This window comes from Schistocerca piceifrons, chromosome 7, assembly GCF_021461385.2.
Source record: "Schistocerca piceifrons isolate TAMUIC-IGC-003096 chromosome 7, iqSchPice1.1, whole genome shotgun sequence".
NCBI classification, from domain to species: domain Eukaryota; kingdom Metazoa; phylum Arthropoda; class Insecta; order Orthoptera; family Acrididae; genus Schistocerca; species Schistocerca piceifrons.
The window spans coordinates 175,561,873-175,694,063 of NC_060144.1; the positions used below are offsets into that span (position 1 = coordinate 175,561,873).

The window sequence follows — 132,191 nt, forward strand, 5'->3', positions numbered from 1 at the left end:
ATAGTTTGGACAAGAAGAGAATAGGAGCATTCAAAATGTGATGCTATAGAAGAATGCTGAAGATTAGATGGGTACTGGGGGGAAGTGGGGAGGGTAAAAATCATAGAGGGAAACCAAGAGATGAATTCACTAAGCAGCTACAGAAATATATAAGTTGCAGTAGTTATTTGGAGAGAGAGAGACTTGCACAGGATAAAGCAGCATGGAGAGCTGCATCAAACCAGTCTCTGAACTGAAGACCACAACATCATCATCATCATCATCATCGATAATGTTGTTAATGGAGGACACTGATTCTACTTTGGTGAATCAAGTTTATGATTGCTCTAGTAACACACAATGATTAGTGGAAACATTGCTGGCAAGGTGCCTGTCTGGTACTAACAGAGTTCATCTGGGAGTGTCGTCATGCATAACTCCCTTGATTGGCCATGATGCGGTAGATAACACAGAAATCTGGTGTAGTTCAGCCAGCCAAGCTCCATTGAGGGTAAGAATGAATTCTACATTTCAAAAACTGGCGTGGAGGCCCATGTTGGATTTGTTGGTGTAAATCCATGATGTTGCACCCGTACACTGGGATGTAACATGGGTCTTGTGATGCATGCTAACACCAGCCTCTGTCTCTGTTGCTACTCCATCTGAGGTAAGTCGGTCAGATTCAAGGGAGTCAACACAGAATGTTGCCACATGAAATCTACCTGTCCACATACACATGTGGAAAGAGGTTTGTAGTCACTGTAGTTGGTTGGTTTGTGGGGGTTGAAGGGACCAGACTACAAAGGCCATCGGTTCCTTTTTCCATGACCATGAAACACCCATAAGGAAGAAAACCATCAACGGAGATGACAAGGGAGGACACAGGGCAAGAAAGACACAAAGACCAGATAAAAAGGAATTAAAAGCACACAGAGGTTTACAGTGGTTGACTGACCATGGAACTAAAAAAGGAAAAGCCAACCACCAAGAGACACACTAAAAACCACAATCTAAAACTGTATGTCAAAGGCCAGACCAAACACAAAAAAAGAGAGAAACCCTCAGATTGAGCGATGAAAGATCCCTGTGCGAATAAAACTCAAAACTAGGCCTGCCATAGCAACATCATCCATTAAAAGTGCAGGGAGCATACCAGGCAGTGCAAATGTCTGTCTGAGCGCAGTTAAAAGTGGACAGTCCAACAAAATGTGGACCACTGTCAACACTGACCTGCAGTGACATAGAGGTGGGTTCTGGTGGTGCAATAAATGACCGTGCATCAGCCAGGTGTGCCCAATGTGTAGCCGGCAGAGAACAACTAAGTCCCTGAGAAAGGCTCGCAAGGAGGAGCGCCACACGTGTAGTCTCCTTGATGACTTGAAGTTTGTTGGGTGAAGGCAGGGTGTGCCATTCATCACTCCAGGTACCAAGGACTTTCTGTTGCAATACTGACTGGAGATCACACACCGAAAGGCCAATCTCCATGACCAGTTCACTGATAGCCTGTTTGGCCAGCCTGTCAACATGTTCATTACCCAGGATGCCAACATGACCCAGGGTCCACTAAAAAGCCACGGAGCGGCCGCAACAGGCAAGTATATGGATGGACGCCTGGATAGCCATCACCAATAAGAGCGAGGAAAACACTGGTTGACAGCTCGTAAACCACTCAGGGAGTCACTACCGATAATGAAGGACTCACCTGAGCAGGAGCAGATATACTCTAGACGTGAGAGAAGGCTACCAGCTCTACAGTGAAAACACTGCAGCCATCCAGCAATGAACATTGTTCAGATCGGTCTCCAAGAGGAAAAGCATAACCAACTCGACCAGCAACCACTGAACCATTGGTATAGACTATGGCAGAGCCGGGAAACATGGCAAGGATGGAAAGAAAGCGTCGGCAGAGGGCCTCAGTCTTCTAGGTCTTGTGTCAAATACAGCTGAAGGCATGGGCGGGGCACACAACATGGGGTATATGTAAATGGGACCAGAAAAGAGGTGGGAGAGGGAAAAATTCAAGCCCAGAGAGAAGAGACCGGACGCAAACATCAATCATACACCCTGACTGGGGCCTCCAGCCTGGAAGATAGCCACGAGGCAGGATGGCCATTGGCTGGGAGTCCCAATGCCCCAGGAAGATAGGCATCTACTCCTTGGCGTATGTGGGGAGTTAATGGCATAGGCATCAGCAGAGCGATCCCTGTGTTGTCAGGGGGGCTACAAGCAATAGGGTACATGCTGGCCTCACCAGAACAGACTGGCTACCCTGCTGGATATCAGGTGCACAGAAGTCCATGGTCATCAATGGCGCAGAAAGCGGCACTGCATAGTTCATGGTGGAAAACGCACCCAGGAAGGTGTCCTCGCCCAAAAGATGGAGAAGGAGTGGGATTGCAATGCAACAACGAGAATGTGGGCTAAAGATCTCAATGCATGATGGACACAATGCACCATGTAGGGGCACCATCCCTCAATTGGCTCGCTCTTTGGAAAAATTTTGAAGAATGGAGGTCAAACCCTACAGGGGACTCACACATAAGGGCTGAAATGTGTGAGACTCTTTATAGTCGCCTCTTATGAAAGGCAGGAATACTGCTGGCCTATTCTTACCCCTGGACCCACAGGGGATGTGTAGTCAATTTTATTAGCAGCTTCAGACTTGGCTGGCTCCATATTGTTTGTAGCACTATTCAACCCAGGAGAAGCACAATCTTGGCAGGAAGATCATGCAGCGTGTTTGTTAAGTTTGCGGAAAACTTATAGTTGTCATTGCTCACCAAGATTGGAACTTTGTAGGTGGCTGTGCAGAATAACATCTGGATCCTGGTGCCACAAATTGTACCTTTTACAAACATAAATCCTCGCACAATAATATATGAACACTTCAGTCACAAGAGTACACAGCAAGGCAAAAACAAAACAGACATAGAAAGACAGTAATCAATACAAAGAAATACATTTGTTTATAGCTCTTAATGTCAGTTTTGTCTGTCTATATTGATCACAGTGGTCGATACTGCCACAGCCATCACAAGTCTCATGGAAGCCCAAGTGAATGTCTTCCATAGCATAATACTACCCCCGTCGGCCTGTGTATCTGTAGTGATTCATGTTTTGAGAAGCTGGTTGCCTGGATGACGACATATCGAGACACAACATTCCACCTGATGTGATTGATCTGATCACATGATAAGCTTCAGTTTGATCCACAGTCAGTCTCAATGATTTGGCCCACTACAATTTTAATTGAAGATGTGGTTGGGACAACATGGAAACATGAAGGAGTCCTCTGCTGTGGAGCACCACATTTAACAATGTGCACTTAATGGTAGGCTCCAAAGCACTTGTGCCAGTACCAGCCTTTGTTGTCAGATATACCAAATAATGTTGCGTATCTTGCTTTACAGAGCACATGAACTTATTATCTCCACATTCTGTGATGAGGTGTAGACATCCAACAACTTGTTGCCTGCTTATGCTTTCACAGTCCTACCACCACTTTCCACGATAGTAGCACAAATAACCCAGCAGTTTCACCATTTCTGAAATGCTCATTTCCAGTCCTTTGTTCAAGTCAGTTATGTCAGTCAATTTCCCAATTTGTGGTCCATATAGCCACTGGAGTGAGTCCCTATTCATTTCATCTACATTTATATACTTTCATTATGTGCCTGCAACATCACCAGAATGCCTTACGTATGGTAGTGGGCAGCTGTCTCCTCTTCTGCCTATGGCATGGATTTGGATGCATTATTGTGGGATATGGAATCAACACACTGCCACCGGGTTGTCATCAACTTTCCAGAAATTAGAGTATCTAGTTTCATTGAAATAGCTGTTCGTTTGGTGAATGTATCCTGTTCCAGTCCTTCTACCAAGGTAAAATCCCTGCTGTATTTACTGGTATTTAAGTACTGGCACCAAAAGGGAGGCATGCATAATGTGGATTATTCCGAGTTGTGCAGCTGGTGGATGCATTCACGAGCAGCAATTCACTCGTCTAAGTTCACACTTCCACAGTATCTCGCACTGATTACTACTGAAACAGTCTAAATTCATTGAAATATTAACTCTCCTTCTTTCTTGAAGAAATGGAAGTGCTGTCCATCACTGTGATCAAGAATGCAGTGTAATACAATCATAAATGAGGTCACTGTTATATCCGAAGATCGCAGGCTGCAGTGCATCCAGGGATCATTTTTAGGATGAATAGTTTGGAAATGAAAGAAACTGCCTCCCTTTCCAGAAGATATATCATAAAAAAAACTTTTACACACACACACACACACACACACGTCCACCCAGAATCACAGAAAGAAAGAGACAAATAGGTGCAGAGTGAAAACTTTGATATCAGCTTAAGGAAACATTACAATATAGACACATGTTCATCTTTCTTTTCGTACAGCTCTTTTTGGCACAGGTATGTTTATATTGCTTCTTTGCCCTGGGCAGTGTTCCAATACTTATTAAATGACACATATTTTATGACTAAATAAAAATAAGATCTATCTCAATTGTCCCTCCCCCACTCCCTACTGTATACTGGTGTTTTCCATAACTGAATGACAGTATACAGTTGTGGTGCATTTTACAAATATACATAAAATAAATAACCAAATATTATATGTAAGTACTGCTTAAACTACTTTCTGGCCTGGCTGGGGATCAAATCTCTTTATTTGTGATCAAGTTTATACCTTATTTAACCCCTACACATGTCTGGTTCATGTATATTAAAATTAATTTATGTGAAGTTCAGTTTATGAGAGATCATGACTCAACAAAGGGTATGTTTGAATTAGAGTCCTGTTCTCCATTATAGAGGCATAACCACCACCCATTGTTCGTGCGGCCACATCTCTACACTTTAAGTGGCGTTTCTTGTGTGTGTGCCTTGTGGTACCATCAGTGCAACTAGAGAGAACAGTTTAGCCTTGGGGTCTACAAATTTGTAGACCATGACGAACTGCATAGCCATTATAGTTTCCAAAAGGTAGCTCTGTAGGATAAGTGCATGCTGATTTGTGTTTGGGTAAAAAGTTCGATGTCACGATGGAGAAGCCATAACGTTCCAACCATGGTTATACAGACCAAAGTATCCATCATGTATTTCAGAGTCCAAAAGGCCATCCTGTATCATAGTCATCATGTTGAAAGCTCACCATATTCCAGGTAAGTCCGTAAATTACTTGCTTTCATCCATCCTTAGTAGAAAAGTTTGGAATCCAATGCCACTACAAAGGGCACTTAGAATGTTTTCATCATTGTAGGAACACGTAAGCTTGATCACAGCTTCACACGAGTGCATATTCCTCATTCAACACATGCTATGTGGACAGCTTTCCTTGAAGTCTCTTTTCATATACAATTTTCCTTATATGTCTTTGTACAAGTGTATAAAATTTTACATGACTTACATAAAGAAATTAAAATAAAATGTAAATCTGCCCCTTATAACTGCACACAAATGTCATTTTAATATTTGCTGACATGCAAGGTCTAATACATTTTACTTGTATACTAGTTTATACATGAATTTGTCACATTTTCAGTGTTTGCACAACAATATTTAAATACAAGTGAGTAACAGTTAAGTCATTTTGTCTTTAAAATTCATAAGGCAACATTTAAGTGACAAGTTATTTCGTATTGATTCTCATAATTAATACATTATTAACGTTTACAACTTTTATGATGGCCTAGTACTCTCCTTAACTTTTTAAACTCATCACGTCATCTTTGTTTACCTGAATAATTGGCAAAACATGTTACATGTCAGGATGAACAATATACACACATGAAATCTGATGGTATGCATCATCTCATTTAACTAGAGCATTTATAATTCCATCTTGCTATGAAAATATGGATAACTTCACTCTTGCATTTCCAACAGCAGCAAACATAACTACACTTAGCCACACTTCTCAATTCTATCAGGTGGTGGTCTAATAATCTACAGAGAGTTATGATAAAGAACGTAAAGAGACATTTATCGTCTTCTGCAGAAATCCGCCGTTTACACATCACAATAATGGAGAAAATTCCCTGTGAATGCTTCTTTGTGTTTTGTGGCAACTATTCACTCAGTGTTTGCCGCACTATACGTAAAATTCTAACATCATTGTGTCTTACAAGTTTATTAAAAGTACCTGTAATGATTGTACTTAATTTATATTTTTTCACTGCATGATACAGCTCCTGTGTATTATAATATGTATAAGCGTAAATACTTTCCTACAAAGGTTGTATCAAAAGAAATGTCCATGGAAGATAAGCTGTGATTATGCGTAATTGTGTCTTGAAGACTTGTATTCGGCCTTCGTCATCTGTTACTTGGATTCTTCAATGTATGGTCTGAACCCTTATTTTTATCCTTTGGTAGTACAGGACCTCAACTTCATTTCACATTTTACATACTATAACTTCTTTATATTCAAACATAACATTCATACTATCACATTCATTTCACATCTTACATACTATAACGTCTTTACATTCAAACATCACATTCATTTCACATCTTACATACTATAACGTCTTTATATTCAAACATAACATTCATACACATTTATAAATAAATAATTAGTCAGATTGCAGTGTGGTTCGTTTCTTATGGAACTAGCTACCTAAATTCTCTTTCTTCTCATTACTAGAATGTGTCCTTGCATCATTCCGGGAAAAGAAAAAAAACACACACACACACACACACACACACACACACACACACACACACACACACACACACACACACACACACACACAGAGTTAATATTAACTTATAAACTAAGTAAATAGTTGCTCCAAAGCCAACCAATGTATCATTCATTCTTATCACATATATATTTTCATTTAGGATGTAAATGTTTTTAATTCATTACATTCTGACTGATTCTCAGAATTCAATCCTTTTTTTTGTGAGAGTGCAAATATTAACAGCATGTCTATCGCTTCAACTTTCCTTTTCTGTCTCTTTCATAATCAGACAATGAATGCACATGAAATGAATATGTATCTTCCTACACAAGGCATAGTGTCATCATTACCTCCTCCAGTAGCTTATTCAGAGCTCGAGCATATCCTTAGAGTTATTCATTCTTTCATGGTACATACAGATTTCCTGTACTAGTGCTTTATTTTGTATGTAGTCACAGTGTAGAATTTGTGTGTGTATATATTGTAAACAGTAACATCTTCCTGTAGTTAGTTCATTTCCTCTCCTTCCATGTAAATATTTCTTTATCTTATTTCTCTTAATTTTATTCTTGTAATGTAGACCTCAGTATTTATTTTAGTAATCAATCTATATTCATAATCCTTTGGGTACATTCTACGTAGTATACAGATACTAATATCAGCTGAGCATCTTGCATGTTAAGCAGCGTGTTGGACTCGTTTTGTCTTCACACATGCACCACAGTCACTGTCCTCTGATAAAAATTTCTACTGCACTTGCGTATTGCCTCTCCTTGCAGAGCTACATGATTTGTTTGTCCCCACCTATTATCAGTCTGCGATCGGAAGGTGTATGTATTTTAGCAGTGACTTTGCATCATGGCGATCGAATTCAGCTTATTACTGATATCACAACGTCCTTTTTTCAATGAATAAAATGTTTAATAACTAATGACTTGCCTAATTTTTATTTACCCACATATAAATAACAAAAGAGAAACTTGTCCTAAGACTAAGTGAATATTTTTCATAATTTATAGTCAGCACAACAATTTCTTGAGTTAATTTAACCTTTTGCCAAAACCAGTCAACATACAAATTCCTTTACATCCTCGTGTGGATAAAAGCCCTTGTCCCTTCCAATTATAGTGTTAACTAGTCTACATGTTCTCGAATGAGGGACTTGTGTAATTACAAAGGGGGCAGAGTGTAAGAGTTGTCATTTCCAAGTAAGTTTCCCACGTTTGGTAGATTTTGGGTGTATTGGCAACAATACTTATTGTCCAATATGGAATTGTACAGTGTGCCCTAATCTTTTGTCATAAGACTTTTTTCTCTGCTTGGCCTTTTTGCCCAGATTAATCAAGGCTTGATGCATTTTTTCTTCAAATGACATGTTGTCCTTGGGTACTTTACGCAGTCGTTTTTCCCACTCATCCATTAATTGTTTCTTAAACATTAATTCAGGTGGTGTGAAACATGTTTCAGTTTATGGCAAGTTATTAATGATGTGCTGAAATGGTGACATGCGCTTGATCCATTTTGTATGTTGCTTTGGTGTGTAGCATCGTATAAATCTGTTGAATTCCTTAAACACCCTTTCTATTGGGCTTGCTTCATAGTGGAATAATGATACCAGTATGTGTTTTATTTGATTTGTGGTTGTGAATTCCTTCCATCTGTTACCTAAGAAGTACAGTGCATTATAAGTTAGCAGGATCTACGGCTTCCCTACTCTCAAGAGAGAGTTGCCTGTAATTCTTCTAATAACAGAACTGGCAGTCACTGACCTTACTGCATACAACATGCTTGGAAAAAAAAATCATATAAGGCAATTATATACGTAACACCCCGTTTTCCTTTTGGATAAGGACCGGCAGCATCCTGTGATACTAATTCTGAATGTTTTGCGGGAACTATTGGATGCTGTTCAATTAATTTTGATTTATTGGAGTGTTTGATCTTGTGACAAGCAATACATTTTCGAATTACTTGCAGAATTCAGTGTCGCATCTTCGGGAGTATCAGTATGTGTGTGTCTTGTCAGTGCATGTAGGAACACCATAATGACCCCATATGTTGTGAGGGTGAAGAATGAATTCATCTGCACACTTTTCAGGTAATCATACACACCACTATTCTTGGTTAGGTGTATGTCGGCGAAACAATACTCCTTTATAAATAGTATTATTATTATTTTTTTTTTTTTAAGTTATTACCATCATCTCCTTCACATTGTTTGAGTCTTACCTTTTTCCAGTGTGGACATCTTTTTGCAGTTGTGCGAGGCAAGTGCACATTTTTACATAATAGGGTTGGTATGTTTTGTCTTGCACAAGTATGATACAGTCCAGTGTGGACATCTTTTTGCAGTTGTGCGAGGCAAGTGCACATTTTTACATAATAGGGTTGGTATGTTTTGTCTTGCACAAGTATGATACAGATCATAATTCTGTTCAGTGAGTTGTAAGAATTCATTTAATCCTTGTAGTAGCATCAACAAGGTGTCAGGCATTATGTTAGATTTACTTTTGATGTACACTACCTCAAAACTGAATTTCTGCAAGTAACAACGTCATCTGGGTCTTCTTCTGTGCAGCAATTTGCATGTCAAGAGAAAAGAAAGCACTTGGTGGTCACAGTAGACTTTTGTGTGTTTTCCCCACGAATAATATTCAAATTTCTTAAAAGCCATACTACAGAGAGAGCTTTGAGCTCCAATACTGAATAAGATCGCTCACATTCAGTAAGAGCTCTGCTTGCAAAACTAATTATCTTGGCTGTTTGTTGTCCATCTGTCTCGGTGATTTGGGTGGTTTAAAAAACCTCTTGTGACATGTATTTGTGATGCAACATATTTGCATTGAGTAGAGCTCCTTTTATGTTTTCAAAGCCAGTTCGACACTGATTGGTCCACATCCGTGAGGCTATTCTTCAGTAACAACTTTAACAGGGCATCGCTATTCAGCAACTGATCAGGAATAAATTTCTAAAAGACACTAAGCCCAGATAAGCTTTGAGTTGTTTTTTGTTCAGAGGACAGTGGAAAAAGTCTGGCTGCATCTAGTTTCCCTGGATTTGGCAAAATACCTTGTGGTGATATGATGTGTCCTAGGAATCTGACCTTTTCCTTCTCAAATTCAGACTTCTTTAAATCTGTTGTAACACTGTATTCAAAAAATTGATAAGTACTTGTCCAAAAAGTTACAAATGCTCTTCCCAGGTAGGCATTGCAGTTAGCAAGTCGTCAACATAGACAATGACTTTACTAAGTTCTGGACCTAAAACTTTGTCTAACGCAGAAATGAATGGTAAACGCACTCATATTTAAGCCAAAAGGCAAAATTTTTGCAAAGGCTGTGTACTTCCCTCTGTCTTCATAGTGCGCTATCTGCCAATACAATGCATTTAAATAGATTATGGTAAGGAATTTGACTTTATGGCACTTCAGTAGCTGTTCTAAGTTGCTGGGACGTGTCAATCAATGATCTTGTTTATATTCCGTGCATTGAGTATGAGTCTGACGTTATAGTCGGATTTGGCAACAGCTAAAATAGGATTACGATATGATTAATATGAGCACTGTAATAAGGGTTGTGGTTTTCTTTAAAGCCTAATTTGTATTCTTGGTTCTCCCTGTTACCACAGTTACCTCTTGTGATTATTACTGCTTGGTAGATCACTATTTTGCGTATGTTCACTTCGCATTATTGTTCTGGGGCTGTGACTGCCCCTCTTCATAGATCAGATCAATCAAATCCAGAACAGATAAAAAGTATTCTACATTGTTCTTGAGTACTATGATTAATTTTTTCTTGATATGTGCTTGTAAGCAAATTTTGAGTATTTTTAGTGCATCCACTTGAGAGACAGGATTTCTCCAATACCTTGTTCTGTTTAAGTATTTTTCAAAATATTTCTGTAGCCCCATCAATACTATTCAATGGTGCTGGGTTAAATACCTCTTGATTAGCCTCTTTGGACTGCTATGGACCAGAATTTGTCCAAGAGGAATGGCACGACTCGGCCATATTGGTTGCTCATAATAAAGCATTGCCTTGGGTGTACCCCACAACGAACCTGAAGTCTTGTGCCTCAGTCCAATTGCATGGCAACACGTTACTGAAGGCTCTAATGAATATCATGGGATGTGTTCTTTTACCCTCTGTAGTAAAAATCTGAAACTGTTGATGCCGTCATAACCCTTCGTCAGCTAGAAGAGTAGACAGGCAGGAGGTACTGTCTGCTACTTCCGTTGCATTGCTTGGCTGCATACGGGTGTATCCTATGCATGCTGGTGCAACTAGTACTGACACTGGCCATGTCCGTTACATTTTATACTCCCTTTCCTCTCTGCCAGAAGGACTAGAGGCAAACAGTGGGTAGGCATTGAAGCTCTCTGTTCTGCCTGACTGCACCTACTGTTTGCTAGTGATTAGTGGCTTCTTTGTGATTTCAGTACCACTTGTTAAGCTGTTCCACAATGTTTCTTCCGCTACCTTTAAACCTGATTCAGTCCTGGCTATTAGTTCATTTCCCTTCTTCTTGGCTACCTCTTCGATCCCTTCTACATAGGTCTTATGCTTTGCACGACCTTCTGTGCTGGTGTCTTACCTTTATCTAGTAATCCTGATTCGGTTCTCTCCATTAAGTTCTTTACATCATTATCAATTCTTTCTTGGTATTCTTTATGAACTTACTGCTCAATTTTAAATTATACAATTCCACTGACAGTTCCTGCACTTCCTCAGGAAAATCTTTGCATATAGTTTGCAACTCAGTAATAGTATCTTGCATCTCCATTACATTTTTATTAATTGCTGATTGAGTCTCCTGAATTTTAATGTGTGTGTCGCTCACATTTTTCAGCTTGCCTACCATGCTCGTCAACATCAGATATCTTTTTACATAGCTTATCTATTTCCTGCGGCAGATCTGTGAAGAACTCTACCCTTCTTTTCCCATTTCGGACAACTTGCATGTTAAATGATTTGACAGATCAGTGTGCAACTTTTTACTTAGGTCATCAAATTTTTGCATTTGTTCCGTTGAAAGTTCCTCAAATTTTTGTGTCACATGATTCTTAAAATTGTTAAATGTTTTTGTTTGTTATTTTGAAGAAGCTTCAACTTTTTGTGTTAAATTATTAACTTTCTGCGTTTGATCATTAAAATTTTGTGTTTGTTCATTGCTAAAATCATTAAGAGTTTTCATCATCCCCTGCATAAGTTGTATCAATGTCGGGGTATCATTTTGAATGCCTACTGAGTCCTATCTGATTACATTCAAGTCCGTTTCACATGATGCAGAGATTTTAGATCTACTAAAATCTGCACTACTGCACTTCCAGTAGCCTCATGTGAAAAAATGCCTCCTGTTGATATTGATGAATTTATTTCATCTACCATAAGTAAAGTCATGTCATTAATCACAACACTGGTACCCTCACTCATAGTTCAGCTTAAATAATACAGTCACTTTCATTTGTTGACGCATTAGTTGTGGCGACAATTTCTGCTTTTACATTAATTACTGAATTATCAACAATGGTCTTATCTGCTGTATCCATTCCTGTCCTAGTGATTGCAAAATTTTAAAATGGATATCCTTTTCCAAATAATACTGTGACATGTTGCGAACATACACTGCAACTCATTGTTGTCGCACTTTGATTCTCAGCTCCAATTTTTAGAATAGGAGATGGGAGGTACTACAACTGTTAGGTACAAGTGAGGTGCTGCCAAGTGCTGCCATGCAAGCTATAAGTAAGAATTTTTCTATCTTCTCGAAGAGTTTCACAATTTCTTACTCTTGTTTTTTCCATACAAATTATACTCTCCATCCATGCATATCCTTCTTTTGTAATCCTTCCTCTGTTTCTCTTGGCAATATTATTCGTTTCATGTTACAAAGAAAACAAAAGATAATTAATACAATGGAAAATTTTTACAAGATGTTTCATATATTTTTACTTCAATTATCTATACCTGGCACTGTCCTTTTTACAGTCACCAGTTATACCGCCTCCGTAAGGGATATGCACAAAATGTGGATTATTTCAAGGTGTGTGATTGGAGGACACTTTCCTCAGCAGCAATACACTCATCTTAAGTTCGCACCTCCACAGTCTTGCTACAATTACCAGTGAAACAGTCTAAACTCATTAATACATAAACTATCCTTTGAACAGAGTGATATTTACCTCTTCTTTCTTGAAGAAAAAGAAGTATTGTCCATTGTTCTGAACACGAATGCAGTATAATAAATTCATAAATGATGTTGCTGTTATATCCACAGATTTCAGGCTGCAGTGCCTCCAGTATCATTTTTACTATGAGGAAGTTAGAAATGAATGAAACTGCCTCCCTTTCCAGGAGATATATTGTAAAAACCTTATACACACATATGACACGTCCACCCAAAATCACGGATAGGAAGAGACAGATGAAGAAAGAAAAATTTGATATCGTCTTAAGAAAACATGAGAATACAGACATATGTTTGTCATTCTTTTCAAGCACATTTCCTTTTGGTACAGGCATGTTTATATTTCATCTTTGCCCTGCACAGGGTTCTGATACTTACTAAATGACACATTCTACCGTATCTTCCTTCGTCGTCGGCATTGTCGTTGTAGCCGTGAGGCACCGTTATACGAAGTGAAAAGGCGGATCGATCTTAAGAGCATCAGATTTGGTAACCTTAAGTCATTGACAACACATAACGGTCACGGTAGCACCTGATTCCAGAATAGCTGCAGTAGTTAGGATCTACGAACTACCCCCTCTTGACCAGGTCCCCAAAACTTAACTCTTAACGAGATCCCTTCGAAGCAAATTATCATAAAGATCATCTATAAAGGCTTCATACAACGATAAGAAATGTTACAGTTTATAGAATAACAACAGATACGACTAAACTGTCTTGTTTCTTCTGTTTTATTTAGCATAACTTTGTTCACAGCTTTATTTCGCATTCACCACTCATTCGCACCCTGATGTGGAGTATATGCGAGTGCCTGAACCCTAACTCCCAAGTTCCATTGGAACCCTTTGATGAACAGTTTTGGTTGCTTGACACCAACAGTCAATGATAATGATACAGTATTTTGTTATTGACTCTTCTAGTTTAGCCACCGCCTTCCACAAATGTTTGTTAGGCATAAGACAATTACACACTTTTCTCTTCGATCTGCTATTATTAAGAGTTCGCATAAAAGTTAACATTTTTCTCCTTTTCATAAATTGGAGCCCGCTCTCCGCGATATAATAATAATAAAAAAAAAAAAAAAAAAAAAAGGGGTCTCAATTCCCCGTAACTCGTGAGATGCATATAGATTTATCCCGGAATTGACCGCCCTGTACGTGTACTCAATTTAATGACCGCACTTCGCTATCCGCGATTTCGTGTAACTAATTGTCCTTTTGTTACTCTGATCATATACTGTAGTTATTTAAAACTCGCCCCTATAGTTTTTCACAACGCACAATTAGCACTTCTTTACTTGTTTATTTCTAAGAGTAAAAGAAAAAAATGACGCCGTATCATTGGCTTCGTCGATACAAAGCAAAACACCTCAATATGCCCAATTTTACCTCTTCTTATAGGATCGGCTACCTTACTCATTAATTTACTACATATTATTTCCAATAAGACAGAACAGGTATTGCCATTATATTTTAATTGTATTCAAAAGCATATTATTATTATGACCGACCAAATTGTAACAAATCAGGGCGTGCATTTTTAACAATAGCTTTACACTCACCCAGCCTTTATTCATGCAATATTATATATAAATATAGAGACAGGACCAAAAGATCGATCTCTCTACCGTAACCAAAAGAGGCAAATACGCTATTCAAGTTCTGTTACATCTATCTTGACTCATATTGTTACAACAAACATACTTTATGGCTAAACCAAAATAAGACCCATCACATTTACTGGGAATTAAACTCTAATACTGTGAATGGTAGTAAGTCGTTCTGATCTCCCACCTATATAGAGGGACCTTCTCTGTTCCCGTTAGACTCTCCCTGTCATCATCATAAAAACCTATTTGGTCTAAATGACTGTTGTGATTTAGATGCTCCTCCACATGTGACATAAGACTGCTACACAAGACACGTGTAACATGTTTCTGTTCTCCATTCTTTGAACAAATTGCCATACATCCAATTTCTATTTTGACATATCTGAACAATATGTTATTGTCTGATTACAAGTGTAATAATATTTACAGACAAAGCACTTTTGCAAAAATAGTACATGAACTTCAATGAACTTGTTCTCTGCAAGAAACACAGTGTCAATGTGCATCTCCTGTCTTTTGTCAACTGACAGCACCATCAATTTCCCCACATTGTCTCCTAAGAAAGCGATGTAGACGACCAGCAGGAGCACCCTAGTTCAAAACTCCAATTTACTCGGCTAGTAACCAGATTCGGTGACTGTCAGTAACCATCAACAAGTATTACTTCACACAGTTATTAGTGCATACTTCTTCGTATATGTGGCACCACATCTACAACAATCTTAATACTACACTACCCTCTCACACTGCAGTTGGATACAATTGTTTCCCATGTACAAGTTGGGAAGCTTTTCATAGCACAAAATGAAGATTTGTTGGATATGTGTGTTTCTCTGAGTCCATCTTCCCATTACACATGCTAGTGCTAATTTGTGTAAGTATGGACCCGACCACGGGTCTCCTGATTACCAAGACTCAAATTGAAAATTTTAGACAGTCACTAATTTCCTCCGTCCTGCATATTTTGTGCTCTTATACGATTTATTCTGTTTCCTAAGTGCAGTGTAAAGGTCTTTTCATTTCACTGTCTGAATTTTATCACACAACAATTGGCTTTTAGTATCTTTTCACATGCTTCAGAAATAAGATGTCAAGTACACTGTTACATCTTTTTCTGTCCCACTGAAATCCATTCTGACCATCTTATACATGTCAGTGAGGAATGGTTTACACAAATGTTTCATAAATACATGGTTTTCATCTGTTGTAATTTGTCCTACATGTCTAACATAGCTGGCAACATCAAACAAGACAAGTATTGATAGAAATACATGTATTGCCCTTTGCTTTATATCTGGTTAACAAATTAGACCTCAGCTGGAGCTTGGAGGGAAGTGGCAGAGTAAGCATTACACAGAGTGAAGAGAGGAGACAACAGAGTTCTATGAGTTTTGAATTGATGCTATAGAGAAGAAGCGGTCACAACAAAGTTAGCGTGCTGCATGTGGCTTTTGCTTCAACGTGTGTAGCTCTTGAAACCAAGTATATAAATAAATAAAAAATAAAAATAATAAAATTTTAAAAGACAAATAATGATACATATTTATGTAATACAAATGAAACTCCTTCCTCAAACTGATAACTGTGAAACCTTTTTGTCGATTTGGCAGTGCTGCACCGTGCTGGATGGAGGAACCGCAGTCAATAGCCAGTCACATTTGTAGCTAATAATGTGATCACTTTTCTCCTGCAATAATACTGTTTGCGTAAACTTGTAATTATTTCTGGTGTCCTAACAGTTACCATGTTATCTAAGAAGGAAAAATATGAAAGACAACAGAATGTTTCTAAGGAGTGCAATGAACAATTCGTTTTGTAGAAAGGAACGACAAACCAATGTGTCTTTTTTGTCAAATGACATTGACACAGTACAAGGGCAGTAATCTCAGACCCCATCATGACATTAACCAAAGTGGTTCCAGTAAGAGACTTTCTTGCTGGTTCACAGTTAAGGAAAACTAAACTGTCATCGTTGAAGGAAAAACTTGAAGGGCAGGGTAAGGTTATGACCACATCTACCAGGGAAGCAGGTTTAACAATTGAAGCTGTGTCTTGGCTTTTAATATTGAAAAATCAAAGACTCCTCAAACAGAGAGGGAGTTTGTAAAGAGCAATATGGCACGAGTTGTTTCTATTGTAGACCACAAAAATTACATTCTATAAAAACTTGTTTACCAAACACCCTTTCCTAGACACATTATTAGTGATGATACTGAAAGCATCTTGCAAAGATAAGTGACTACCCAGCAATGCATTTGGCTTTGGACAAGTCAACAGCTATCCAAGATGAACCACAACTTGTCATAATTGTAAGGTATGCATCAAATTATTTAGAAGTGCACTCTTAGACGAATTTTGGAAGCATTTCTGGAAATCATTTTTCATTATGGTGACCAACTCCTTCGGTAATTCTGTCTGTGTCTCATCAATGGTGACAAAATGATGGTGCTTTTCAGCCTCGGAAATCGAAAGAAGTGGCAGGGAACCATGTATGGAAAATATGGTGTCCAAGGAAACATAACAGTTTTGTTTTTTGACAGAAAATCATGAACAAGAATTGAGCTGTGAGGATTACAATGAGGCAAATTCCTTGAGTGGTTTTGCCACAATTTTGGTTGTTTTCTCTGAACTGCTTCACACAGACAGCACATAACTTCCATGTAGTATTCCTTAGTGACCGTAAGACCATAAGGCAAGATATCATGGTGCACTATACCACTGTAATCACAGAAAGCAGTGAGAAGAACTTTCACAACGTGATCGAACTTGTCAAACTGTTTTCGATTTTGGGTCTTCAGGCAGTCTCCATTGGGACAAATGGGCCTTGGTTTACACATAGTACCCTTGTTTCATTAGCTGTTATAATCTTCTTTAGAAGTTCAAGATCACTGTTGACTTTATACAGAAATTCCTGAGCAATGTACACACATTGTCATTTTTGGTTGGAATCCAACAATTTCAGAACAAACTTTACTCCTACACATTTCATGCCCAGAACACCAGAAAAAACTTGGCATGAGCCAAAGGATATGCTGACATCATCAGCAACCTCTCTGATGGTATTTCAGTGATTTTCCAGGACCATTTTCTTTGCTTGTTCCACATTGTCATCAGCAATTGATGTGCTAGGGTGTCCAGCGCAGTCGTCGTTTTCGATATCCTCTTCACCCCCTTTGAAATGTTTACACCACTCGCAAACTCTTGTCTTACTCATAGCAGATTTGCTAAAAGCCACAGTCAACACTTCAAATATGGTGCTGCACTTTATTCCATTTTTGAAGCAAAATTTAATGCAAATTCTTTGATCCACCATTTTTTAAAGTAAGAATTCATCAAGCACACAAAAACATTTATAATCTTTTCAACTGTCAATAATAAATTAACCATTCAAAACAGCTGAAACTGCAAACATACATCAGAAATGTTTGTACCAACAGGATAAAAAATGTTTTTGAAAACTGTATGTCTTAAGCCCACAAAATTAAAAAAATTCTGATTACTTTTTGATTACACCTCGTGCAATATCAACTTTGTCCCCTCCAAAGTAACCCCCCTGTCTGTGGTCTGTGTGTGTGTGTGTGTGTGTGTGTGTGAGAGAGAGAGAGAGAGAGAGAGAGAGAGAGAGAGAGAGAGAGAGAGAGAGAGATGGCTTATTAGATTGGTATGGAACATAATAAATGATGATGTGTACCCTTGGCAAAATCCTATCCTTCTCCCAAACAAATAGTGCCACAAGTGAGCACATAACCCCATTTCATCATTAGGACAAATTTCTTTGATGCACTTACACTATAATAAGATCTGAGTGCAACTGCTTGTGTATAACTTTAAAAAGATCAGAAAAGGGTAATATATCAAGGAGGGGACGGGTGAAGAGGAGGAGGAGGAGGAATATAAATAAATAAGGGACTAAATAAATAGTTCATGTCTGCTGTGGCTGTATGATAACCTTCACTTAGCTCTTGCATGTGTAGTAGTTGAGCTTTGAGTGTATCTAAATTTCCATGTAAAGAAATTTTAAAAAACTGTTATTTGTATAGAAATATATTTATTCAATGAATGAACAACTTATTTTTATGCAATTACCAACAAATGAGAATATATTATGATGAGAAACTATTCTTACATTAGCTGTTTCAAGTAACAAATGTGCACTACTTCTGTTTCCCATTTCATGATATAGTTGTGGCTGCGCTGAAATGAGATATGCTTCACAGAGGTCTTTCACCAGTATCTCTTGTAATCTTAAAGAAAATGAAATATATAAAAAGAGCTTTCACCACAAAAGGTAAATTTCTCAGACAGTGTCAAGAAAAATATTAGATGAAGTATCATACTATTACCTTATCTCCGTTTTAAAATAACTTTCTCTTTACTTTACTAAAGTAAGCAGCCTCCGTCTTGCCTTCAGCTTGGTAGACGCATTCTCCACTGATCCATGTTGACCACAAATCCATATCTTTTCCCAGAAAAATAAAATCAGCATCTGCTCCAAAGTGAAGACTCCCTTTTGTCTGGTCAATGCCCAGTGCTTTTGCTGGGTGCAATGTTGCAGCTTCTAGGGCTTCCACTATACTGCATGCTGTTAAAAAAAGTGTTTTTCAGTTACTGACTTAATTCTACAAATTTCACAAGATCCATCATCATCAGAAGAGGGGGGGGGGGGGGCAATTTTTGGGGCAGTGATCAAGAACTCCTCATCCAGAGAGACACAGCAGAACAAGGAGGAAGCTTTACATTTAGTATCCTGCAGAGATTGAACTAGGTGTTGGGAGTGGGTGGGGGTGGTGGTGGTGGTGGTGGTGGTGGTGGTGGTGGAGGAGGAGACAGGCAATCACAAAGACAGTTTCAAAGGCACCATCCTAGTATTTACTTTGTTCTTGTGGCTTTTACCTCACACCTCCCAAATGTGAGTCCAGGATCTTAATTCACAATGTTTAGTGACAAGATGAAATTTGATAACAAGGTATGAAGTCTCCACATATGTCACACAAATTTTAGTACATCATTTCATTTTTGTTCATGTACAACTGCACTATTATTTGCCTCAAACTTGTCTGGGATCCCTAAACTTTTAGAGCATACTGCAGTATGAATTACTACACTCCTCTCTCCACATATTCCAATAACAATTCCACTTAGTGATACCGTCGGAGTATTTGCCTCGTCTCTCAACCATGACCTCATGTTATAAATAAGAATTAAAGATAAGATTCTTTGAAGGCACACATAACACCTAATAAAAGAAGATTCTATTGATAAAGTATAGCCTTGATGTGATGTTTAAAGCTTTCCCGGCGTACTGATTGTTCCATAAAAACACGGGAGAACTGCCGGATATCAGTAACTTCCTGCCACGATATTTCGGCGCCGAGTCTTCTGGCCATCTTCAGGTGAATGCCACTGTAGTAGTACTACTACAGTGGCATTCACCTGAAGATGGCCAGAAGACTCTGCGCCGAAATATCGTGGCAGGAAGTTACTGATATCCGGCAGTTCTCCCGTGTTTTTATGGAACAAGTATAGCCTTAATTTGGTTCTAACACACAATTTTGCAGATAAATTATTATATAATTCACCCACAAACCAGTACAATATCTGAAAATAAAATACAATATCTGTATCTTTGACCTCACAAACTCGGATTTTAGCTTTTCCAAATTCCTTGCAAGGAAAAGTTTGTTCATAGAAGTTTAATAATTTCACTGATTTCAATAATTACGCTTAAGTTCCCAACCTCATGTACATGCAAATTCAGGCAGAAGAAGGCTCAAACAATGAATTTATTCACCTAAATGGCATGTTAAAACCGATCCATGATTCATTACACCAGCTTGTAAGGAAACAACTACGTGCGAGAGATGACGTAGAATGATATACATTTTGGTAACAAAGGCACAAGTTCATTAACAAGCCTGTTAAGTAACCAAATTTTAACACAAAAGATTAATTTTGAAATGAAAAATGCATTAATTTAAGAAGGAAATGTTTGAAAAGACATAATTCAAAAAGTCTAGCTCACAAATTGATTGTGTGTCCACAGAGGTGTTTTCTGTGAACATAGTAAGAGTTAGGATGGATAAAAGAATCTACTCACCAAGCGGCGGCAGAACACACACATAAAAGAATGTTATAATTAGGTAAACCTTCAGAGCCAGTAGCTCCTTCTTCAGGCACATGGGTTGAAGGGGAAGGAAGAGGGATGAAGGAAAAGGACTGGAGAGGTCTAGGAGAAGAGGCAGATTTCGAGAAAGTCTTCCAGAACTGTGGGTCAGAGGAGACTTACCGGATGGGATGAGAATGAAAGACTGATTGTTAGGGACAGCATCGGATGAGATCCTTTCTCCTTCTTGTCTGGTAAGCCTCCCCTGACGCGCAGTTCCGGGTGATTGTTTTTGTTGTTATAGTAAGAGTTATTGGTATGATAATGATGAACACTTGTACTGTTGTGGTTATGGAAGAAGTTTCTGTTGTTCAAAAGACATTCACTCTAAAAAATGTATTAGCTCACAAGACATGCACTAATATTTGTATTTTACTGTATGTTACAGTTCAAAAAAGATACTTATAAAATGCAATAGTGCCCTTCATTACTCCCTGAGAGTCTTTAGCTCTTCATTGGTTCTGACAGTAACACACAAACATAATTCACAAAACAGAAATAATAACCCAGAAGGAAAAACTTAAGTTACACGAATGCACCAAGCAATTTCAAAGCTAAAATATTGAGACTACATTTCCATAAACAAAATTTTATTGAAACATTCTCTTTTTATGCTCATATTCTCTAGTTCATTCGACTATTTAGTATGGTATATACAAACGAAATTTTGTGGCATTCAGTGACTGTTTTTTCATGTTACCCTCAGCACGTCAACGATTGTTAGCCGCCCCCCATCTCAAATGTGTTCAGCTGAAATGAAGTTGGCCCCACATCATCTACAAATTCTCATATTTTATGATATTCAAAAATATATGTTTATGCTTAGGCATATTTTTATTTCCATTAGTAATTACAATCTTAGTGATGATTAGGGCTGCGTCTCTTAGGAATTCATGAAGTTTGTAAGCAACTGGTAAAAAATGCTTTGGCCTTACCAAAGAAGGCCTGTTGAGGAAAACTCAATTTGCCAACTTTCATATAATATGGGCACCATACAAGATTCTACCAATCTGATCATTGCTTACAGTTGGCAACAAAAAATATCTTAGGAATTACTGACTAGCAAAGATATAATATTTTACGAAACCTTTGGCTTCTAAATAAACAAAAGGAAGTCAAAAGTTGGGAGCAAGAACTGAAATGGGGATAAAACTCCACAATTAATGCCAATTGTAACAGAAGAAATATACAGACAAATAAATATTTGTATTTAAGAAGTGAAATGAGTGAAGATAATCAATGGAACTTTATTTAAGATACATTAATTTCCTTCATGCTGAGACAGACTACAATTTGAACCAGATTAAAGAAACACTGCCTGCTCAAAGTGCAGTTGGTGACATTCCAACAGACTACAAACAGTGAACTAGTGTTGCTCTATGGCAACTGTCAGTGAAGTACCAGCAGAAGTTGTCAGGCAAGGTGAGGTCCCACTAAGTACAGGTAAGGATGGAATGTGGCTAATGAGTAACACTCAGTGGGATGAATGACTGACCACGTGACCATGAAATCAGTATGGTTTCTAGGCTATCGCAGTGATATACCTCCAACAATGCAAGTAGTCTTATCAGTTTACAATGCAACAAATATGAAAACACCATTCAAAGGGCTTCCAAAAATGTCTATCATGGTGGGATGCTAAAAATGCCTCACTTTTGTTCTAGATATAATCAGAAGCCCTTCACTAGGAATAGATCCTTACATGTGCCACAGAGTGTACTGAGATGATGAAGCAGCCTCCCTGTAAACAGTACTCCAATAAGACGATAGTGGGGCAAAATGTTGATGTTATCTAAGGTAACTTTAATTCTTGTCTGGAAGGCTGTGCATTGAAACCAGAAACTTTTTTCAAATTTTTATATTAGTGTAGAACTATAAACACACTCAACAGTCTGGCATAGTAAGTAGGGGCTGTCTAGTACAACTGTTGCTGTACTCGAGTGGAATATTATAAATTACAGGACCTCTGAGGGTGAGACAACCTTTAACAGAGCACACATCTTTTTAATTTTTTGAAGGGGGTAGATATCAGGTCTAATCATGTCTGGATAGGGTTCTGTCTATTTTGCTAAATATAGCCTGCAGAATGAAATAAGAGCTGCAGGTAGATTATTAATCTGTGCATACTGAAAGACTAAGATGTCTTTTATGGTGAGTGGTAACTTAACATCTTATTTATCGTACTCAGTGTTTTAAAATACATTCAGTAAATGTCTAGTTTTGAAATCTGGTTTGTCTTTAACAGAAACTTTTATTGCTCTATGTATATCAAAATGTAACACCAATCCCATTCTTGCCCAGATACTGAAAGCCTTGTAGACTCAGACACGAGTTTATACACATCGGTTTGAGAGTATATACAGTGATTAAGTTTCCTTTCCAATTTATGTTGAATTTAAAATCTAAAAATGACTATTTTCTTCCTGTCCCACCATCTTGATGTCAAGACTTCATTACTGAAAGCTGAAGTTTCAATTCATATTTTATATGACAGGAAAATAAACATTTCTATGCAATAAGAGGAATGTTAGAAAATGTTCACCTAAAAAAGCTGTGCCTCAAGCATTAAATGTCCATACAATCTCTAAAGTTTGAGCCTACAAGCAGAATGATGTGAGGTTGCAGAAGTATAGTTTTGATTGAAATGGGTAAGTACAAATAATTTAGAGGCTGTTAGTGTGACCTCTACTTTGGCAGGATTGCACTGGAATGATGAATGGATAGCCTGGTAGTCATTTGACATATCGCCATGAAAACATCACTGTTGTAACATTCATTTCTTGTTTGTCAAGTACAACAATTAGGATGATATTCAGACAGGCCATCGTCCTCTGGACACAACCAATAGGAGGTGTGCAAAGAGGAGTGGCTGTCAGCCGGCAGCCCAATGCCATGCAGCGATTGATTGGCCAGAGCAGTGCCGATGGTAGCAACTCTGCAGTCGTGGGCAGCATGGGGTGGGGCATGCAGAATCAGGCTGTGGATCCAGCTTGAATGAAATGGCTCATGAGTTGGCTCACAGTAGCAGCAGTGTCTGCCAAAATGAGTAGAAGCAGGTAGGAAGGAGTTGGCCCACATAAGTGAAAGTGGCTGAGTGGCTGCGTTGCACTTTGATCAAACTGTAGGCCACTAGATGGCTTGCTGGTTGGAGGACACAAAGTCCACAGTAGCAGAGTCCAGAGGTGGAGAATGGTGGATCCACATACACTCACGGATCATCACAGGTTCTCCCTCCGACCTGGTGGCTGGTAGAATGCAGTGCCTCTGTCTAGAAATGAGGAGTATTTATATGAGCTTGGCCCATCACTGTGTTGCTAATGTATCGGTTTTTGTCATCTAAGTCATAACAGAACAATGGCTTGGACATGAAGCAATCTCGTCACCCACACCAAGAGGCTTTGCCTTTCTACTGAATCAATGCTATTATGCATATGGTCCCTTTGTCTAGCCGTAGCATGTGGTAACTGTCTTGACACATTGGGGAAGTTCTTATCACATCAGTCGGTAGCCCCTGATGTAATTTCACCTAGTCGGCCCTAACTGGCTCGTTTCCACAGCCTGTTGTGTTAGCAGTGGAAGGTGTCTCAATTTTACTCAGCTGTTCCCAGTAAATTATTTGCAGCACAACAATAAGTATGAATATGACAGACTGTTTGGTAGTTGGCTAAAGAGAATAATGTATTACTCAAATTTGATAAATCAATACCGTGTGCACTCATTGAAAACTTTACTTTTTGAAATAAGAATATAAATGGAAAGAAAAATGTTAAGAGCCTACTTAGTTGCATGCATTCCTATAGTTCCTAACAGTTAGTAAACAGGATGCCGAAACTGTGACATTTGAGAAAATCACTGAAAAAGAGTAAATTATCTGCCAACTGAGCAGATACTAAAAGTTGATGAGCTAACTTGATAGTAAATAAACAACTTGATCAACATCTTGGCATATAGCACTTATCAAATCTGGATGACAGAGGTAAACTATCGTAAGTGCGAAAATGATGATTTTGAGGTCATTATCACATGTGGCTTGTTTAAATCGTACTTTTTTTTTTTAGAGGTAAACTGTTATATGTGTATATTCCACAGAAGCGAAATTCAGCAATGTAATATTATAGTATGTACAAGCAGAGCTCAGCGATATGCAATGGTAAGTGATCAAATGACAACTGAGCTGAATTTAGTCCACCACACCCCTTATCATATTGGCTTTTATGATAGTTTACCTCTCAGTGATACATTACTTCTATATCATCATATGAATTGTTGATCATGTGCAAATAGCAAAGGGCTGTATGTCTTTATGTTAGGAGCAGCATTTTATGGTGGACTTGGAAGAATAAAATGTATACTATTAGTGGCAGAAAAAAGGGATCATGGAATTAATGCTTAAGTTAGTACAGGTAAGCAAATGTATGAGTATTTCAAGTACTTAAAGAATTAATGTTGTATCCTGCAATCTCAATGCATGATCAACCGAAAACTTTCAGCCAGTATGTATAGCTATTACAAATTGTAAGACATTATTTGTTGTGATGGAAAGCAAGAAAGCTCTTTATGTACATTCCCCGATTTAGGAGAAAAATTATCTGGACACTTCAACACCAGTCAACAGTATTAACATTGTCGAAAATTTCTCACCTACAAAAGCAGCTCTCACTTCTGACAAAAAGACCACCAGGGATGCAACTTTCAATTTTCATTTTGGTTGAGGATTTATTTATTGGCAAAGATCAAAATAGTTTAGGTTATGTTCTTTTAGATTTGAGTGTGTTAGGACAAGTTTTGCAAGATGCTGTGTCATGGGCAAATTGGCATCTCTGAGGACTCATCTGCAAGGACAGGACTGGCTAACAAACTTGATATTCAGTGCGAAGTTTGCAGGCTCCCGACATCATTTTGGACTTCTGAAAAGTGCAAGAATGACTTGTTTGAGAGCAATGTTAGATTCCTGTATGGAATGAGGTGCATTGGGAAAGGATTGACTGCAGCTCAAGTATTATGTGCAACGCTGAACTTGCCAAACCCACCAACCAGATCAAGTAAGTACACAGAAGTAATTGGTGAATGTGTCAAATCTGTTGCTATTGCTTCTATGAAAGGTGCTGCTAAAGAAGCAGTAGAATTAAATAACACAACAGACTTATCTGTGGCAGTTGATGGCACATGGCAGAAGAGAGGTCACACATTAAAAAAATGCAGTTGCAACTGTCACTAGTGTTGACGCAGGTAAAGTTTTAGACATTGAAGTGCTTACTAAATACTGTCATCAGTGTAAATCAGTTGATGAAACAAGTGAAAGCCATAAAACAAATTGTGCTAAGAAATATGAGGGAACCAGTGGTAGCATCGAGGCTACTGCAGTTGTTTCTATGTTCAGATGTTCACAACAGGAGAGAGGTGTGTGTTACACTGAATACTTGGGGGATGGTGATTCAAAAGCTTACAAATCAGTAGTGGAAAGCCAACCTTATGGTAATAAACAGATTGTTAAGATTGAATGTGTGGGCCACGTTCAAAAACGGATGGGGACACATCTCCGAAAATTGAAGCAGACAAAAGGAAAAGAGAAGTTATCATATGGAAAGATTCTAAATGGGAAAGGAAGACTTACAGACAAAAACATCAATGAACTCCAGCATTATTACGGAATGGCAATAAGAAACAATACACATGACCTACAAGGGATGAAACGAGCAGTGTGGGCAACATTCTTCCACTGATGATACACTTATACATGGTCTTTGTCCACCTGGTGCTGATTCATGGTGCAAGTACTGCAAAGCTCAGGCATCGGGCAGTGAGGAGCAATTTAGGCACAAAAATAGCATACCATCTGCAGTGATAGAAGTTATTAAACCAATATATAGAGAATTAGCTCATCCTGACCTTCTTTCCAAATGTCTCCATGGTCGAACACAAAACCCGAATGAGTCTTTCAATAATGTAATTTGGACCTGCATACCAAAAAATGTCTTTGTAGGAAGGAGAACTCTATGATTGGGTGTTTGTGATGCTGTGATAATATTTAATGATGGTATAAAGGCAAGAATTGGGGTACTAGAGGAACTCGGTATAACTCCAGGTGCCAACACACTGCAAACCTTTCAGCGAATGGATCGACTTAGGATCATGAAAGCCCAGCGTGCAGCAGAGGAAATGACTAAAGAAGCAAGAGGCAGGAAAAGAAGGAAGCTTCTAGGTTTGCAGGATAGTCAAGAACAGGATTCAGATAAGCTGATTATGGGCCTGGCTGTTTCTAGAAGCTGGCATGCCTCCATGTATAAGTTAATATCAAATAAAATGTTTGAACTTGATTTGCCGGAAATGATATTTTTAAAATTATTTGACCCATAATCTCAGAAACTATTACAGATACACATCTCTAATTTTACACTATGTTACCACTTAGTATACTGCAGCTACTGAACATCCCAAAACATCTCCACCTCTAAACGGTTTTTTACTTACGGAAGAAAAAGTGGACTTTTAAAAGAAAATATTGAACAGCATTTTAAAAAAATCATAACTAGCTGATTATTTCTCTGTACATTTTGATTCTGGTTCAGTAATCAGAAAAGGAGTGATACTATACATCCCAAAACTTTCAGATCTCTATCTGTCACAGGTTCTGAGATAATGGGTCATCAATATTGCAAATTTAACACTGTGGGTATAGGACGTACATACTCCCCTTAATAATCTACATCTACATCTACATTTATACTCCGCAAGCCACCCAATGGTGTGTGGCAGAGGGCACTTTACGTGCCACTGTCATTACCTCCCTTTCCTGTTCCAGTCGCGTATGGTTCGCAGGAAGAACGACTGCCGGAAAGCCTCTGTGTGTGCTTGAATCTCTCTAATAATGGCAAATCTTCTGGTCCAAGTAGTATACCAATTAAGTTCCTTTCAGAGTATGCTGATACAATGGCCCCATACTTAGCAAGCTTACACACTATGTGATCAAAAGTATCCAAAACACCTGGCTGAAAATGACTAACAAGTTCGTGGCCCCCTCCATTGGTAATGCTGGAATTCAACATGGTGTTGGCCCACCCTTAGCCTTGATGACAGCTTCCACTCTCACAGGCATATGTTCAATTAGGTGCTGGATGGTTTCTTGTGGGACGGCAGCCCATTCTTCAAAGAGTGCTTGCTGCACTGAGGAGAGGTATCTATGTCAGTCGGTGAGGCCTGGCACGAAGTCGGCGTTCCAAAGCATCCCAAAGGTATTCACTATAGGATTCAGGTCAGGACTGTGCAGGCAAGTCCATTACAGGGATGTTATGGTCATGTAACCACTCCGCCACAGGCCATGCATTATGAACAGGTGCTCGATTGTGTTGAAAGATGCAACTGTTATCCCCGAATTGCTCTTCAACAGCAGGAAGCAAGAAGGTGCTTAAAACATCAATGTAGACCTGAGCTGTGACAGTGCCATGCAAAACAACAGGGGGTGCAAGCCCCCTCTGCGAAAAATGCAACCACACCATAACTCTACCGCCTCTGAATTTTACTGCTGGCACTACACACACTGGCAGATGACGTTCACCGGGCATTCGCCATAGCCACACAGTGCCATCAGATCACTACATTGTGTACAGTGATTCGTCACTCGACAAAATGTTTTTCCACTGTTCAGTCATCCAATGTTTACGCTCCTTACACCAAGCAAGGCATCATTTGGCATTTACTGGTGCGTTTTTTGGCTTTTGAGCAGCTGCTCAACCACGAAATACGCGTTTTCTCACCTCCCGTCTAACTGTTGTTCATCCTGATGCAGTTTGGAATTCCTATGTGATGGTCTGGATAGATGTCTGCCTATTACACATTATGACCCTCGCAACTGTCTGCGGTCTCTGTCAGTCAACAGATGAGGTCGACCTGTACGCTTTTGTGGTGTATGTGTCCCTTCATGTTTCCACTTCAGTATCACATTGGAAACAGTGGACCTAGAGATGTTTAGGACTGTGGAAATCTCACTTACAGACGTATGACACAAGTGAGACCCAATCACATGACCAAGTTCGAAGTCCGTGAGTTCTGCGTAGTAGTCCGTGAGTTCTGCGGAGTGCCCCGTTCTGCTCTCTCATGATGTCTAATGACTACTGAGGCCTCTGATATGGCGTACCAGGCAGTAGGTGTTTTTGGTAGTGTCCAGATACTTTTGATCACATAGTGTACCACTGATAACTTGACGAAAGATCCTATCAAAAGACTAAAAAGTTGAACAGGTCACACCAATACTCAAGAAAGGAAATAGGAGTAACCAGTGAGTTAAAGACACACATACTAATGCTGATTTGCAGTAGGATTTTGGAACATATACCATGTTTGAACATTATGAGTTACCTTGAGGAAAACGATCTATTGACAAATACTCAGCACAGAGTCAGAAAATATTGTTCTTATGAAACACAACAAGCTCGTTATTCACGCAAAGTAATGAGTGCCATTGACAGGGGATGACAAACTGATTTCATATTTTTCAATTTCCAGAAAGCTTTTGATACCTTTCCTCAAAATTGACTTCTAATAAAATTGTGTGCCTATGGAGTATCAATTCAGTTGTGCAGCTGGATTCATGATTTCCTGTCAGGTCACAGTACGTGGTAATTTATGGAAAATTAAAACAGAAGTGATATCTGGCATTCCCCAAGGAAGTATTATAGGCCCTCTTCTGTTCCTAATCTACACAAATGATTTAGGAGCATTTGAGAAGCCCTCTTACATTGTTTAGGGAAAGTCATAAGAAGTTCAAAAACAACAGCAAAATGACTTAGGCATGATGTCTGCATGGTGCAAAAAGTGGCAATTTTATCTGAAGAAGGAAAACTGTGAATTCATCCACATGCATAGTAAAAGGAATCCACTAAATTTCAGGCACATGATAAATCGTGCAAATCTAAAGGCTGTGAATTTAACTCAATATTTATGGATTACAATTATGAAAAACTTAAAATGGAATGATCACATGAATAAAGTTGTGAGGAAATCTAACCAAAGACACTGTTTTATTGGTAGAAGTCCTAGAAGATGCAATGGGTCTACTAGGGAGACCACCTACACTACGCTTGTCTGTCCTCTTCTGGAGCAGTGCTGTGCGTGTGGGATCCACATGAGATAGGATTGATACAGGACACCAAAAAAGTTCAAAGAAGGGCAGTTCAAGACAAACATTCATCTGGAATTCCTTGCTCACATGGACAATAAATGGCCGTGGGACATTTTGTGGACAAATGAAGCCAATTTCCATCTCCAAGGACATGTCAATATGCAGAACTGCTGAATATGGGCAATAGAAAATGTGCACACACAACAAACAGTACCCATTCATTCTGCAAAGGTGACTGTGTGGCGCAGCTTGATGGCGGCATTTATCATACAGCTATATTTTCTTAAGGAGATGGATCACGCAGGTCCTTTTACCTGTACCATCACTGGTGAACACTATGCACATCAACATCATTCCAACCCTTCAACAGTGTGGATGTGTGTGTAGGATCATTTTTGTGCAAGATGGCCTACCTCTACACATTCCACAATGAGTGAAGCGGCTGCTGGAGAGGAATTTTGGAAATGCTAGAATTATCAGCCATAATTTCCCTAAAGATTTTCTATCTTAATCCGCGTGACTTCTGGCTGTGGGGTAATCTGAAACATGTGTTCCTAAAGTGACCCCCAATACATTCCGATCTGTTGTGGAACATGCTATTTCTCGATTTAAACTTATAGTAGAAACAGTGGACAACATATTGAACATGTATTGTACCAGTCTTGTGACAATTAGAAATTGATGTCATTTTGCTTTATATCTGGTTTTTGGTCCCAGGACAATTAAAAACCAATGTCGTTTTGCTTTTTATGCAGTTTTTGGCCTCCCACCCATTCTCTCTACGCATCCCTCCACCATCAGTTTCAACCATTCCCCCATCCGTGCCCATCACACACGTAGCCCTAGCAACACAGGCTGATAAAGTAGATCAATACTACTACATTGTAACCAATTTTTTCCAACTGATATGGTTCGACCTTACTGTGGTGGACGGGCTTATCACTGTTCAACTTCTGCAGTCAGGTACACTTAACAGTATGGATGGTGTAATGTGCAGCTCTTACCATAGCCATCTCACTGTGATTTTGTAGCTGACATCATGTACATTATAATGCGTACAATGTCATCCATTGGTAAGATTTTCACTAAATCTTATTTGTTCCATGACGTCCCCTGAGACAATAATATGCTGTTCAAATTTGCCGTAATTTGAGCAGTGGTTCTCTTTCTACAGCATTTTGAAACTCGAACTTCAATTATGGATGGGTGATTTCAACCAAATTCGACACACAAACCAGGGTGTATACGTGGACAAGGGAGAAAAAAATAACAATAAATAAATAAATAAAATTAAAAAAAAAATCCCGGATTTTTCCTGGTTAAAAACACATTGTCTCCTGTGTGAAAACACACTTTTTCCTTGTTAAGTGACTGTATACTTTTCCTCGGAACTGTAAAACGTGTTAATCCTTTGAATGGTTATGGTTTTATACATCGGCGTAGAATTTCTCGGCACTTTAGAAGATCTTTGATCTGCAGCAAAATGTATACCGCATATTTTCGTATTACAAAAGTATAAATTCGAATTCCACCAAACACCGCATGTTACTTTCTGAAGCACTGAAATCCAGATTGCGATGCGCTTTTGTAAGTCAGTCATACCTTATGTCATGTGATTTTTTAAATGAGAGTCAAACACATTGTGATTTAAAAAAATCACATCATACATTCTTGCATGGTGTTCATCTTGCGTAAAAGGAATTTTGATTTGAAAGTAACACTTTTCAAACAACCATTCACAATATTTTCCCATGAACTGTTAGAAATATGTTCATTTCAGCAGTTGCCAGAGAGCGCCAGATAAACAGGTGTCACCGCGCTTATGCAGCTACTATAATGCAGGATGCCCATGTTCGTACGTAAAACATTAAAAGATCTTACATTAGAAACAAGACATTAGAGGATACTCCAAGAACATCAGAATTTCGTGAACCATACTAAAATGCATAATTTGGCTTAAAATGCACATTCATATGTCCAGATTCGGATGTATATTTTCTTGGAGTACCAGTACTGTATTATCTCACATCTGGTTCTTTATTATGGCATAGTGCCATAAGTGATAGAACACGAAAATGTGCAATTGAAACGCAGCGAACCGTTGAAACTAGCTAACAGTGAGGAATTAAGCACTTCGTTTCAAATAAATTGACTGCCTCAGCAGAAAAGATTAATAAAAGGAAATTCCTTTAGCAAACTGACAAAAATAACTTCATTGTTCTGCAAGGCGATTAATGCTTGACTGTCAGAAAGGTGTAAATAAAATAAAATCTGAAACTAGTAACATATTTTAGCCTTCCATAATTATGCGACTGTATTTTAATTCACTTGGTTGCTCCCGGCCACAGAAATCCGTTTTGTTTTAGTTTGATGCGAGAGCAATAAACGAAGAGGAAACAGCAAAAATCACTAAACGTAAACACGAGTCATGTGGAGACTACCCACCTGCCCACTACAACTCAGGCTGCTTTGTGCATCAGCCCCCAACCTACAATATTCCCTAACAGGGGCAATACTAGATTAAATATCCAGTGTCATGTGGGACACAACCTCCATGCTGGTGGGGAGGGGGCAAACGGGGGGTGGGGGTGGGGAGGGGGGGGTATAGGACAGGCCAGTATTTCATAACTTCTAATTGGAAACCCACAACTTTGTATTCCTCCAATATTTCGAACAGGGAACTAGTCAACACGCTACAGTGGCCATGTAGTGAACTATGATGTATCATAACAGGCGGTACACTGTGACCAGAGCTCATGTATTGTGCAGACTAGAACAGATGTTGTTCTAAACCTATAATACTTGCACAATGTTTATTGCCCTGCACACCTACCAATAATGTGGAAAACAGACATGCACGTGAATGAAGAATGTTGCAACCACAGAAGAAAACAGTGAAATGATCCTGATTGCAGAGAATGTAGGAGAAACGTTGATGCTGCTGTTGCCTTCAATGCCGAGTGTTTTCCAAAGGAACCTTGCTATGTTTGTTCTTTTACAAGGTTGTGAATGCTTTTGTCTGATGGCATGAATACTAGAAATAAGAATAATCTTCACAAAGATTTAAAGTCACTTACTCTTGTACAAAAAGGTGTGCATTATTCAGGAGGGCACATTTTCAATAACTTGCCAGCAGCCATAAAAAGCTTAACAACCAATGAAATTCAGTTTAAGAGAAGCCTAAAGGATTTATTTGTGGACAACTCCTTCTACTCAATTGATGAATTTCTCAGTAGAACCAACTGATTTGTGTAATATATATATATATATATATATATATATATATATATATATATATATATAAAACAAAGATGCTGCGACTTACCAAACGAGAAAGTGCTGGTAGATAGACACACACACACAAATTTCAAGCTTTCGCAACCCAAGGTTGCTTCATCAGGAAAGAGGAAAGGAGAGTGAAAGACGAAAGGATGTGGGTTTTAAGGGAGAGGGTAAGGAGTCATTCCAATCCCGGGAGCGGAAAGACTTACCTTAGGGGCAAAAAAGGACAGGTATACACACTTGCGTGCGTACACACACACACACACACACACACACACACACACACACACACACACAGGCAGACGTAAGTAAAGGCAAAGAGGTTGGGCAGAGATGTGAGTCGAGGCAGAAGTACAGAGGCAAAGATGTTGTTCAATGATAAGTGATGTACAAGGGGCAGCAACTTGAAATTAGCAGAGGTTGAGGCCTGGTGGGTAACGGGAAGATAGAATGTATTGAAGGGCAAGTTCCCATCTCCGGAGTTCTGATAGGTTGGCGTCAGTGGGAAGTATCCAGATAACCCAGACGGTGTAACACTGTGCCAAGATGTGCTGGCCGTACACCAAGGCATGTTTAGCCATAGGGTGATACTCATTACCAACAAACACTGTCTGCCTGTGTCCGTTCGTGCGAATGGACAGTTTCTTGCTGGTCATTCCCACATAGAAGGCTTCACAGTGTAGGCATGTCAGTTGGTAAATCACGTGGGTGCTTTCACACGTGGCTCTGCTTTTGATTGTGTACACCTTCCGGGTTACAGGACTGCAGTAGGTGGTGGTGGGAGGGTGCATGGGACAGGGTTTACACTGGGGGCAGTTGAGGGTAGGGAAGGTGGTTTGGGGATTTAGTTCCTTTCACCTATTAAACAACCATTTCGGCTAGTTCTAACAACTTTAGTTTTATTTCCATTCCCGTTTTTCCCACATAACCGATCATTTTTTAGCAGCTTCCCACAGGTTTTAACATTATTATTCCTTCGTCAGACAATTGTTAACCTCATTTTCATGATCTGCCACCACATAACCAGTCCTTTTAATATATTTACACGCAGTATTTCGAAATTTTCCCGAATTTCTCCCCCCTTTAATGTGTTTTGGAGGCGACACAACTACCTAACCTTTATACACATCGTTGTTTACCAACCTAAGTTCACCACAGGACCAACATAACTCAGCTTAAACCAACCCTTTTTCGACTTTTTTCACACCAGAACTCCAGTTGCTTTATAGTTCACCTTTATCTCTCCCCATATATTTTTATTTTTACTTTAGCCTCATGTTACACTTTCCACCTTCTTATACCATGTCACCCTCACAACATCCCTACGACACCATAGTTTTATTTAAATTCCATCCGCAAATATGCCTTCGCCCTAGCCAGATTACGCTCCCATATTTTATTTACTCAGGCTTGTCTGACATTTGGCATTACCCCCAAAGGCCTCACTCTTAAAGTTCCCATCTCTGGCTGTAACCCTTCTTTCCATCAATCCCTATACCAGTTCCAAACCGAACAATCCATAGCCCTCACTCACCTAATCCTCACCTACACATCAACTCAGCCAATGAACACACCCGTCAACTCCTATCCCTAATCAAAGTCCTCAACCTTTCCTCTCCCACATCCACACCGGCTGTTCAGAGCATCCTCATACTGGCCAACCACTAACTAGAACAGCATGCCACCCTCCACCTAAAAAAGCTACCCAATCTCCTGGTTTCCCACCTCCGGAAAGGCAACTCACTAACCCTCCACAACCTTTCCAACAAACCTCAACCTCCTCTCATTGCACACAGACCCAGTCTCTCCCATCTACTCAATCTCCCACTTCCAGCTCCACTGCCCCCAAAACCTCAAAATTCTAGTCAACACAATCTGGAACCACAACACCCCAATTCAGTAGTTAACCTTTCCTCCAAACCTCTCTCCCTATCCGAAACCTCTGTCCTATCCAAGGCCTCACCTTCAGCCCTACGCCCAGATTCAACCAAACAGCCCTTGTCCTACACTCGTAGTCTCTGCTGGAAATATCACTTTGTCATGACGAAAAATAATCCGAATCCTACTCCTAATGGCCCAACTCCCCACGACACTATCCAAATTGAACGCTGCCTGGAACAGTTCTGTCCTCCATCACAGCGGGACCCACCTCCTCTTCCTCAAAATCACCCTCTCCAAACCTTCCAGGAATTTCTCACTTCCAGCCTTGCCTCTCAATCTTTCTTGAAAAACCTTAATCCTACGCCCAACATCACCACAGCTGAAGCCCAGGCTATCCATGATCTGAAGGCTGACCGATCCATCGTCATTCTTCTGGCTGACAAGGGTTCCACGACCGTGGTACTTGATCGGGAGTATGTGGCTGAGGGACTGTGTCAGCTTTCAGACAACACTGCATACAAAGTTTGCCAAGGTAATCCATTTCCTGATGCCCAGGCAGAGCTTCAAGGGATCCTCAGAACCTTAGGCCCCCTACAAAACCTTTCACCTGACTCCATCAACCTCCTGACCCCACCAACACCCCGCACCCCTACCTTCTTCCTAAAATTCACAAACCCAAACATCCCGGCCACCCCATTGTAGCAGGTTACCAAGCCCCCACAGAATGTATCTCTGCCCACGTAGATCAACACCTTCAACCCATAACGTGCAGTCTTCCATCCTTATCAAAGACACCAACCACTTTCTCGAACACCTGGAATCCTTACCCAATCTGTTACCCCCGGAAATCATCCTTGTAACCATTGATGCCACTTCCTTATACACAAATATCCCACACGTCCAGGGCCTCGCTGCGATGGAGCACTTACTTTCACACCGATCACCTGCCACCCTACCTAAAACCTCTTTCCTCATTACCTTAGCCAGCTTCATCCTATCTCACAACTTCTTCACTTTTGAAGGCCAGACATACCAACACTTAAAGGGAACTGCCATGGGTACCAGGATGGCCCCCTTGTACGCCAACTATTTATGGGTCGCTTAGAGGAAGCCTTCTTGGTTACCCAGGCCTGCCAACCCAAAGTTTGGTACAGATTTATTGATGACATCTTCATGATCTGGACTCACAGTGAAGAAGAACTCCAGAATTTCCTCTCCGACCTCAACTCCTTTGGTTCCATCAGATTCACCTGGTCCTACTCCAAATCCCATCCCACTTTCCTCGACATTGACCTCCATCTGTCCAATGGCCAGCTTCACACATCCGTCCACATCAAACCCACCAACAAGCAACAGTACTCCATTATGACAGCTGCCACCCATTCCATATCAAACGGTCCCTTCCCTACAGCTTTGGTCTTCGTGGCAAACGAATCTGCTCCAATCCTGAATCCCTGAACCATTACACCAATAACCTGAAAACAGCTTTCACATCCCACAACTACCCTCCCGACCTTGTACAGAAGCAAATAACCAGAGCCACTTCCTCATCCCCTCAAACCCAGAACCTCCCACAGAAGAACCCCAAAAGTGCCCCACTTGTGACAGGACACTTTCCGGGACTGGATCAGACTCTGAATGTGACTCTCCAGCAGGGCTACGACTTCCTCAAATCCTGCCCTGAAATGAAATCCATCCTTCATGAAATCCTCCCCACTCCACCAAGAGTGTCTTTCTGCCATCCACCTAACCTTCGTAACCTCTTGGTTCATCCCTATGAAATCCCCAAATCACCTTCCCTACCCTCTGGCTCCTACCCTTGTAACTGCCCCCAGTGTAAAACCTGTCCCATGCACCCTCCCACCACCACCCACTCCAGTCCTGTAACCCGGAAGGTGTACACGATCAAAGGCAGAGCCACATGTGAAAGCACCCACGTGATTTACCAACTGACACGCCTACACTGTGAAGCCTTCTATGTGGGAATGACCAGCAACAAACTGTCCATTCGCATGAACGGACACAGGCAGACAGTGTTTGTTGGTAATGATGATCACCCTGTGGCTAAACATGTCTTGGTGCACAGCCAGCACATCTTGGCACAGTGTTACACCGTCCGGGTTATCTGGATACTTCCCACTGACACCAATCTATCAGAACTCCCGAGACGGAAACTTGCCCTTCAATATATTCTCTCTTCCCGTTACCCACCAGGCCTCAACCTCCGCTAACTTCAAGTTGCCGCCCCTCGTACATCACTTGTCATTCAACAACATCTTTGCCTCTGTACTTCCACCGCGACTAACATCTCTGCCCAACCTCTTTGCCTTTACATATGTCTGCCTGTGTCTGTATATGTGTGGATGGATGGGTGTGTGTGTGGGCGCGCGCGCGTGTATACCTGTCCTTTTTTCCCCCCTAAGGTACGTCTTTCCACTCCCGGGATTGGAATGACTCCTTACCCTCTCCCTTAAACCCACATCCTTTCGTCCTTCCCTCTTTCCTGTTGAAGCAACCTTGGGTTGCGAAAGCTGGAAATTTGTGTGTGTGTGTGTGTGTGTGTGTGTGTGTGTGTGTGTGTGTGTGTGTGTGTGTTTTATTGTGTCTATCTACCAGCGCTTTCTCGTTTGGTAAGTCACAGCATCTTTTTATATATATATATATGAAGTTTGTGCAGAGAGTAACATTACTTCCACGACAGTCATGACAATACAGGTTTTTAAAGGAAATGGCAAACTTTTCTTATTGATTCTTCATGTCATCAATCAAATGAAGACACCAACAAGACAATACTCTGGAGACACAGGATGGAGTTCACGGAGAGTGTTGCAGTTCTTCACACTGCTAGATGTAATGATTGAAGAGCATTTGTCCTCTTGTCTAATAAGTCTGCAAAGCAGTAGAAATGGAATGCTTTTATTTTATTAGTTCCAAAAACAAGTCTTGTACATTACAGGAAGTATGTGATCGAAACAAAAATGCAATTCACAAAGAACATTTGACAGTCATGTTCAGACCTTTGGAAAGTTTTTGCACTAATATTGAGATGTCCTGTCACTATGTGATTTCTTATATCCAACTGAACCTCTATATGAGTAGTGCTGCTTCTCTTCTGCATGCCAATTAAATTTCCCAAATTTATTATGTGTTATACATATTTCACTTACATGTAGCTTCTTTGAAGAATTTGACACACTCACTCATAGTTGCTATGCTACCGCAAAGAGTATCAGTGCCAGCAATATATGCACAACCAGCTTTTACCTCTACAGAAAGTTGACCAAGCTGATGCATTCCCTCTTCTAGGCCCAGTGCAGAAATTGCATCAGTAACCAGCACCAAACCTGCCCCAGAAAATAGTCTTCTTAGTGACATTATGAACAACAGAAGACAAACATTTTGTATAGATATAACTTGGTAGCTAGTGTTATAAAATATAATTTATGGAAAATGAGTACTCTCTGTATTAACATTGGGAGTACAAAACTTACAAGAGAGAATCAGAAATTTGTTATATGGATAACCAAGCTCTGGCTTTATAACCTTTAGGATGAGTTCGATGCGCTATTCTCAGAGCAGCAGGGTGAGTGTGGATGCCATCCGAAATGATACCAAAATAAACAACATGATCATCTGGAACAGCATCTGATGCCAAGAGACCCACAAGACCAGGATCCCTGTGATGAAACTGCATGAAGAATATTAGTAACAACACTAACATAAGTGCAGTACATACAGATTCATTATTACCTAAGTCTGAAGTGAAACTGAAGTCTTAAATGAGAATCTTAACTTAAAATATTAAGTCCACATAACTTTCTTAAATCAATGATAGAGAAATGTGAAAGAAACACAACATCTATTCTAGTACAAAGTATGTTGCAATGCAGGACAAAATTTTCATAAATGACACCCTAATATTCGTAAATGTTCAACATCTAGAAATAATGGCATCAATATCCACACTCAGATGTCCATACAGCGGTGTACCAGCAATAAATAATTGTGATGGCAGACAGGTGATCACACATAGGCCTAGCAGTGATCTCTTGTATGACTGGAAAAATTAGTGTTAACCCACATTCAGCCAATGACGAGCTTACTATAGAGGTAGAAATGTGGAATTAAGTTGAAATGCAGGGGCACAATACTGACTTGTGAATGAGCTCACATGGAATAAACTACAGCAGTGATGCATTTGTGGAACCAATAGATAGAAGAGGGTCATAACAAACAGATAAAACAATGCTGGACCACCCAATGTGACTTCAATTAGGGATGACTATAGTTCAATTCTTTTATCTTGGCGGCTGGCGCATGGCCGCCCAGACGCGGGAGATTGCTGCGTTGCCAGTTGCACGCGCCAAGAGAAGCGCAGCGCCATAGTACAGTACAGTATAGTATAGTTCGCAAACTTACGTTTAGGGGGGAGCGCGCAGTTTATGAAGTAAAGCCACCACGGCCGCATTAACCCTTTTGCTGCTACAGAGACGAGCTCCCCGCATTCCGCACTGTGCGCGATTTTGTCATCACTGCACTGCTCGCATGTGCAGACACATGGTGTTCCAACTGCTTTGCACACTTATCATTCGATTTCACAAAAACTATTTGGCCCAAAAATTTTATTTTTACACACCTTCTTGACTGATACCTTCCCCCCAGAAATGACTTAATTTTGTTTCGATGTTCAACGCAGTTATTGTGCAGCATTAAATGTAGTAAACCATTGCTCGAAATTTTGAAGAGTTTGCAGAGGTAAAAGTCCATAGTGCATACTTTCCATATGATCGATTTTAGTTGCCATTAGAAATATCAAAAAATTACATTCAAACGAATAAAATTCATGAAGTAAGACACTTCAATATTGTTTTTAAATAAAGAAAATATTAAGCACCGAACAAAGTTTGCACTCAGAACGTCTTGCTTAGCAGCCAAACACCTTAACTGTTACGTTAATGCAGCTCGTCATTCAACAGAATTCCTGGAGGACTTTAAAGAATCACGCAAAATACCAACAAACACTGTTGGTATGGCTATGAATTACATGTCGTCGAAGTACAATAGGAAATAAACAATTACTGCTGTTCTTTATTGCGAAAAAGCGGTTAGTGAGAATGAATTTCCTTGCTATCGCCTGAATTAGGAGGCTTATTGCTTGTTTGGTTTAATTAATTAATAGAATATGAAGCAATTGGTGTAAAGAATGCTTTTTCCAAACTTTCTTTTATAGAAAGTCTGCTATCAAGACATTGCTTTTGTTCAATTACTTTATTTATGACTGAACGTTTCTAAAACTGAAGACACTCGTCCGTACTCTGCACTGCACTCGAGCTCTGGCAACGTCGTTCTCTATTCATTGGCTGACTGTGTTTTGTGACGTCAGATGTGCAGAACGAATCTAAACTCGGCCGCCGTCATAAATGACGTGCACTTTACTAACTCATTTACAAACCATCAACAGACTATACAGCATTATCGACATAGATGGTTAAACATTAGAACACTGGAAATGTTTACATATATCTGCATTAAAAGTACATCAGCTGCTACAGGCTGGCCTAGCTGCACACATGTCATTGCATTAGCTATCACTCTTCAGAAACCATAAACATATCAGAGTTTGAAGAGGATGTGAACAATGATGCTGGCATTTTGAGTACCAAAACATACAGTTTTCAAGGGATGCTCTTCAACATGTCTTACAGCAACGGATGTATGCATGTCACATGTTATCCTTGTGATCCTCATTTGTCAGTACATATAGCTGAGTGACATAATAGGCTCCAATGGATACATCTGAATCCATCTCCTATGTCATCAATCAACCGAAGACACAAACAAGACAATACTCTGGAGACACAGCAGTTGCTACATCAAACAGGTTTCAGAGACTGGGAGAAAATTTTTCCTTCAGGCAGTTTTAAGCAGGACACTATTCGGCAACACGAGGTAAGCACTGTGCACACCTTCTTCACACAACAATAACAGATATACAATGCTAGAATGGCCTACACATTCATCTCATATGTCACCCATTAAACAAGCCTCAGATGTGGTTGATCATCAACTTATTCACCACAATCCTCTAACAGCCACTGTTCATGCTTTGTGGACTCTCATACGAAGAGCATGGAGAGAAATCTCTCAGAAATATATCCAGACTCTCTTTGGTTTAATGCAAAGGTGTTTACAGGCTCCTGCTGCAACATACTGGGGTTGCATGAAGCTGGAGATCTTTAATCTTGATTATCATTATAATTGCATATGCCTCATATGTCACATGCTTTCTTCCTGGTGTTTCAATATTCATAAATGTTGGTCAATATTGCAAATTCTCACTTAAAACAAGGGTTTCTCTAATCACACAACTTTATGTGGAAATTACATGTCTGTTTCTACTAAATACAGTAAATGATGGATATAAGGCATTATGACAAATAACAGAACTCTAACTGTGATTAACTTTATGACTGTAATAATGTTGCAGAATAATAGAACTCAAATTGCCAAGAACTGTAGAAATGTAATAACATGGGAGCACTTGTTGAACTTACAATACAAGAAAGAGCAGATACAAAATAAAATAATGCTTCAGCTATCAAGCTCTTGAAGTATTACTGTCACGGAAAAGTGGTGTGGAACAATATGTTTTTGCTTTCTCTTCCGTTTCCCCCCAGCAATTCTTTGTCTTCGTTCCACAATCTCCCTTTTTTGTAATACATGGCGATTTACTTGGGAATGCTAATCATAAGCAAAGGCAGGATGAAGGTACAGCTTAACAAGCAGGAACACTCAGTGAAACAATATTTATTCACCACAGTAAGCAGTTTACATAGATAGTCATGGAGGAAATCCCAAATGATATATCTAAAAAACTGTTATCACTTTTTTTATAGGTTAAGAGTACGTTTTTGTCACCCCAACTGCATGCAGAAATGATATTTGCATACAATTTAATCATTATAAGTCGGAAAGTAATTACTGTATGAGGACCAAACTTGGTAGCATTATTGTCAAGGGCATGGGGAACAGAAATAATGCACAACCAATTCAACCGAAACATTTTTAATGTGGTGCTACGGTACATCATACCATTACATACCAGTACAATTACTGCTACAAAAGGGGCTCAAGATGGCACCCATTAGGTCCAGAAGGGTTCGAAAGCACAGAATTGCATCCTGCACAGCAGAATAAAGCATGTCCATAGGTATGCTGGCTACCTATCTTTATATGCTGCGCTTCAGATCAGCACATGTGTGAATGTTCCCCTGGTAAAGCCTGTCCTTCAGGTAGTCCCACAACCAAAAATGGGTGTGAGATCAGGTGATCTTGCCGGACAAACATTTGGAAACAATCAGTTGATAATTCGATTGTTTCCAAATGTATTTCGGAGTAGGGGGTGAACTTTGCAAGCAATTTGTGTGGGGCCCATCTTGCATGAAAACTGTTGATGTTAGATGTATGTCTCTTGTGTAGGGCGGGTATGACATGCTGGCGAAGCATACAGCAATAACACTGGCCAGTCACACTGCCCATCTTTGGTCTTTGAGTGCCAACATATTCAAGAAAGACTGGGCCAATGATGAACGTAGCCATGAAGTTGCACCATACAATGACACGTTCACGATACAGAGGAACTTCATCCACAGTGACTGAAGGTGAAGCTCAGCAATTCTGTGTGTTCACCTCACCCTTCAGAGAAAGATGAGCTTCGCCTGTCCACAGGACGGTCCATGGACAGCCCTCGTCAACATCAATCCTTGCGAGAAAGTGGAGAGCAAAGCATACCATTTGAGAATGCCTCAAAACACCTACCGTACAGTGGACATGGGATGTCCAACTCTTGTGACAACACAGCATACACACTGCCTGACGATCAGAAATTGTGCACAGCATTGTCTGCCATAGCAACAGCAATTTTATCGACCTAGCTGTTGCTTCAAAGTTTTTTTACCCATAACCTGACTGCATGTGCTGATAGTATAGCATCATTCCATCTAAGGTTGAAGTTACAATGGTATTCCTATCTAGCAGCAGCAACACTGTCACTGTTTTTTAAAGGCCTTCACAGCGACAGCTCATTCAGGGCCGCTCCAGTGTTCGATCACAGCAAATGGCTTCCATTCCCAAAATATATTACACACATTCAGTATTGTCAATAATACCATTCTGTTTTTAGAGGCTAATTAAGACAATCTGTTTTTCTTCCACAGCATGTACTTATTGAAAAATGGATATTTCAGTACATTCTTCTTGCATATTCAGCACTTCACTGTGTAAAGGGGATAAGTCAAGGTTTGATTAAAGAATATTTTGGAAATATGTTTGATATGTCAGGCTTCAAACAAGTACAGTTAAGCTTCTTGAACACTAAACTAAAGTCTGGAAAAAAATATTGTAAATATTAATTAATTACTGGAAGAGAAAATACATTTTCTTTCATTATCTCAAAAGTTACATTTTTTGTCTTACCTCCTTTTTGCAGTGACCAGTTTAATTATTGTGTCACTTTTTGAGTATGTATATTCTTGGGATTTCAAGAATTAAGTTGATCACAGAACCAATCTGGACTGCCAAAAATAAGAATCTAACAAACATTGAAAGAAACAGGAGATGGCATGTTTCTGTTTGCATGACAATTTCTTAGGCACTACCATATTCTTATAAAGTTAGTTAATAGCACACTTGTCTGACAGAATTCTTACTGTACCACACTATGAGGACAGAACCAGAGGACTTGAGTTACCATAGATTGCTTCTCGCCACACAGAGGAGGCACTGAACAGCAGGCAGGTACATGCATATTACAAGTGTGCTTCTCTGCCACTCAGTGCCTCCCCTATGTTGTGAGTAGCAGTCTGTCAAATGCATATTGTTGTTATTTTTTCAGCCCAAATTTTTTACTGTAAATATAATTAAGATAAATTGCTACTAACCACACACACACACACACACACACACACACACACACACACACACACACACACACACACACAGAGAGAGAGAGAGAGAGAGAGAGAGAGAGAACAAACTTCGTCTCCGGACACCACAGTGTAACTGAGCTGAATAGTGATCTGTGTGGAAGAGACGTAGAGTGGGATGGGGTGGAAAGGCAATGGGATAGCAGGCCAAGAGTGGGGGAAGATCCTATAGTGCTGCCTGTCTAAGTGTGCTGGGACGGGATTGTGGAGACAGGATAGTGGGCTGTTTGGTGCAGCATCAGTAACCTGTGCCCAGACGGGGAACACCACAGGCTAAAGGACGGTTCGGACTATGCAGGTGCAATGGGAAGATATAACCACGTGTGAGGTTGGAGTGGGGCAAGTAAAGGGATAGAAGCAGATGGGGGAGAGTGACTAATGAAGGGTGAGGCCAGGGGGCTTATAGATATGAAGGATATGCTGCAGGAAGTGTACCAGACTGTCTATTTCAGAAAGGCTGGTGTTGGTGGGAAGAATTCTGAGAGTATGGGCTGTGAAGCAATTGGACAGGTTAAACACATTGGGTGTGCTGCATGCTCAACAACTGAGTGGTTGAGCTGCCCCTCTGCCACATTTTGGCAATGGCTATTCATGTGGAGAGACAGCTTGCTAGTGCTCTAATTCACATAGAACCATGCCGTAGTTGCAGTTAAGTTGGAAGACTACACTTTGATAGGGTAGGAAATGCTTCTGACAGAACTGGAGAAGGTGGAAGTGGGAGGACATATGGAACCTCTCTCCACATCAAACCAACCAACCATCAAAAATCCCTCCATTTTGACAGTTTTCATCAGTTCACAGTGTGAAGTCTCTTCTATACAGCCTAACCACCCCCAATTATACAATATGCAATGATAAGCCGTTCCTCTCCAAATTTACCAAGGGTCTCACTTAGGCCTTCATTGCCTGAAAATGTGTTCCCCCTCTTGTCCAGAAACAGATCTCTCATGCCTTATGTCCTCATTCACCCATCACACCCACCATATCTCACACACTCAATGACAGGGCATAAATGAGTGCTTCCTTAATGACTAAATACCACCCAGAACAGGAACAACTGAATTTGTTAGGGTATTGATTATCTCTCATCATGCCCTCTACAACTGGTTCATCCAGTTCCTGAGCATTTAGCTCAACATGGTGTGCTTATCTTCAATGACTGCTTCACAGGCTGTGCCATCACAATTCCTCCTACCAATCTTCACTAGTCCTTGTCCTCCACCTGCCTCTATCCAATTCTCTGCCCCCAATCCAGTCTCACACACACCTTCAATATCCCCAGCACACCTGCATAGTCCATTCACCTTTTCTGCTTTTCTCCTCTCCCTTTCCCTGCCACCACTTTTGACCAAGACATTTGTAAAATCAGTGTAATATATATGGAAAAAAAATTATCTGTGTTATTATATTTCATTTCTGTATGAATAGTTACTGAATAAGTGGATTCTGTAAAAAATGAAATAATTATTTTTCATTTTTATGCTTCTGTAATATTATGTATGCCAATTTTGCAAATAACGTCTGTGGTCGGCAAGTGTGGAAACCGAAGCAGACAATGATAATTAAAAATATAACGAAGATATACACTAGTACAGTAAATCGCTTATAAATAGTGGAGGTTTGGACATTACTATCCCTGTCTTCTTGTAGCCATGAATGTTGTAAGAGCTTGGGACACTAACGCTTAGTTAGCTTTATTTTGTTCTTTTATTGACAAAGACGCCATTGGATATTGACGTATAAAAAAAGGTGTGTACTTTGAATTTTATGTTGATTTTGAATAGACAAAGTCTTAAAAATTCTTGTAATAATTTGTAGCTAGCTTGCCCAGAATTTCATTCCATATTTTTAGCCATTTTCAGTGAATTTAGAATTTTCCATGACACAGTGCTGCGCCACAATTGCGGGAGCCGCTCCCATGGCAAATTCAAGCGATAATTCAATATAATTTGCCGATGACATTGTAATTCTGTCAGAGACAGCAAAAGACTTGGAAGACCAGTTGAATGGAATGGGTGTCTTGAAAGGAGGGTATAAGATGAACATCAACAAAAGCAAAACAAGGATAATGGAATGTAGTCAAATTAAGCTGGGTGATGCTGAGAGAATTAGATTAGGAAATGAGACACTTAAAGTAGTAAAGGAGTTTTGCTATTTGGGGAGCAAAATAACTGATGATGGTCGAAGTAGAGAGGATATAAAATGTAGACTGGCAATGCCGAGGGAAGCGTTTCTGAAGAAGAAAATTTGTTAACATCGAGTATAGGTTTAAGTGTCAGGAAGTCGTTTCTGAAAGTATTTGTATGGAGTGTAGTCATGTATGAAAGTGAAACACAGACGATAAATAGTTTGGACAAGAAGAGAATAGAAGCTTTCGAAATGTGGTGCTACAGAAGAATGCTGAAGATTAGATGGGTAGATCACATAACTAATGAGGAGGTATTGAATAGAATTGGGGAGAAAAGGAGCTTGTGGTACAACTTGACTAGAAGAAGGGATCAGTTGGTAGGACATGTTCCGAGGCATCAAGGGATCGCCAATTTAGTATTTGAGGGCAGCGTGGAGGGTAAAAATCGTAGAGGGAGACCAAGAGATGAATACACTAAGTAGATTCAGAAGGATGTAGGTTGCAGTCGGTACTGGGAGATGAAGAAGCTTGCACAGGATAGAGTAGCATGGAGAGCTGCATCAAACCAGTCTCAGGACTGAAGACCACAACAACAACAACAACAACAACAACAACAACAATTGAATGAAAACAGTTTTCCCGCAACTAAGCGGGCAGGTCATGGTACATTAAAATTATTTCTTTCAGCTTCCCGGAGCCCCCGGGGATCTGCTAGTAAACATCAGTGACGTAAATAATTTACGTAAATCAGAGTTTTAAAACTTTACTTATGTGATAGCAAAGACTGCTGTGTTGAAATCTGGTAGTATGGCTAATAATATTAAAATCAATTTTCATTTTTAGTTTCATGCTCTTGTGTTAGCTGTGGCCATCAATAATGCTGAAATATTAAAAAATCCATTGCAGCTTTTATGTTTGGCAAACACTGCATACTGTAACTTCTGTGCATATAATAAGAGTTAATTTGCAGTGCATTTCAGAGACGACAGAGAAAGACATGTTTAAGTTCGTAATCAGTTACAATAATGATACAGTGTTCCATTTTTAACAAGTCAGATCAGAATTATGAGAACTTAACCTTGCAAATTAAAGATCATACATTCACAGCAGGAAATCTTTTAGTGTTGGGCGTATCCCCACAAAGTTAAAATTTTCAACCACTGAAACCAGTAGCGAGAACTGCATTTTAACTTTTGTGGCATAACAATAATCAACATGTAGTTCACTTACAGTGATATGCAACATAAATTATATATAAAATCGAAGTGCACGAGGAAACGCAACACACTCCAGTCTCATACACATATTTTATCCTCCCACATAATCCTTTCCTCTTCTTTCCCACCCTTGATGGATTCCCCACTTCCACTCCAGCCTCAAATACGCGTTCTATCCCCCTCAACACACTTGCATAGTCCTTTCCCTTAATTGCTCTCCTACCCCCCCCCCCCCTTCCCCACTTCCACTCCAGCCTCAAATACGCGTTCTATCCCCTCAACACACTTGCATAGTCCTTTCCCTTAATTGCTCTCCTACCCCCCCCCCCCCCCCCCCCGCCCCCCGCTGTCAACTCTCAGAATAGTAGATGTGTTGGAATGTAGACAGAAAACAATGAAAACCTGTCAGTTTTTGGACAAATTCTGTAACAAGCTAGAGGGCATGCACATGACCCCCCCCCCCCCCCCCCAAAAACACACACCCCACAGTGGATACATTGTGCCATATGAACAAACAATGCTGGGATTGTAGTTCAGCAGGTGGACTTGGAATAGTATGAAGGATTGTGTTGGATGGAGTAGGTAAAGGAAGAAAGAGGTGGGAAACAGGAGGATGGGTTGGCAAGTCATAGCTGGTGGCTTGCAGGGAGAAAGAAGCTGCGCATAATAGGAATGCTAGAGGGAGAGGCTGCAGATGCACAGCATACGAATGCAGGGGTGCAATACACGGGCACTGTGGCTAGTGAGTTCGTGCAGCACACAATGACAATGATGTGGAGGTATACATTGGGAGGGAGTGACAGGACACGAGGAAGGGGAGACCGTTGGGTAGAGAGTGTGGGTCAATGGGTTAGTGAAGATTGAGGCCAGGAGGATTACAGGAGTGGAGGACGTGTGGTGAAAAAAACTCCCATCTACATAGTTCAGGAAAGTTGGTGCTGGAGGAAAGAATCAAGATGGCACAAGTTGTGAAGCATCCACTGAAATCGAGCATGTTGCAGTCAGCAGTGTGTTCTGCAACTGCATGGCCAACTCTGTTCTTCGCCAGTTTGGCAGTGGCCATTCATTTGAGTGCACAATTGGTTAATGGTCACACCTGCATAAATTGCTTTGTAGAAATTGCAGCAGAGTTGGTATATGACATGGCTGCTTTCACAGGTGGTCCTGCCCCTGATGGGATAGGATTAGAATAGGATGTGCTGAGTGAGTTAATTGGGCAGACTTGTACCTAGGTCTTCAACAGGAATATGAGCCATGTTGCAAGGGCTGGGAGTGGATGTGATATGGGGATAGACAAGGATTTTGCGTAGGTTGAGTGGGTGGCAAAATACCACTTTAGGAATGACGAGGGGGCACTCCTTCACAGTTGGTCTTTGGGGGTGGGTGGAGGGCTAGGTTTGTGTCACAATATAGTGCGGGAAATCTGTTAGTGGACTAGTTTCGGAGGTGGGGGTTGGGCCTGTCTGTGAATGTCTTTGTGATACCTTCAGCATACTGGGCAAGCAAATTCTCATCAATGCAGATATGCTGTTCAACATGCTAAAGGTCTCATAAAGGCATCCAAAGACAGGAAATACCTGCAAACCTAGTCCACAAACAGATTTCCTGCACCATATCCTCACACACCCCCTAACAGAAACAGATCAATTTTAGAGAAGGAATGTTTAAAAATGGAATGAGTTACTGTATTTACCTGATTCTTCTTCTTCTTCTTCTTCTTCTGCTTTTACGGCCTCATTGGACCACTTCAGTCAATCATTTCTGGTCCTCTTCTTTGGTATTTTCCCCTTCCGAGTGGCCCAGTATCTCTTCATTCGTTCCGATGCTTTTCGTCGTTCCTTATCTGTAAATACCCTTTTCATTGTATGTCGTTTGTCAATTTTTGGTTTAAATCTTATTTCTGTGTCCCTCAACTTCTTTAAATTTGGCGTTTTTGTTCTGCAAATCATCCAGAGTTATTTCCAGTTCTTCCATATCCTCTCTTATTTCCTTAAGCCATCCTCCTTGTTGTTTCAAATTCCAGAGTTTCTCAATAATTTTCCTTGATAATCTGGTTCTGGTGTCCTCAGAATGTGACCACAAAAAGAGATCCTTTTCTTTCGTATAGTATCAGTGATGGGCTCCAGTTCTCTGTATACCACTTCATTTGGAACTATCCGCCATTGCCCAGCTTTTTGATATTTCTTATTTATGCATGTTCTAGCAATTCTTCTCTCTACTTTTAAAATTTTGTCAATTCTGTTTTTCTGGGTGACTTTAAAAAGAGTTTCACTTCCGTATGTAACCTCTGGTTGAACCACCGTCTTGTAATGTTTTAATTTTGTTTTAACTGATAGACATTTTTTATTGTACGTAGACCATGTTAGTTTTTGAGCTTTTATCATTTTATTAGTTCTTGCTCGCCATGCAGGTTTCTCGTCCAATTTATGTGTTATAATTTCACCCAGGTATTTAAATTGTTTCACTATTTTAATTTCCCTATTGTTCACTGTGATGTGATCTATTACAAGTGGATCCGTTACCATTATTTCAGTCTTTTCAAATGATATCTGGAGTCCTAATTTTTGTGCTATATTTTGTAAGCTTGTTATTTGTTTTGTGGCTTCCTGAATATTATTAGCTAGTAATGCTAGGTCATCAGCAAATCCCAAGCAATTTAGGTTTATTTTATCTTTCTTAGTTCCAATTTTAATATTCATAGGATTTTCTTTGTACCATTCTCTCATTACATATTCAAGAGCACAATTGAATAGCAATGGTGATAAACAATCTCCCTGTCTCAACCCTGTTTTAATCGTAAATGGTTCAGATATTTCTCCTCTAAATTTTACTTTGGATTTGGTGTTTGTTAAGGTTAACTGTATCATTTTTATTAATTTAGGATGAAGTCCAAAATTCCTTAATATTTTCATCATTGAAGATCTATGGATGCAATCATATGCCTTTTTGAAATCTACAAAGGTTATGACTAGTTGTTTTTGCCTTCTTTTGTAGACATCCATAACTAACTTCAAGGTGATTATCTGTTCTGGGCAGCTTCTCCAGGATCTAAATCCTCCTTGATATTCTCCCAGTTCCAGTTCTAGTTGATCTTTACGGCGGTTGTATAGTATTCTTGACATGATCTTATACGTGCAGTCCAAAAGGGAAATTCCTCTATAGTTGTCTGGATTTGATTTTTCTCCTTTCTTATGTAATGGATGTATTATAGCAGTAGTCCAACTTTCTGATAATTTCTCTTCATTCCAGATTTTTACTATGCATTGGTGTAATGCTATCTTTACTGGTTCTGCTGCATATTTCCAAAGTTCAGCAAACGTTTGATCTTCTCCACTTGCTTTGTAGTTTTTGAGTCCTTTCAAAGCTCTGTAGACCTCATTAATTGTAGGTGGATTTATATTTTCTGCTGGTGTTTTAATTGGGGTTTCTGTGTTTATCTGAAGAAGTTCTGGGGGATCTTCACAATTTAGTAACTTGTTAAATGTTTCTGCCAGAATTTCTGTATTTTTACTATTGCTATGGGCTAGGTTATTACCTTTATCTTTTAACATTAATGTTGGAGGATCATATCTTTGTAACTGTCTGCCAAATATTTTGTAATAGTCTCTTGAGTTTGTTTTTCACTATTTGTTTCTATCATTAGAAGTATATCTTTTAGGTACTGACGTTTAACTCTCCTTATTATTTTTTGTGTTGTCTTCCTTTGTTTTGTGAGTTCCAAATATGATTTTTCTGTTTTTTTTCATTTTGATGCCTTAACCAGGCTTGGTGTCGATCCAACACTGCTTCATCACATTCATCGTTCCACCACTGGTGTTTTTTCCTTGGATTTATAGGGGCAACTTGTTCAGCTATTTGTTTCAATTTGGGAATTATTTCTTCCAGATCATCTGTTATTTTTATATCCCTGGTTTGTGCTTCATAATCCTCATTTTGTATCAGTTTATGAGGGTCATAGGTTCTCTTCTTCTTCTGGTGGGATTTTTTCTTTACTAATGGGGTTAATTTAATTTTAATTTTTATCATGTAATGATCTGATCCGGTATCTGTCCCTCTCAGTACTTTCACATTGTAAATTTCCTTGTGGTAATTCTTATCCATGCAGACATGGTCCAGTTGCCATTCTCCTTTTTTTCCAGTCTGGATGTTTCCAAGTTTTTAGTTTACTTGGTCTTCTCTTAAAATACGTCGACTTTGAGATCATGTCATGGTTTCTGCAAAATTTACCTGATTATAAGATGATATCAATATAATAGAAGGAAACATTCCACGTGGGAAAAATTTTATATAAAAACAAAGATGAGGTGACTTACCGAACGAAAGCGCTGGCAGGTCGATAGACACACAAACAAACACAAACATACACACAAAATTCAAGCTTTCGCAACAAACTGTTGCCTCATCAGGAAAGAGGGAAGGAGAGGGGAAGACGAAAGGAAGTGGGTTTTAAGGGAGAGGGTAAGGAGTCATTCCAATCCCGGGAGCGGAAAGACTTACCTTAGGGGGAAATGTCTGCTTGTGTCTGTATGTGTGGATGGATATGTGCGTGTGTGCAAGTGTATACCTGTCCTTTTTTCCCCCTAAGGTAAGTCTTTCCGCTCCCGGGATTGGAATGACTCCTTACCCTCTCCCTTAAAACCCACTTCCTTTCGTCTTCCCCTCTCCTTCCCCCTTTCCTGATGAGGCAACAGTTTGTTGCGAAAGCTTGAATTTTGTGTGTATGTTTGTGTTTGTTTGTGTGCCTATCGACCTGCCAGCGCTTTCGTTCGGTAAGTCACCTCATCTTTGTTTTTATATAAAATGATTATAAGATGAGGTTTTTCCCAAATTTGTCATTCAAAAAACATGGAATCATTTTACATTTGCAGATTAAACTATTGCTGCTGAGGTCAACGTGTTTACAGTGTTTGATAGATTAACACAGGGGTCATCTTACACTTACAGTTCAAGCTTGGGCTATTGAGGTTTCATTCAAATCTATTTTGAGGAGTTCCAAAGGTTAGGGTTTAGCATACAATACTTTCATTCGAATACACTCAAGATTTCCCGATATGCCAAAGCACTCGCTAGTATCAATCTTGCTCGAACAATCACATGACATTTGATTTGCGTTGCTAGTGCAACAGACATGTAATAAATTATGAACCACCTACTATGACAATCCAATTCCCTGCATATAAAATTAACAATTTTGTGAAAAACAAGAGGAAATAGCATTAAATTCTATCAACTTCCAAACTTTTGTTGTATTTAAACAGGTTTGCAATAAAAATTTCTTACAGGTATGGATACTGTACACACACATTTTTACGTAAAGGTAACACTCAAAGGCAAAAAACTTGCCCTCAAAATCCATTACTTGATTCTGAACCCAAATAAATATTTTATTTGGTTATGAGAAACAAATGACTCACAAAGTGAGTTGCAAATGAGAAATTTTGTTGCTGTTCACATATTAGAACTCTGGGGATAAATGTTATCATTTTTTAATCAGCCTTACAACAAGATGGTGACATTCAAATGAAACGAGAAAGAAAATCAATCCAGAATTAAAAGTGTAACAAATGAAGCAAATTAGACTATACTGACTGCAGTCATTATCACAAGAATAAAATACAGTGGCAAGACCCATTTTGGAGATAGTCCAATAAACTTCACTAGATAACAGAACAAGCGAAAGTTCGAGAATTGGACTGAATCGTGATTATGATCTCTTATTTATGTATTAGTTACTGTTGTTACATATTACCTTCACCCTAAAAGACACTGCCACCTGTGTTTCACTGTTGCTCAACATTACAGAAGGCCTGGAGGTGCAACAGTGACACTAGCTTGGCTGAAAACTATCATGGAGGTGGGGAGGGGAGTGGTGACTGGGCAACAAATATCATCTGGAAATCAATATTGCGTACTTTGGCTTTTTATGAATATTTTTAAACTGCAGTTTGCCTGAATCCATATGTACTTGGAATCAAACTGACTTTAAAACTGGACAAATACTCCATAATAGCATACATTTCTGAAGGAGATGGTAAAAATCTAGATTGGAGCAGTGGCATACTTACATGTTTCCATCAGCACTGTTGTTGATGCTCACTTTCAGGTATGATGAGAACAATAGAGGGTGTGTCAGCTGCTGTTCTACACAGCCAATGAGAGAATGGTGGGCAGAGGATATGTTTTTGTAGCTAAAGACATTGAAATATTCTCACGTCACTACAGAAGCAAGATATACTATGTGTCTGGCAAAAAAGAAATCACAATGTATTCAGAAGAAACAACCAAATATCTGTGACAACGAAGATACAAATTTCACAGCTGCCCTGTCAGGATGAATATTAAAAATAATGGTACCACACACGACAGGCTAAACAAAAATGATAATGAAGATAAAAATTAATGTAAACAATGTTTTTGTTTGTTTTGTTCCTCCTCGAATTATCAGATCATAGACAGTCAATAAATGGTAAGTTTAGAGTAGGGTAATGTTGACTTTTTAGGCAATTTTAACTAGTGAGAATATGTTCAAAAATAAATTTTTCTCACATAGCCTCTTTAAAAAAAAAAAAAAAAAAAAAAAGTCATCTCATACTCAGATAAATATGGTACCTATGGATGACAAGCCCATCTAATCATGAATGACATTTGCAAAACGAACTGAAAACAATGATAAACCTGCAGACATTTGCCAACTGTCTGAACAATCCCTTTGACTACTGCTGAGATCGAGATATTTTTAAAATGCACAACAATTAAGACCATCTTGAGTGCATTAGCAATGCTCTCAATAGAAAAGAACATAATTCAAAGCTTACTTTAATTTCAGTGAAAACATTGGTATTGATTAATTTGCTTCAAAGGAAGGCATAGGAAGAGACTTGGCATGCCAATATTGTTGTAGGCAAATTCATTTCACTTGTACTTATATTTTTTAATAAAATGATATATGTTTTGCATGAACTTGATAATGATTTTCATATGCACACATGAATCTGATGTTGCATGTAAACTTCTGGTTGTAATAGTCGTGGGCCACCTCTGCTTAGCAAACAGTTAAATTATCTGCAGTTACTTCTTTTCATTCCTGAACTGTTTTCTAAGCTGCTTTATATTTCAGAATTAGTCTTTCACTCTGCTGCATAGCATGCACAGTTTTTGAAACTTTCTGGTATATCAGAACAACATGTCAGACTGGGACTTTGTGGGAAATATCCTTCCTTCCTTTAGTGCTAGCCACATGAGGTATGCAGGAGAACTTCTGTGAAATTATAAGGTAGGACAGAGTTACTAGAGGAAGTGAAGCTGTGAGGATAAGTCCTGAGCCATGCTTGGATAGCTCAATCAGTAAGGGCATAACCAGCGGCGAAAGGCAAAGTTGTGGATTCAGGCACTCCTCCGGTGTGTAGTTTTGTCTTACTGGACTGAGAAATATGGTAGCTGACTTACTTCATTACAGAAATGATCCATTCTCTACAGGCCTTTTTTAAATCTTTGTTTCCATGTCTCTGGTGACTATCAGTGCAGGATATGTGATAACATATTTGGAGTAGAAAGATTACACGATTCAAGTAAGGTGTGTACAAGTCAGATACACTTCTGTTTTGTCACAGCATGTTTAAATGATAACTTCTTGTAATCCCTATCCATAGTCTATAAATTCTTTAAACAATGCCATTTTCTGTTTTGGCTATAATTTTTTTATTGTGCTATTGCAGCTTTGGCCTATGTAAAATTATCAAGCAATTATAAACATATAATACAAAGAACCATGAGAAAGGAATAGGAGAACAACAGTATGTACAAGAAAATTTGCAGTTCACTAAAATTCACATGCTTACAAAATTTGATGTGATGTTATAGGAAACAAAAAAGGGATTAAAAATAAGAATGCTATTGTAGAGGTGTCCCTCCTTGACAGTGGGTGAATAAGTTATAGGAAAAATATGTCAGATATTGTGCCACAGATATAAACAGCATATGTGCACAGAGTGCCATTGCAGTGAGAATACTTAAAATAGAGTCAATAGTTGTTATTACTAACAAAGGGGGGGGGGGGGGGCAGGAGGGGAATGTATACACATAAAACAAACATTAGTTTATCAATATAAAAAATATGTGGGTAAATTAACATAGTTTAAAACTAAAGAGGGACTGCTACTATACTAAACCATTGTAAATTCTACTACTACTACTACTACAAATTTATTCAAACGAAGTTATATTTTACAGTTTATGCTTTATGCATTAGTTAATAGCACTTATTAGATCTCCAATGGTATGTTACATACCAAATCATGTACCAAATATCCTGTTTTATACCCTACTGCAATTGTAAATTTTATGGTGTTTAGTAATCTATGGTTAATTAACTTATGGTCAGCCTTTAGTGCATAATATGAGATTAAAAATGAAGAACTTTCATATAAAATTAGGCTGGCAAGCAGAATGTACAGAACATATTCATCAAAATACTAAAGAAAACAACTGAAGAAATTATGATGATACAACTTAGTGGAGATTTCAATAAAACTATAACTGTATTGGTCAAGGAGTATAAAACATCGGGCTGAAATAGGTTTGTCTGTCTGTGTGTGTGTGTGTGTGTGTGTGTGTGTCTATATATATATATATATATATATATAATATAGTTATAATAGAGGGAAACATTCCACGTAGGAAATATATATCTAAAAACAAAGATGATGTGACTTACCAAATGAAAGTGCTGGCAGGTCGACAGACACACAAACAAACACAAACATACACACAAAATTCAAGCTTTCGCAACAAACTGTTGCCTCATCAGGAAAGAGGGAAGGAGAGGGGAAGACGAAAGGAAGTGGGTTTTAAAGGAGAGGGTAAGGAGTCATTCCAATCCCGGGAGCGGAAAGACTTACCTTAGGGGGAAAAAAGGACAGGTATACACTCGCACACACGCACATATCCATCCACACATACAGACACAAGCAGACATATGTCTGCTTGTGTCTGTATGTGTGGATGGATATGTGCGTGTGTGCGAGTGTATACCTGTCCTTTTTTCCCCCTAAGGTAAGTCTTTCCGCTCCCGGGATTGGAATGACTCCTTACCCTCTCCTTTAAAACCCACTTCCTTTCGTCTTCCCCTCTCCTTCCCTCTTTCCTGATGAGGCAACAGTTTGTTGCGAAAGCTTGAATTTTGTGTGTATGTTTGTGTTTGTTTGTGTGTCTGTCGACCTGCCAGCACTTTCATTTGGTAAGTCACATCATCTTTGTTTTTAGATATATATATATATATATATATATATATATATATATATATATATATATATATAGAGAGAGAGAGAGAGAGAGAGGGAGATGAGGTGACTTACCGAACAAAAGCGCTGGCAGGTCGATAGACACACAAACATACACACAAAATTCAAGCTTTCGCAACAAACTGTTGCCTCATCAGGAAAGAGGGAAGGAGAGGGGAAGACGAAAGGAAGTGGGTTTTAAGGGAGAGGGTAAGGAGTCATTCCAATCCCGGGAGCGGAAAGACTTACCTTAGGGGGAAAAAAGGACAGGTATACACTCGCACACACGCACATATCCATCCACACATACAGACACAAGCAGACATATTTAAAGACAAAGAGTTTGGGCAGAGATGTCAGTCGAGGCAGAAGTGTAGAGGCAAAGAAGTTGTTGAAAGACAGGTGAGGTATGAGTGGCGGCAACTTGAAATTAGCGGAGATTGAGGCCTGGCGGATGACGAGAAGAGAGGATATACTGAAGGGCAAGTTCCCATCTCCGGAGTTCGGATAGGTTGGTGTTGGTGGGAAGTATCCAGATAACCCGGACGGTGTAACACTGTGCCAAGATGTGCTGGCTGTGCACCAAGGCATGTTTAGCCACAGGGTGATCCTCATTACCAACAAACACTGTCTGCCTGTGTCCATTCATGCGAATGGACAGTTTGTTGCTGGTCATTCCCACATAGAATGCATCACAGTGTAGGCAGGTCAGTTGGTAAATCACGTGGGTGCTTTCACACGTGGCTCTGCCTCTGATCGTGTACACCTTCCGGGTTACAGGACTGGAGTAGGTGGTGGTGGGAGGGTGCATGGGACAGGTTTTGCATCGGGGGCGGTTACAAGGATAGGAGCCAGAGGGTAGGGAAGGTGGTTTGGGGATTTCATAGGGATGAACTAACAGGTTACGAAGGTTAGGTGGACGGCGGAAAGACACTCTTGGCGGAGTGGGGAGGATTTAATGAAGGATGGATCTCATTTCAGGGCAGGATTTGAGGAAGTTCCTTCAGTATATCCTCTCTTCTCGTCATCCGCCAGGCCTCAATCTCCGCTAATTTCAAGTTGCCGCCACTCATACCTCACCTGTCTTTCAACAACTTCTTTGCCTCTACACTTCTGCCTCGACTGACATCTCTGCCCAAACTCTTTGTCTTTAAATATGTCTGCTTGTGTCTGTATGTGTGGATGGATATGTGCGTGTGTGCGAGTGTATACCTGTCCTTTTTTCCCCCTAAGGTAAGTCTTTCCGCTCCCGGGATTGGAATGACTCCTTACCCTCTCCCTTAAAACCCACTTCCTTTCGTCTTCCCCTCTCCTTCCCTCTTTCCTGATGAGGCAACAGTTTGTTGCGAAAGCTTGAATTTTGTGTGTATGTTTGTGTGTCTATCGACCTGCCAGCGCTTTTGTTCGGTAAGTCACCTCATCTTTGTTTTTATATATAATTTTTCCCACGTGGAATGTTTCCTTCCATTTGAGCAATAACAGGAGTAAAAGATATTATAGAATGGGTTAAGGCTCTAAAATGGCAATGGGCAGGACATATTGCACAAACAAAGGATGGAAGATGGACAAAATCAGTTTTAGAGTGGAATCCCACAGGAAAATAAAGACCAGCAGCGAGACCACCTGATCGCTGGGATAGGGAACTCAGGAAGGTTGTGGGCTTCAACTGGCAGAAGGCAGCAGAGGACAGAGATGCATGGAAACATCTCTTAAAAATGTATTTAATAACTTAAAGAGGCTACATCTTGTATAGATTGAATTAGCTGAATAATAAATAAATAAATAAATTCAGTAAAGGCAGTTGTAAGCGTAAGAAACAAATATCGAAAACTTTGTTTAGTGGCCCATCAGGGGCAGTAGCAGAGGGGGGGGGGGGGGGGGGAGGAGGGGGGGGAGGAGGGGGGTCTATGGCCCCCCACCCCCACCCAAATGGAGTATCATATTACACTAGATAAAATGGCTTCAGAAATCAGTGTATACAGCACTTCAACAGATTCAACCTTTTTTTTTTATAATTATATAGCAATATGGGTTGCAACATATTTCAAACATATTTTAACAAAAGAATAAGAGCAGCAAATATCTTACTATTTAAACCAATAAATAACATTAAACTTAAAATGGGCATCTTATTATTTATTAACATACAGTGGATGTATATTAACATACGAGTACCACTTACAATAATCAAGAAAGTTAAATCTGCCAGGTATGCCTACCAACACTTAAATTGCTGACCCCAGACAAAAACTTTGAAATCGCTGGACATCTGGGTCAAATTGTATTATTTTCCTGGGTGTACACATTCTGTAGACATGTTTTTACCCTGAGCTCCAAAACAGTTACCAAAAACTACTTTAAGCAACACCAAATTTTACCAGTTTGTCGGTGGAGGACCCCAACTTTCCTTTTGTTAAGTGATATTCCATTCCCCCAACCCCACCATCATTAGCCACCCCCTTGACCAACTTCTAGAATCGCCCCTGTGGCCCATTCTACCTGACTGTGGGACCCCGCTCAATGATCTTTATGTGAAATGTGTTGCAATGGAATGTTTTAACTGCCTCATTTTGCAGGTTCTATTGGTTGTTCGCAGGTTCTATTGGTTGTTGATGACCTACCTTAAACCTAATCAATTTTAGGAACATGCCATCATAGTCAGAGCACAAAGGTTAAACAACATTTAAAAATCACAATTTCTTTGTAAATACTTGAGGTAACATTATCCAGACACACAATCTGCCTGGTAAGTTTATTGTTAAGGCAAAAGAAAGGTTTGAATTTAGAGGATCTAACAGATGACTAGTTTTTGAAACTTTTTACCATCACATCAGTATTGATACTATCAAAAATTAAAATTTTATGTCTCTTATATCTAAGTAAATATAATTTACAGATTAAGCATAGGTTTCGCATAAACTGTTACAACAGTTTAGGGGCACAGTACATTGACAATAATGCCTATGGCATTAAACTTACGGTTAATGTCACTTAAATAGTATGGACACACTACAATTGTGTGTGTTTGATCTAAATAACCCATTAAAAGTTTAAAGCCAACTGAAGTGTGTTCATGTTTCTTAAATCAGAGCTCATTAGGTATATCACACTGTAGCACCTATAAAAGTAGTTCAAGTCCCAGAAGTTTATTTCGCACAGGGAAGATGAGAATCAGTAACTAACTCATTGGCTAAATTTCCAATGAAAGTAGACTGCTTAGCCAACATCTTTACAATTTTGCCTAAAAGAGAAGCACAAATTTAAGACTATAGATAGCTTTCTAGGACTTTGACTTATGACATCTCACTTTTGCAATTGCATTAAGTAAGATTACTTTCCTAAAGTAATTAAATGGTGACAATGTCTAGTGTGATGGTCCCTTTAGATATACTTGCAATTATGAGCAACACAATACTGCAATGAGCACAGAGTGCTTTCCATTTAATATCAGTTTTAAATAACATCAAACCATATTGATTTGGTGTACTCACTATTATGGTATTTGAATGTGTAAGGCTTGCTCGTTTCTCCTGAGGCCAGAAGATGCAACAGATACTTAAATTTTGCTCACATCATTTGATTCCACAATTATTACAACAAAATCTTCAGTGACACACACACACACACACACACACACACACACACATTCCAGGCTCCAGAAATTCATCTACTTCCAACTTTGTTAAGTCATACAACACTGGATGTAATACACTTGCAAGATCACAACCATACCTGTTTGGGAGCATAACTTATCTTTTAGTACAGACTTTGAAATAGGATTCCTTTCTTCCTTCCTATCCCCCCCCCCCCTTCCGCCCCCTCATCCTCCCCCTCCCCCTCCCTCTAATTCAACCTACTGAATTTTTTTGCATTTTATCTGTTAAGAAGACTTTTCCAATATCAATTAACACTATTGTTTCAACATTTTTCAATTTAGTGTTACCATTGTCTTTTAGCTTCTAGGTGCAAATCTTTCTCCTTGAAATAGTTTCCCATCATCTATCAACATTGCAAGTTTGCTTCAGCATTGTTATTACAATTAGTATTGTTATAACAGATCTTGTAATGATACTAAATGCGTTTGGTAGCTTGAGTCAAAGAGACATTGCCATTTCTGCTTTGTCTTTGCTCTGTTGAGATTGCTGTTGGTGGACGGCATACATAGCCACACAGCCACAATGCACAGGGCTGCTTAAGCCATACAAGGAACTGCTGACTGCGTCACTCAGTTTGCTACAGTCAGGGCAACATATTCAAGAACAAATGCCCCATGTACAACTGAAGTTCCCGGAAATCTGGCCCCCGAATATTATGTGAATGAGGAACCAGCAGTAATGAGACCATGACTGGCAAACTTAGTGATTTTGGCTAAACTTGTATGGAAGTTGTCACTATGAAATGCCACATATGAAATGGAAAGAAAGTTTCAGCCATTCAGAAGCAGTATTGTCAAAAATTGCTAGATATGGTGGACACTCATGAAAAGAAAGGAAACTAGTGATATGGCAGGTGGCCCATGAAAAGAGTGGACATTCAGTTTGGAGTAGCAGAAGAAGAAATTTTTGGTACAAGCTGCAGCAGGCGAGCGAAATGTACGGATGGGAAGTGGCATGATGCAACTTCTTGACGTTCATCAACACTGATTGCAGCTGAAAGAGAGCAAGACGGAATCTTCCATCTGCTCTTATTGCAAATCTACTAATAATTAATTTTTTTTATTTGATTTGTTTTTCAGTTTCCATACACTTTCTAAGTAGTATACTTGTGTAAGGCACTCAAATATTTCAAAATTTTAACTAAACTTTTCCCCACTTACATTCATTACTCAAAGCATTATTTTTAACATACTGATTCCTATGATAAATCTAATTTGCTGGAAAATCTATTAAACAAAAGATATGATGAATAAAACCTTTTACCACAGTTCGACTTGGCAATTTCCATGTGAGACAGTACATATTTATGGACAGTAATACAGCTAATTAGAAAAATGGCATTACACTTTTCAGTAACTTATTTCAATTTAACTTTCCAGTGACTTATTTCAATTTCTGTGAAACTAATTAACTTATGAGATAATTAACATTATATTTCTGTACTGTCAATTTTGCTTCTGTGATTGTCAGATTCTGACCTTTACCATTATACTTTTGTTGACCTAATTTTTATGCAGAAGATGACATACTTCACTAATTGATTATGTCATAAATTAATTTTGCACAATTTTCTGTAATTTTCAATATGGCACTTGTACTCATAAATAAGAGTATTCCTAACACAGATGCATAAAATGATTTTGTAAACTTTTCTAATTTCCTACACACCATACATTTCATAAACAAAATTACTGATAACACTCAACAGTCCATTCTCAGTGGTAAAAATCTACCTAGTCATTTTTCAAATGAGTATGTAGTATCCACAATTGCAAATTTTTATACACAAGTCTTTAATATGTCGAACACGACTGAAAATTTTCAGTCTGAGCTCAGATATAGCAATGGTAACACCTGTGTGCAAAAAAGTCCACAGTCAGGAAGTAAACGTGTAACATCTGTGCAAAAATACATTGAGTGAGTCCCAGCCGAGTGAGTCAATGAGCAAAACCTATTTTGAAAGGATCTGGATACCTGCTAGTACCCACCCAAAAGCCATGTGAGACCCCAAGAAACCACATGTATGTTCTATCTCTACAATGTGGATGATTTATCATGTTGACATTCATACAACTATTCAGTATTCACGAAGTTAAATGTTATCATTTCTATGAAAAGCATAGAACTGTGTATATATGACCAGCAAATGTGTTTGGAATAATGGATGTACTTTCGTGAAGCCTTTTTAACAGATGAATGTGTTTTACTTCATACTGCTAACGTGATTTGCACATCATGTTCAGTCAACTTGAGGACTGAATCAAAACTTGAATGTGTGCACTGTTTAAATGATTTACAACCACTGTGTTCTGCAAATATTGTGTTCAGACAGCGATTGCATTTGTCACTGTGATACTGAGTCGTAGGAAAGTGCGGGTGTCTTATTGCAAAGAAACATTTGATAAGCAACCAAACTGGCCACTGCAGTGTTTTTGGTTGTAATAAAAGTGAAAAAAGCCATGTTACTTGGAAATCTGGGTAGCACATCTCACTGGCACCATTTTTAGAAATCAATTTATAGCTATTCTACAAGACTTTGATCACTAAGACTCCGGGGGCATAATTGAACAAAGCATCAGGCACTTTCTCGAATGGTGCTGCCATGTGAGGACGTCTACCTGCAACTACTTCTCACGTGTAAGGGCAGTGATACATGGTAAAATTTATAAACTTGTGGACAGTGAAGTTAATATCAAAAGTTACATTCGAATGTGTGACCTGGAGGTCACAATAGCAGTAAACATCTTATATGAGACAAATTACAAAAAACTGTGCTGAGGTAGAGAATACAACAGTGCACAAAACATTAATGATAATAGATTAATTGACATGTTGCAACAACAGATAGTAAATGGATGCTGCCATAATGAATTCACATTTGTCAATCAATGAGAAGCTGAGGGTACCAATGCCTCCTTCAATGATAAAACAGCCAATCAGCAGAGTCCAGCAGTAAACAACATGGTGAGCTGACACAACAATTATGTGGAGGAGCAGTATGCAGACAGCAGTAACAAATGGCAGCAGCAACCAATGCGGGAACAGTTTAAGTTAAAGTGTTATTGTTTACTAAGTATGATCAACTGTTTGCCTATATGAGTGACAATGAAAGAAAACACAGTGTTAAAGTGTTAAACATTAAAAGTGAACCTTTTGAAAACAGTATGTTTGAGTACAGGGATCAAGAACTACATTTTGGAAGGGAACAAAAGTAGTAATTAAAAGTGAACTTGATGATGATAGGGGGTGAAATTACAAGAAATATCTTCTGTAGTGAATGTGCTGACAGCGAGGTGAGTGATGAAAGATCTAGGGCATCATTTCTAAACATTCAAGTGTTAATCATGGTGAATGTGTCAGAGATTCACAAAAATGTTCACTGAAGTGAGTAAAAACATGTGTAGTAAAAGAGCCATCAGTAGTTCTGTGGTAGAAATGAATAAGAATGGTAGTGACATCAAAAGAAATTTAAAAATGATATTCATAGTCTGTGTTTAAAACTAGAGTTTGTGTAATTAATGTTACATTACAAATTTACACAGAAAGAGAGACTCAGTGAAAACCCGTTTTAAAAATAAGTTACATGAAGTAACTGAAGAAGTGGATGCACAAATAAAAACTGTCAGCAAAGTAAGTAAAGATAAAAGAGAGACAATTGTACAATGTTGTGAAAAGAGGGTGGGAGCCGTTTTTAATTCCTGTTAGGAAACTCATGAAGGATTAAAGAAATTACATGCTAAAACTAGATATGGATTCAAAGCTCAAACTAAACAAACTAGAGTTAAACAATAAAATTCAAACTGTGTGAAATGAAGCAGAGCATATATTTTCTTGCTTTGAGTTTTGATTAAATGAAGCACTGATTTTAAAAATTCTAACTTCATTGCTCACTGTTGTGCCCCTTCTGTCTTACTGGGTACATTCTTTGCTTTCTGTGTACATAAGTTTTCATGTTACCTACACCTTATGCACAAAAAAAATGAAAAACATAAGTCTAAAGCAGAGAACACAGGTGCATTCAGACATAATTCATCTTGTGCAGAACTGTAACTTACTGGCAGCATAGCATTGAATAAGTGAGTGATAAATGAAGCCCCATGTTTCACAGCAGCTTCTCCTTCACCAAGACTTGCCATAGAATGTCCTGCAGGAAAAAAAAACAAAAACTGTAAGGTAATATCTACGTTGGCAAACTGAAATGAATGACAAAGACAAATGTGCAGTATACATACCTAAAGAAACCGTAATGCCTCTTTCCACAAATTTCTCGATAACTTCAGGGGCTTTTTCTAGCTCTGGAGCTACAGTAACAATTCTCACATTGTCCAAAGATCCATAAGTTTCCAGAACTGAATCAAATCCCTAAAATGTTAAAAGTAGTGTATAACAATAGCCATTTGGAATGCATTTCATAACACTGAATATTATCCACATAATATGTGAATCAGCTACTCAACTTACTAACACTTCACATAGTTGTCCAATCTATAAATTCCTTCACTATTCATATGTCACACTCAAGCAGCTGCACCTGGAAAAGGTATCCATGGGCACGTCCATAAGTACCACAACAACCTATACAGTGTCTCCCACAAAGGGGGTTTACACTGATTGAACTTTAACTGAGGAGGTATTAATGATAACCTGATCCAACTGTGATTCTATGGTGCTCTCATGACTAGCGAGTGTAGCCATTCATTTGTTTTTATTTTGTTTATTTTCAGTTGCCAGTAACTACATTTAAATAACAGTATGGCTAGAAAGCTGCCCTTAGAGCAAAGAAAGTGTATTTTAAAGTATTATTGAAAATATGAACATATGAAAGAAGTTCAGACACAATGGTGGGCAGGGTTTGATTTACACCACTGTCAGATGAAAGATAATGAAACTATGTGACAGATTTGAGAGGGAAGGAAGTGTGCATGAGTTGAAGAAGTGACAGTATGGCAGGAAGAAATCAGTAGCAGACAAAAGAGGGGTAGGCCTAGTAGTACAATCTTTCACGGAATCCCCAAAGAAGTCCACATGACCAGCTACAAATGAATCAGATGTAAGCAAAAAAAAGTGTTTACCTCATTTTAAAGCAAGCAAAGTGGAAACCCTACATTCTCAAGGTGCTTCACATGATCAGCGAGGACAATCTGGATAGGTGCCTCAAATTTTGTGAATGGATTCGCAATACTGAACAGTTAACTGATGTCATTGTTTGGTCTGATGAGATGACATTTAAATTGAATGGAACCATCTATTACTATAATTGTGTGTTCCGAGCAAGATACAATCCCCACATTATGGAAGAATGAACTATTAATCTTCCTGTGTTATCAGTGTGATCAGTGTGGTGTGGTATGTCTGTCAGAGGACTTGTATGGCCATTTGTTTTTGAAGGAGCAGTGACAGGTTAAAGAATCTTACCATGTTGCAGGAATGAAACTGTACCAGCTGTACATCAAACATACTGATATGAAGATTTCCCCCCCCCCCCCCAAACAGTACAATGCACCATCACGTTGCCATTGCAATGTACAGCACTTTTTGGATGAAACATTTGTTGAGGGATTGACAAGTCAATGAGGAAGTGTTGAGTTTACAACCAGATCTTCCGATCAAACACCATTAGTCTTCTTTCTCTGGGGAACCCTGAAGGACACCATCTATGCCAGAAAACCCTGTATGCTGGATGACATGGGAGAGAGAATTGCAACTACCTGTGTATCCATTCCAATGGCATCCATAATGTACGCGTTGAAATGTTCCACAGCTTTGTAGACATTGTATTGCTGTCAACGAAGGACATTTTGAACATCTTCAACATATCATCAGTAATGTCTTGACAGCTATGTGGGTTAAAAACTCATAGTTTTTATTATTTTTGATAGAGTTATTAAAGTTCAAACAGAATAAACCCCTTTGTGGGACAACCTGTGTACTGGCATGTCTTTAAAAATATAACACATTATTTGAATACAATAGTATTTTACTATGCGCAACTGATTCAGCCAGTCCGTTGTGCAAAAACCAACAGTTAATGTGGAATCTGAACCACAGTGTATCTTGGATTTTTTTTAAACCAAAAAATCATTTACAGAGATGCCAATTATTGGAAATAACAAGAAAGCTTATACCAAATAAAGAAAGGGTCTGTATATATACAGTACACGCAATGTCTTTCAGCAACATCTTCCAAACCTCGGAAGAGATCCCCATTATGTTGCACAATGTAGCAACAGCTTTAAATCAAGATTGTATTCTCAATAAAGTGCTGCATTATATGCAAAATGAATGGCCAGACATATTATCAGTTGCAGAACATCCCTATCTTTGGCAATGATTTGCATAATATCAATTGGAAGCTTTCAGGGGCTTGCTTCTCTTAACGACTGAAAATTATGTACACAATGTTGTAATATTACCCTACTTACAATACCATATTTTAAATTTCTTCACTGATCACACTGGGTAATAGGGATGAATAATCTAGAAAGGAAATATGTTTACTGTCCAAAAATGTATGAAGACATTAAACGCCTTGAGCAGAATTGTCAGAAATGCAAAATGCGTCAAGCATTGCCTCCCCAAACTTCTTCCCCATGGCCAGAGCTCACACAACCATGGGAATGTCTCCACACTGATCTTGCTGGACCTATTTTTTGGAGCCAGAGTGGCTCATTGTAATAGATTCATAGTCCTATTTCCTATATGTGGTCAAACTACAGCATATCATCATGGAATTCACTACTAGGTTTCCATTGAATAATTTATCGATTGAGGTACCCCTGTACCCTGGTGACTAATTATGGAGCACAATTTGTGGAAGCTGCTATTAAGTGCTTCTGCACCCACAATGGCATCAGACATCTAACCATGCTACAATTTCACTCCACATCCAAAGGCACTGCAGAGGGATTTGTGTGCTTTTTAAAATTCAAATGGTTGAAGAACTTTGTGGCCACTTCTGAAAGATCTTTAAGCAGTTTCTTAGCAACATACAGAGCAATGCCCATTTATGGCAACACTTTGGTCAAGCTGTTTCACATCTGTCTTCAATGGACACCCTCAATCTGCCATTCTCACTGACAGAGCAAAAAGGAAGATAATACCACAGTGTTCTAAGACAGGACTGCATTGTGAACATACATGTTTGGGACCACTTCATGATCAATTCACGGATCCATTCTGGCTCATCACAGCCACCACTTGCTTACAGTTGTGCCACCCCAAGTTGTGACAAAAGTTATGACATATGAATCAGTCATGCTTGTGCTATCCAGGACAGGTGCCCATCAGCTCCCACCAGCCCATCCTGAAGACTAAGATGGCCACTATCACTAGGCAAATGCATTTTGACAAGTTTTGAGTGGCTCTTTTGCTGTTCCACCCTGAGACTAATAATCTCATCAACGGAAGTTGGCATCTCCAATGCCATCCCCCCCCCCACAAGGGCTGACCAAAGCAGAAGACAGTAAACCAGCCATTAACAGCACCTACCTATGCCAGCAGCAGCACCTGCACTGTGATATCACAAGCTAAGCAACCTGCACTGTGCTGACCAGAATGCTTTTGGCCCTTTCGGCTAATTCAAGGGGGTGCAGATTTAGTAGCTCTGTCGGACCTGGATACTGAAAATACATCATCAATCAAGCCTTCACTCATCTCCATGCATATTGTCAAACAATAGTGACCATAGTGCCACCACTACTTTTAGACACTACTGAATAAGTATTCACACTGCCACGGCTAATGCAAGGGGGCCATGTAAGCAGGTTACTTCAGGGACAACACCCTGCTGTGACAAACTGCCACCATGAAGACAGACATAATAACAAATTAAACAAAGAGCTTTCCAATAATTACTTAAACTACTTTATTCTTGTTCATTTTAATTGAATCAACTGTGGGTTCTTGGTGAGACATTGCAAATTAACTAAACAAACACTGTTTGTGGCCTTGTTTCACAATTTTATAATTAATATTACATCACAACCTAGGTTTCAGGTTATAAGCCCATTTTCAAGTACATTACTGATTCCAAAGATGATAATGCACAGATAAACATGATGACAAGGCAAAGATAATCATCTCAACTTCTTAAGGTATCGAACCATAGCTTAATGTACAATTATGCCAATGACCATTTTTTTAAACAAATTACATACATTATTACACAGCCAGCAATTGCACAATACTGACTCAACTAAAGTTCTGCATCAGCCAAGAACTTTTAACTACGATGGACTGGGGCCCAAAGCTTTGCTTCTATCCTGGGGTTGTGATCTCATCTAAAAGGGGTGAATAACTGAATTTGGTTTGCTCGTTTAATAATAGGGGTGAGGATATACACATCTGTCTTTCAATTTCTAAAATTTCTAATTGGTTGAGTTTGGCCCTCTTTTCCTCTGTAAGACTTGAGCATCTATTGTGTATTTGTGGTTATCGTTCAGGCAATGTTCTGCAAAGGCTGAATCAGGCTTCTTTAATCTCCAGCTTTTGTGGTTTTCTAAGCCTGGTACAGATTGACCTCCCTTGCTTCTTGCTGTTAATGGCTTGCAATTTACAGTCCATTTTTTCAAACTTTTTGCAAACAAAACTGTGTACAACAACTGTTACTGCTTTTTTTCAACTATTAATCAAATGTTGACACAGCACTCTTGATCAGCAGGGTCTACGGCAGTAAAATTGGCACCGATGAGATTAGCATTCACTCTGTCACAAGAGTACAAATACAACTCAGTGCCAAAGGGTGAAACCTGCTTGTTAGAACTTGTGCACTGACAACAGAATTGGAAATCTTCTGGTGCCAATGTCTTGGGAGTCTGCCCAGGGTGACACATTTCCATATTTTTACTGTTTGTTCTTATTTTCAACCTGCACTTAGTGTTGCCTGTCCAGACAGACTCAAGCTGTGGTTGTGCTTTACTCAGTGGCCACTGAGAGCAGGTGCACTGACTACCACGAAAATCTAATTTGTCCTCACAACCACCAGTTGCTGCCTATTGAGCCACTGTCAGAGCTATTCTAGCAATTCCCATCACATCTGAAAGTTTCTACTCCAGCCTTTCATCCAAACTGTACAGCAGTTTTCTTACACCAATCCCCTTAGAGGCTGAGGGAAGATGATATGATACACCCATCAAGTGCATCCTGTGCCGCTGCTTATCAAGAGAGACGTAATCCCTGTGGAAACTGGGGCAGATCCTTTGCTGGATTTTCCACTACATCCTCTTTGTCCCCATAATAGCTGGCACAAAATAGGGCGTTTCTGTTCCTTTGTAACAAATTCGAGGTTTTAGGTCTGTAGAACTCCTCATTGATGTACGCCACAAGGCAACTACTAGGCTGGAGACACGCTTTCCACAGAGGCACATATCATGCCTGAGGTCAACTACATAAAGGAATATATGACTGCCCTATGTGACAGGCTCAGATAAATGCCACCACTGGAATCCCAGGCCCAGTCTCTCATTTGTAAACAAGAAACTTCTTCAAATCAATATCATTTCCAAACTTGTATGCTCTCTGTACTCAAACTCTGCTTTGGATAGTGATACTGCTTGTCTACACTGACTTGGCTATGAGATTCAGATTAGAACTGTGGCCAACAATAGGAACGTTGATCTACTCTACAACATCTCAGCCACCACTGCGGAACTGATCATCTCCAAATCCAAAACAATCATTTGTTCTTTGACAGTCTTCAAATATTTTTATGTTCTAATTTGTGAATGATTCTGTTCTGCATGTAAATAGTATGCTGCACTCTTGCAACACTGAAAAATTTGGTCTTCATAGCTCCATATAAATGTTATTTGCTTCTCACTCTCTGTATTTCAATAGAAATTCAAAAGCATACTTGCAAGCTTGTTTTACCCCTCCCCGACATTTCTTGACACATTAGATACAGATGTAAGTGGTTTCCATATTCACAGTATTCCAGGTTTTCAGCTACTTGCATTTCACAAATAAAAACGGCCACTGTAAGTAATTCATATGAAATTTTGCTTATTTGCAAGTAATGTTTTCATTTCTTACCACATTAATTACACAGATTTGTATATTTCTTGCACCTCCTTCATTTTCCTCCCTTTCATGCAGCTTTAAATTTAAAAAAAAAGCATGTTTTAAAGTATAAGATAGCAATTTAATCTGATGTGATATGGCTTATAGCTCTCTAAATGTCTTTTAAATAATAACCAGGATTCGTGTTATGTTTAACAATTTAATAGTAATTATGGACAGAAAAGACAAACATTTCTTTACTTCCCTTTATTCTACGATACATCATCTGAATGTAAAAATGATTTTTTTCTGCACGATTTGAATAACATACCTTCTCAAATGTCTTAATAAATTGTTCTGGATGGGCACCCTTCTTGAGAGGATTTATGAAGGGTCCTTCTACATGAACACCTAAAACTGTAGCTCCTTTTGGGCCACCAGCTTGTTTCTTCAGCCTTGGTAGTACCTGCAGCAAGTATTGTCCCATAAGTTCATGCAAAAAGACAATTTTAGCTCAATGCGGTATATATCAAGATATGTAAGTACATTGGAAAAATATATCTAAAAACAAAGATGATGTGACTTACCAAACGAAAGCACTGGCACGTCGATAGACACACAAACAAACACAAATATACACACAAAATACTAGCTTTCGCAACCAACGGTTGCTTCGCCAGGAAAGAGGGAAGGAGAGGGAAAGACGAAAGGATTTGGGTTTTAAGGGAGAGGGTAAGGAGTCATTCCAATCCCGGGAGCGGAAAGACTTACCTTAGGGGAAAAAAAGGACGGGTATACACTCGCACACACACACACACATATCCATCCACACATATACAGACACAAGCAGACATATACAGAGGCAAAGAGTTTTCAGTACATTGTAATATGCAATTCAAGGATTTTATCAGCTTGCTGAATTCAACATTTAGCAAGATTGCACAAAAATTACTTATATTTTTCAAGAATTTTCGGCTGTTTGCTTGTCTCAACATTAGTGTGCAGTCTTGTTAGAGGATATTTCAGTTGCTCTTAAATGCAATTACACTGTGACATGAGTCACCAACTGCAATAATGGGCAAATATGTAGCTTTAGTGAAAAGAATGCAGTGGAGTAATGGATTAGTAGCCCAAGAGTCAGCCTGACAATATTACTTCCAATGTACAAATAAGGAAAAAAGCTACTGTTTACTGTATGTGTGTGTAAGCAGAGAAAAGTAACGGAAATTCTGAACTAGTAACAAGCACAGAAGAAATTAGAAATATAATTAGTGATCAAATGACGCTAAAGGAAAAATTTCCCAATTATGAGAATAGCCCCCCCCCCCCCCCCCCCAACCAATTAGTAACACAATCCAATTCAAATCTCAATGTGGACCAAATTGTATATACTGTCATAGAATGGACAAAAAATAACAACCAGATGTGTGTGGTGAATGGCCACAACAGGTAACTTGAAAAGGGTGTCTCTTTGTGCAGGACATTTTTAGAATTGTGAGGTGGGCTCTAATGGATAAAAACATCTATTTATTATAGTTCTGTTCAATAGCATGGCTAATAGTCCATAAAATGGAATATCTTATCCATGCCCACTAACATCTCTGGCACCAGCTCTGTGAACTATACAATAACTGTTATGGTACTGTAATCACCTAAAGGGCATCACTTTCATCCATGCAGATGAAGCTCATGGCAGCTACCATCCTCTAAATTTCCTGGCAACACAATGCTACTTTTCTGCAGTAGTGGTTTTATTCATTTGTAGATCACTTTTACATTATATGAATATGTCGTGGTATTACACAATGAGAACAAAGACCATATTTCATACTAGCTTTCTGCCTGGCTAACTGCAGTGATCATTCTCATGAAAAACTGAACAACACAAGTAAGAGACAGATTGTGTTTCATACTTTTAAATTATTCCAAATCAACTAAATACAGGAGAAAAATACTAATAGGTCATTTCTCATCTCTATCCTATCTTATCCCCACAGTATTTATATACAAACAATGGATCATGTATAAACCATATTTTGTTGGGTTGGGTTGTTTTGAGGGAGGAGACCAGACAGCGAGGTCATCGGTCTTATCGAATTAGGGAAGGACAGGGAAGGAAGTTGGCCATGCCCTTTCAGAGGAACCGTCCTGGTATTTGCCTGGAACAATTTAGGGAAATCACGGAAAACCTAAATCAGGATGGCCGGACGTGGGATTCAACCGTCATCCTCCCGAATGCGAGTCCAGTGTGCCATATTTTGTTGATATTGCTTCAGGTGTTTATGAGCTATGCTTTTATGTCACCCATTCATCTTCACAGTCAGCCATACGGATGCTATGGCTGTCTTACTGTCACCTTTTTTTCCCCAAATGATATGTGTACCTAGTTTGTATGCTAATAAATCACTGTCTTTGGATTCCTCCCCCACCCTACACTCCCCTTACTTCTAGGGATGCAAATTTGTTGGCACCATCATCAGCGAGCTTAGCGACCCCTGAAAACTGTGGATTCAGCATTAATATCAGTCATTTTTACATATCACAGCTGCTCACCCCTACATCCACCCCCAGGGGTGGTAGGGTTATACTATACCCACAGTAATTACACAGATTTTTCCAGCATAATAAATGTTGATGCCCTTTACGCATATGTGGCCATATTTCATTGTCCTGATGACACAATACTTCAATGGTCCAACTGGCCACCATCTTCAGGTGAGATTGCAGGTGCACAATCACACCACAATTGGGGTAACAGCAGAAACAGTGGCTTGCTTTCATTCTGGGAACAGGGCACTGCATGTGTGCGAGAAGTGAAAGGGCTGTCCTTTGTGAAGCAAAGACTTGCAGCAGCACCAGCAGTACAAACTGAAAAAAGCTATGAATGGCAAATTAAGATGCAGCTGATTGAAAACCACACCACTGTTGTTTTATATCTGATAAAATAGGATTCCACATGTTGCTTAAAGGAAATCCTCTGTCTCTGTTAATACCATAATGCCATTGGATAATCGTATTGCGATGGATTCTTTAAGCACACAATCACAGAAACAGGAAGCTGAAGCAATAATTTTCGTCTCTTTAAATGGCATATTTTGAGACAATGTCAGCAACAGCAGACTTTTCAGGCTAGAGCAAACATGTGTGACACTGATGTTCCCCACACTGGACATGAACCGTACAAATAGTTTGCTCAATATATGCCTTTCCGCAATAATAGGGAATTTTAAATATTCCAGGCTTCCTCAGTCCGATATAATTTTTAACACATCCAAGAAGGGCTCTAGTTTTTGGCAAAGACAAAAAGACACTTTCAATATTGTATTTTCTGAGAACTCCAAAAATTCTCAAAGAAACACTCACTGCAAAGAGTAAAAAAGCAACTGATTGATAAGTGTCCATTGTTGGTTCACATGGTGGTCCAAATGGAAAACCATGGACAATCTGATGATCAGTATATCCATTTCGCCTGAAAGCAACCTTAAGATAATCCAGTTCCTGCATCAAATTATCAGAATCTGAAACAGCATAAGCCCTCTTGACCAGTGTATGTAAGACTCCCATGTGCTGATATAGTGGATGACAACTAGTACCATGTGAGTAGCAATCCATACGCATAGGTTCACTGATGACAAAATCTGAAATTTGCACACCATTACCAAAACTGGATGTCCACCGAGTGGCAACAGGTGGCATTTTCAGATGAATCATGTTTTATGTTTCATCAGAAAGATGGCTATTGGCATGTATAGTGTGAAACATCTGAAAGCAAACACGCCATAACAATCATCAGAACGTTATAGTCTGGGTACTTACATTATGGACTTACAGTAGGAACCAGCCCAGCATTTTTCTAAAGTAATTTAGTAAAACTGCAGAACATCTGAATCAATATGGCTGGATGGGGTTTACAGCCTTCACCCTTCCAGATACAAGGCCAGTCTGTTAACAACAGCAAAACCTCCTTCAGTTTATCCCTTGCTCATACTACTGTTTAGTTTACGTTGTTATTATGATCTTCAGTCCAAAGACTCATTTTAGACAGCTCTCCATGCTAGTCTATCCCGTACAAGCCTCTTCAGTTCTGTATTACTACTACAAACAAAATCTACTTGAGCCAGCTTACTGTTGTCAGGCCTTAGTTTCTCTCTACAGTTTGTACCTCCAATACTTCTCTTTTTACCAAACTAGACATTCCTTGATGCCTCAGATATGAAGTTGGATAGCCAGCCTACCTCAAGGGGCACTTGCTGCAGACCTTGCAATCCTAAGGAATGATCCTTGGTTTTGTTTATACATTCATAAAAAGAAGTTACTTCATAATAATAAGGTCCGATACTACAGATAAAGATGTGACAAAGGAGAATTTCCTTGTGGTTGCCTCAGATATTGACTCAGATAGCCAGCACTAGGATCCATGGCCCTCCCTATCACTGATAGCACTCACTACAAACTTTGTGATCCTAGAAGGGGATCTCAGGGACTTATCAACATGCAACCACTAAGGATAAATCAGCCGACCCCTACAAACTCAGGCAGAGAACCATGTGTACCTGAATGTACTATGTGTGAGTTCTACCTGGCCATTCCTTCATTATGGTGTTGGCTACAGACTTGAATTTGGTTTGGTGTTGCTATCAAGTGTACTACAATGACTGCAAAACTTTACTGAGAAGCAGTACGTAACAATTGGCAATGAGATACTTCCATCGTAATGTGTGAAACAGCAATCAGCAAAACTGGGTTTTGAAACCACTGACATATACCAACAACAGCAAATGGAAGCAGTGGAAGTACACCATCAATAGCAAATAGAAACAATGGAAGTACACTATCAAGGGCAAATGAAAGCATTCCAATTGCGAAACAGTGTACTCCAAGCTGCACTGAACACACAGGAAAACTCTGCACTGGTTACTTTAGCATTCCCTTTGTTCAACAAGGGTTTTGATAAGTGGGAGTTGTATGGAGTTGTATCATCAGAGACTGAAGCAAGACTTCAAAGATATAAATTGAATACAACAGATCCTTCTATCAGCATGTGTTATATGTGGAACAGTCATCCAAGAAAGTGGTACAATTGCTAAGAAAGTTGTATCCCCAAGAGGAACCTAATGAGTTGTCATTTTTATGTATTTCCAAAGTATTGCATGAACACTGAAATAAGAAAATGTACTGAAACAGCTAGGTTATAATTCAACCAGTGTCAGAATGCACCTGACCAATCACATCACAAGCAGACTGCAGAGTGCAGATTCACAAATGCCCAACTGTCGTGGCAAATTTAAGTGTAAAATCCCCAGTGCAAAAAATTATATGCAAAGTAGTGAATTCAAGGCAGTGAGATTAGATTAACCACTGACTGCAAGCACTAAGGCATCAGGTTTATTCATTAGGAGACACTTTAAGCATGGATCTTATTGATTAATTCACACAGTCCAGAGCAGTACAGCTCACAGATGAACGAAAGTGTTCCTGTTGTCGTTGGCCTCAGCCTGGGCAAATAAATAGGTATTGTCAGTGGATTCAGTTAAATCAAGTAAGTTTCCTCATAGGGCTTCTCCAACTATGGGATTTAGGGCATGAGCAATAAGCAAAAAAGGTGTTTACATCTCAGCAGCATCCACAAGAACAAAATCATGTTCCTCAGTGATACCGGTATGTCAAACATTTACAATTCACTGTGCTGTTTTAGAGATGCATTTTTCTTTCTTTTTTTCTGTAGGCAGTACAGGGTCACATAGAAAGTGCTTTCTGAGCAAAACTGGAAAAGATACCGAAGAGTAAGCATGTACATAAGACCAGGAGTCAATGCAACTGAGTTACAAGCTTTCCACAAACCTGTTAAGAGAGCTATCAATATGTCAAAGCACAGTAACATCCAGTTGATACAGACACCTCATCCTCTCTGCTTAATTGGCACACATAAATTTTTAAGACCATATCTAATAGTGGCAAATAATAGAATAATTATGTCCCATGATGATAAATGTTTGGGCTAGACAGTTGAAATCATGAGATCTCCATTCAAGATCAGTGAATCCACTACCTTCAAAGATTCTTTATCAAGATATAGAAAATCTTAAGCAACTCATTTGCTGAGCTATTCTCCCCTGAGCTAAATTGTGCAACATACACAACTGTGCATATTAAAAGATGCGGCATTAAGGCATTGAACTCTCATATTGTTATAGACTCTTTCCCAATACCAGAACCAGAAGATCTGTTCCCTTTTCTTAACATGCTAAACATTTGTAAAAGATAAAACATTGGAAAGACCAGGTTGGAGTATCAACAATTACTGTAAGGACAGGCTGTGATTCACCATAAAGATGACTTGCTGAGATGAAGACAGGTGCAATGAAAAGACTGTTGCACTGTAAGCTGTTAACCAGTCTTCCTCAGAAAAGGAGGAAACATAAACACACACATTCACACAAGCAAGCACACCTCACACATACATGAGCACAGTCTCTGGCTGCTCTGACCAGAATGCAACTAAAATGTATTGAATGGGAGTGACAATCCAGAGTGGAACAGATAGCACGATACATGTGGGGGAGGAGGAAACAGTGCTGCTTGGCAAAGCCTGCAGAGACCAGAGGTGACAGGACAAGGCTGCCAGTGACAGTGTCGGGAGACTGTGGGAGAGGGAGAGGGGGGTGAAGTGGAAAAGGGGAGTGGTAAGGAGAGAAGCATGGGAGAAAAAGAGACCAATGTGTGCATTGGCAGCAAGCAATGCACAATGAGGGTGAGAGAATATGACTTGGGAGGACGTGATAGGATAGAAGGGGTGAAAACAGTTGGTTGGAGGCTACGGGAACAGTAGGTTATAGTCTGTTGAGGCCAGGATGATTTTAGGAGCAGAGAAAGTGTCGTAAGGATAACGGCCATCAAAGCAGTTCCGTAAAGCTGGTGGTGGAGAGTAGGATCAGATGGCTCAGGGTGTGAAGCAGCCATTGAAACCAAACATGTTAGATTCATCTGCGTGATGTGCCACAGTTTGGTGATGGCCATTACTCCTGGAGAACAATCGGTTGGTAATCATTCCAATATAAAAAGTTGAGCAATGATTGCAGCAGAGCTCGTATATGGCATGGGTGCCCCTTTGTAGCTGGTTCTTGAGGAGGGGTGGGTGGATGGTAGGAGTATGTGGGGGAGGGCGAGATACGGCACAGTAAATCAGTTTGCAGATTGGGTTTGGGGGATGGTGCCTTCACAAACAGATTTCCTGTGCCATCTCCCCACACAACCACAAGCCTCCCACCATCCCAAAGAATCAGCTGCAAAGGAGTACCCCCTTTGTCACCCAACACTATCCCAGACTGGAATAGCTGAGCCACATCTTTTGGCAGGGCTTTCATTATCTATAGTTATGCCCTGAAATGAATGACATCTTACCCAAAATCCTTCCCACCCTTCCTATAGTGCCATTCTGTTGCCCCACCCAACCTGCACATCCTAGTTCATGCCTATGTCACTCCCAATCCCAACCCCTTGCCACAGAGACCATATCCCTGTAGAAGACCCACTCTCGATTGTTGCTCCTGTTCAACACATTTAAGTTGCATTCTGATCTCAGAGTGTCCAGAGACCATGTTCGTGTGTGTGTGTGTGTGTGTGTGTGTGTGTGTGTGTGTGTGTGTGTGTGTGTGTGTGTGTGTGTGCGTGTGTGTGTGTTCCTCCCCCTCCCCCCCCCGAAGAAGTCTTTGGCCAAAAGCTTGCTGTGTAACAATCTTTTAACTGTGCCAGTCTGCAGCTCAACTTGTCATACTTACAGTGAGCAGCAATCTATCCTTATTGATATTTCTCAAGGATAGAACTACTGAATCGCTATTTGCTGTTACATGAAGAGTCCCAAAAGTTTGTAGTAATTAATGTCCATTTGATCTTTACAAATATCTATGGTTACCATTCAATATAGATACTGCTCTGTCAAATTCTCAAGAATTTCTATAATGATTAATCAACAGAATTGCATCATGTTGCAGCTATCAGGCTAACACCATTGTTAGAGGTAAAAATATATAACAACATATGGGGAACTTGAAATATTTTACGGTCAAGCTGAAGCACAGCTAAAAGGAGGAGGAGGGGCATTTTCTTCAAGAATGTGACGAGTGTCTAAGATTTGTTATAAACGAAGACAGACTACATCCAGAAGAGCTGGGGCGAAAAGCGAGCACTAGCACTGCTGCCGATCCTTCACGATGCTTACACCATACCATGAGCAAGACACGATGGGGACAACACCAGTGGAAGAAGATGCACAAGAAAAGGAGAAAGCAAATGGGCAAAAGACCAGACAAAACATAGGGAAAAGGGTGGGGGGGGGGGGGGGGGCACAACCTGACCGGTTGGAGGTAAGGCCAAGGCATCCATAATCAATGCCAATGTTAACTGAGGGACTCCACTTTCAGAGGGAAATTCAGATACTTAAACCTGGGAGGACAAACCATTTTCACAACAAAAACAGAGGACAGACGTAACCATGCAAGGGTTGCCTGATAACACTCGGGACGAGGAAGGTGAAAGGTGTATTTAGTGCAAAGGGCCAAAAGGCAGGGGCACTCCAGCAAAATATGGATCACCAAGAGGGAGGGGGCCTGCAACTACAAAGGGGGAGGGGCTCACAGTGGAATAAAAAACCATGAGTCAACCTCATACGGCTGTTACAAAGACTGTACAGGATGATAGATTCCTGCAGGGAGATGCAGAGGGCAGAACACCACATGGTGAGAGTCTCCTTGACTGCATGAAGTATACTAGACAGGATGTAGTCCCACACGAGTAGGTCCACAATTGAACAAAAAGAGATTTGACGTAAAGCTGCAAATCTGCCCCCAGAGGGATCACAGAGAACAAGGGGCAGGTGGCCACACCAAAGTCATACGATCGGCAAGTTCATTACTGGGATACCCTGCAGCCAGGAACCCAAAAGAAATCAACTGAACAAGCAGATCAGCAAGAAGGCTGATGATGGCAGAGACCAAGGGATGGCAGGAAACACACCGAGCAAAAGCTTAAAGGCCACTTACTGAGTCCGTACATAACAAAACTTGGGTGACAGAGGACTCTATACTAAAGCAGAGGGCCTGATAAATGGCCATCAGTTCTGTGGTAAACACACTACATGTGACAGGTAAGAGATGGTGTTCCATTCCAACAGAAGACATGATCGATGGCTTTACAAATTAATAGCATCCTGAAATTCCTGTAAGAAAGAGTGGAACAAACAACAGAACACCTTTGCAGTGATGGAGGCTTTCGATCCCCAGAAGAGGTCTATCCATGTCCTGGGTTGAGGAACCAACGAACGGGGGGCGGGGGTCAGGAGAGAATGTGGGGAAGAGGACGCGATGGGGTGATGGAGATCGCGGTGGAGCCCAACCAGTACAACCACATGGAGGTGGGCAGTGGGCGAGCAACGTCCCAAACCCATGAAAAGATTGAAATAGGAGGGGTGAGCAGGGGAAGAGTGGATAATGAGGATATAGGAAACTGGGAGCTGGGACTGCTGAATCAAAAAAAGGGAAGGGACCGAGTGTCAACCAGAAGACTACTGACAGAGCTAGTGCGAAAGGAACCAGTGGCTGAACGGATACCATAATGGTGAACCGGGTGCAAGAGGAGCAGCTTGGAAGGGGCAGCTGATCCATAAACTTAACAGCAATAGTCCAGATGAGACTGAAGTAATGCACGATAAAGAAGGAGAAGAGTCAAATGATTCATGCTCCAAGAGGTGTGGGCAAGGAAGTTAAGAACATTGAGTTTACAAAAACAGCCAACCTTCGGAGGGCAGATATGGCACAACCATGTAAGTTTGTTGTCGGAAAGAAGATCCAAGATATGCAAATGGGGGACCATGGTCAGTTATTAGGTGTCAAGGTAGAGCTCCGTATCAAAAGGGACCATAGTACGGTGACAGAAATGCACCACCCTAAACTTAAGGGGAGAGAATTGATAACCGTGTGACAGTGTCCATGTGGAAGCATGCTGGATGGTACCCTAGAGCTGTTGCTCTGCAGAGGCCACCAACTGAGAGCTAGCCCAAATACAGAAATCATCCACATACACAACAGGGATGACAAACAATCCCGTGGAGGCCATACGTTCATTAATAGCAATGTGATAAAGAAGGACACTTAATATGGAGCCCTGCGGATTGCCATTCTCCTGGGTCTGCGGAGAGCTGAGAATGGTATCAACCTAAAGTCTGAATGATTCATGGAACAGGAACTGGTGAATAAGACTCAGGAGCAGGCCCCGAAGACCCCACTCATGGAGTGTAAGGAGGGTGTGGTGGCATCAAGTTGAGTTGTAGGCCTTACTAAAATAGGAGAAAACTGCAAAAATATGGTGGCACTGAGAAAGGGTGTAAGGACTTTCAAGTTTGGAAAAAGCATTGCAGTTCACCTTTCTCACAAAGAGCTGGCTTCATTTTTGAGTAGTTACAGGTCTGTGTGTTTTTTGGGGGTGCAAAAACAACTAGGATCATATGCGCCCATATCAGGAACTTAGAACACTAAGAAAAAAAAAGTAGTTCAAAACAACTACACATTAAGCCCAAGCAACAGAAGCAAAGACAGCTAAAAACAGGGACTTGGAGAAATATCCATAAAATACGCTATAGAGAAACAGAGGTCCTGAACTAAAGATTAAATGTCCTTCGCCGTATTGCTACGATGGATAAAAAGCAAAACATGGTCCATAGCCCGTGCGTCATTCACTAAAACAGCCAGTAATTCAGACGGCAAACATAAATGAGAATGTAAGTGGTTAAAGAAAGGGCATTCCATCAGGAGATGGTGAACCATCAGAGGTTGAGGGCAATGAGCACATAGTGGTGGGGGATCACCACTGAACAAATGGCGATGGCTAAAAAGACAGTGTCCAATACGCAACCTAGCTAAAATGATCTCCTCAGGGCAAGAGGGCCAAGAGGAGGTCATTCAAACTGATGGGAGAGGCTTAATTCCAGTTATGGTATCAAAGTGACACCACTTGCTAACGGATGGCAACACAGAGACCATCAGAGGGAGTGGAAGAACAGCAGTGTCAGCAGTCTTGTTTCCTATCAGGCTGATGCAACCAACAACCCACATAAACATCACAGTGGCTCTACCAAGAGTGAGCAAGTCACAGCTTTCCTGTACTCCTTGCAATAGTAGATAGACAGTGTACAGCACAATGAGGCTCTGAAAGGCACTGAGAGAGTCAGAGCAGATGACGCAATAGAGAAGCCCATGTTGCCAGATATACTGCGTGGCCTGATACAGGGCGAAGAGCTCTGCTGTAAATACCGAGCAGTGTTCCGGAAGCTGATACCAAAAAAAGTCAGTGCCACAGTAAGTCCAAGAGCCATCAGTGTACACAAAGGTACTATCGTGAAGTTCTGTGTGAAGGTCATGAAACTTATGGTGATAAAGCGAGGCTCGAGTAGTGTTTCTGGAAGCAAATGAAAGCCAAGGTGAACACATGCTACCACATGAAGACAAGATGGTGAAGGGTTCACACCCATTGGGAAAATGGCAGGTAGCAAGAAGTTAAGCTGCTAGAGCAAGAGCTGAAAGCAAATTCCAGGAGATAACAGAGAAGAGGGATGGGTCCCATACTGGCGACCAAAGGAGTCATCAAAGAAGGAGGCACAGGATGGGCAGCAAGGCCTGGCAGACAAACAGCATCCGTATCTGCCAAGGAGAAAGTCACAGCGTCACGGCAGTGGTACTTCGGCTGCGTCAGCATACAGACTGTCAACCACGCAAGCGTAAAAGGCACCAATGGCCAACAGAATGCCATGATGGTGGATAGTGTTGAGACAGCGTAAGAGGGATGGACGTGCAAATGCAGAAATGAAACACCCACAGTCTAGTTTTGAACGGACAGTGGACTGATACAAACAGAGATCTGCTCCCCAGGAGGTACTGCTAAGGACACATAGGGACAGCGTACAGTGGGCGCCCATGTTACACACATGGGAAGAGCAAGAAAGTTTCCTATCGAGCATGAGCCCCAGCAATTTTGTAGTTTCAACGAATGGAAGAGTAACAGCCCCAAAACGTAAAGACGGTCAAAGAAACCAATTGCGTGGTCAGAAATTCACACAAACTGTTTTGTCAATGGAAAAGTGGAAGCCGTAGTCAATGCTCCATGAGTAAAGACAATCGAGACATCGCTGAAGACGCCACTTAAGGAGACAAGTCCGTGGAGAACTGCAGTAGATGGGAAAATCTCAACGAAAAGGGAGCCGAGATGCCTGGCGGGAGACAGGGCGTAATGGGGTTAACGGCAATAGCAAAGAGGACGACACTCAGGACCCTGTGGCACACTGTTTTCCTGGATAAAGGTGTCTGACGAGGCAGAAACCAGACATACATTGAAAACTCGGTCTTTTAAGAATTGCTGAAGGAAATGGGGCATGTGACCACGGAAACTCCACGTGTAGAGACACGGAGGATACCAGTCCTCCAGCGGAGTCATAAGCTTTCTCAAAATCAAAAAATATGGTCACAGTCTGAAAACCATTCATGACCTGGGTTGTCAAAATGATGAGATGGTCACCTGCAGAACGGCGCATTCAAAATCCACACTGTGCATTGGTTAGTAAATTGCGAGACTCAAGCCACCATACCAGCCGGGTATGAATCATACATTCCATCACCTTGCAAACACAGCTGGTACGAGAAATGGAGTGAAAACTAGATGGAAAGTGTTTGTCCTTGCTGGGCTTAGGTAGGGGTATGACAGTGGCTACACACCAGCATCTGGGAAACCTGTCCACTGCCCAGGTGCGACTGTACATACGAAGGAGAAAGTGCTTGCCCACAATAGAAAGGATCTGCAATATCTGAATGTGAACACTGTCCAGCCCAGGGACAGGATGAAGTGAGAGCATGATCTAACTCCATCATAGTAAATATGGCATTGTAACATTCATAATTCTGAGAAGAGAAAGGTATTGCCTGAGCTGCCTCCGCTCATTTCTGCAATATCTGAATGTGAACACTGTCCAGCCCTGGGATGGGATGAAGTGAGAGCAAGATCTAACTCCGTTATAGTAAAGATGGCATTGTAGCATTCATGATTCTGAAAAGAGAAAGATATTGCCTGAGCCGCCTCCACTCATTTCCAATGGCGGAAGGAAGCATGATAGTGGGTAGACCTCGAAATCTCCACAAAATAGTGGCCCAAGGTGTTGGAGATAGCAGTATGGTCCACTAAGAGGTCATCTGCTACTGTCAGGCCAGATATTGAGGAATGGACCTTGGTCCCTGACAGCCATTGAAGGTTGGCCCACAAGACAGAAAACAGTGTGGAACTGTTAAAAGAACTAGTAAATGAAATCCAGCTAGCTTTTTTGCTATACCGAAAAAAGAACGTGACAACACTGTGCACACTACTGTTTGTAATGTATGCAGTTGGCCATCGCAGTATGATGATTAGGTTAATGTTTGTAAGATCTTCTACCTGATCATCGCAATTGGGGAAACATTGTTCATCAAAGGTTGCTATGGAGGAGTAAAGCCTCCAGTTGGCCTTAGAAAGCTGCCATTTGGGTATGCATGTAGGTGAGGTGGGCGTCAGTAACTATCGGATAACACACAGGAAATGGTCGATCAAGTACGTGTCAGAGAGAACAGACCGTTTGGGATGATGGGCAAGCTGGGCAGTGCAGAAGGAGAGGTCCAAACAGGAATAGGTGTGAGTGGAGTCTGAAAGGAATGTGGGTGCTCCTGTGTTAAGGCAGATGAGGTTAAGGTGATTGAGAAGATCGCCAAAAGGGCACCTCTCTGACAGGTTCCACCCAATCCCCAAAGGGACAGTGTTCATTAATGTCATGATCAACAGAAATGGGTGAGAGGGTTGCCCAATAAGCTAGAGGAAGTTTGCACTGGTGACACTGAGGGGTGGGAACAGTACAAAGGGAAAAGGTCAAGTGAGGAAGGAAAATGTAGACTGCAACAGTTTGAAGCCAGGTAGTCAGGGAGATGGGTTGACTATGAATGTCATTCCATATGAGTAATATGAGTAGCATGACTCCCCCATGAGATGGAATGCCATCCTTGGGGGGGAGGGGGGGGGGGGGATCAATGTGGACCACGAGGAAATGCGAGAGCTCAAAGAGGTCATGAGGACACAATTTTGTCTCCTGGAAGCAGAGAACACGCAGTTGCTGCAATTCTAAGAGCAGCTGTAAGCCCTCTTTGTTGGGTCGAAGACTGCGAACGTGCCACTGGAGGAGAGTCATAGTGAGGAAAGGGGAGAAGGGAAAAAAAATGAAGGGGTGTCACCTCAGTGGACGCCGAGTGCCAGCCTTCGAAGACTCACTGATATGGGGCACAGATTCTGGAGGATCCTGCTCCATGATATCTACAGATGCGTCAGCATTCTCCCTCTGTCGATCTGCAGAGTCCAGGGCAAAAAAATGGTTGGTGGTGCACACCAGAGACACGGAGGTCAGCCAGGTGAGGGTGCCACGCGGTGACACCGTCGAAGGGGATCTCTAAGCCGGCGAAGGAGAAGACCGTTTGCCTCTTTTTGACTTCTTGGAGTCGTTCCATTTGACAGAGGAAGACTCAGATGTTTGTTGGCTGGAAGAACATAGGAAGTCTTCATGGGAGTATTCCTTCTGTTCTTTCTGGTCTGCCAGTTGTGTAGCAGGTGACTTTACCCTGTGAGGGGAGGAGATAGGATGCTACCATGACACTTCAAGATTTCACAACTGTGGTGCTGAATTTGAGGTCACATGCCTGTGTGGCCATGTCCTTCATGGAGCAAGATGCAGCAACAAAAGTACTGTAAGTGCCAGATGGTAGAATGCAGGCTTTACGACTAGTCAACAACTTGTAAGCACCCAGGTAACACATCTTTTTCCTTCACCTGGATCTCCTGGACAGCCCTCTCATCAAGATACATGGGACAATCTAGGGAGGAGGCAGCATGGTCACCATTGCAGTTGAAGCAGCAGGGAGGAGGCAGACAATCGCCCTAGTGAGTATCCCTGTCACAGGTTACACATTTGGCCAGGTGTCAACAGGACATTACAGTGTGGTTGTAATGATGATGCAGGTAGCAGTGCATCAGGTTCGGAATGTACAGTCAAACTGTGATAACTTCATAGCCTGCTTTGATCTTTGACAGAAGCACCACTCCATCAAAAGTGAGCAAAAGAATGCATGTAGGTACTGAGGCTTTTCATCAACCAATGGACTGCAATGACACCCTAATCAGAGAGATACGTTTGGATTTCTGCCTCAGTCACACCATCGGGCAACCTAGTGTAAATAACACCATGGGAAAAAGTCAGCGTTCAATGGGCCTCGATAAGAACAAGATAGCTGTGGAGAAGTGAGGCTGCAAGTAGTAATTGTGCTTGAGAATCAGAAATAGTCTCCAAAGGCAAAGTGCCATTTCATAAATTGAGAGCAGGATTTCAAAGGACCAGCAATTGCATCAACACCTTTCTGAATAATAAACGCATTTACCATGGCAAAGGACTGACCGTCTTCAGTATGTGAAACCATGAGAAACCATGGCGCAGCTGGAAGTGTCTTTGAATTGTTAGGTTTGGTAGTCGTTGACTGTGAAGAAGATGAATGGCTCATTGTGAGAAAATCCCCCATGATTGCCAGCATCTCCGATGCATGCTCCTTCCAACTGAGGACACCCTCAAATGGAGGCGCACATGTCTTAGGTGATTGCTCACTCCTCAGGTCACATCGCCGGAAAACCTGACAGAAGGACCTATTGGCAATTTGGGAAGGTAGCAGGTCAGGCAGTCACCGCTCCCTGGGCCTGGCCTGTACCAGGGGGAATGTGCGAACCCTACCTGTCAACCTGGGGCTGGGAATTAAGCGTTACGCGGTCACCTGTGAAATGTCAGACGCATTGTCTGGCCTTAAGGAGCACACAGGGAGGAAGAAGAAAAAGAGGAACATCAAACACTGAAGCAGAGGAAGGATAGGCGAAGGGGAACAAAGAAAGAAAAAAGGAATGAAAAACAGTGGAGAAACTGTTCTGATATCAGCTACTGAATATGCACAACACATTTCCAAAGCATCCCAGGCATATTCCCCAAGAGAGGGGAAAAAGAATAGCTAGAGGATAGACTTGCAGCACTTCTGGGAAAAGATGCTGCAAAGGCTGGGGCCCCAGGGTAGCCAAGCATGAACTCACCAAATAGTGGCGAGCCCCTTGGAGAAGCCATAGCCAATGAAACACTGGCAGAAATTTTATGTGGACACCAACCACAGAGTTTGCTCCACCTTCCCACAACAGCATAATGGTTCACTATTCTGTCTACATTTCACAATTGGAAAAACAGTTTAGGCATGAGATTTTTGGTGCACGTCCGAGATGGGTTCCCGCGACTGTCAACAAGAAACTGTACTGTTTTGATAATTTCATTTGTTGTGGTTAGAGATATCATTATACTTCCTGTGTACATAATTATTTACAGATGCTATATTTGTTTTTCAAAATTTTTGTTGTAATTTATTTGAAATAGTTGAAAAATGCTCCACTCCATTCTCAAACTCTGTGCCACTGGTACAGCAATCATGATAATGTTGTATAGAGAATTCAGTCATTGCAACCACAACTGAATTTTCTCTATGAAAAACGCTCATTCAGAAAGTTTGCTAGCTGATATGGATCTGTTACTACTTTATTCTGATCCATTTATGTATTTTATTAAGCTTTTATTTGGCTCTCCCCAATTACTGTTTTATGACTCCCGAGCTATACTGATTTTATTCTCTTCATTATATATTACTGAGTCATTAGATGACTTTTTTTTGAGTAATCAGCACCCTCCAGTAAAACCATTTGTACCTTGGACAAAAATTTAAAAACTCTGTCTTCCTACGACTTTTCAAGGAAGTGAAATAATGGAAAACATAGGACAGAATAATGACAATATTATGTAAAGGATATATTGCCACTCACCATATAGAGGAGATGTTGAGTCGCCAAGAGACATAACAAAAAGACTGCTATACATTTGAGCTTTCAGCCAAAAGGCCTTGTTGTAAAGTAGAAACACACACACTCTCACAAGCAAAGCTCATATACATGACCATTGTCTTTGGCTGGCCTCAGCAGACTTGAATAAAGTTCCATGTAGACTTGCAATTTTGAGACTTTATTTCAAACCTGATTTTACTGACTTGTTTGGCACAATTGATCTGACAGTTAATGATTTTTTACAGCTGCATTACACTTTTCCTTGCCCATATTTGTGGCCATATGTTTGATCACCGATGCTGAAGATTTTGTTACCCTTGTTGCACTGTAGACAAGAGGAGGCATGCCAAAACTGTGATTGATGTTTATGGGGGTGCTGTTTGTTTCTTCAGTGACACGTGTGTTTAAATCTCCACACAAAAGTATTTTAATTTTTGTGTTTGAGACTTTATCTAGAATTTTGGTTACTTTTTTAAGTATCCACACTACCTCTAGCTGATCGATACGCACACTAAATGTTGATGTCAAGCCCTGTCAATTTAAAAACTATTATTTAAAGGTTGTAAGAAAATTAAATGCCTACAGTCATTCTTATGATTCTATTTATTCTGCAGCTATCAATTTCAGCACTTCAATGTGCCATCTTCAGGCCGTAGTTGATGTTGAAGGGGTTATCACAATCAATATATATGATGCATCCATGGCCAACAAAACTGGTTTATGCAGACTGTCTGTAACTGTGATGTCTTCTCTCCAACAATCAACTGCCAACAGTTGACAGTTGATGTATTCATTTTGGGTGTCCAGCCAGAACACATCATCATCTGGATTCAATATTTCGGTGGTCCACCTGGCCATCATCTTCAGGTGATAGGCCATCGTCCTGTCTCACCAGCACTGCGAAACAGTGTGATGCCCTACTCACCTGAATATGGCGACCAGGTGGACCACCGAAATATTGTGTCCTGATGACGATGTGTTTCAGCTGGAGACCCGACATGAATACAACCAATTATTATGCCGGGAAAGTTTATGGAGCCACCGTTGACACTTGATGGTTGGAGAGAAGACATCACAGTTATAGATAGTCTGCGTACACCAGTTATGTTAGCCATCGATGCATCATATATACGTACGGTGATAACCCCTTCAGTATAAACTAAGGCCTGAAGATGGCACATTGAAGTGCCGAAACTGATAGCTACTTAATAAATAAAATCATAAGGACGACTGTAGGGGTCTTTTTCTTAAAAACATGTATGGCCGTGGTCCCCCAGACCTCCAGTCAAAAGGAAGGAAATACAAAATATTTGACAGTGTTTCTCATCAATAATGGTACGAAGTCCACGTCTCTGTCTAAACTGTACCCTTTTTCTAGATAAACGCATGATCTACCACCGTACAATTTGAGTCTGTCCTTTAACACAAAAATAATATTAAATGCTGGATTTATCTCACCCTCGACCAGTGAGCAGTTGAAAAAAAAAAAAAAAAAAAGGGGGAGTTCAGTTTCAAATTGCTCTATTTTACTTTTTATTGACCACATGTTTCGAAGAATTTCTAAGTATGTGAAACACACAATGTTACTTCTTCAAATGATTTTTTTTTTTTTGTGTTTCTTTATGACATCTAGCAAATGTGAATTTTGAAATGTAAGCAATCTTATAAATACTTGCTGCAGAAATTTTTAAACTGATACAGACATTCTTTAGGCTACGGAAACTGTTGTCTTCTCTTACTGATGACAGCAGATTTGGTCGTGCATGTCTCAAATTCATCCCCAACACTTCCACAACTAGCTATTTTAATCTTCACTTGCCAGTCCTCTATTGTAGTAGGTCACAAATAGTGAGACCCCACCTAGAGATAGTCATGGCTCATATTATCACAATATGTGTGAAGTCTGGTGCCTTCAGTATCATTGCTCCACATTAGTTCACTCCACAGCACCATTATGTCACAACTGATCATAACTGCTGAACAGCTCAACAAAGTTATGTTGGTACCACAGCTCAGGGAAGCTATTTTGTTCAAATTGTCGCCAATCTTATATGCCCCATTTCTGTCAAAACTGTTGCAATCCACTATCACTACTTATAAAACATTTATGTAAAGAGCCGAAGTTTTCTATTACATGGTTGATCTCTACACTTGGTTTGAATATGCTAATCGCTTAGTACACTGCCCATAACATTTTCAGCTGGCCGGTGTGGCCGTGCGGTTAAAGGCGCTTCAGTCTGGAACCGCGTGACCGCTACGGTCGCAGGTTCGAATCCTGCCTCGGGCATGGATGTGTGTGATGTCCTTAGGTTAGTTAGGTTTAATTAGTTCTAAGTTCTAGGCGACTGATGACCTCAGAAGTTAAGTCGCATAGTGCTCAGAGCCGTTTGAACCGTAACATTTTCAGTACCAGAGTTCACACACAGACCATGGATAATACATAGTACCAGTACTTTCTTCATCCCAACATTTTCCACACTCCTAGGCTTTCTGATCATCGTGCAAGTGTGCAGCACATTTTTGGCTCCTAGGCCTATAGTGCATTCAGAATTACTAACGGACTGACAGTTCGAAAGTATCACAGATGAGCGCGGAACAGAGTTGCCAAAGTCCTGCACGGAACTCGCGCGTAATCTCATATTTCATTCAACTCACTCGCACACGCTAACTATTAGATCTTTAAATGAGGAGCCGATTGTAATTCGTTGTGAAATAGTTTCACTGTGTGATGGTTTCATTTTTATTTTTTTAAAATGTTTATGTAGACAATAAAACGACAGTTTTCAAGAAACAACTTTCCGACGACGTTATCGAATTTTCGCCATGCGAGACCGTTTTTTGTTATTGAAGTTAGGTGTACACATTATGCGAATGAAATGCCGAGAAAACATCAAATTTTCATCTGTTTCAAACCTTAGCTGTGTCTAAGATCTCTAACGCGAGATACAGGACTGTAAATAATATGACGCGCAATCGTCTGCTCGCGTACAGCAGCGATAGGCAACAGATCTCTATATTTGTAAAGACCTGATATATTTCTGATATGTATCCTTATTTCCAACACAACAAAAAGTAAAATAATGCGTGTTTGGTATCTTAAATTGGGCAACATCTATTCTGAGAAACAAAAACAATACAAAACGGCCAATGTATTGTAGACATAATTTTGTATACTGTAATACACTCCTGGAAATTGAAATAAGAACACCGTGAATTCATTGTCCCAGGAAGGGGAAACTTTATTGACACATTCCTGGGGTCAGATACATCACATGATCACAATGACAGAACCACAGGCACATAGACACAGGCAACAGAGCATGCACAATGTCGGTACTAGTACAGTGTATATCCACCTTTCGCAGCAATGCAGGCTGCTATTCTCCCATGGAGACGATCGTAGAGATGCTGGATGTAGTCCTGTGGAACGGCTTGCCATGCCATTTCCACCTGGCGCCTCAGTTGGACCAGCGTTCGTGCTGGACGTGCAGACCGCGTGAGACGACGCTTCATCCAGTCCCAAACATGCTCAATGGGGGACAGATCCGGAGATCTTGCTGGCCAGGGTAGTTGACTTACACCTTCTAGAGCACGTTGGGTGGCACGGGATACATGCGGACGTGCATTGTCCTGTTGGAACAGCAAGTTCCCTTGCCGGTCTAGGAATGGTAGAACGATGGGTTCGATGACGGTTTGGATGTACCGTGCACTATTCAGTGTCCCCTCGACGATCACCAGTGGTGTACGGCCAGTGTAGGAGATCGCTCCCCACACCATGATGCCGGGTGTTGGCCCTGTGTGCCTCGGTCGTATGCAGTCCTGATTGTGGCGCTCACCTGCACGGCGCCAAACACGCATACGACCATCATTGGCACCAAGGCAGAAGCGACTCTCATCGCTGAAGACGACACGACTCCATTCGTCCCTCCATTCACGCCTGTCGCAACACCACTGGAGGCGGGCTGCACGATGTTGGGGCGTGAGCGGAAGACGGCCTAACGGTGTGCGGGACCGTAGCCCAGCTTCATGGAGACGGTTGCGAATGGTCCTCGCCGATACCCCAGGAGCAAGTGTCCCTAATTTGCTGGGAAGTGGCGGTGCGGTCCCCTACGGCACTGCGTAGGATCCTACGGTCTTGGTGTGCATCCGTGCGTCGCTGCGGTCCGGTCCCAGGTCGACGGGCACGTGCACCTTCCGCCGACCACTGGCGACAACATCGATGTACTGTGGAGACCTCACGCCCCACGTGTTGAGCAATTCGGCGGTACGTCCACCCGGCCTCCCGCATGCCCACTATACGCCCTCGCTCAAAGTCCGTCAACTGCACATACGGTTCACGTCCACGCTGTCGCGGCATGCTACCAGTGTTAAAGACTGCGATGGAGCTCCGTATGCCACGGCAAACTGGCTGAAACTGACGGCGGCGGTGCACAAATGCTGTGCAGCTAGCGCCATTCGACGGCCAACACCGCGGTTCCTGGTGTGTCCGCTGTGCCGTGCGTGTGATCATTGCTTGTACAGCCCTCTCTCAGTGTCCGGAGCAAGTATGGTGGGTCTGACACACCGGTGTCAATGTGTTCTTTTTTCCATTTCCAGGAGTGTATGTATGCACAGACTGAATTCTATAAATGTACTTTCTTTGGAATTAATATTTGATAATGCCGCCATATTAAAATTTCAACACTTAGTGCGACTTAATTATGATACGCCAGTACTTACAAGTGCAAACTGCGCACTCTCCAAACGTGTAGCTGAATCCGTTTGTGCTGCATCTCTATGTGGATAATGGTAAAACTCCACTGATGTCACTCTCGTCGCTATTACAGACACGAAGTTTCGCTGTCACTATTGTCATTTAAAGAGATAATCATCTCTTCCACTGAAGTCTCCAAAGCAACTTAATCCTGCCATGCTCTTTCCATAATGTTGTGTGTGTGTTTGACGGCTTTTTCTTCCAGTCTTCAGAGGTAACGTGAGTAATTGCTTCTTTAGTGCGTGGTTCTACTGCGGAGAGCGTAAATTTTTGATTGTTCCTGGCAATGTAACCTTTAATTTGGACATATTGAAGTGGCAATGGTATGGTGGCAGCCTGACGATTGTATGCCCATATTTTTTTGCCAGTTCGTCGATTTCATATTTTGGAAATTGCGGTTTATGGAAATTTATTTTTGCCATAAGCTCGACCTTGTTAAAGTCATCACATACATTTATGTTACGGCACTCAAGCCAATTAATCATTTCGTCCTTTCGCTTCGCAAAGGTAGGTGCTTTATCAACAACAACTGTATGACATGGAGCATTGTCTAAAACAATTTTTGACGGCTTATCTAGATTGGGTATTAGAGCTTCTACGAACCACTTTGTGAATGTAATGTGGTTCATATCTTCATGATAATCTCTTGTCTTCTTCGATTTAAAGAGAAGGAGACAGTTGGTACGAAACCTTGTGAGGTGCCTGCTTGCAGTAGAATCAACCTGCCCCCCTTACCAGACGGCATCTGCATTGTTCCCTTAATCGTGTTGTCTGTCCACCCCTGATTAACTACGTGACCAGAATTAACCAACGTTTCATCGAGCCAAACCACTTCATTAACATTTATGCTAAACATTTGTCTTAAAAATCGGTATTGCCGTGCAGCAATATCCTCCCTTTCCATCAACAGCTTACGGCCGCAAAACTGTCCGTAGTGAAATCCAGCGTTGCGCAAAACTGTGAATAACGATGTTCGACTGCCCTGAAAAAGTCCTGATTCTTTAAGTGTCACCAATAACTTTGTGGGATGTTCCTTTCTGCGATAATAATCGTATACATGTCGACGAATTGCATCCTCTGCAAATGAATCTAAATTCGTAACATGCTTATCCATAGAACGTTTCTTCCCGGGAGTACCAAGTTTGGACGGTTCTCCAACTTCCTTTTCTGTCTCAAACAGTTCCTTCCCAATTTTTACGACAGTGTTTTTGTTGATATTCAGGGCTGCTGCCGTTCTATCTGCTACCTTGCTAATGGAGAGTAGTGGGCCACCATTAAGTTTTTGACTCTCAAAGTAAGCTCTCGACTGTCCTCGTAAAGCAATCTCCTGTCCACGAGAAAGACGTCGAACTTTTCACCTTCTAACTTTCAATGTACTTTCTTCTGACACGTTAAATAAGACACAACAAGTAACTGTCACAGAAAAAATACGGGTAACTCATAAACTGCAATGAAACAAATACGGCACGCAGCGGTCGCACAGACTCATCGCAACTAAATCGCGGCACAAGCGGAATTGTTGTGGACTGAGATTTGGCAACTCAGGGTGCATGTGCCCGCTGGGCTGCGGCTACAGGCATCACGGGATTGGCTGGGTCAGAGTCGTGCCTCCGGCGCGGCCTTCTCCCTACCACTTCTGTCGCAGCTGTCAACACTACAGTAATTTTTAATAGACTATACATGAGTCTCTTCTTCACTTCACTCTGGCAATAGTTGATGCTGTTTTGTGCATTTATGATGAATCTATCAGGCTACGTACACTTTCTCCCTCCCTTACTACAAGCTTCCAACTGACCCCCCCCCCCCCCTCTCTCTATATATATATATATATCTCTCTCTCTCTCTCTCTCTCTCTCTCTCTCTCTCTCTCTCTCTCTCAACCATGATTGTGGGTAGTTATTTCCTTGCTTCCTTCAACCGTCACTGACGTTCTCACTCCACGACATGCCCACCAGTCAAAATATTTTCTTGAAAACTGGGAAATATTCACTACCCTTTCACAGCTATTGAATATAAAAGTGATGTACTCAGTTCAAACATCACAGCTACCTGAAAGGTATACATTTAATGAAAATGACATTTCAGATTAATTTGTTCGGTGTTAAGTTATGGTATAATTTTATGGGAAGGGGTACCTTTACAACATATACGTTCAAATTACTTAAAATTACAGAAAAAAGATAATAAGCAACATTAAATGAAGAGAATCAAATATGCCAATATTTAAAGAACTAAAGGTACCAGCTGAACTCTTATGCTGTACAATGTCCAAATATGTTCCTGATACTGAAGATTAGATGGGTAGATCACGTAACTAATGAGGAGGTATTGAATAGGATTGGGGAGAGGAGAAGTTTGTGGCACAACTTGACTAGAAGAAGGGATCGATTGGTAGGACATGTTCTGAGGCATCAAGGGATCACCAATTTAGCATTGAAGGGCAGCATGGAGAGCAAAAATCGTAGAGGGAGACCAAGAGATGAATATACCAAGCAGATTCAGAAAGATGTAGGTTGCAGTAGGTACTGGGAGATGAAGAAGCTTGCACAGGATAGAATAGCATGGAGAGATGCATCAAACCAGTCTCAGGACTGAAGACCACAACAACAACAACAACAACAACTAATATTTTCCCGATACATGTTACAATCACAATACAAAGAAATGTAACTGTTTCCATGAGCCAACACATAACACACTGGGGTGACAGTTGAAGCCACTACATGTTGATCCAAAAAGTGCACGAAAAACTCTCCTCTAATCTAAGAATCAATGAATTTTAATTAAAAATTTTTTTTATAGCATAGCTGTTTCATACGCACAGATATATATTGCTCTCTCTCGCGACCGCGGGACTGCTCTCGCTCTCGGATTAATAAATTCTTCTACGGAGTAAGAAGAATAATCATAACAAAAAGTATGATTTTAGTTTGTGTATGAAGTTCTGTTTTTCATCTATTACATTCTTTACAATTATTATTTTTTATCTGATCCTGCAGATTACACGCTGTACAAGGAATGCGCTCGTAATATAAGACAAATATGCTTAATAATACAATGATTATATATACACTTTTTTTCCTTCTACATGAGAATTTTAGACAGCATACAGATAGGGCTATGATTTTAGTATTTACTGCTATCTTAGAACTTACCTTTAGTAAGTGAAATTTCAGAACTACCAATAGACAAATACAAAAGTGCATGCACTGTCTTAATTTACGGAAAAAATAATTTCTCCCTCAGGTGGAAGAGACGGATAGGTTGGGGAAGGTTAAAAAGGAAGCACAGGTCAGTCAGGTCCCAGGATGACAGGGACCCACCTACTGTAACACATCAGAAGTGAATACTTAAAAATAAAGGAAAATAAAAGCAAATAATTTAGAAGTAAAGAGGACCAATCACCAAACAGCAAAAGTATCAGTCATCAAAGGATTTCTTCTGAAATCTAGCATTTTTCATTCTCTTTTGTGTGGGCCTATCGGCGACAATAATGCCTCTGCTCTTTGTCGAGTGGTCTCCTTTACTGTAAATTACATGCATTCTGCAAGAACTTTTCTTACTATATGAAAAATAAAACTACATATTTTTACCTTCATGACACCAGTAAGAGTGCCACATTTTTATCTTTAAGACTTATTTTTACACTTGCATTTATACTTCATTATTTGAGCTTCCTCGTGTTACTACCAATCTAACAGGTGATTACAATGAAAGTGCGGCTGCTCAAAGAGATCCAGTGTGAGGTGTGATTATCATATGTCAGTGAAACTTGGTATATAGGCTAATGCATTAATGCCGAACTGATTTACACTGGAAAAAATTAGTTCCAATTTTGGCCACCGGGTGCAAACCTGGCACTGTGAATATAAGAAAGATGTATATAAATGTTACTATATGTAATGGATTAGGAACATGATATGGGCAGAAAAGGTTGACAAGTGAGAAAGGCATTATGTTGATTTTATTATTAACCACTTCTTACAAAATTTGTTCAATATGAGTACCGGAAATGTTGACAAGATGCCTCATCTGTAAAATGACTTGATCAACAGTTGCTTCCAGCAGTTTCAGTGGAATCTGAGCAACTTGTTCCTTTTTACTGGCCTTCAAATCAGGTAGAGACCAAACATATCCCTGATAAATGCAATCTTTTAGATATCCTCAGAGTCAAAGCTCACACAGATTCAGATCAGGTGATCTTGCAAGCCATGCATCTAGAAAACTTCTGGAGATAACATGTTCATGGGAGGTTGCAGTAAGCAGATCTTTCACTGGGTGGAGTGACATGAGGTGTTGGACCATCTTGCATAAAGACAGTGGTTTCCACAGAGTTGCACTTTTCCAAAGCAGGAGTCACATGCTGTACAAGGACTTGTCGATAATGGTGCACCTGATAGGCTCTCTTTGTCTATTCTCTTCAAAGAAAAGACCAAGAATAAAGGTGCTTGTGAATCCACATCACACTCTCACATACAGTGAGTGCACTGGCTCTTCGTGAATATATATGCGTTAACAGTACCCAACATTCAGCAGTTCTGGGTACTCACTGCTCCTGTAATGTAAAATGCGACTCATAACTCCACAGAATATTGCCCAGCCACATGTCATCATCAGCTCCATTCTGTGCCAAAAATTGAAGAGCAAATTCAGAAAATTGCTGCAGGTGATGAGATTTCAGTTGCTGAACCGTCTGGATTTTGTACAGGTACCAATGTAAAATAGACCACAAAACTTTCTGCGCTGTTGACCATGGAACAGACAAGTCTCATGGCACTGCACAAGCTCTAGCACTTCCCAGGGCTTATGCTACATGGTCAGTTACAGCAACAGCAACCTCATATATAACTTCCACTTGGAGAAGACAACTTCCTCTTCTAGGTGCCACACGAAGCTCACTGTTATTTTCAAATTTCAGTATCATCATCTTTAAACCAATTAATGATATCAAGCCTTCAGATCTTCTAGCCAGTTATACTCCTTCCACGCAGCACTGTAATAGCTGCTGTGTACATAAAAAGTTTCCACTAACAGTGCACGTTCTCTCTTCTCAATAGCCATACTGTTCACTCTCGTTATGGCTTGTCAAATGAAAGCATGGATTTCATACCATCATACAAACAGTGTACCCTGCCAGATTTGCATCTGGTGGCCAAAATTGTAATTAACTGTTCTTCCAACATCTACCAAGTTTCACTGCCATATAGATAACTGATAATTACGGGCCACACTGGATCTCAGTTAATAGCTGTACTTTAATTAACAACCACCCAGTACTTGTAACCTACGTGCAAAGTTGATTTTTTCTATTCTTACACTCAGAAATATCTCATAACACTAATAATTCATTCATTTAACTAAAAGTTTGATTTATAAGTATTGCTTTAGTTTCACTCTGAATACCTGTACAATACTAATTTCATTATCATTGTTATTATTATTCTGTGTGTTTATTTCTGACTAAGCAAGACCCTTACATACTTCTGTAAGAGATGCAGACCATCGGTGAATTTTCTTTCTATATCGTGTTATACTCATAAATGTTGCAATTTGTCTGAAAAAATTGCCCTGTTGCTGGCTACAAACTCCATCAGTGCATACAACTGACCTGCAAGTTCAGACTTGAAGAAACTTCTGCAGGATGTTCTTTTAGAAACACTGTACGTTAATCTCAGTGCAAGTTTTAAAACATTGGCCATTCCTGCAGAATTTCCCCAGAAAGTTATACCACAGGGCAATATAGAATGGAAAAATGCAAAATATGACATATGCATTATTTCTCTATCAACAAAGTGAGAAGTGGATCCAAAGCAAATCATGCAGAGCCAAGCTTTTTAAGCAGCTGATCAATTTGCTCATTTAATTTCAAATGATTGTGGGTTCATTAATTTTCTTATTGTTTGTATTCATTTTCAGGAATTTGAAGTTTTCCATTTAGTCTAAAAAACAATATTGGTTCCCAAAAAATTTTGTGTTATGCTATTTGCTGTGAATTATTTGTGTACTTGGTTACTTACTGTCTCGCTTGTAAACAGCGTTGTTGAGGTGGGCCCTTTAATCAGAATACTGGTATCGTAATCAATCATCATAATTTTTTCCCTTAATTAATTTCATGTAACTACACATTGTCATTAATTATAAGTGACAGATCATTAACGTAAAGCGTGGAAATAATGATGCACAAACCTGGCAGTAGTTCATAGACTGTCTTGTGCAGGTTGACCTTTTGTTTTGCCTATTTGGACAACATTTCAGTGTACTTGTCACACGCAAGAATCAACATTGCCAGCACATGGGAGAAGTATTTGAGCATTCTGAAACTACAGCATTTTGAAGACGAGGAGTACCATCCACTACAGCACGAGTTCCCAACCTTAATGAGACCTCCAGGCATGCCACAGCATTTTATGCATGATACGGTCCACCATGTCAAAACCACAGATAGACTGCCTGTGTCTCGCTGGCTGAAAATATTGGCTCCAGGATGCCTCACCATTGACAAAGCTGAATTCAATGTGATGTTGCAAGAAGGCATCATCCGACCTTCCAGCAGCCCATGGGTGTCTGCACTGCATTTAGTACCCAAAAATAGAGGAGCCTGGCATCTGTGTAGCAATTACAGAGCGTTCAACTCCTGAACCTGAGCGCCCGATCGCTACAAAGTGCCACTATGAAGAGATTATAACCACGTGCCGCTCGGAGCCACTACATTCAGTATCATAAACTAAGCAAAGGCATATACCCAAGATTCCTGTGGCAACAAGGGACACTCCAAAGACAGCAATTATTACGCCATCTGGGTGGTATGAGAGCAAGTTTATGACATTCAGCCTACGTAATAATCCACAAACCCGGCGGCGGTACATAGTCTGTCTTGTGCAGGTTGACCTTTTGTGTTGCCTATTTGGACGACATATTAGTGTATTTATCATCCAAGGGTCAACATCGTCAGCACCTGAGAGAAGTTTTTGAGCATTCTGAAATATACAGCATGGTACTGAACACGGTGTGTGTTGACAACATGAAGCTGAATTCCTAGATCATTGAGTATCTTCAGCAACCTCAGCACCGTTTACTGAAAAGGTTGAAGCAGTATTGCAGGTGCCTAAGCAGTCTACAGTAAAAGAGCTACATAGATACTTAGGAATGCTCAACTTTTACCACCAGCATTTACCACGCACTGCAGGACAAAAGGTGCCATTGTATGCACCACTGGATATCCCAAGGTTAAGAGCAGTTGTCCTGTGCAGTGGACTGAGGAGACGAATGTGGCTTTTGAAGTGACCAGAAAGGAGCCTAGCACTAGCATCACTGCTCATACGCCCCAAGCTTGAAGCTCCAGTGGCATTAGTGGTGGACGCCGGTCAGTTAGCCACTGGTGCAGCCTACAACAATGGATGGATAATGCACAGCAGCCACTGGCTTATTTTTCACAGATGCTATTGCTTTGCCAGCGAAGATGAAGCACAGACAGCTGGGAACTATACCAAGCAGTCAAGTACTTTTGACTACAGGTTGAGGCGAGAGTGTTCGTGATATATGCTAATCAAAAGACTTTAACACGCACTTTCAAGAAAAAGAAGCAACACTTGCTCCCTGTGGCAGTACAGCCAACTCAAATTCATTAGCCAGTTTAGTACAGCCATTTGCCACATATCGGGCATCATTAATGTGGTTGCAGACTGTCTCCCTGGACTGACCAGTGTCTCATGGTCTGCGAACAATATGGCACTTGCCAAGGCATAACAACAAGACCCCGAGCTGCACATCATATCGCATGATGACACTTTAGCATTTAAGTTAGGTCTCGTCAATATGCTTGGTGAGAACATGAAATTGTATTGTGAGGCGTCACATGGCAGATCACGCCCTTTTGTCCCCATTGCATTTCACAGGCCAGTGTTCAAGGCCTTACATAATGTTTGTCATCCTGGAGCCTGGTCAATGTTCAAGTTAGTATCTCAGTGGTTCATGTGGTCAGAGATAAAAAGAGACAGTCTTGTGTGGTCAAAAACTTGCCAGCATTGCCAACTTTGCAAAATCACTCACCACATTCATCCTCCGATCCAAGAGTTCCTGAGCACTTCTCCATGCTTCACCCACGTTCACTTTGTTATGGTGGGACCATTTCCTCCATCGGACGGCCAAAATTATATATTCACAGTCACTGACAGATATATGCAATGGCTTGAGACAGTACTTACAGACATCTGTGCAGAGACCATATCACTACCAACAGAGGCCAACAGTTCGAGTTGGACTTGTTTGCACAGTTGATGATGTTTTGTGGCTAGGCCCATCACATGATGACCGGTTATCATCCAGCCAGCAACAGTATGGTAGAATGTTGGCATCAGATGCTGAAAGCTGTGCTAATGTGCCATTGGATGGCTTTGACATCTGCATTGCCCACAAGTCCTACTAGGCCTACGAGCCCAGTTTATGCCTGCCAGGAGAGTTAGTTGATGCCAGCCTACAGTCAGAAATGGATAACCAACAACAGCTCCTTTGAGTTACGGGAATATGTAAACCACTTACAACCGACAAACACTTCTGGGCATGGATGTCCAACATTTTTTGTACACAACAACCTTGGCAGCTGTTCACATGTCATGTTATGTACAGGCTGTGTCAAGCCACCACTGCAACCACACTATACTGGACCCCTCTGTGTCCAGTGCGGAGACAGGTACACAATGGACATCACAGTGAACAGAAAACAGGCTACAGTCTCTCTTAGCAGAGTGAAGCCCACTTACATTAAGGAGGCATCACCCATCTTGTGGGCAAGAGCTTTATGCCAGACAGAGGCGCCATGCAGACTTCCAGTCCTGTCGCCGCCACAACAAGCTGACACAGAACCTACACACACCACCCACTCTGGACACCATGTCCCTTCCCAGCCTGGTTCAGAGATGTTCCACGCTCGGCTTTCACCAAGGCGACTCCTGTAGTGACTGCTATACGTGTCGACTGCTGTGGTCGTGTGTTAGCTCAGTTCACACCATCCAGAGATGCAACTGTGCTAGGAGCTGAGTGACTGTGCATTGACTAATAAATGGCTTCAATTGTGCCCGGTGCTCAGGGTGCTGTGCTATTGATCATTACTTACTCAGGAGTTGTAACTCATTTACTTTATGTTTATTCTGTTCTCTGCTTGCTTGATACTGACAAGTCGCCAACAGCAACTGATTCTCTATGTTCTGTCATTTCAAGTTAATAAAACTGTTCAAGTCTATTCTCAGTGTAACTTTTCATGTCAACTGTGTAGCCTGGTAATTTTTATGTGTAATATGTGATTTAGACTTCATAATTACACACTTTAAAAATTTGCAGTCTTTTTAGTAATGTAATGTCACAGAGATTTGTAGTAGCCCTCTGTTCTGTATATGAATCCTTCTTTTCAGCACATGATATTCTAATACTGGTGGTTAACCACTCTTTCCTTCCACTGGGGTAGGTTTGATTTTAATCTATCTTTGGTAGAAAAAGGTTTCAGGAATTCTGTTAGTAAATCAGTTTGGCTTGCTATCTTAAGTACTGGAGGAAGGGCCTCATCCAGAAGTAACTGAATGTAGGCTGAAGCAGAATATTAGCTTAAAAACAAAGACAGGTCAGGATCAAATCAGAATAGGAAAAGAAGAATTCTGCTTCTAGGTAGTAGTCACGGGAGGGGTGTAGGCCAACAGCTGCAGGTGAAATTAGGTGAAGGGTACCATGTCACAAGTTTTATGAAAACAAGTGCTAGCCTTAGCCAGGTAAGAGAAAGCTTAGATCAGCTATGCATGGACTTTGAGAAGGAAGATCAGGTAATTATAGTGGGGGGGGGGGGGGGGGGGGGAGCAAGAAACAGCCTGGCTATGAATCCGAGATAAAGTATTAGGAGTGACCTGGATAAAATAGGAGAAGAAACTAGGCACACAAATGTGGGGTTTGTGGAGGTCTCTCAGTGCCATGATCAGCCCTGGGCAAAGACTGCTGTAAGGCATGAAGGCATGTTAACACTGAGATGAACAGGATGCTCCAGACACCAGCAAAATCTCAAGAACTGTTTTTTTGTTATGGTTTTAGGGCGCAAAACTGCTATGGTCATTAGCGCCCGGTCTGTGACTTACGGGAGGGGGGGGGAACGAAACTGGAAACCAGCAGCAATGGGAGCGAAACTCAAAAAAGTGGGAAACTAAAAGCAGAAGGAAAGCTTAAAAAACCACTATAGATGGGGGGTTGTTTGTCTCCAAAAAAAAAAAGCTTCAAATGACTGACGTCATCTCACTGGCACTAATAAACTCGAGGACGCGATCGGCTGAGCGCGTGTCATCTGCTAAAATGGAAGATATATCAGGCGACAGCTGTAGACGGGTGCGTAATGGAGTAAAATAAGGGCACTCAAGTAAAAGGTGTCTCGCCGTCCACAGTTGAGAGCAATGGGGACAGAGTGGGGGAGGATCACCACTTAAAAAATGTTGATGGCTAAAAAGACAGTGCCCTATCCGGATTCTAGTTAAAATTACCTTCTCCCGACGACGAGTTCGGGAGGAAGAGGTCCAAGCTTTCACGTCCCGAAATTTATTATTGGGAAGTGTCGACCAATGCGCGTGCCATAAAAGAGCAACACGATGACATAAAACACTCCGTAGATCGGCAAAGGGAATCATGCGAATAGCAGGCTGAAAAAGAGAGGCTGCAGCGTTGCAGCCCTGAATCCAGTGGACCAGAGGGGGGACAACAGGGTAGAGAGCTTGGAGACTGAGGAGAGAGCTGAGCGAATCTGAGCAGATAACATACTGTATCCGCTGATGGTGACAGATGTATTGGAAAGCCTGGAGAACAGCGTAAAGCTCCACAGTAAAAACCGAACATTGGTCGGGAAGCCGAAATCGATTAGGAGTGTTGCCAACAATATAGGCACTCCCAACACCAAATGATGTTTTTGAGCCATCAGTGTAAATAAATGTGGCATCCTTCATTTGTGCACATAGAGCAGCAAATGCCCAACAATAATCAAGAGAAGGGGTACCATCCTTGGGAAACTGACAAAGGTCACGGAGCAAGCAGGTCCAGGGGCGGAGCCAAGACGGTGCTGTACCCCAAGTTGTAAAGAAAGTCTTAGGAAAGTGGAAGGAAAGAGAATGTAGCAGTTGACGGAAGCGGACTCCCGGTGGTAGTAGGGAGGAAGGGTGGCCTGCATACCCTAAATCCAAGGAGGCGTCGAAAAAAATGTCATGGGCCGGATTAGCAGGCATGGAAGACAGATGGTTAGCATAACGATTCAGAAGGACAGCTCGCCGATTGTGGACAGCAGAGGTTCGGCAGTCTCAGCATAAAGGCTTTCCACAGGGCCGGTGTAAAAAGCTCCAGGCACTAAACGTAAATGACGGTGGTGGAAAGAGTCGAGACGCTGAAGAATAGATGGCTGAGCAGAGGAGTAAACTATGCTTCCGTAGTCCAATTTCGGGCGCACTAAGGCGCGATAGAGGCGGAGAAGGACCACTCGGTCCACTCCGCAGGAGGTACCATTCAGGACACAGAGGGTGTTGAGGGATCGCTGACAGCGAGCCGGAAGATAGGAAATGTGGGAGGGCCAGCACAGTTTTCTGTCAAACGTAAGACCCAAGAATTTAGCGATGTTCGTGAATGGAAGATTGACATGGCCTAGATGTAAGGAAGGTGGAAGAAACTCCGTATGATGCCAAAAATTAACACAAACGGTCTTACTGGGAGAAAAGCGGAAGCCGGTTTCGATGCTCCAAGAGTGGAGGCGATCGAGACATCCTTGAAGACGTCGTTCGTGAAGGCTGGTCCATTGAGAGCTGTAGTAGAGTGCAAAATCTTCCACACAGAGGGAGCCCGAGACATCAGGAAGGAGACAATCCATAATTGGATTTATGGCAATGGCAAACAGTACAACACTTAGCACAAAGCCCTGGGGTACCCCGTTTTCTTGGGGGAAAATACGGGAGCCTTTGGCCGGATTGGAACATGACTGGCTGGTATGATTGAACTGCTGACACCGATAACAGCGTGTAGGGCTTGGAATGTAAGGGCGAACGGAAATTATCTCGTAGCCCGCTTTTATGTTCGATGGAAGTTGAACTCTGTCAAAAGTCAAGAAGACATTACAGGTTGGAGCGATGTTCTTGTCAACCCTTTTCATGACTCGATGAACAGCCTTTATGCCGTAGTCAGACAGGTAGTTTTGAATGTCCTCGTCAGACAATCCGTCGAAGGAGCGTGTATAAACAACCCCACATGACGAATGTAAAGTGTGGTGCGCTTCCACCTTGACAGGGAAGGTGTGTAGCAGTGAAGTACGCAGCAATTTTTGTGCCTGGAGGGCACTGACTGTTTCGAACAACAAGGTGCCATTTCGTAATCGGGAACAAGACTTTACAGGACCTGCAATTGCGTCGACACCTTTCTGAATAATGAAAGGGCTGACTGTGGAGAAGTCTTGACCTTCGCCTGACCAAGAAACAACAGGGAACTGTGGCAACGATGGAAGAATTGTCCGTGGCTGAGGCTCATTTAATTTTCGCTTGTGAGCAGACATAGTAGATGATGAGGAAACCGTTTTGGAAGTATCCCCCATGATTACCGGTGTCTCCGATGGCGCGCTCCTTCCTTGTGGGGGCCCTCTCTGAGGGCACTCTCGTCTTAGGTGATTGTTCACACCTCACGTCACACCTCCCCAGAAATGGACGGAGGGACCAATCGGCACTTTCGGAAGGTATCAGCTCAGGTAATCACCCCTCCCTGGGCCTGGCCATTACCAGGGGGTACGTACATGTCCTACCTGTCTAACTGGGGCAGGGAATTATGCGTTACTCCGTCACCGGCTACATGTGGGAATGCGTGTGTCGGCCTTCAGACACGCACAGGGAGGAAAAAAGAGAAAGGGAGGAATGAAGAAAAGGAAAGGAAAGGAAAGAAGGGAGGTCTCAAATGCCGGCAGAGAAAATGGTAAAGAGAAGAGGTAAAGAAAAGAGAAGGACAAAGGAAGGACAAAGACTTGCCAGCAGAGAAAGCGAAGAAGAGAGACTGTTTTACAGTTTTGAGTGTCCGTCTCCGGACATAGGCAGTAAACATACTCCCAGAGGGAGGAGAAAGGGAGGGGAAGAGGAGGAGGTGAGGGGGGGGGGGGAAGATAGGGGATGGGGAAGGATGTGGAAAAGGAAGGTATGCAGCCCAGAAAGGAAGGAGGGGCACACTAGCTCGAGGTCCCGTGCTTGCTACGCATGTATCCACAAAAGTGTTGTGGATCCCCTGGAGGGAAAATTAGAGACTGCAGACTGTGTCAAATTCCTTGGTGTATTTGTCAATAAAAACCTGTTATGGAGTCACCATGTGGGCAACATACTGGGTCGACTGAATAGCCTTGTATATATTATGAATATCTTGTATAGTATTACTGATTTAGCTTTAAGAAAAGCTGCATATAATGCATATTTTGTTTCAGTCATTAGGTACAGTATAATTTTCTAGGGGTCTGAAAAAACAAATTTACTTAGAGCTTTTAGACTACAAAAAAAGAATCATCCGAGCAAAGGTGGGAGCAAAACAAAAGCATCATTGTAAATCTTTATTTGTAAAACTAGATCTAATAAGTATTCCAAGCATATATATCTATGAAACTCCCACTTTCACAAAAAAAAACCCTCACAACTTTTTGAGGGCAACTGCTTCTTGCATCAATACAATACTAGATATAGAACGAGCTAAATGTTACCTACCCACCAATTAAAATCATATGAATAAACCCCATACTACATGGGCATGAAATTTGTAAATAAAAGGAAAGGTATAGATGACCCAAATGTAAAAGAGACCTGGAAAAATATCTGAAAGATAAATGTTACTATAGTGTAGAAGATTTCTTGAATGGCAAAAATGCATTACAATTGTAATTAAAATACCTCTTTGAAGATGTTACACCATATGTATTATTAGTTCATTGTCTATTTTTAGTATTATTATACATAGTGTAAAACTGACAAGTCTCCTATGTCACAATCTTTGATTGTATAGGGCATGTTATGTGATGATAAAAATGGAAATGGAAACAAAAATGAAAAAGAAAATTGTATGAGGCAGCAAGAATTAGTGAAGATGCAGAAGTAATTTTACACTATAAAAATTATTGTAACATACCACAAAAATCTGTCAGGAAATCAAAGAATATGTATATTAGAGATGAAATCAACAACTTGGGCTATAAAATCAAATCAGTGTGGAATGTTGTTAGAAGAGAGACAGGAAAAGTAACCACTGGGGTAGGTATAATTACCATTAAAGAGAATGAGACCATCTTAAGCAACAGTATACATGTAGCTAATGTATTTAAGAACCATTTCTTAAGTGTAGGTGAAAAAATTGTCGAGAATAATCAAAAGAAAAAGCCAAGAACCAACAACCTCTCGTGAAATAAGGAAAAATCATCAAATCTTTGAAAAATAAATGTTCTATATCTAAAAAGAAAGATGATGAAACTTACCAAACAAAAGCGCTGGCAGGTCGATAGACACACAAACAAACACAAACATACACACAAAATTCTAGCTTTCGCAACCAATGGTTGCCTCGTCAGGAAAGAGGGAAGGAGAAGGAAAGACAAAAGGATATGGGTTTTAAGGGAGAGGGTAAGGAGTCATTCCAATCCCGGGAGCGGAAAGACTTACCTTAGGGGGAAAAAAGGACAGGTATACACTCGCACACACACACATATCCATCCACACATACACAGACACAAGCAGACATTTGTAAAGGCAAAGAGTTTGGGCAGAGATGTCAGTCGGGGCGGATGTACAGAGGCAAAGATGAAGTTGAAAGACAGGTGAGGTATGAGCGGCGGCAAATTGAAATTAGAAATTAGCGGAGATTGAGGCCTGGCGGATAGCGAGAAGAAAGGATATGCTGAAGGGCAAGTTCCCATCTCCGGAGTTCTGACAGGTTGGTGTTAGTGGGAAGTATCCAGATAACCCGGACAGTGTAACACTGTGCCAAGATGTGCTGGCCGTGCACCAAGGCATGTTTAGCCACAGGGTGATCCTCATTACCAACAAACACTGTCTGCCTGTGTCCATTCATGCGAATGGACAGTTTGTTGCTGGTCATTCCCACATAGAACGCTTCACAGTGTAGGCAGGTCAGTTGGTAAATCACGTGGGTGCTTTCACACGTGGCTCTGCCTTTGATCGTGTACACCTTCCGGGTTACAGGACTGGAATAGGTGGTGGTGGGAGGGTGCATGGGACAGGTTTTACACCGGGGGCGGTTACAGGGGTAGGAGCCAGAGGGTAGGGAAGGTGGTTTGGGGATTTCATAGGGATGAACTAAGAGGTTGCGAAGGTTAGGTGGACGGCGGAAAGACACTCTTGGTGGAGTGGGGAGGATTTCATGAAGGATGGATCTCATTTCAGGGCAGGATTTGAGGAAGTCGTATCCCTGCTGGAGAGCCACATTCAGAATCTGATCCAGTCCCGGAAAGTATCCTGTCACAAGTGGGGCACTTTTGGGGTTCTTCTGTGGAAGGTTCCGGGTTTGAGGAGATGAGGATGTGGCTCTGGTTATTTGCTTCTGTACCAGGTCGGGAGGGTAGTTACGGGATGCAAAAGCTGTTTTCAGGTTGTTGGTGTAATGGTTCAAGGATTCCGGACTGGAGCAGATTTGTTTGCCACGAAGACCTAGGCTGTAGGGAAGGGACCGTTTGATGTGGAATGGGTGGCAGCTGTCATAATGGAGGTACTGTTGCTTGTTGGTGGGTTTAATGTGGACGGACGTGTGAAGCTGGCCATTGGACAGGTGGAGGTCAACGTCAAGGAAAGTGGCATGGGATTTGGAGTAGGACCAGGTGAATCTGATGGAACCAAAGGAGTTAAGGTTGGAGAGGAAATTCTGGAGTTCTTCTTCACTGTGAGTCCAGATCACGAAAATGTCATCAATAAATCTGTACCAAACTTCGGGTTGGCAGGCCTGGGTAACCAGGAAGGCTTCCTCTAAGCGACCCATGAATAGGTTGGCATACGAGGGGGCCATCCTGGTACCCATGGCTGTTCCCTTTAATTGTTGGTATGTCTGGCCTTCAAAAGTGAAGAAGTTGTGGGTCAGGATGAAGCTGGCTAAGGTAGTCCAAAAGGGGTATTGACAACTGACATACGTTATGACTCTGTAGCTACAGGAAGTTGAAAATAGGCATCTAACAAGTCGATTTTTGAGAACTATTGACCACGACTTGTTCTGCGAGTGCCACTCGAAACGGATGGGACTGAAAAAAAAGGAGGCCGAGCAGAAGGTTCCGTGGTAATAAGCGCTTGAAAATTGTTGGCACTCCCCAAATCCAGGAGCAAACAAAGGCGAAAAGTCAGTACGTAATGCATCTAATTGTGTATATGGCAGTTGTTCAGACACTAAATTCATCTGAAATGGTAAAACCAAAATCGAAAAAGATTCTCCATGTGTGCGTGACCCACAACAAGAAATGTAAGTGACCAGACTACTGACTTGTAGGTTACCGGGCAGAGAACTGGCTGAGAATATGAATACTCTTTTTATTGTAATTTATTAACTTTCGTGAAAGAGGAAGAAGCGAGGGGAGCCCAAGCTCATACAAGTTTGTGAGAAGGTTACCACAGCTCCTGTATCCAATTGCATGTGCACAACTTTACGAAAAACCGCAAGATAATGGAAAGCTTGTTTGGTGCAACAGAACTAGCTCATACGTTTTCCATGTCCGCATCAGGCTCGTTGTGCTGAATTCTTGCATTACAGACAGAAGCAATATGACCTTTTTGTTGCAATTATGACTGGCAGCCCAGCCTCTTGGGCAGGCTGGGGTGTTATGGTTAATGAAACGGCAGGATGGGAGCATGGAACACGAACGCTGCTGTTTACTGACCTGTTTACTTTGTTGGTGCAACTGCTGCTGGGAGCAAGGCCAGCCACCTTTTCACCATGATCATATGCAGACCCCTGAGAACTATCTGAAGCTTGGTGCAGAGGAGAGGGTTGGATTGTTGATACTTCACACCACAACTTAATTTGGTTACCCATAGCTCGCAAAACCTCAAATGACTGTGCAATAGCTAAAACTTTGGAGAGGGATGGCTTTTCACACTGGAGGTCGTGCTCTCGCACCTTATGATCTGGAGATAAACAAACGATAGCACCTCTCACCATCTGATCAGCATATGGCTCTTTATGTACATCAGACACAAAATGACAATGACAACACATGGAGTTCAGCCACTCTTGCTCAATAGGATTGATGTGGTTGCTTCCTCCGGTGGTAAAACTCAACCCGAAATCCAGTAACATGGGTATGCTTACAGTAATATTTTGAAAGAATTCCACTCATTTGGTGAAATGTTGAACACGATGAATCCTGGAAAGGGGTGAGCCGACATAGGACTTGATACATTCTTGGTAATATCCAAGAAAGGAACACTGCATGACACAAAATAGCATCAGTAATCCCAAAAGCTTGAAAGTGTTGTCACAGACATTTCTCGTATGCATCCCATTCCTCAATGGACTCACTGTACATATAAAAGGGAGGCAGATAAACCATGGGGGCCACAGAGGACAAAACAGCAGGTGACACAGATGGAGGAGCGTGCCAACTAGACAAAACAGAAGCCAAAGATTGCAGTATCTGAATTTGGCTGTCCAGTGCCTGTGAGTGGTGATGCAATGCCATGATGAATGATTCTTGCTGTATGAGCAACTGCCATAAAATGTCCTCCATAACACCATCAGCCATTATGAGAATAAACAGAGGACAAAGCAGAGTAGACATTTGCGTGAGAACAGCACCGCACTCATTGCCAGTCGTGTTCTAATTAGGTAAAAGTACAGTGTGACCAATAGACTGAACACAACTTTATTCCACAAAAGCGTTAACAACTTTAACACAATCAAAATATCCACGGGTATGCTGCCGGTCTATAGTGTCCAACGGGCACAATATTTCGGCGATCAAACATGTCGCCATCATCAGGTGAACTGACGGAACAGTCCATCAGTTCACCTGATGATGGCGACATGTTTGATCGCCGAAATATTGTGCCCGTTGGACACTATAGACCGGCAGCATACCCGTGGATATTTTGATTATCAAATATGCCGGGAGAAACTCAAGAATCACAACTTTAACACAGTTTTTAAATAACATTCAGCATGAACCAATACATACAAAAGAGCTGTAGCAGTACACGTAGAGAACTGCGGCCAAGCATAGCTCAGCTAGCCTAGTATTTGAAACTAATATGCCATGCTTAGTTTTATTCTTTGGTCAATGTAATACCTTTGTAAATGTCAAGCTGTCAAACCAAAAATAAAGCTTATGTGAACCACACCAGAGTACAAAGTCTGCTTGATGTCCAGGTCATTAGAGATGGAGCACAGGCTCAGATAAAGCAAGGAACTGGGAGGAACTCAGCCACGTCCTTTTCAGAGGTATAATACCAGCATTCACCTTAACCCTCGGATGTGTGGTGTTGAAAACACACGAATGCATATGCAGTGCCTGCAAGGAACAGTTCTTACTGTAAATTGTTCTCTTTTCATATACTCATTTTGTGGAGTTGAATTTATTTGTTTCAAATTTATTTAGATACTGAAATGTTACTAAATTATGCTAAAAGAATATGGTGGGCCTGAGTAATATTTTATTAATTTTTTTTTTTTACAGAACTCCAAGAGTTTATTTTTATCGGTTACAATCACTTACATGCAACACAAGCAAATATTGTATTAATACATTTATAAGTTGCAATTCTACATGTTGTAAGAGTTATTAAGTTCAATTCCTTGAATTAAAACATCCTTATTGTTCACCATAATAGGAATTATAAGTTATATTTTAAAAATGATTATTATATATTTTTCATAGTCTTACAATTTTCTTAATTTACAACATTTGACGAAGAATGCCACTATGTTTTTCACAGGTGTTGTTTTTATATTTCATACACATCATGGAACTTTTCCTGTGTTTGTTGCATGGACAATATTTGCACCTTTTTATCTTTTCTGATGAGCTAATTGTTCAGCAATGAGACATCATTTTGCACACCATGTCTGCACTTGGGATCAAATGTTTTCTTTGAGACATTAGGGATCTTTATTTGAAGTTCCATTAGTGGTCTTATTTTTCCTCTTAAATCTCTTAGAAACAAATGATTTCTATTGGTTCTTCCATTACAGTATATCAGATGTTGGACAGAAAATAAAATTTTACTGCTCAATGCTGTGATGTCTATCATACTAATCCATAATGCAAATGGCTATTTCCTTGTTTGTCTCTTGCCAGTGTAATACCAAACCTTTTGGTCCATTTGATCTATTCCACCTTTGTAGAGATGTAGAACTTTCTTACACCTTGTGTCTTTTCTGCGTAAGTTTGTTTGATGTCTTTGTTGTGATGGTTTGTGCTGATGACAACTATTGAGTTTTTTTTCTTTCTGGGAACATAACTCACCACTTTGATTTCACCTCTCAAGGCAAATAATGAGGATGCATTTCTCTCAAGCGGGACAGTTTCATCTTATAGGGGATTTCTGGTTTATTTTGTTCAATTGTCTCCAGCATTGTAATTTGCTTCTGAAGCAACTCTTCTGCCAGCTGAATACTAGTGAAGAAGTTGCAAACAGTAATATTTCTGGATGACCCTTCCAGCCTTTAGCAAGGCCTTTCACTGCATTCAATACAAGATTACATGGCTTCCTTAATTTGGATCAAATTCCGCCTGAACCACTGCAGGTGTAGCATCACATAGCCAAAATATCTTTATGACATACTTTAAGGATTTAGTGGGCATATACTGGATAGAGCCATACCTTCCACAGAATGGGAGTAACTGTTCATCAGCTGTGGTTGACTGGTTGGTTTGGGAGACGGGACCAAACAGCAAGGTAATCGATCCCGTCGGATTAGGGAAGTATGGGGAAGGAAATCAGCCGTGCCCTATCAAAGGAACCATCCTGGCATTTGCCTGCAGCTACTTATGGAAATCACGGAAAACCTACATCAGGATGGCTGGACACAATTTTGAGCTGTCATCTTCCCGAATGAGAGTCCAGTGTGCTAACCACAGCACCACCTACATCTACATCTACATCTACATCTACAGTTCCGTCAACTGTGAGCAAATGATCAGGAGTTATTGTTTCTACACTGGCCAAAAAACAGTTCCCACAGATAGTGAACAGCTGCAAGTTTGTCATCTATAGGTTCAGCATCATGAGTCTGCCTGTCACTGAATCTCATTATTCTCTTTATATCTTCGAATCTGTTTACTGACACTGTGGACTTATATGTAGGCTTTGCCTTTTCATCCGAGAATAGATCTCTTACAGGGACATCCCAACTCTTCTCAACAACATCAAGCAGTAAAAGACCAAGAAAACCCTCCATTTCAACAAGTGAAACGTTTTCCCATGTCATACTACATGAAGCAGTCACTCTTCTGCCTTCTGTATCTGTGCAGTTGATGACTTCACCTACAACTTTCTTGTAGATGAAATAGTCCCACACACCCCTAAGTTTACAGGTTTTCAATCCATGAGCTGGACCAGATGCTTTCTTTATGATACTATGAATAAATGTACAAGAAGTTGCAGAAGCATCTAAATTCCAGATGGTTCCATTATGACTAACGTATATGCTGGCATCTTTGAGTAGTTGGTGTGTAACTTCATTTTCAGACTCTGATGAACTAATACTATCTAAAGTACTGCAATCTTCGAGAACATTTGAATCAGCAGGTTCAAAATTTGATTCTTTACTACTTTTATCATCAAAAATACTTCCTTCGCATGAATCAGTTTATTCAAACCAATGACTGACAACACATTCAAAGTTAGCTGCAGTTGCGCATACTGACTTTTTTTTTTCCTTGCTGAAGCCATAAGACAATACATGTTCCTCAAACAGCAGCTGATCCAAAACAAAACAAGTCAGGTGACAATACCAACACTGGGGCAACAAACAAACTACACAAAGAGTGACAGTGACAATCGCAGTGCAGAACAACAATACTGCACAACAACAAAGCATGTGATTGGCCAAAAGCTCAAAGATATACCAATATCTCTAATAGATAATGGCAATTTCTAATATTTTTGCTGTTCTAATACTGCTACTACTGCTGCTGCTCATACCGCCACTGCCTTTACTACAGTTATTATTAAATTAATAACTGCTGCTAACAAATGCAGAAGTCAGTAAAGAATACAGAACATGTATAACTGTAAGGGGGCTTCCGAAGCTCTGCATATACATTAATGGTGATTCCGCAAATATTTTGAATTATGAAAAAAAAACATGGAGAACATTTTAGCTCAGGCATGAAAAGGATGCCAAAGGGTAAGCAAAAGAATATTGGAAAGGAGTTTGAAATCAAATCAAGAATGACAGAAAAATTTAAAAAGTATAACATCCAAGCCCCTCAGAGACCCTGCATACGTGCTGTAGGTTTCAGTGATGTATGGAAAAATATCAGTATATTCTTTGAAGTATAACATCAAATATTACATAGATTGGATCTGGGATGTTTTCATTTGCATGTTTCAGTTGCAGACATTGGTCACATGTTTTCTTTACAACATGTCATTTAGTTCTTGTGGATGATGGCTTACTAGATCCATGCAGGTCTAGTGGAGATGGTGATCCAATGTGGGGAACAACGTTTAGGGTATATTTTTGTACATGTGTGTGTGTGTGTGTGTGTGTGTGTGTGGGGGGGGGGGGGGGGGGGGCATGGACCATGCACGTGCCGCATCTGGCAGACTGAACAGCAGTGACAGTGAAGGCGTAGGGTGCCATTTTGATTGAGAGCTGGTGAAGGTAACAAATAAATATATGAGATAGCATCATTCTATCAATTGAAAACCAATCCCAGGGAAACATGTAAAATCTAATGAGGACTTCATAGTATATTACTGTCTGGTTCTTTACTTGGTTATACAGGTCGTACTGAGTTTGGTGTAAGTGGTAGTCTTACACCGTTACACTACTTGTGCCACTACTCAGTAGTGTATGTGGGTTCCATAAATATTTGATACATGGTATATGGATAGGATATTTTTTTTTTGATTTGGGGTTGATGACCACTTTTCACTGGTATCTAAATCTTTGGAACAACCCTGGACACACACAGCTTTTTCATCTTTGATATTTCTGATAATGTATCATATAATCTACGGATACTATACATTATGTGGATGTATATTATTGGTTTCTGACAGTTACATGATTTAGATAGTGGTACTAGTTTGATGTTTGTTTTGTGGCATTACATTATATATGGATGCATTAACACATGAATGTTGTCTACCCTGAACAGTATATTGTGGGTGCTTTTTGTATATTCTACATATTTTACAGTATAGATGGTTTTCTACATTTAAACACTCATTTTATGCATATGACATAACTGTGTTCCCCAACTGTTTGCACCTCAGCATTTTATAACCTTGACATGATGTATAGACTTATTTATATCATCATTTTGATAGGTTTACCCATATTGACACTTAGATTTTGGTTATGCTGTCCTTTTGCAGACTACTCGCACACAGATGCATATTTCTTTCGTTAACTTATTTTTGATGTTGTTGTTGTTTCCTTCATACATCTATCATTTTCTACATTTATTTTTGCAGATTAGTAGGTTGCTTCAGGATTTTGCAGTTCACTGTCTCATTTAACTGGCCAGTTTTAATGATGGGATATTTTATTAATGATTTGATTAATAGATAGTAAATCTGTACAATGTATTGAGTGGAAATTCGTTATGGCATACGGTATATAATTCAGTTTTAGGTATGTGACAATGGATGTTGGTTTTTATCAAATGATTACTGTAAATTCACGTATATAGTACTGCCCATGGTTCTTGTTGTTGTTGTGGTCTTCAGCCCTGAGACTGGTTTGATGCAGCTCTCCATGCTACTCTATCCTGTGCAAGCTTTTTCATCTCCCAGTACCTATATCGTTCTGAATCTGCTTAGTGTATTCATCTCTTGGTCTCCCTCTACAATTTTTACCCTCCACGCTGCCCTCCAATACTAAATTGGTGATCCCCCCGATGTCTCGGAACATGTCCTACCAACCGATCCCTTCTTCTAGTCAAGTTGTGCCACAAACATCTCTTCTCCCCAATCCTATTCAATACCTCCTCATTAGTTATGTGATCTACCCATCTAATCGTCAGCATTCTTCTGTAGCACCACATTTCGAAAGCTTCTACTCTCTTCTTGTCTAAACTATTTATCGTCCACGTTTCACTTCCATACATGGCTGGCTACACTGCATACAAATACTTTCAGAAACGAGTTCCTGACATTAAAATCTATACTCGATGTTAACAAATTTTTCTTATTCAGAAACGCTTTCCTTACCATTGCCTGTCTACATTTTATATCCTCTCTACTTCGACCATCATCAGTTATTTTGCTCCCCAAATAGCAAAACTCCTTTACTACTGTAAGTGTCTCATTTCCTAATCTAATTCTCTCAGCATCACCCGACTTAATTAGACTACATTCCATTATCCTCGTTTTGCTTTTGTTGATGTTCATCTTATACCCTCCTTTCAAGACACTGTCCATTCCGTTCAACTGCTCTTCCAAGTCCTTTGCTGTCTCTGACAGAATTACAATGTCATCGGCGAACCTCAAAGTTTTTATTTCTTCTCCATGGATTTTAATACCTACTCCAAACTTTTCTTTTGTTTCCTTTATTGCTTGCTCAATATACAGATTGAATAACATCGGGGATAGGCTACAACCTTGTCTCACTCCCTTCCCAACCACTGCTTCCCTATCATACCCCTCGACTCTTATAACTGCCATCTGCTTTCAGTACAAATTGTGAATAGCCTTTCGCTCCCTGTATTTTACTCCTGCCACCTTCAGAATTTGAAAGAGAGTATTCCAATCAACATTGTCAAAAGCTTTCTCTAAGTCTACAAATACTAGAAATGTAGGTTTGCCTTTCCTTAATCTTTCTTCTAAGATAAATCGTAGGGTCAGTATTGCCTCACGTGTTCCAACATTTCTACGGAATCCAAACTGATCTTCCCCGAGGTCAGCTTCTATCAGTTTTTCCATTCATCTGTAAAGAATTCGCGTTAGTATTTTGCAGCTGTGACTTATTAAACTGATAGTTCGGTAATTTTCACATCTGTCAACACCTGCTTTCTTTGGGATTGGAATTATTATATTCTTCTTGAAGTCTGAGGGAATTTCGCCTGTCTCATACATCTTGCTCACCAGATAGTAGAGTTTTGTCAGCACTGGCTCACCCAAGGCTGTCAGTAGTTCTAATGGAATGTTGTCTACTCCGGGGGCCTTGTTTCGTCTCAGGTCTTTCAGTGCTCTGTCACACTCTTCACGCAACATCATATCTCCCATTTCATCTTCATCTACATCCTCTTCCATTTCCATAATATTGTCCTCAAGTACATCACCCTTGTATAAACCCTCTATATACTCCTTCCACCTTTCTGCTTTCCCTTCTTTGCTTAGAACTGGGTTTCCATCTGAGCTCCTTTCTCCAAAGGTCTCTTTAATTTTCCTGTAGACAGTATCTATCTTACTTCTAATGAGATAAGCCTCTACATCCTTACATTTGTTCTGTAGCCATCCCTGCTTAGCCATTTTGCACTTCCTGTCGATCTCATTTTTGAGACGTTTGTATTCCTTTTTGCCTGCTTCATTTACTGCATTTTTATTTTTTCTCCTTTCATCAATTAAATTCAATATTTCTTCTGTTACCCAAGGGTTTCTGCTAGCCCTCGTCTTTTTACCTATTTGATCCTCTGCTGCCTTCACTATTTGATCCCTCAGAGCTACCCATTCTTCTTCTACTGTATTTCTTTCCCCCATTCCTGTCAATTGTTCCCTTATGCTCTCCCTGAAACTCTGTACAACCTCTGGTTTAGACAGTTTATCCAGATCCCATCTCCTTAAATTCCCACCTTTTTGCAGTTTCTTCAGTTTTAATCTACAGTTCATAACTAATAGATTGTGGTCAGAGTCCACATCTGCCCCTGGAAATGTCTTACAATTTAAAACCTGGTTCCTAAATCTCTGTCTTACCATTATATAATCTATCTGATACCTTTTAGTATCTCCAGGGTTCTTCCATGTACACAACCTCCTTTCATGATTCTTAAACCAAGTGTTAGCTATGATTAAGTTATGCTCTGCGCAAAATTGTACCAGGTGGCTTCCTCTTTCATTTCTTAGCCCCAATCCATATTCACCTACTATGTTTCCTTCTCTCCCTTTTCTTACTGTCGAATTCCAGTCACCCATGACTATTAAATTTTCGTCTCCCTTGACTACCTGAATAATTTCTTTTATCTCATCATACATTCCATCAATTTCTTCATCATCTGCAGAGCTAGTTGGCATATAAACTTGTACTACTGTAGTAGGCGTGGGCTTTGTGTCCAACTTGGCCACAATAATGCGTTCACTATGCTGTTTGTAGTAGCTTACCGATACTCCTATTTTTTATTCATTATTAAACCTACACCTGCATTACCCCTATTTGATTTTGTATTTATAACCCTCATATTCACCTGACCAAAAGTCTTGTTCCTCCTGCCACCGAACTTCACTCATTCCCACAATATCTAACTTTAACCTATCCATTTCCCTTTTTAAATTTTCTAACCTACCTGCCCGATTAAGGGATCTGACATTCCACGCTCCGATCTGTAGAACGCCAGTTTTCTTTCTCCTGATAACAACGTCCTCTTGAGTAGTCCCCACCCAGAGATCCGAATGGGGGACTATTTTACCTCCGGAATATTTTACCTAAGAGGACGCCATCATCATTTAATCATACAGTAAAGCTGCATGCCCTCGGGAAAAATTACGGCTGTAGTTTCCCCTTGCTTTCAGCCGCTCGCAGTACCAGAACAGCAAGGCTATTTTGGTTAGTCTTACAAGGCCAGTCAATCATCCAGACTGTTGCCCCTGCAACTACTGAAAAGGCTGCTGCCCCTCTTCAGGAACCACATGTTTGTCTGACCTCTCAACAGATACCCCTCCATTGTGGTTGCACCTACGGTACGGCCATCTGTACCGCTGAGGCACGCAAGCCTCCCCACCAACGTCAAGGTCCATGGTTCATTGGGGGGGGGGGGGGGGGGCATGGTTCTTATTCTGCTTTAAATATGTATTCTTATCTGCATGGTTGGTAAGCTGATGATGCTGTCATTACTGTTTATCACACAGGCCTGAAGACGGTGTATCGAGTCACTGTAGCTGGTTGCAATGTAACTAAATAACATCAAAATGACAGCTGCAGGTGCTTCATTTTATTACATAAGTGAATGGCCAAAGTCCCACAGATCATCAGACGGATGGACACACAAAAACTGAAGCGAGACGGGCTGATTCCTGCTCCTGCCAAAGTAAGTACAGTGTCTCTCTCTTTATTGCAGTAGGCTGCTTTACAGGAGTAACTACACTCAAGACTTAGTATAATATACTAAAATACTTGTCCGTGCTCAAGTGTATAACTGCAGTAGTATAAGAATTAGATCACTGGGAAGTACTTCTATATAGTGCATGCAAGTTCTTGACATTTTGAGCAGTGCCCAATAATGAATATGTAATCATGCACAGCCATTTTTTTTTTTCATAAAAGATATGATTCTTGCCCCTCATCCTCAAAATGGGGGTATCCCCACAACCTGGGGTATCGGAGACCAGCCTTCTTCCCCAACTCTATCCCTCTTTCATCCACAAGGGAAAACTAAGAATAGTTTTCTCTGTATCAGCAGCACAGGGAATTGACATCCTGAAAGAAAGTACCGGCCATTCTGTGTCGAGAGAGAGAGAGAGAGAGAGAGAGAGAGAGAGAGAGAGAGACACTCACACGTGACAGGTTCAGCACTTAACAATCAATTTCACAACTATCAGATAGAAGAGCAATGATTTTCATTGAGAACAACACAGAAATGCATCATCACAAAAGTACGACATAACGACGTAAATTACCATATTCTTTAGTGCATTGCCTGTATAAATAAATAACATAAAAACAGCTGGTCTATTTACGAAGGCGTTGAAAATGATGTTTACATGTAACAGTATCTAAACTACTGACGAACACATTAAATTTTCAGTGACGAATTCGACCATTTTAGTCAACAATGTGTGTGATGTGTTGACTATGTCTATCATTGTACAAAATTATCGAAGTACAAATAAACATTGATTATTAATATGAACTACTTCAGATTTTGTCTTAAGCTACGTGGAATATTCTGTTGCGTATCCAACTGGAGCATGATAATGTTACAAACCAACAAACACGCAAATTCTGATGAATGTATTTTAGAATGCAAGAAAAAGTTGTATTGAAGAGACACAATGCGATAACCCGTGTACCACTACCACGTCATGTACCCCTGCATATTTATCAAGCTTACACATAACATCAGTGGAAATGAAATGCTTACCTTGTCATATACATGAGGTGGAGATGTAACAATCGTCGGACAAAATGAAGTAACACCATGGGCCAGAATACCTTTCGCCACTACTCTAAGTCCCTCCTCAACATCTTCAAAGTCGCAAGAGAAGTCAACTCCGAAACCACCTTCAAAAATGCATTCATAAGCTGTCGTATTAAGCACATTTCGAATCGATTAATGAAACTGTACAATTATCAAGGCATTTGAGGCAGAGAATTGTTCATGAACGCTTAAGTCGTTTGCATTGCCATACCATTAATCTGTAGTTCAATGAAACCAGGCGAAATAAGGGCTCCCTTGCAGTCAATTTGAACGTCTGCACTGATCTTTTCGTCAAAAAACATATTTTCTGGATTTACAATTTTTCCGTCTCTCACCCAGATATCCTCCCTAATTATTTCATGATTTCTCAAAATATTACAGTTTACGAACTGCAAAAGCTGTGACTGGGTCATTGCTCCTAACAAATTGAGATTCCAATAGACTACTGTGACAGCTTATCACTTTAATATTCTGTCACAGTGCTTTATTTTAACATAGTCGATGATGACGACGTCAGCAGTTCCTTAATCAGCGCATGACCTGAATATAATGTTGACAAGAAGTGTTTGTTTTACGATACGTCAACCCATAGCTGTTTTTTTACTGTAATTTGTGTTTACGAGTGCTTTTGGTGGTAATGAAGTCTCAAACATGATTAAGGTGAACTGTATTCCGGCAATAATAATATTATTCACGTTTCTCAAATAATTTTTAAAATTTCTCTTACTACGTGCAACAACACTTCGTTGCACAAACCGAAAAATGTTGCTTAGCAATCGAACTTTTTCCGACTTCAAGAAGAAAGATAATGTTACCGACCGACCTATCGATTTGACAGAGTTAATTAATTACAACAGTATATTGTCCATGCGTTTCACAATTTTATTTCTGCCCACAATGTATTGCAAATGACAGTAAGACGAATTTTACAGTTAAAAACCGTTTCTTACATCATCCACAGAGACCATATCACAGTTGCAGTCTTTCATAAAGGTTATATGAGAATTAACAATTAAGGCCAATTCACTCTTGCCTTCACGTCATATCATCACATTCCACGATACATTTCAAATGGTAGCGTTCACACAGGCCGTCAAACGACTGTCGCGTCACGTCGCGTCAAGCAGGGCCAACGAGATACATGGGTCCTGTGGGCATACGCCACAGCATTTGACATTACAGGCTTAACGAATTGCAGCTACCGTGTCCAGCGGAGAGCGAGTTATTATTTGTTGCTACTTTAAGACTTTGTAGTACGTGTTCAAATAGGCTCACGCTCTCGATAACAGATAACAAAGTTACGGACTTTATTGGGTACCTTTTCGTTGACATAACGATTTTCCTTATGGCCCCAGAAATAGCGAATTTTTCACAATGTTGGGCAAAGGCAAGTAGTGTGACCTCACAAGACCATTGCGAGGCCCGTATTTCCCGTTGGCCCCGACGTCACGCCTTCATCAGTTTTCATCGGATTAGATTAGATTCAGTTTTCGATCCGTAGAACCCAAAACGAGATGATTCTCGTGGGTGTGGAACATGCCAGAAAATAAAACATCAAAAACATGGCACATTTGAGTATAATATTGTCTTCCCTGAGCCATTTGTCAGGAGATAGTCAAAAATAGTGAATACATTACAGTAAACCGGAACTACTAATATTTACAGAATGAATAAACTGTTAGAAGGAACATTGTTACACACTTTTAATAAATGTATCATACACAAAATACCTAAGCTTTTATGTTGTGACCAGGTGCTGTCAAAACTGAAATCAGACACTTTTACTTCATTGGTCTAACAGTCCCTGTTAAGATATTCATCTATAGAGTAGGAGGTGTTGCCTATCCAAAAGTTTTCAAACTCTGTTTGAACTGTGTTTTGTCTGAAAACAAATTTTTGATAGTTACTGGTAATTTATTGAAATTGTGTGTTCCTGAATATTGGACTCATTTTTGGACCAACGTAAGTGATTTTCAGTCTTTATGTAGAGTGTTTTTTTTCCTAGTATTGATACTATATATTGAGATATTTGTTAGAAATAGAGATATATTATTTGCAATAAATTTCATTTAGAAATAAATATACTGAAAAGCAGTGGTTAAAATACCCAAGTCCCTGAACACGTTTCTACATGACGAAGTAGAAGATATTGAGACGTCAGCCCAATTATTTCGAAGAATTCGACGATTCCGAATTTATATCCAGATTTCACTTGTCAAAGGAAGCTGAACTTTGTCTTTTCAATCTTTTACGTGAGAAACTGGAGCATATGACAGACAGGTGAAGCTGTTCCTCAGTTTTCTAAAATAACACTGTTTATTTGCAGTTATATGCGGTTGATTTCAGTACTTCGTGAATTCTGATATTATTTATGTAGTTTGTGTTACAATTTCTGCATTAGTAGAAAGGACCGTTTCGTTTTATTTAGCAGACAATGCCATAACAGACTTAACCAAACCAAAAAACCGCTCCAGTTGGTGCTATTTTCATTAACAGCTTTTTCAGTTTTAGACAAAAACAACATGATTTCTCATGTTGCCAAACGTTTCGATAAAACAGTAGTGTCCTGATTTCAATCCACATTATATCCATAGCAGAAAATATTGTTCCACACTATTTTCTGTTGGCAATGACGTTTTTAAAAAACACTACAGCAGTGTCAGAACAAATCCAGCATTTTAGTGAAAATATTAGGATCGCAGACCCTTTTAAAACTTCAAAGCAACAACATTGTCTCCTACCCCTTCTCACTGAAGCTTGTGAACTGTGTGTGGTTACTCAAGCTAAGTTAAACACACTAATATTAACACGAAAATTAGTATGTTTTCCTTACAAAAAAAGAGACAAACTAAAATGATTCTTCCTCAGCTACAACACATAGTTGTTGTGTTTCGCAATTATTAGTATTGTTCACTTAAGCCTAACCATGTTTATTGTAAAATGATAGCTATATATGAATGTTATAAGAGCAGAACAGGAATATAGCTATTGAATTTACATAGATGTAGAAAATTGAAGTTGTACCTGGAATGCCACGTAATAACTTTCCTTCAATATCAAGTTATTTTCAGTGTCCTCCTTTGTCAAATTGTAGCTAATTGAAGGTAACTTAAAATTGAAATATATTGTGCTTATGTTAAATACCATTTCCCCAAAATTGATGGCTTATTATGACTGTTTAATGTAATAAAAATTTTGATGGTACACTAATGTCCTGAATTAACTCAGCCACATCTATAGCAGAAAATGTCATTCATTGTTTATCTCTCATAAGGACAATTACTTTCGATCTTTTAGTGAACACCTAAGATAGTAGAATTGTCCACCACATACCATTATACCCATAGACATGTAAATTATTTGTACTTACTCAAGCTAAGCTTAACTCAGCAAAATTAAAAGGAAACTCAGCTATAGCACGTAACTGTTGCGTTTCACAGTTGATAGTATTATCAACATAACCACATCCATATTTATCATAAAATATTTATTACCTCTGTGCTATACCAACATAGCTACTTTTCCTTCAGCCAACAGGAATCTTTAGTTATTGAATCTACATAATCATAACAGTGGAAAGAGTGGATGGCGAGTTATGTTTCTAAGTTTCTCTTGAATTGTCACACTAATTGTCTCATATCATTCTCTTCTTTCTTTCAGAAATTACTATGTTCCACCAATGAACAGTCAGATATTTTGCCTCTGGTGATTTCCTTCTGTCCATTGGAGACTTCATTGGCATTGGCAAGGGGACAGCCAGCAGGGTTATTAAAGCAATGTGTATGAGACCGGAAAACAGGCATAAGAGACAGTTTTGTTAATTATTTCAGTTCTCTGGTGTAATTAAATGAAAATAAAATAAACAAATGTATATCGATTAATATATTTTTATTCTAAAATTATTTGTTTCAACTTTTATGTCCTGGTCATAATTTTGAACTTTATGCAATTTTTGTTATTTTCTTGTCATGCTACTTTTGAAGCAGCACCATCTGCTAATTCTTTCACATTTGAGAACAGGCATTTTTATTCTGAAAACAAAACTGACAGTTTTAAGCTGAGATGACTGTAGAAAAGAAGGCAGAAGACAGTGAAGGTGTCATGCCTCCTGTTAGGTACTTCCTCTTGTCTTCCAGATTACGTACAGGTGCTAGAGATGATTGCACAAGCCAAAATTACGTATTAAACAGTTACTGTTCCTCTAATATTAGGATGAGATAACAGCCTTCTGTTTGGATATTTGCCATAGGTACATTTCTACCTCGGGATTATAAAGAAGAATATGCTTGTTTATTATAAACGTTATTTTATTCTTCACATATACCCTCAATATAATTAATAATCACCACATAATAGGAACAAGATTTATATATGCCCAAGAACTGCAAAAGTGGGTGCACAAATAGTGCTCTGTATTTCCAGAAATGTTCTTCTTATAGAGTACCCACCCATTGCTGCCGTAATGAATTTTATCATTCTGAGACATAAATACAACAGCAAGCGAGGCAGTGAATAACACCTCTCAAAAATGTTAGTCAAACCAATCTCCATGATGCATGTGTTGTCACATTTTGTTGGAGACTCTGGAAGGAACAACTATTTCAAAAAGCAGAACGCATTCCTCAGTTGCTTCTATATTATGTACCTACTTACAATTCACAATCTACCATAAAGTTAAATTTTAGGAATATTACCATGTCTAGAAATGTCGAACCTGAATCGAACCGACTGTGGCGTCCTTCTGTTGACAACTGAAGCACCCGGAGTAAAAGTCTGAAAAGTCTCAGTTCTCACTTTTTTCAGAGGACGAAATTTTAAGTTTCAAGACTCACAAAATTTTTGTTTCTCAAGTTATATTCTTTGTTTTTCATTAAGGTATAACATACATTCCAGACAACCGACACTGCTGAAATTACACACATCACACACATCTGATTAAGATTTACAACTATTCAATGCATTTTTATCCTGAATACAGTTTGTACAAATGACAAATCCATAGCATACTACATGTAGCTATAAGATTTTAAGACTTCACACTTACTCAAATTCTCATTATAACAAACTATCGAATGTAATCTTCTAATAATACACTATAAATATTCTATCCTTTTCAATGGATGGGACTAATGCTGCAGATGATCGAAATACTCTTGCACTTCACTTTGGCAAATTTTTTTCGAGTCCTGTAACTCTGTATTTGTCAGTAGATATTTTAAGGTCACATGTAAAGTAATCAAAACACCTAAATTGAAGTAGTTATATGCGTAATACTAAAAAAAAAAAACTTACTGTAAGTGAGCCACGGCTGTTTCTGTGAGGACGCGCTCGCGAGCGTACTGGTGCTACTTGTGGGCACGTGCCATTGATTCTGGCGTCCGCAGCTCGTGGTCCAGTGGCTAGCGTTGCTGCTTCTGGCACAAGGGGTCCAGGGTTCGATTCCCTGCCAGGTTGGGGATTTTCTCTGCCTGGAGATTTGGTGTTTGTGTTGTTCTCATCATTTAATCAGCATCAACATCATTCGTGTCAGTGGCTCCACTGGACTGTGTAAAGAATTGAGTTGTGTAAAAATTGGGACTTCGTACAGGTGTTAATGACCACACAGGTGAGCGTCCCACAAACCAAACATCATCATAATCGATTTTGGCTCTCGTCGTATCATCTTTGCTTGGTTATCTGTTCCCTCTCGGGCTATGTGGTAGCATAAACATAACAGTCGCGACACTTCGCCTGGATTTTGTTGCCTATTGCGCCAGAAGCGCTCCAAGTGAAACTGCGGAGTTCGGCGTTATCGTGAAAGCGAAAGCGAATGGTAGTTGTTTATTCTGACTTGTACAATGGTTCTTACAAACGGGAGCGTCTGTAGCGCAATAAATTGCAGCAAAAACAAGAAGAACATACTACATCTGTCTCTTTTTAGCTTTACTAAGGACCCTGAGAGGTATATACCATAATGTTACTAAACTGTATCGTCTGGATTTTCTTCCGAACTAGGGGTGCATTAATGATTAATGTTTCGTTTTAGGAGCAGAAAATGGCTAGTGAATAACAGCCTAGAAGATCTCATGAATAAAGACCCTGTTTATCTTTATAATAATGTTAAGTTTGTTCGCTACACTTGGAACCAAACCAGTTCATGAATGCAGACAATAATGAACTTGTGTGGAATGCAGTACCCACACTGTTTGACTTCCCGAACAAGCTGTATCAGCTGACGATGAAGTGGAAACTGCCACAAAGATTCGATAATCCATCTAAAGCTGTAAAACAGTCCTATGGCACAGAAGCATCTAGTTCAACTCTTCATATGTTAGTGCCAGATTCATCTGAATCGTCAACACAGACTTGCTGCGAGCACGAAGTGCTTAAATTAAGTGCAGTTATTCATATCTGGCAAAATCGTGTGAACTGTCAGAATGTGTAGATCGATAGACTTCGTGCAAAACTATTACAGCACAAGGAAAATTCCTATCATTTTAAAGACAGACAGCAACAGAACAGGATCAAGTGAAGGGCAAACAAATTCCGAATACTGTAGGATCGCGATATTAAAAAAAAAAAAAAAGATGCCCTTGACTTGTTGTCAAGTCAGATTAGAATGCCACTAAAGGAGAAGCATGCTACAAGATGGAAAGACGAAAATAAGCTGTTTGCTCTAAATGTATTATATTACAGCACTCAGGCATACAGGTTTTGTCAGAATGTTTTATCCTCCCATCAATGTGTAGATTACAGAGGGGTGTGGAAGGCATACAAATAAAATGTGGGATAAGTGACAATATATTCCACCTTTTAAAGTGGAAGGTTTCCCTGATACTGATAAACTAGTGAATATGTCATTGGACGAAATATCTCTAATGGCAGATTTAACATATAGCAGCAAATCCGACAGTGCTATTGGCTTTGAGGACGTGGGGTTTGCGCGCACAGTACATTTCTTCCACTATTTGGCAGTTGCTTGTCCCACTTAGAATTATAAAATGTGGCAACAGGCAACAATGACTTAACCACAGTAGGCCTACAGAACGACAAATAGGACGTCGATCCCTTTGGCACACAGAGGTACATGTTTATGCTTTTTACGTGTGAATCTGTGTGTTTATATTCTTTTGATATCAACATAGTAAGCTGCAGCTCTATCTGATGTCATAAGTGTTTCTTCACGAATGTGTTGTAGCTTGCCACAGGATTCATGATTTTTATCACTATTTGTTCTTATTTTAGAAGCATTTTTAGAAACACCTATCTCTTCTGTTATTACACAAACTCGTGGAGGCAAAAAAATAATTAAAATATTTCGTAAATCACGTAGGAAACGGATGCAAAACAACCATTATGCTTACTAGGCATCTGACGTTCTTCTTTGTCTCCGCTTGGCGCGCTAGTGTCACTTCAGCTGTCAAACAATAACAACTTTTACAGCAGTGAGTGTCGCGACTGTGATGTTAGACTGTGGTGGTAGTGAGTGGTGTGTGGGAGATGGAGTTGGATGGGTGTGCCTGAGTCCTCGGCGTCCTGGCGATTGCACCGAGTTGAAATGCTTGATTGTTGGGCTAAGGGGCTCACGTTTTTCTGCAGCATTGATCTTCACTACTGGCGAATTTAGCAGGCAAGGAACAGCTCTCATCACGTGCAACCTGGTTAGGAAGTGCATCAGTCATTTGCGGTGTGCTACATATGCCGAGATGTATTGAACAACTTGTTAGCAACTACAAACAGGAGGGCAGTATTATATGGTGTCCACCTGGAGTCCTGAAGCCATTGGCCTCTTTGGCATTTATTTTAAATTATGCTTGTGGACTGTTCACTAAATACAGTACTTAAAGTTGTTAATTCTGCCTCGGTGTGAGCTATCCAGGAATCCAATTCCTTTCAGTGACCCCTTTTGGGACTGTGTGTGTCAATGTGGTAGTTTCTGTAAGCGCCAAGCTAGTATTTTGCAATGTTAATCTGGTGCTTCTAATCCTTGTTCGTTATCATTGAGTATTTGATACTACTGACCATAATTTCTATTTGTTTTAGACCTTATTACTCTTCCTGGGGCGAGTTAGTGGATTTGGCCAGTAACTAAAATTATGAGTCTAAGCCTAAAGGTGCATGTGTGGTGGTCCTGTGTGCATGCTTATATTTGCATTCTCTCTTACTTCATGTTGAGGAGCCCTCCAGGTTATACGTCAACATTTTAACTGGCCATCTGCCATTTGGTGTGTATTCAAATTACAGTGTTTATTAGTCCCTAAGAGGCCTCAGTAATGATATACCTTGACTTACTTAATCCTTTTTGATTATTGTGCAATTATTATATTAAATAACTTTATACATTGTTTCTTGTTATTGCTAGGAAGGTTAACTCACAATGTTTATGAGCAGGCCATTCCTATACTGAAGTTTTAATAGTTGCTTTCCTTGAAAATGATGTTTAATTGCTGTGTATGTTAATTTATATCAAGCTTGTTTGTTATTTGGTATATGTTGATAGCCTTGTATTGGCAGTGGTTGATGCAGTGCTTTTCTGCTGGTCAGGGGCAGCGATGTGTTATCCTTCTTCTTCAGTGACTTTCCTGTCATTGCATGAGGCCTAGGTGTTGGCTGGTCACACACACTTCTGTGGAACTCCTGCTCCAGCCAGAAGTTGAGTAGTTTATTGTCATTCTCTTGGTATTAGGAAGTGGTGACCATGTCGCCAGATTGGAACTTGGCTTTAGCGATTTTGAGGAAGTAATTTACTCAGTGTTTCTATTACTGTGAGGTCCTTGTTGGTGTATGATGAAAGCCACTGGGCAAACTGAGCACTGAGTCTCTTGATTTCTTTTAAAAAATAAGGGTTTGATTGTCATTATCATTTTAATATTGTTTTATGGGCCCAGTAGTTTATTTCAGTGGTTAACTTGATTTATGAGTAACAGCCTTGTGGCTAGTCATTGATGTATTACTGTTTGCTTTGGTTTTTACATGTAGGTAGCGTTTAGCCAGTTTGGTCATATCTTGTCTATGTGGGAGTGGAATAACATTTTCCTATGACACCAAAGTGTCGTCATTTGCTTTACACTCCCTAGTATTGTTAGTAAAAGGAAAATTTAAAGTGATTGTGTACCTCCTAGCGGTGAGATGGCTAATGGGCATTGGATACCAACATTAAATGTACTTCTGTTTAATTTCTTGCCTTGGAGTAGGCCTGGAGCTTACTGTAGCTGTGGAGATGTATGCATTTTAATCTCTTTTGTTTGACGTTTGTTGAACTTCTATGGCCCAAAAGAATGTGTTTGTTGCAGCTATTTTAGCTATAGCTAGTAAACAACAGAAAACAACAAAAAAGAGAAAGTAAGTCCGAGAATGGATGAAAAAGGTAGTGACTTGTCATATGATAATTACTGACTAAAATTATAACCACAGAAACAAATTATAGAGAAATAATAGAGAAACAAAACTGGTTAATGGGAGAGGCAACAACTGTCGACAATAAAATAAGTGTAACTGAGATTTCTGGCGACTGGCAGGTCATTCGAATGCTCGAGTTTTGTGCCATAATATCAGCAAACACATTTAGCAAAAATGGTATTGATACCTATGAAGTAATTATATCTGTTCTGCAATGTTACTCTCAGATAATTAATGTAATTTTTTTACATTTTACGATATGGTGAGGCTGATACATATTTTGCAGTCATTGTATGCATATGGCAAAGTCAACTGCGTTCCCAAATTAATAAAGAAAGCAATACCTTAGCATATTCTCCACTGACTACCGTAGAGTGGTAAATACGACTGCTACTGCATGGTGCTATTGCCACTGTTTTGTGTTAAAAGATTACTTGAAAGCTGAGTCTGAGAGATGTTATGATAAAATATGCACTGGAAACATAGACAGTGGCCACTAACACTTTGTGGCTGGTTTGTGAAGCTCTGCCAACACCTGAATGTCACATATTGTCAAACTGTCAACGTTCAATCTCACACACTCAGTACATATTGGCAATATTGAGAATATTCCTGGGGCCATCAATGTTGCTTGTCAGTATTTCTAATACTGACAATATCTTAACACATAGCCTCAAACAGTCAATATATTGACAGACTGACAATATTATTGAACATGTCAGAGCACTTAAGTAAAATGCAGAGCAGTGTTGGCAGCGGCCACCTTGATGTATGACAGGAGTGCTAGGTGCTCTGCTGACAACTGATTTTAAGTGATTAATTACTGAACTACTAACCTAACCACAACTTCGTGATGTATCCAAGAAAACAGCAGTCAACAACTTACGGCATAACTATTCATCACACTCACTTTGTTCATGGTGATTCAGGCTAACCTCTACAAGCAATGTCAACAAATAAATTGGCGCTAAAAACAAACTGAAATTTTCGCTATCATTGGTTATGCGTAACTATCCTTACACTGGCTTCAGGGGCAGACACATTACATGTTACAGATTATAGGCAATGCAGGCATGGATCATAGATATAAAATATACTGTTCAAAAGCAAGGAAACTTATTTTTGTACATACTTCTGCCGACTATTATCTGCAGGCAGCTGCATCGTCCAAACGGGGGTAGTCAGCACTCATTTTGGAGTGGATGAGGGGCTAGAAGCAATAATGAGTTCCATAACACTATCTTCGAGAATACCTTCGTTATTCCATGCTGCTTCAATTACTCGTTTCGTATGTATCACAGTAACCCTTTACTTAAGTATAGTAACTTTTTCCAGCCCCAGAACAATCAGACTCTCAGCTTTTTTCACAGGAACCTTTGTATTTTTAGTAGCAACATATCCTTGCACTTGCACCCTAATAAGTCCAGTTGCATTAAAGTGCCAGTAATACCAGTTTCGAATTATTTCAGAATGAAAACAGTCTTGGTTGCGAATTTATTTAATATCAATGACAGGTTTCATGATTTTGGGGCATCATCAGATTGTATATCAAAAGAAGAAACCAATCAATTAGTACAAATAGGGGAAAGGGCATGGTCCTAGCTTGCACTACTATGCAGATAAAACAAACTGAATGTAACATAAACCTACAAAAAAGTAGCCGGATATGAAACTCACCTGTCATAAATCCATGTGAGGTGGTCTGCAGTCTGAAGACTAGCTCGATGCAGCTCTCCATGCTACACTATCCTGTGTGAGCCTTTTCGTCTCTGAATAACTACTGCAACTTGCATCGTTCTGAAACTGCTTACTGTATTCATGTCTTGGTCTTCCTCTACGGTTTATACAGCCCATAGATTCCTCCAATTCTAAACTGCTGATCCTTCCAGTCTTCGTCATCCTCTTCTCCCTCATTTTCCTCCTTCTGTATAGCATGGCTTAATGTATAAATGCCATTTCTGTGATCCTCATCATCATTCTTCATTACTGCCATCACCCTCGTAAGTAGTAGGGCAACAGCACAATCACCCCACTCTGCATTGTTGCGAAATTTATTCAAGATGGCTGATCCAAGATGGCGGCCATAGATGTGCCAATGTCGAAGTGATGGCATGGTGGGAAGTTCAAATTTTGGTTCAAAAATAGGTCAGTTGGGCTACCTCCAGTAACCTATCCCTCCCTCCTCCCCCCATCCCTACACCCCTACCCCACTCCTCCTCTTCCCATATGGAAATTGGTGGGAAAAGGACTCAGTCTGTGTTGAGCTGCTGGGTAGGATGGACATAAGTCTTTACTTTGTATGCCTTGCTCCCCTCCACACTCTGGAAATTGGCAGGAAAAGGACTCAGTTTGTGCTGGGCAGCTGGATGTAAGTCTTTATTTTGCACACATTGTTTATTTAAGCAATTTAGGTTGTCATAGGCAGGAGCGCTATCCAGTGTATCTGTCATGAGGACCAGACTCCAACTGACCTGGTTCACAGTACCAGCACCAGAGGACACTGTCATCCCTTCCATTGTCCCCTCCCATGACGCAATTCAAGGTGGCGTTCTGAGCAAAAATGACAGGAAAAGGTATGTAGCTGCTGGAATGGTAAGACAAACATAATTTTGCACTGTGTTCAATGGACGACATGTCTGTGTTGGAGAAGGAGGAGTATATTAATGTCTGAGGACTGTGTCAATAGCATTGATATTTGGTGAAAACCAGTGATACTTATTTCCTTAATCATGACACACTTACACACCACATCTTAAATACCATAAAAGGGGAAGTGGGATGGAATCATGGTTGGTAGTCACAATTTATAATTAAGGCAGTTATTGACATTACCCTCTTTAAAACAAAACTGACGATTACAAATTGTGGACGAGCCACTAGATAAAACTTTGCAAATACAATTAGAAACCCAAGATACTCAGTAGTATAACAAACAATTCCGAACTAAGAAAAGTGGGTTACTGACAAACTTGAAAACTTCAAATGCCCTTATAGAACCTGCCTCAGAATAGATATAATGAAGCAATTACAGGCAAAGAGTGACTTAATAACACTTTAAAACTAGTGCCAAACTAAGATGCCATTACATAACATAACAGAATCACTTAATTAAAAAATTACAACAGAGACACTGACCTTAAAAAATGTTTATGTGCTCAGACATGTTATAAAAAATTACTAGAAAAAGCTGCACAAGAAACTCAGCAGATGCTATGCAGTTTAAGGTTTAGCCAGTTGCCTGACCCAAATACTTAAGAAAACAAGTTCGAGTACAAACAGGTTACATACAATATATATATCTACCAGCTTAACTCACCTTGATGGAAGGAAGATAAAGATTAAACTTTGGAAGGGGATATGTACCTACTCCGGTACTGGCCA

At 40.3% G+C, this 132,191-nt stretch overlaps 1 protein-coding gene across 1 annotated transcript; it reads right to left on the reverse strand.

Annotated features, from left to right (window-relative positions):
• Nucleotides 1-18,504: 18,504 nt before the first annotated feature.
• On the reverse strand, nt 18,505-120,196 carry LOC124805093 (N-acetylglucosamine-6-phosphate deacetylase). Its single transcript, XM_047265531.1, has 9 exons — nt 119,644-120,196; nt 119,376-119,515; nt 70,511-70,645; nt 64,416-64,545; nt 64,239-64,327; nt 38,464-38,608; nt 38,088-38,264; nt 18,820-19,058; nt 18,505-18,720 (listed from the first exon to the last, which is right to left on the reverse strand). The coding sequence occupies exons 1-8, from the start codon at nt 119,843-119,845 to the stop codon at nt 18,832-18,834; spliced, it is 1,245 nt and encodes a 414-aa protein (XP_047121487.1). The 5' UTR covers nt 119,846-120,196; the 3' UTR covers nt 18,505-18,720; nt 18,820-18,831.
• Between the last annotated feature and the right edge of the window lie 11,995 nt (nt 120,197-132,191).

Bases quoted from the DNA above. Each gene is read 5' to 3' on its own strand.
- LOC124805093 (XM_047265531.1), bottom strand. From the start codon at position 119,845: ATGACCCAGTCACAGCTTTTGCAGTTCGTAAACTGTAATATTTTGAGA. The intron at 38,609-64,238 runs GTAAGTTACAGT...TTCTTCATGCAG, and splicing joins TATTCAATGCTATGCTGCCA to TTTCATCACAGGGATCCTGG. The intron at 38,265-38,463 runs GTTATAAAGCCA...TTTCTGGGGCAG, and splicing joins GCATCGAACTCATCCTAAAG to GTTTGGTGCTGGTTACTGAT.